The sequence below is a fragment of the Hyperolius riggenbachi genome, chromosome 10, assembly GCF_040937935.1.
Source record: "Hyperolius riggenbachi isolate aHypRig1 chromosome 10, aHypRig1.pri, whole genome shotgun sequence".
In the NCBI taxonomy this organism is placed as follows: Eukaryota; Metazoa; Chordata; class Amphibia; order Anura; family Hyperoliidae; genus Hyperolius; species Hyperolius riggenbachi.
The window spans coordinates 27339293-27483471 of NC_090655.1; the positions used below are offsets into that span (position 1 = coordinate 27339293).

General features: G+C 45.0%; 3 protein-coding genes across 5 annotated transcripts in view; all 3 read right to left on the minus strand.

Moving 5' to 3' along the window:
* Positions 1 to 4433: 4433 nt before the first annotated feature.
* On the minus strand, positions 4434 to 10200 carry LOC137536630 (solute carrier family 35 member G1-like). The gene is made up of 2 exons (XM_068258881.1): positions 9961 to 10200; positions 4434 to 8874 (listed from the first exon to the last, which is right to left on the minus strand). Exons 1-2 carry the CDS (start codon positions 10198 to 10200, stop codon positions 8110 to 8112), a joined length of 1005 nt encoding a protein of 334 aa, XP_068114982.1. The 3' UTR covers positions 4434 to 8109.
* Positions 10201 to 27554: 17354 nt separating this feature from the next.
* SLC35G1 (solute carrier family 35 member G1) lies at positions 27555 to 86814 on the minus strand. 2 transcript variants are annotated; one of them, XM_068257595.1, is made up of 3 exons: positions 86483 to 86813; positions 53461 to 53638; positions 27555 to 30679 (listed from the first exon to the last, which is right to left on the minus strand). In XM_068257595.1, the coding sequence occupies exons 1-3, from the start codon at positions 86751 to 86753 to the stop codon at positions 29920 to 29922; spliced, it is 1209 nt and encodes a 402-aa protein (XP_068113696.1). In that variant the 5' UTR covers positions 86754 to 86813; the 3' UTR covers positions 27555 to 29919. The 2 variants fall into 2 exon arrangements, with proteins under 2 accessions (XP_068113696.1, XP_068113697.1); XM_068257596.1 differs by lacking the exon at positions 27555 to 30679 and adding an exon at positions 46934 to 48398 and having other exon boundaries at positions 86483 to 86814.
* A 14254-nt stretch (positions 86815 to 101068) lies between these two features.
* The window catches only part of LGI1 (leucine rich glioma inactivated 1), an 83545-nt gene continuing 40434 nt past the window's right edge, over positions 101069 to 144179 (minus strand). Inside the window, exons 3-8 of one of the 2 annotated variants that reach the window (XM_068258246.1) lie at positions 138654 to 138725; positions 131421 to 131492; positions 120388 to 120459; positions 112476 to 112645; positions 105050 to 105214; positions 101069 to 102310 (exon numbers count right to left, since the gene is read on the minus strand). In XM_068258246.1, the coding sequence (XP_068114347.1) occupies positions 101490 to 102310; positions 105050 to 105214; positions 112476 to 112645; positions 120388 to 120459; positions 131421 to 131492; positions 138654 to 138725 (1372 nt within the window). In that variant the 3' untranslated portion in view covers positions 101069 to 101489. The remainder of the gene's footprint in view (positions 102311 to 105049; positions 105215 to 112475; positions 112646 to 120387; positions 120460 to 131420; positions 131493 to 138653; positions 138726 to 144179) is intronic. The other variant, XM_068258247.1, reaches the window with a different exon arrangement.

The window sequence follows — 144179 nt, forward strand, 5'->3', positions numbered from 1 at the left end:
TCAATTAATGGACAACTGTAACATTTTAAAACAAAAAAAGTTCGATACTCATCTAAGAGACTTCTCTGTGTGTCCCTTCATTCCACTGCCAGGCCCCCGTTCTAATCTCCCGCCGCCCGCGTCTTTGGGGCTCCATGGAAGTACTCGGATCTCTGACTACTTCCAAAAGTGAGCAGCTCCCTAGCGTAGTACAGATCCGCTTGTCTTTGGAAGTGCTCCTAGACCAAAGTACTTTCCGTGGCCTACCGAGGAAACCTGAAGGCTTCTTCGACAGAGTTGTAGGTTGGAATGGGGGGCCCAGCGATGGAACGAAGGGGTGCAGAAAGGAACGTGAAGGCTCTAAAGGATCTAGAGCCTTCCCTCCCGTTAGGTGAGTGTATAATTTTTTTTATTAAACGTTACAGTTGTCCTTTAATAAAAACGTAAAAAAATCCAGCCCAGGTGTTCTAGATCTGTTATGTTCTCCTGTGTTCACCATTTTTTAGCTTTATTAAATCATTCTCTTTTTTTTAACAAAGTTTTATAGGACTTAAACCTGGATTATCACATCTTGCAGATGGTAACAAAACACATTACAGACAGGCCAGTCAGTGTCGCCAACTTATCCCTTTAATTACTGGCACATCTAAGTTACACAGGTTCTGGGGCTACTTACACATAATCTGTGCCTTAACTGCATCTACCTAGCCACGAAACCTGTATAATTCATATGTCAGTAATTTAAAGAGACTCTGAAGCGAGAATAAAACTCGCTTCAGAGTTTATATTCAGCAGGGGCATGCGTGCCCCTGCTAAAACGCCGCTATCACGCGGCTAAACGGGGGTCCCTTACCTCCCAAATCCCCTCGCGGAGTCCCGGGGATCTCTTCCTAGTGAGGCAGGGCCAATGGCCGCAGCCCTGCCTCCATGCGCGTCCATCAGCGCGTATCTCCACCTCTCCTTCGCGGAGAGGGGCAGGAGAGAGGCGGCGATGTGCCGCTGATAGACGGCGCTGAGAGGCAGGGCTGCAGCCGTTAGCCCTGCCTCAACAGCAGCAAAATCTACGACCAAGTTGGTCGTTGATTTTGCAGGGGGGGGGGGGGGGTAAGGGACCCCCGTTTAGCCGCGTGATAGCGGCGTTTTAGCAGGGGCACACATGCCCCTGCTGAATATAAGCTCTGAAGCGAGATTTATTCTCGCTTCAGTGTCTCTTTAAGGGATGAGTTGGCAACACTGAGGCCAGTCAAACAAGGCCACACCATAACTGGGTAGCCCTTCTAGTGTCAACAGAGACCTACAGGGTCCTCAGTTTTTGGGTACTTTGGCTTTTTAACTATGTACTTTTTACTAATGAATATTATTAACCACTTCACCACTGAGGGGTTTTACCCCCTGACCACCAGAGCAATTTTCACCTTTCAGCGCTCCTTCCATTCATTCGTCTATAACTTTATTATTACTTATCGCAATGAAATGAACTATATCTTGTTTTTTTCGCCACCAATTAGGCTTTCTTTAGGTGGGACATTATGCCAAGAATTATTTTTTTCTAAATGTGTTTTAATGGGAAAATAGGAAAAATGTGGGGAAAAAAATAATTATTTTTCAGTTTTCGGCCATTATAGTTTTTAAATAATGCATGCTACTGTAATTAAAACCCATGAAACGTATTTGCCCTTTTGTCCCGGTTATAAAACCATTTAAATTGTGTCCCTATCACAATGTTTGGCGCCAATATTTTATTTGGAAATAAAGGTGCATTTTTTTCAGTTTTGCGTCCATCCCTAATTACAAGCCCATAGTTTATAAAGTAACAGTGTTATACCCTCTTGACATAAATATTTAAAAAGTTCAGTCCCTAAGGTAACTATTTATGTATTTTTTTTAATTGTAAATTTTTTAATTTTTTTTTAATTACAAAAAAAAAAAATGGGGAGTGTGGGAGGTAATGAGTTAATTTTATGTGTTAAAAGTCATTTATTTGTATGTTAAAAAATGTTAGGGTGTAGTTTACTATTTGGCCACAAGATGGCCACAGTAACTTTTTGTTTTAATGCGACCTCCAAGCTTCCTTCCGGAAGCTTGGAGGAAGTATAAGGAGGCTGGACACGTGAGTTTTTTTCTCACAATGATCGCGCTGCCCATAGGAGAGCAGCTGATCATTGCGGGGCTTAGATCAACGAACGGGAATGGATTTTCCCGTTCATTGATCTCTGGGCGAGCGGGCGGCGGCGGTTTTACTAGCGGCGGGCGGCGTGTTTACGAGCAGGAGCGCGGGCAGCGTCGGGAACGCGGAAAGTACGTGTTTCTCCGTCCCTGGTTTTTAAAGGATGGAAAAAGGGGCGGAGAAATACGTACGCGCGGGGGTAAAGTGGTTAAGGCTCATACAGATTTTTAAATGCTGTACCAAGATTCTTGTTTGATGTGCTATTGAGTCCTTCAAAGTTATCAGGCTCTCTTGGTCTCATTGGCCTTCCCTCTGAGTGATTTTTATTTCCCTTCCCTCAGTGTAAAGGTGGCCACTAACGGTCCAATTTCTAGCGAAAAAATTGTTAGAGCGATCAGAAATTCTGATCGGATTGGTTGTAAATAATCTCTGTTGATGGACACAATCGATTACGAACAATTATAAAAATAGTCGTCCGATTGGATTTTCGTCAGACCTAAATTTGGATTTTCTTGTAGGTTGTAATAGATATGAAGCAAAGATCGGTTTGTTGATGGTTTAGTGAACGATTTTTCTTCCGATCAGAATTAACTGATTGTTCAAATGATTTTTTTTGCTAGAAATTGGATTGTTAGTGGCCACCTTAAAGGGACACTTAAGTCAAACAAAAAAAATGAGTTTAACTCACCTGGGGCTTCCAATAGCCCCCTGCAGCTGTCCGGTGTCCTCGCTGTCTCCCTCCGATCCTCCTGGCCCCGCCGGCAGCCACTTCCTGTTTCGGTGAAACAATACGCTATACAATACGCTTCTGTGCACTTCCATATTTCTGAAACAGGAAGTGACCGCAAGTGCGTGTCACTTCCTGCTTGGATGGATGCCAGACAGGTAATACCGCATATTAACGCAGTATTCCCCGAAGGCTTCTTTTTGGCGGTGCAGCCGCCACACCGCTAAGGCCAATATACAGTGTGAAGCTGGCCTCAAGGATGGAAAATTCCTTGGCAAATATAACCAGCATACCATACCATGATATGCCGGCAAGGCGGGTTAAACCACAAGGGAGAAGAAGATCGGCAATGCATTTTAAAACAAAAAAAAAATCAACATTGGCGTCTTCTACATTCTTTACCTTGTAATCAACAGATTTTAAAGAGACATTGAAGCGAGACTAAATCTCGCTTCAGCTCTCATATATAGCAGGGGCACGTGTGCCCCTGCTAAAACGCCGATATCCCGCGGCTAAACGGGGGTCCCTTCACCCCCAACCCACCCCCCGCAAAAGATGGTCGGAAAATGGTCGCTGGTAATATTCTTCCTGGAGGCAAGGGCTAACGGCCGCAGCCCTGCCTCCAGTCGCGTCTATCAGACGCGCATCGCCGCCTCTCCCCCGCCCCTCTCAGTGAAGGAAGACTGAGAGGGGAGGGGGAGAGGCGGAGATACGCACTGACAGATGCGCGTGGGGCAGGGCTGCGGCGGTTAGTCCTGCCCCAATGCGGAAGCGCTCCCCCGCATTACGAAGGGGATTTGGGGGGACAGGGACCCCCGTTAAGCCGCGGGATAGCGGCGTTTTAGCAGGGGCACACGTGCCCCTGCTATATATGAGGTCTGAAGCGAGATCTATTCTCGCTTCAGACTCTATTTAAAGAGACACTAAAGTGAAAAAAAATTATGATATAATGAATTTGTTGTAGTACAGTTAATTTACTAGAAGATTAGTAGCAAAGAAAATATTCTCATATTTTTATTTTCAGATATATAGTTTTTTTTTTATAACATTGCATCATTGTCTTATATTTGCAGTTTACGCACTACTCAGCATTCTAAATTATTTTACAGAGCAGGCTAGTGAACTTTTGAACCCTTCTCTGCAGAAAAAAAATACAGTGCCAGACACGTGAGATAATAATAAGCTTCAGAAGACAGAGCTCTCTGCCACTTTGAAAGTTGTGGAGCTCAATGGCTCTTTTGCACAGATAACAATTGGAATTTCTTAACTCTTCCTGTACTTGAAACAATATTAGACTTGTGTCTCTGCTCCTAATGTTTTATTTATTAGCTGTACTACACATACATACCATTATGTCATAATTTTTGCTTCAGTGTCTCTTTAACAGATTGCATACGGAGGTGCTGAACATAAAACAAACACACCATGATAAAAACCAAGGTTAACTTTAATGTTTTATTAAAAGTCGCTACACTTGTAAGAAAATAATTGTAAGAAGAATTTGAATCTGGCAAAAATAATATACAGTAAGCAGAATATATTGCTGTTTTTTTTCATACAAGAACATCAGACATGACAAAGGATAATTAGATTTTAAAAATGCACCCTGGTTTTATTAAATTAACTGGAAAAATAGATTTCTAGCTAAAATATAGAGTTCTAATACAGTACTAAACCTTCAGGCATCAAGATTAAGAATATAAATAGGCAGATTAAGGTAGCCCACACACGATACAATAATATGATCTAATTTTACGGCAATTCGATAAAAAATATCGGATTTCTTGAAAAACCGAAAGCTTTTTTTTTTTTTATTTGAGCAAGAAATCCAATCGGATATCCCATTTTTATTTGATAAAAATCGATCAGGAATGGTGTATTTTAACGATCAATTTCTATGAGAATTGAATGGCGTCTAGTACATTGTCAATTTATTAATATATACACCCAAGCAATTTTCTCAGTTTTCAATCATTTTTATCATAACTGGGCACAAATTGAACACGTGTGTGAGGTACATTGGTCAGATTTTTTGAATGTTACATTTAGTCAGAAAAATTGGATTGCTAAATTGGAAAGATATTTTTAAAAAAATTGTATGGTGTGTGGCCACCTTTAGCTAGTGAATACCGGACTCTCACAGAGAGGACTTGTAGAGCTCTCCTAGTTAGGAGCTTAGTGTGTATTACAGTCCAGCTGCCACACTACTGATTGATTATACTGTTTGTTATCGGGGTGTAGAGATTGGTGGTCTGATCTCCCAGGAAGGTGCACATTGTATAAAGGTGGCCATACACAAGTAACTGGCCCCCCACATGCCCCAAAAGATTCCTCTCTGACTGAAATCTGATAACAGAAGGCAGGGTCCGACTGGGCCACAGTAGTACAGTATTTTCCCTCGGTGGGCCCCGCCTCCAGGTCTCTGGTGGGCCCTCCCTCCTTGTCTGAACAGAGCTCCAATTGCTGCCTGCAGCACAAAAATGCTCTTCTCAGTGCTGTAATCACTCATGCTGAGAGCAGTGGCGTAGCTAAGGAGCTGTAGGCCTCGATACAAATTTTACAATGGGGCCCCCCAAGCACTCTATACATAACAATTGATACGACGCACCAAAACCTGCCAATGTCAACTACAGTGTCAGAGATGCAAGAAGGGGATGGAAAATAGCTTGTTAATGATGATCACTGTTCAAAGTATCTATAGAAGTGATTATTATGAGCAAAGGACCAATAGAGAGGCAATACTGTAGTTGAGAGAGGGCCCTTCGGGGCCCCTTTGGCCCAAGGGCCCCGATGCGGTCGCAACCTCTGCGGTCGCAACCTCTGCAAAGTAGGACATTACTTTATATTGAAGGAGGGGACTCTATGCAAAGTTTTGCTGGGCAGCAGTGTCTCTGAATTACAATGCTGCTAAGATCATGTACATTTGGCCCTGTCCATAATACATCATGAACACGCCCACCTTCCGGTGCATGGTCACGCCCCTTTTTTCACCGCAATCATGGGATGTGTGGGCCCCAGGTTGATATTTCTTTGGTGGGGCCCCAGTGTCCCAGTCCGACCCTGACAGAAGGATGTATTCCTGCCACACACAACAAACAGATTTTTAATAGATTTCAGATTGAAATCTATTAAAAATAATCATTAACAAAGCAATGCTAATTGTGTGTCTAAACACAGATATGCTAAATGCTTGGAATCTCGATTTTTGATGCACAGTATTCCGGTGATAAGGCTGTGTGATTTTTCTTTTGTTAATCTAAAAATATGAAAATCTGAAAAAACACCGTATTGTATTTATTAAAGTAATATCTGCAAGACCCCTCCTTACAATCACTTTAATGTAATTGTTCAAGTGGTTCAATTGTTTACTGTACATTTTACACTGGTTATTTTTTGCCTTTGCCTAAGAGGCTGTTACCTTAATTATACAGTAATTACAGGGAGGAAGGCACTTCAAGCTGGGCCACCCTGCTAAAATCTTTACAGAAGTCAGCAGAAGTGGTCCTGCTTTGTAGTTTGAAAACATCACCAACCAGAGCCAGGACAAGGTCCTCCAGCACCCACGGCTGAGACACCAAAGTGTACCCCTTTTTGTTTTTTCCTTATACTACTACTATTTGTCATTACTAAGTCCCTTATGCCTATCAAAGGTTTTCAGGTAAAAAGTAAAACTTTGATACTGTTCCTATTAAGGTTGTTTTTTTTTTTTTTTTTTGTCAGACCATGCGGTTGGGAAGGGTCAAAAAATGACCTTCCTGTGCAATTAAGACATTTGTTTTTAATTCAAGCAAACCTGCTGTGTGGGAAAACTTGCTGACTCCAGTAGCTCTGAGGGGAGAAGGGGGGCCTTTAGATCAGAAAGCAAAAGCTGTCTGATTAGTCATTTTCAGAAATTATAAGAAATTATAATGAAGGAGGGAAGGAGCAGCAAGTTAACTTTTAAAATAATGCAAAAAAGGTTACATTTAGTGCATTTTTAGAAACCCTGTATCTTTAAATATTATAAATGTATAGAAACATATATGCACTTGTCATGTGCCCTTAATAATCACATAGGATAAGGGCTGGCTAAAGTAAATAATTTAATATTTCAATAAGACTAAATACTGCTATTTAAACTAAATGAAAGAAACCCTGTTTCAAATAAATAGAACAGAAAGGGCTATGAATAAATATATAAAGATTGAATCAAAAGTTGAGTAAGATACTTACCTAAGTAGTGGGAAGGCTCTGGTTGCTCCAGAGGCTCCCCAGATGCTCCTTGACCCCACCGCTGGAGCTCAGGACCCTCTTCATGGCCACGCTCCCATCTGTGCAAAAGTAGAACCGTACTGTGCATGTGAGAGTTTGTTCCCCGCATGCCTAGTAGCGTAAAGCCATTCAAGAACGGTGTAAAAAGCGCACCACAGTACGGTCACACTAATACCCAGGCAGGAGTTTGGCTGCGAGAGAACATATTTGATGAGCTCTAGCCAGATCTGTGTAACGATGGAATGGTAGGCACCAGGAGGCAAAAAAGGTGGTTTCGGCGCATGGCGCTCACCACGGGAGCCAAAACCAGGCGCCCCATAGCAGCAATAATGCTGTGAGGGGCGCATAAGAGTAATTATGGGCTACGACGGTTGCCGAAACCCCGATCTCCCTCTGAGTTGTGACAACTCGGAGGGGGAATACTGTAGTATTTAACGCCGCCGGGGAATTTTACGGCAGCAGGGAGAGTCGTCATTCGGCTCTCCCGGCCACAAACGCACCTGTGACGTGTACATACGCATGCCCAGGAGGACTTAAAAGGCCTCTGTATTTTTATTATTGGTTTCTGTAACCTGCACTTTGCCTCAAAGTGTATTTAAAATCATGAAAACAATCAAGATTTCAAGTTTCGGTTGACAGATTTATGCAATATATATAAAAATAATCAGACATTACTTTCAATCTTTTAAATTCTCTGAGCCATCACCATAGCCTAGTAGACAATTACAGTCAAGCAGTGACTCTATCATTGCTATGTTTCCCAGAATCCTCTGTTTCTGTAAAGAAGACAGAGGTAGCCATGATGGTTCAGCTTACCAGTTATGATCGCGTCTGTTTTACCCGCTTCCTAACTAATGAGAACATGTACCATAGTACTGATCAGCTTCGTGCGGCAACAAAACAAGATCCTTTGCACTTTCAGAGACATTTTTCTTGGTAAAGGAAGCTTTGCTTGGTGGGTATTGTCCCCTTTCCCAGGCCTCCCCTATAGCTGATTTCCTTTTTCCTTTTTTGAGCTAGTGTACCATTTAACAACAGCAGCACCAGCTGTGCTGGCCACGACACAAAGAGCCCCACCAATTGTCAACCAGGTTGGAATACGATGGAAGAACAAAGCCTGAAAAGTAAAGGCAAAGACCACATCCATAGTTCTTACGATGGACACGAGGCCTGCTTTCTCAATCTGTAGAGCTTTTACCAGAAAGGCTTGGGCGCCCACGCTTAAAATGCCAATAAGTACCATAAGCCACCTGTCTAGACCACAGTAAGGCAAACGCCATTCTTGTAGGACAAACAGGGCAACGGTGCACTCTATCAGGCCAATGGTGGCATAATACCAAATGGAGAGCAGGTAATGAACGGACTTGCCCATTTTTCTTATCACCACTATAGTTATCGCAGCTCCAACTGCACCTCCCACTGCGGCAATGGTTCCCTTCAAGCGGTCAGAGTAATCCTCTACAAGGTCTTCGTCATTTGACCCAAACAAGAATGGTGGACGGGCTATGAGGACAACACCGGTTATAGTGAAGACTATAAAGACTATGTCCCAGACTGTACACTTCTCTTTGAGGAATATGCAGGCAAATATGCAGGTGAAGGCTGGGCTGCTGAAGGAGATGACTGTGGCATCGGCCAGAGGCATGGACTGGAAAGCGTAGTACATAAGAATCATGGCACAAGAGCCAAGGAATCCACGGAGGAAAAGGAAGATCCTTTGGTCCTTAGGACCTAAAAAGCCAGTTCTGCGAAAGAAAGGAGAAGATCAAAGAGTTGCAGGTATGCTAATTATGTATGCAAATTTATGCAGTTTGAAAACAGACCAATTGAATTCCACCTTGGCAGGATTCCCTGAGTTATACCATAATATATACCGCATATTACTGATTGCTGAAAGCCTAGCGAGTTATGCTATATTCTGACAACATAACTCGGACAAGAAAAGCAAACTTTTGTCACTTAAGTACATCTGAAGCCAAAAAACATAACCAACTCTATATTTTATTTATATACAATGCATCCAGAAAGTATTCACAGCGCATCACTTTTTCCACATTTTGTTATATTAAAACCGTATTCCAAAATGGATTAAATTCATTTTTCCCTCAGAATTCCACACACAACACCCCAAAATAACAACGTGAAAAAGTTTCCTTTAGGTTTTGACAAATGTATAAAAAAACAAATCACATGTACATAAGTATTCACAGCCTCTGCTTAAAGAGAACCCGAGGTGGGTTTGAAGAATATTCTCTGCATACAGAGACTGGATCTGCCTATACAGCCCAGCCTCTGTTGCTATCCCAAACCCCCCTAAGGCCCCCCTGCACTCTGCAATCCCTCATAAATCACAGCCACGCTGCTGACAAACAGCTTGTCAGAGCTGGCTGTGTTTATCTCTATAGTGTCAGTCTGCTGCTCTCCCCGCCTCCTACAGAACTCCAGTCCCCGCCTGCATCCCTTCCCTCCCTGCTGATTGGAGGGAAGGGACGGGGGCGGGGACCGGAGCTATGCAGGAGGCGGGAGAGCAGCTGAGACTGACACTACAGATGTAAACACAGCCTCACAGCATGGCTGTGATTTATGAGGGATTGCAGAGTGCAGGGGGACCTTAGTGGGGTTTGGGATAGCAACAGAGGCTGGGCTGTATAGGCAGATCCAGCCTCTGTATGCAGATAACATTCTTTAAACACACCTCGGGTTCTCTTTAAAATTTTGTTGATGCCCCTTTGGCAGCAATTACAGCCTCAAGTCTTTTTGAACATGATGCCACAAGCTTAGCATACCTATCCTGGAAGGTTTTCCTCTCTCCACAGAGGACCCCTGAAAGAGTTACCATCAGGTTCTTGGTCACCACCCAGACTAAAGCCCTTCTCCCACGATCGCTCAGTTTAGATGGCCAGACAGCTCTAGAAAGAGTCCTGGTGGTTTTGAATGTCTTCCACTTCCGGATGATGGAGGCCACTGTGCTCATTGGAACCTTCAAAGCAGCAGAACACTTTCTGTAACCTACCCCAGATTTGTGCCTCGAGACAATCCTGTCTCGGTGGTCTACAGACAATTCCTTTGACTTCATGCTTGATTTGTGCTCTGACATGAACTGTGTAACGATCTGCTAGTGTGTGTGTGTGGGCACTAGCAGACAGACAATAAATAGACTTTCCCTGAAAGGGTAAAGTCTTACATACAGTGACAGTAGAAGGCAGTACAAACAGATATATATAGAATGGTCAGGCAAATCGAGTCGTCAACAGATCAGATTGGCAAGGTCCAAAATCGGCAGGCAGAGAGTAGTCAGAAAAACAGGAAGAAGTCAATACACAGGTAATACAATATATAATAGCTGAGCTAGTATGGAATCCCCGGGGTCCTGCCGGTTCAAGCCACACACGGAACTGACTAAGGTCTGAAGCCTTCACTGCGAAGTGTTAGCTAGAGCAGACAGAGAGCAAGTGTCAGAACAGAGCTAATATAGCCCGGGTAAGCAGGAGACCCCCCAGCCGCTTGGCCAATCAGGAACCGGAGGTGGAGTCCTGCGTGTCAGCTGACAGCTGACACACTTCCTTAGGGCATAAGAGGAGCGACGTTGCCAGCGCATTCGTCCACCCTCATTTACAGTCTGAGTATCATGCGGCCGGATCCCCGCAGGAACGTTACCTCTGCCACTGCGGGCAGCCGCACCGGAAGTCCCAGATGCGCTGCCAGTGGTGGCAGCCGCAACTGAGTTAGTAAGCACAGGATTTCTGACAAACTGTCAACTGTGGGACCTTATATAGACAGGTGTGTGCTGTGTGCTGTTCCAAATGATGTCCAATCAACTGAATTTACTGCAGGTAAGGTACAGAAACATCACAAGGATGAACAGAGATGCAGGATGCACCTGAGCTCCATTTTGAGCTTCATGGCAAAGGCTGTGGATACTTATGTACACGTGCTTTTTCACTTTTTTTATTTTGAATAAATCTGCCAAAACCTCAAGTAAACGTTTTTTACATTGTCATTATGGGGTGTTGTGTGAAGAATTTTAAATGCAATCCATTTTGAAATAAGGCTGTAACATGACAAAATGTGGAAAAAGTGATGCGCTGTAAATACTTTCCGGATGTGCTGTACTTATGTAGAGGGACGGTTCTGGACACCATAGAGCCTTCCTGGTCCTCACTCTATCCCATCATCCCATGCGTCCCCTGTGCAAGCTATTTGACCTTCCAAAGCACTCCCGTCCTGAGTACTTTCGAAGTAAGCACATTCATACTGCATGTGCACAAACCCGATGTTAAAGACAAACACTTATATCGCGCTTTTCTCCTGGCGGACTCAAAGCGTCAGAGCTGCAGCCACTAGGACGCACTCTATAGGCAGTAGCAGTGTTAGGGAGTTTTGCCCAAGGTCTCCTACTGAATAGATGCTAGCTTACTGACCAGGCAGAGCTGAGATTCGAACCCTGGTCTCCGGTGTCAGAGGCAGAGCCCTTAACCATTATACTATCTGGCACGTTAGGCATGTGCAATACGGATGAGCTAGTTTGGAAGTAAAATGGGACACGAGTCCACCCGAAGGACGCTCGAGCAGTACTGAAGAGCTAGGAAGACGTGTAGCATTCACTGGGGACGGAGCAGGAAGGGGACTCAGCAAGGACCAGGAGGACTCTGTGGTGTCCAGAGACTTTCCTCTACATAAGTATGTATAAAAACTGTTTTGTTTTCTTTTCTCCTTCAGATGTCCATTAATGGAAGACACATTTTTTAAAAAACAAATCCAGCCCAAGTTTTCTTAGATCTGTTATGTTCTCCTTGACTACCACTCTTTAGCTTTATTACATTTTTTTTTTACAATAAAGTTTTATTGAAGCCAAACCTGGATATATCAAACATAATCATCTTGCAGTCTGTAATAAAATAAAATACAAGCAGGCCATTCATAGAGGTCAGAGTATAAATACCACAGAAGACATAACAGGCAATATTATAGGGACCTAAAAGGAGATCAGCTCAAAACAGTCAAGCAGCTGAGGGTGAGAATGTTCAATTTCTTCCCCCCCTTCCTCAATTAGACTCCAGGTCAGTCACATACGGTAGATGTAGTTTTTTTGCTACTTGCACCCACAATTATATGGCAGACTCTCATGTATGCCAGTTTATATTTTTGTGTGTTCAGTAAAAAGCCCTTCACAGTTCATAACCATTAAAAATTGAGGGTACTTTAGACAAGACAAAATGATAGGGAAGAGGTCCCCAAATGTGCTATAATATATTAAAAATGTAATATTCCCTGAGGATGCAGCTGCGGACACGCAGGGTGCTTCCGCAGCTGCCTCAGTTTCCTTCTCGGGCGGTGTACCCGGTGCTCCGGCGTCTAGCACGCCGAGGACGGGATTGTCACTTGCTCATAGGGTTGCTGTATCGCGCGGGCGCGCGCACAGACAGGACCTTTATGCTGGGAGGAGGCGGTCAGCTGACCTGCCGGTCGGCTGACGTCAGAGGAGGCTCACGGCGCTGCTGATTGGTTGAATGGAGTGGGTGCGGCCGTGGGGTCTCCTCTGCTTCATAAGCCTTCGGGAATCGCTCGCAACCTGCTATCATGAATACTTTGTGTTAGCGCTCAGACCTTAGTCAGTATCCGGTGTACTTTGATCCGAGAGGAAACCAGGGATTTCACACAAGACTAGGATTGTTATTATTGTATATTGCTTGATATTCTGTGTATTACTCTGGCTCACTTCTGACCTTGCTCTTGCTTATCGATTCTGTAGTTCTGCCCATCTGATTCTGCTGCTGACTCTGCCTGATATATCTCTATCCTATTGTCTGCCGATTTTGTACTGTACCTGCCTGTCTGACCTCTCTACTCACCAGTGAGCCTGTAACGATTGGTGTCAGCACGCAGAGAGAATCTGATTATTGGTGATCTGCAGTATCACCAAGAATGCAGATATATACCTGATTATTGATGATCTGCAGAATCACCGATAATACAGATATATTACTAACCTCTGGACACCTAAGGGTATGTAAGTGTTTGGTGTAACAGTAATACTTTGAGTAATGCACCTGCTGGGCAGGTGATATTAGGTAGTAAAGGAACACTGCTCTGAGAGCACAGGAACCTTCCAGCAGCCTGAGACTCTCTAAGGGGTGGAGTCAGGCTGGAGACAGGAAGGGCCAGAGAGTGAGTGACACCTGAAGGTGGATGTCACTATCTGATCTGGAGACTATCTCTTAAGGGGAGAGATAGCTCTCGAGGTCGGACACACCTGGTCGGTAACACACGGACAGATAAAGTACAAAGACAGAAGAAGGCTGATTCGGTATCCAAGGCAAGCAGGGTCTGGCAACGGAGTATCAGATATGCGAGGTACCGAATCAGAGGACAGAGGAGTAGTCAAGAAAGCAATAAGTCATAACCGATATCAAACAATGCCTAGTCTGGGTGTGAGGTCCGTGGTCTCTCCACCCTGGAACTAGTCTGATGTATAACAAAATGATCACACAAGTTCCCTAGTCTTGGGTGCGAGGTCCGTGGTCTCAGCACCCTGGAACTAGTCTGATGTATAACAAAATGATCGCACAAGTTCCCTAGTCTTGGGTGCGAGGTCCGTGGTCTCAGCACCCTGGAACTAGTCTGATGTATAACACAAATGATAATACAGTTCCCTAGTCTGGATGCGAGGTCCGTGGTCTCAGCACCCTGGAACTAGTCTGGAGTATAACACAAATGATAATACAGTTCCCTAGTCTGAGTGCGAGGTCCGTGGTCTCAGCACCCTGGAACTAGTCTGGAGTATAACACAAATGATAATACAGTTCCCTAGTCTGGGTGTGAGGTCCTTGGTCTCTACACCCTGGAACTAGCTTAAGCATAAACAGAATAACAGTTCAAGTAATCTGGCTCAGTGTGAATTCCCAGGTCCACTTGGTTCAAACACACTGTTGGATCTGACTAAGGTCTGAGTGCTTCCACGTAGTGTTCGCAACGGCAGACAACTTGCAACTGGCCAGCAGTAACTATATATGGAGTGGTGCTCTCCAGCACCACCCCTAATTGATCAAGCAATAGTATCCTGCTCTGGAGTCAGCTGATCGGCGTGATCAGCTGACTCTCTCTGCCCAGTATAAGACTTCTGCCTCTCAGCGCGCGCGTGCGTATTCCTAAGCCTGTGTGCACTAACAGACTCAGCCACACCAGACACACGCTGCCGCGTGCAAACTGCCACGCTGGACGCGGAACCAGCCGCCTTACTGTTGTTGCATGCGGCGGCTTTTCCGCGTTCTGCCCTGCTACCAGACACACGCTTCCGCGTGCAAACCACCGCATTGGACGCGGAATCAGCCGCCTCCTCAGTAGCACATGCGGCGGCTTTTCCGCGTTCTCTCACAGAGCCCTTGTCACTGGTGAGGACTGATAGTACCCACCAGCTACTCTGGTGAGGTATAGCTCTCTACTCTCACCAGAGGGCCCTGGACTCTGGTGAGGGGCCCTGCACTGTTAGTACCCACCAGCTCCTCTGGTGAGGTCTTGTCAAAACTATCAGTTCACAGTTGCACCAAGCACTATACACTTCTGTATTTCTGTTAGCTATACTTGCATCATTGGTGATTCTGCAGACCACCACATAATCAGGTATAGTGTCTGCATTATTGGTGATACTGCAGATCACTCAATAATCAGACGTCTGTGTTGCTACACCAATCATTACAAAAAACAATTAAAGGGAGAAAAAGGGCTTACCTCAATAGATTACAGAAATATTGCATTAAAAAGGAGAATAGTTTATTAGTCTCAAACTCAAAAACATATCTCACATCCAATCTTTTCTCATGCAGGATACTAAAATGTTAGTGCATGTTTTTTTTATATCTCACTTGGACTATGTAACATACTGCTTTGTGGACTACCAACTAACAGACTGGCACCTCTCCAATCTGTACTGAACTCGGCTGCTCATCTCATTCCTCTCTCTTCTTGTTCTTCCTCTGCTGCTCCTCTCTGCCAAGCTCTTCATTGGCTGCCGACTAACCAGAGGATCCAGTTCACACTCGACCCTAACCTACAAAGCTCTCGACACTCTTTTTGCCCAGTACATCTCCTCACTAGTTTCCAGACACCAACCCAATCGCAATCTCAGATCTGCACCACAATCTTTTTTTGTCCTCCTCTACAATCACCTCCTTGCTTTACTATATACAAGATTTCTCACATGCTTCACCCCTCCTCTGGAATCTCCTGCCAACACATCCATTGTTCTCCAGCCTTTGGAACCTTTACAAGCAGGGACGGATCTAGACCAAGTTGCACCTGGGGCAAGGTCAGTTTTTTTGCGCCTAATGGTCAGGTTTGGATGAGGAATGGCAGTTTAGGTGCCAAAACCTGACCTTTAGCGCCAAAACTGGATGGGGAATGGCAGTTTAGGCACCTAAAGGTCGGGTTTTGGCACCTAAACTGCCATTCCCCATCCAGTTTTGGCGCCTAATGGTCAGGTTTTGGTGTCTAAAGATCAGGTTTTGGCGCCTAAACTGCCATTCCCCATCTAAATTTTGCCGCCTCTTTAAGAATTCAACAAACTGCGCCTGGGGCAAGAGACCCGTCTGCCCCCCCCCCCCCCCCCTAGATCCGTCCCTGTTTACAAGGTCCCTCAAAAATCATTTTTTCTGGCAAATACACGCTCTACCTTAGGCCATTCCCCCTAGGACCTCTAGCCAAGTTGTACTCCTTACCAGATAACCTAAAACACACTGCCTCTAGGTATGAATATTTTATACTACCCCAAGTCTTGCACCACCCTTTTCCTTTAGATTGTAAGCTCACGAGCTCTTTCACTATTTGTGTCTTGGGATTTGTTATTCATCTTGTGTCTTACAATTTGTTATAGTTTTATTTATGGTATTAATTTTGTCACTGTAATTACCAATTCTGTATTTTGTGTATTGGTATACACCATTGCCTGTATTGCTTTGTACCCCATGTTTGTTTCTTGCGTTGTGCAGTGCCACAAAATATGTTGGTGCTTTATAAATCAATGATAATTTGCACCTTGGCAATGCATTTAGCTGGAAATCGTACCCAATTCTTCGGGCCAGTGGACAATACCAGCTGAGTGTATCTGCCAAGCCCTGAGTGCCTCCCCCCAATATGCTGTCTACTCTCCTTTGGAGGGTGACCACCAGCAACCAAGTTTGTTTGCTGGTCCATCTACAGCCTGAGAACAGATGGGTTTTCTCCACATGCGCTACTGATGGTTGCATACATAGTAACCCATCTTTGTGAGTATATAGTAACATAAACTTTTCCCCTTCCACCTTTTACTGATGACACTACACCATTTGGGTTCCTGCTGTCCCTGTGTATTTTCTGCTGAAGGTATTTTTGGAACCTCCAATACCTCAGGCTGTGCTGATATCCTTTGCAATAGGTCGCTATAATATTGCCTGTTATGTCTCCTGTGGTATTTATACTCTGATTTACCTCTTTTGCCTTCTTGTACTTTGTTTTATTACTGACTACAAGATGATCATTGAAAAACATTTTTTTTACCAAAGCTAAAAAATGGTGGACAACACAGGAGAACATAACAGATCTAGAAAACCTGGGCTGGATCGGTTTTTAAAATTTAGTTTTTTCTCCTAAAGGACTCAACAAAGAAAAGAGCTGGCACATCCAAAAGTAATCTTTATTGGTTCCATGTAAAAGAATATGACCAACGTTTCGGAGCCACGTAAGGCCCCTTTATCAAGGTAATGTTTGGTCGGAGGCAAAAATCTGTACAAAAGTTCCTGTAGACACTTGAAGGTAAGCTTCCCTTCCTCTGCAGGAACTTTTGCACAGCGGCAGATAGATTTTTGCCTCCGACCAAACATTGCCTTGATAAAGGGGTCCTATGTGGCTCTGAAACTTTGGCCAGATTCTTTTACATGGAACCAATAAAGATTAACTTTGGATGTGCCAGCTCTTTTCTTTGTTGAATACTGCGTAGAGGGCGCCATCCCTCTTTTTCAGCTGTTGCACTTCCCTTAAAGACTTATGGGACATATGCAATTCTGAGTTTTCTCCTAGGAGATAATTTTTCATCTTCAATTTAAAATAACTTTCCAGCACTTTTCAACTAAAAAAGTACCAAAAAGTAGGTGAAAAGGTACTATCAAAATTATTTTGAGTACTTTCTTGTATTCTGGTGGCTTAAAATGCATTTTATTGACAAGTTTAAAAATATCACCTAGGAGAAAACTCTGGAGAAAAAATGAATTGCATATGGGCCAATGGGTTTGATCCTAGTGTGTGTGAATACTACTTCCAAAATAGTGCATCCATACCGTGCACATGTGGGTCTCGGTTCGTGCATGGCCAGTACTCGGGGATGTGAGTACTTGGGAAGGCTGCACGAGTAGTCCCAAGTAGTCCCGAAGACCCATTCACCTAGCAGGTTGAATAACTTCTAAGTCGACCTCGTGTATAAGTCGACCCCAACATTCAACCCTCTTAAAATGAAACGTTTTATTGACTCAAGTATAAGTCTACCCAGCATAGTTAATGGCTGCACTTGGGGCTCAGGAGCGGTTAATGACTGCACTGCATACAGTATTGCAGCCATTAGCCCCTCATGTCCCTTAACCACTTACCGACCGCCCACTGCACAGGGGCGGCCGGAAAGTGGATCCCGCAAGGACCGCCGCCTGCACAGAGGCGGCAGTCCTTGTAGGGGCATGGGAGGAGCGATCGCGTCATCCGTGACGCGATCCTCCGCCCCCCCTCGCGCTGTAACCCGCCGGCCGTTCGGAAGCGCCGGCGGGTTACTAGCAACCGGATCGCCGCATACAAAGTGTATAATACACTTTGTAATGTATACAAAGTGTATTATACAGGCTGCCTCCTGCCCTGGTGGTCCCAGTGTCCGAGGGACCACAAGGGCAGGCTGCAGCCACCCTAGTCTGCACCCAAGAACACTGATTCTCCCCCCCTGCCCCCTGATCGCCCACAGCACCCCTCAGACCCCCCCTGCCCACCCCCCAGACCACTGTTTGCACCCAATCACCCCCCTAATCACCCATCAATCACTCCCTGTCACTATCTGTCAACGCTATTTTTTTTATTCCCTAAACTGCCCCCTGCTCCCTCCTGATCACCCCTCAGATTCTCCCCAGACCCCCCCCCCGTGTACTGTATGCATCTATCCCCCTGATCACCTGTCAATCACCTATCAATCACCCATAAATCACCCCCTGTCACTGCCACCCATCAATCAGCCCCTAACCTGCCCTTTGCGGGCAATCTGATCACCCACCCACACCAATAGATCGCCCGCAGATCCGACGTCAAATCACCTCCCAAGTGCAGTGTTTACATCTGTTCTCTACCCTAAACACCCACTAATTACCCATCAATCACCCCCTATCACCACCTGTCACTGTTACCCATCAGATCAGACCCTAATCTGCCCCTTGAGGGCAACCAACCACCCGCCTACATGCTCAGATTGCCCTCAGACCCCCCCTTATCAATTCGCCAGTGCAATATTTACATCTGTTCTTCCCTGTAATAACCCACTGATCACCTGTCAATCACCCCCTGTCACTGCCACCCATCAATCACCCCCTGTCACTGCCACCAATCAGCCCCTAACCTGCCCCTTGCGGGCAATCTGATCACCCACCCACACCAATAGATCGCCCGCAGATCCGACGTCCGATCAACTCCCAAGTGCAGTGTTTACATCTGTTCTCTCCCCTAAACACCCACTAATTACCCATCAATCACCCCCTATCACTGCTACCTATCAGATTAGACCGCTATCTGCTCCTAGGGCACTCAATCACCCGCCCACACCCTCAGAACGCCCTCAGACCCCAGCCCTGATCACCTCGCCAGTGCATTGCTTGCATCTATTCCCCCCTCTAATCATACCTTGAGACACCCATCAATCACCTCCTGTCACCCCCTAGCACACCTACCCATCAGTTCAGGCCATAATTTGCCCCGTGTGGGCTCCTGATCACTCGGCCAAACCCTCAGATCCCCCTCAGACCCCCTTCCGATCACCTCCCCAGTGCATTGATTGCATCTATTTTCCCCTCTAACCACCCCCTGAGACACCCATCAATCACCTCCTGTCACCCTCCTATCCATCAGATCAGGCCCAATACAACCTGTCATCTAAAAGGCCACCCTGCTTATGACCGGTTCCACAAAATTCGCCCCCTCATAGACCACCTGTCATCAAAATTTGCAGATGCTTATACCCCTGAACAGTCATTTTGAGACATTTGGTTTCCAGACTACTCACGGTTTTGGGCCCGTAAAATGCCAGGGCAGTATAGGAACCCCACAAGTGACCCCATTTTAGAGAAAAAGACACCCCAAGGTATTCTGTTAAGTGTATGACAAGCTCATAGAAGATTTTATTTTTTGTCAAAAGTTAGCGGAAATTGATTTTTATTGTTTTTTTTTCACAAAGTGTCATTTTTCACTAACTTGTGACAAAAAATAAAATCTTCTATGAACTCGCCATACACCTAACGGAATACCTTGGGGTGTCTTCTTTCTAAAATGAGGTCACTTGTGGGGTTCCTATACTGCCCTGGCATTTTAGGGGCCCTAAACCGTGAGGAGTAGTCTAGAAAACAAATGCCTCAAAATGACCTGTGAATAGGACGTTGGGCCCCTTAGCGCACCTAGGCTGCAAAAAAGTGTCACACATGTGGTACCGCCGTACTCAGGAAAAGTAGTATAATGTGTTTTGGGGTGTATTTTTACACATACCCATGCTGGGTGGGAGAAATCTCTCTGTAAATGGACAATTGTGTGTAAAAAAAAATCAAACAATTGTCATTTACAGAGATCTTTCTCCCACCCAGCATGGGTATGTGTAAAAATACACCCCAAAACACATTACACTACTTCTCCTGAGTACAGCGGTACCACATGTGTGGCGCTTTTTTACATCCCAAGTGCACTAAGGGGCCCAAAGTCCAATGAGTACCTTTAGGATTTCACAGGTCATTTTGCGACATTTGGTTTCAAGACTACTCCTCACGGTTTAGGGCCCCTACAATGCCAGGGCAGTATAGGAACCCCACAAATGACCCCATTCTAGAAAGAAGACACCCAAAGGTATTCCGCTAGGAGTATGGTGAGTTCATAGAAGATTTTATTTTTTGTCACAAATTAGCGGAAAATGACACTTTGTGAAAAAAAACAATTAAAATCAATTTCCGCTAACTTGCGACAAAAAATAAAATCTTCTATGAACTCACCATACTCCTAACGGAATACCTTGGGGTGTCTTCTTTTTAAAATGGGGTCATTAGTGGGGTTCCTATACTGCCCTGGCATTTTAGGGGCCCTAAACCGTGAGGAGTAGTCTTGAAACAAAAATGACCTGTGAAATCCTAAAGGTACTCATTGGACTTTGGGCCCCTTAGTGCAGTTAGGGTGCAAAAAAGTGCCACACATGTGGTATCGCCGTACTCAGGAGAAGTAGTATAATGTGTTTTGGGGTGTATTTTTACATATACCCATGCTGAGTGGGAGAAATCTCTCTGTAAATGGACAATTGTGTGTAAAAAAAAATCAAACAGTTGTCATTTACAGAGATATTCAGAGAGGGGCATGGTGAGTCCATGGCAGATTTCATTTTTTTTTGTCGCAAGTTAGAAGAAATGGAAACTTTTTTTTCCGCTTACTTGTGACAAAAAATCATATCTTCTATGAACTCACTATGCCTCTCAGTGAATACTTTGGGATGTCTTCTTTCCAAAATGGGGTCATTTGGGGGGTATTTATACTATCCTAGAATTCTAGCCCCTCATGAAACATGAAACATTTATCGTGCTGCATGTATACAGAAATTTTACTTTATTTGAAAAATGTCAGCACAGAAAGTTAAAAAAAATCATTTTTTTAACAAAATTCATATCTTTTTTGATGAATATAATAAAAAGTAAAAATCGCAGCAGCAATCAAATAGCACCAAAAGAAAGCTTTATTAGTGACAAGAAAAGGAGCCAAAATTTATTTAGGTGGTAGGTTGTATGAGCGAGCAATAAACCGTGACAGCTGCAGTGGTCTGAATGGAAAAAAAGTGCCTGGTCCTTAAGGGGGAGGGGGGGGGGGGGGTAAAGCCCACGGTCCTCAAGTGGTTAAAGAAGAACTCCAGTGAAAATAACAAAAATGAACAAAAGTGCTCATTTTTGACAATAATTATGTACAGGTAGTCCTCGGTTAAGGAACAAGATAGGGGCTGTCAGTTCGTTCTTAACCTGAATCTGTCCTTAAGTCAGGATGCTGTGCCAGCCACCTTTGCAGGCAGAGAAAAGGATGAGAAATGCCGGCACTACGGCTGCCTCCGTAGAAGCGCATCTGCGCGAAACGGCCGTAAGGCTCTCATCCCCCAGCACTCACCGCACAGCTTTACCAGCAAACCGGTATGCTATGTCTCAATATGCATACAATTGAATCCATGACGTTGCACCATGTGTTATGAATAAACAAGCAGTTTACAGCAGTGCCGGCATTTCTCATCCTTTTCTCTGCCTGCATATGATGTCTATCTGAGCCTGAGCACGCTGGTCTATCTGCATCGCACCGGATACCTGGTCTGCACCCCTGCAACCCTCCCTGAACCCCTAGCTGCAGTGCCAGCACCTTTCTATCCTACCTTCCTTTGTGGCCAGCCACCTTTGCCCCCATTCTATAAGCAGAGTAGGCGCAGTGGAAGGCAGATAGGGGACATCTCAGCTGTTCCACGGTGGTGTAAGATCCCAGCGTGCTGCACGGAAGCTGTGCGGCCCGTCCTCTCTCTTCGTTCACTGTCCCCCCGGCGGCTTCTCATGCATCGCATAATGACACATCAGGAGGCGCCGCCACTAGGGGGCTTTTCCTGATTGCGTTATTATGCGACGCATGTGAAGCCACCGGGGGGACAGTGAATGAAGAGAGAGACTGGGCCGCACAGCTTCCGGGCAGCACGCTGGGACTTTACACCACCGTGGAACAGGTGAGATGTTCCCTATCTGCCTTCCACTGCGCCTACTCTGCTTTAAAAACGGCAGCAGAAGAGGTAGTCCCCGGTTGAGTGACGTCATCGCGGCGGGTCGGCGGCTGTTCGTATCGGCGGGTCATTCGTAAGTTGGGCGTTCGTAAACCGGGGACTATCTGTATAAATGATTTAGTCAGTGTTTGCCCATTGCAAAATCTTTCCTCTCCCTGACTTAAATTCTGACATTTATCACATGGTGACGTTTTTACTGCTGGCAGTTGATGTCACTGGAAGGAGATGCTGCTTGCTTTTTTGTGAGTTGGAAACAGCTGTTATTTCCCACAATGCAATAAGGCTCCCACAGTATGATGTCAGCACCATGGTCCTGACATCACACTTTGGGAGGGGTTTCAACACAAGATCAGCCATACAGAGTCCCCTGATGATCTGTTTAAGAAAAAGAAAAAAAATGTCATGGGAAAGGGGGTATCAGCTACTGATTGGGATGAAGTTCAATCCTTGGTAACGGTTTCTCCTTAAAGCGGACCCAAACCAAAAAGGTTTTTAACTCAAAATATTTAGTTGCAGCACTCTGACACATACAAAGATAAATAAACACTCCTTCAAGCCTATGAGCATTTCAGTGCATGCTTTTCACCCTTCTCTTTCCATAACTAGGGATATACAGGTGGCAGCCATTAGCAATTCCTCCTTTGCCGGACACCTCCTACTCCACCAGTTTGCCGGATTCTGTCCCGGCAATATGAAAGGAAGGGAGGGGTTCCTCCAATAAATGTAACATTTTATATTTGTCATCATGCAGCTGAAAAAAGGCTGCTATTTATTATTATAATTTAGAAAATAGATTTTATTTCTAAAATCTCATATTTTTAATTTGGGTCCACTTTAAAGAGACTCTGAAGTCTATTTTTTTTCCCTTCTTTTGTTTAACATTCCTCTTCAGCTTTAATGCCAGAGTAAAATCGCCACATCCCTGCGGCAGAGGAGTGATTTATTACTTAGCAAACGACCTGCAAAGTTCTATGACTTCTAGGGCTTCTCTTCCTGGAGAGGCTGAGCTTTGAGCTGTAGCTCTGCCTCTCCGCAATCAATCTCCCCGGATCTCTGCCTCCTCCCCACCCCTCTCAGGGAAAGAAGTCTGAGAGGGGCGGGGAGAGGCGGCGATCTACATAAATTGACTGCGGAGGAGGCAGAGCTACAGCCTAAAGCTCTGCCTCATTGGGGAAGTGAAGCCCTGCGAGTCCCTGGGGCTTTGCAGGGCTTAGCTGTAGTAATAAATCACTCCTCTGCCACCGGGATGCGGCAGTTTCATGTGTGTGGCCAACAACTCCTCCAGGCCCCCAAGTGCTGCAATTATTCACTCCCCTTCCTGAAGCCCAGTATCCCCCCCCCCCCCCTGCCCCTTTCCTTGTTAATTGCTGTAGACTTTCAGACCTGTGTTTTCTTAGTATTTCCGTTCTTCCAAGTATCACTTACCACAGGGTAGATTGCTGCAAATGGGATTGTCACTATTAGTACACACATTACTCAGTGTGGTCAGTGTGCTGCTGTGACTCGTGCACAAGTCGACCCCTAAACTTTTATGAAGTGAATCAGACCTACATTTCTAGACTTATACTTGAGTATATACAGTATGTAATAAAAACACTTTTTTTGTTGGCTTCAGATGTACTTCAAAGCAAATCTGAAGCGGTAAAACCTTATGATATAATGAACTCTGTGTGTAGTATGGATAAGGAATAGAACGTTAGTAGCAAAGGAAAGAGTCTCATATTTTTATTTTCAGATATATAACTTTTCTTTTTTTAACATCGCATCATTCTGTCAGATGTGCAGTCTGGAAACCACTCTGGCCCATATGCAATTCACTTTTTCACCCGAGATTTCTCCTAGGAGATAATTTTTTATATTCTATTAACCTCCTTGGCGGTAATCCCGAGCTGAGCTTGGGGTATGCCGCCGGAGGTCGCCGCTCAGGCCCTGCTGGGCCGATTTGCATTCTGAAAAAAGCAGCACACGCAGCCGGCACTTTGCCAGCCGCGTGTGCTGCCCGATCGCCGCCGCTCCGCGGCGATCCGCCGCGTGCAGCGGCGAAAGAGGGTCCCCCCAGCCGCCCGAGCCCAGCGCAGCCGGAACAAACAGTTCCGGCCGGCGCTAGGGGCTGGATCGGGCGGCTCTGACGTCAGGACGTCGACTGACGTCCATGACGTCACTCCGCTCGTCGCCATGGCGACGAGGAAAGCGAAACAAGATAGGCCGCTCATTGCGGCCTATCTTGTTACTTTCGATTGCCGGAGGCGATCGAAAGTACGCTTCCGGAGCGCCCTCTAGTGGGCTTTCATGCAGCCAACTTTCAGTTGGCTGCATGAAATATTTTTTTTTTTTATTTAAAAAAAAAACCATTTCAGCCTCCCTGGCAAAATAAATAAACCGCCAGGGAGGTTAAATTGACGTTCTAGCACTCTGCAATTGAAAAAGTACCAAAAAAAATTAGGTAAAAGAGTACTATCAAAATTATTTTGAGTATTTTCTTGATTGCTGGGGTGTAAAAGGCATTTTATAGGCAAGTTTAAAAATAATACCAAGGAGAATACTCAGGAGAAAAAAACAAATTGCATATGGGCCTCTGTCTTCTAAGCTATAAAACAAAGCAGACATAATGACCCTTTGTACTTTCCTGCAGAAAAACCTTATCTCAAGCCGTCTCTCACAGTTTCTTGGCTGTTCAAGTGCTTCAGAAAACAGGACTGCATTCGACCCAGTGGGTCAAATAGCTCAGAGAAGCTCCTTTGCATAGACAACAACTAAAAGTTTTTTTTAACTCTTCCTGTACTGGAAAACAATATGAGACTTTTTTTTCTTTGCTACTAATGTTCCATTTCTAAGCTGTACAACACATACAATTCATTATCTCAAAAGTTTTTTAGCTTCATGTTTGCTTTAAGTGGCAAAAGTCATGTCAAAATATAGCATAACTCACTGGGCTTTCAGCAATCAGTTCCAAAAAATAACTCATGGAATCCTGCCTAGGTGGAATTCAATTGACCCATTTTCAAACTGCATAACTTTGCATACAGAATTTGCACAATGTTGCAACTCAGAATTATTTGACCATCCCTAGACTCAGCTACAGCAAACTTTGAAAAAGTGTCTGCTATTGGGTAGTTGAAGACTCCAGTCCAGATTTGCTGAATGTTCTCCAGTATTAATAAACCAATCTCATTGTACTCTATTCAGAAAAGTCCCCGTTATCCAGGCAACTGGAAGTCTAACTGGCATGCCTGAGGGGGATAACGGGGACAGAACGATAGGCGGTTTGCAGGACATAAACTACTTACCAATCCTCCAGGCGCTGTTTTGTACGCATCCTGCAAGTCCCAGTGGCTTTCCGGTGCCAGGCATAGCTCTGGACTTGTAACCTGTCTCAAAATGGGTCAGGTGACAAGTTGAGAGCTATATACAGAGGATGTCGATAAGCCACTGGGACCTGCAGGAAGTGCAGAAGTTCGGAGCCCGGGGGATCAGGAAGTAGTTTCTGCTATACAGGTGAGGGTCTCTGCTATTTCTGGCCGGTTGATTGAGCAACTGGCAAGCACATGTATCCGGCACCAGGCAATCCCAGCCTTTGCCAGATATAAGGGACTTTGCTGTATCTGGAACCACCCTGTTATGTTCTTTGATTTTCTTTCTCAGAAGTGTTTTTTATTTAGGTCTCAAGGACCAAAGGATCTTCGTTTTCTAAGAATTTCTTAGCTTCGTGCCATGATTCTTATTTTCTACACTGTACAGACCATGCCTCTGGCAGACACCACGGTCATCTCCTTCAGCAGCCCGGCCTTCACCTGCATATTTGCCTGCATATTAATCAAGTGCTCAGTCTGGGCAACATTGTACACAACCGAAAGGTGAAACCGTGGAGGGTGAGAATGTTCCATTTCTTTCTTCCCCACCCTCAGTTCCATAATGAAAAAAGCCACAATGGTGAGCAGCAATTTATCCTGGTTATACATGCAGAACATTTACCACAAGGATTTGTGGACTTAATGGCAAGTCCAGGAGTGTTTGGATGGATTATTTCTGTGTGTGGTACGCTCCAACTAAACACATGGTAAATGTGTGTGTTTTCAATGTTTAATCAACATGGTGGACTCTCACGTATGACAATTTATATTTTTGTGTGCTCAATTATCACGGCAAGCCTTTTACTGTTTCTGACCTTTGATTTTGTACAATCTGGTGAACAGTTCTCTACCAGTCATGAGTGGTTAAGTTGAGGTAGTGCAGCTCCTAAGTTCTGTACATTGCACCCCACCACCACCACCGATATTTGAAAGGTACAGACAATAAACCAGCAATTGAGAGTGTAGCTTTACGCAGGAGGAAGCAGTAAACCTGCCAACCAAGAGTGATGGACCCTCTACAATAAGTCGGTATCGTAAGAAGATAGAAGTAAAAGAAGAAGAAGATAGATAGTAAAAAGAGAGAGAGAGACGAACATCGAAAAACAAAATGTGATGGAAGTAGGATGAGATGGTCAAAGAGACACTATTAAGTTTGACTTGCGAGCAAACTTAAAGTAAGCCTGAGATGGAGGGGACAAGAGGATCGGATAGATTTAGGCAATCTGGAGAGAGAAGCGGCAGTGAACACAGCAGGAAGAAGGGTAGTATTTTTATCAAACAAGCACTCTAACAATTTTGGTTGAAGAATCGGAGCAATTTTGAGTACCTGAAGATGGAGGTTTCATAAGCTGTGGAGTCAGATGAATTTGTACCGACTCCACATAAACTGTGGAGTCAGCTGAATTTTGTACCGACTCCACAGCCCTGCCCGGAAGAGGCGTGTACCCAGTGGAGATGGAACACCCGATCTGCACACTTGTTCCCTACTGTCATCATGGCATCCTGATCCTTTGCAGAAGTTGGACATGATCCCGCTGCACTTTGAGTCTCCTTGCTGGTTCTTCTAGTTTCTCAAATAAGGACGAATATTGAAGTTTCTAGTTGATTGCCTAAATGGACCACTATGAAACGCACAAGCAGGAGTGTGGCAGAAGTTGGCCCAGTGGCTGTGGAAGACCAAGATGATGTGTGCAAGCTTCAGGGATCCAGTGATGGAACATTCCTTGGCAAGTATAACCAGCATACCAACATGCACCTCCACCATACCGTGATATGTTGCCAAGGCAGGTTCTACCACAGAGGGAGAAGATCGGCAATACATTTTAAAACAAAAGTCAACAATGGCGTCTTCTACATTCTTCTCGTAATCAACAGATTTTAACAGATTGCACACAGAGATACTGAACATAAAATAATGAATGATGAAAACCAAGGTGATCTTCAATGTTTTATTAAAAGTCTCTACACTTGTAAGAAAATAATTGTAAAAAGAATTTGAGTCTTACAAAAATAATATAAGCAAAATATATTGCTATTTTTTCTCACATACGAGAACATCAGACATGACAAACGATAATTTGATTATAAAAACGCGCCTATGTTTTATTGAATTAACTGGAAAAATAGATTTATAGCAAAAATATTGAATGTTCATATACTGTACTAAACCTCCAGGGGCCTTTCACACTGGCGCGGTGCGTTGGCCTATTCAGCCAAGATATGCCAATGAAAATTCATGGGGCCTTCGCAATCCGGCGGAAATTACGTTTTACGACGCAAAACCATACCTACCCCCAAGTTTCCTCCTAGAAGATCATTTTTATATTCTCTTTAAAATTAATTTTTCACAATTGAAAAAGTATCTAAAAGTTGGTGAAAAAGTAATATCAAAACTATTTGGAGCATTTTCTTGCTTTCTGGTGGTTTAAAAGGTATTTTATGACAAGGTGTGAAAATGTTCACCTAGGAGAAGACTCAGGAGTTAATTGCATATGGGCCCCTGAACCTAAACAATATGATAAATAGATGGAAACAATTATGCACTTGTCAATTGCCCTAAATAATCACATATGGAATGGGATAGCTAAATGAAATATTTCAATAAGATTATATATACTGTACTGCTATTAAACTCATTTAAAGAAAGCATGTTTTAAATCAAAATAACAGAAAGGGCTATGACTAAATGTAAAAGATTGAATCAAAGTCAGGTGTAAACTGTCGTTATACAGTCTGTAAGTATTAAATTAAGGCTACTTTCCCACCAGGACGTTGCGTTTTAGGGGACGTTATGGTCGCATAACGTGCCCCTAACGCAACGTCCCTGGTGGTGTTGGATGTGGACGTCAGAGCGAGCCGCGTTGTGCAGCTCACTCTGGCGTCCGTGATGCGTACTCTTGGATGCATGCAGCATCACGTGGTCCCGCCAGCCAATCGCCACACAGAGCGGTGCTCCAGGAAGTAAACACTGCACACGTCACTGAGTGCAGTGAATATTAATTAGCCATGTGCCTGGCCGCTCTCCCCTCCTCCCCAACATTACTGAGCATGTGCAAGCAGAAGCCGCGTATAAAGTACTGCATGCAGTACGTTGTCTTGACGTCTTGCGTTACAATGTAACGCAACGTGGGCATTGTGAACAACCCATTGATTTTTCATTACTGTGCGGTGGGCTGCGTTACAGGCTGCACTAACGTGCGCCTGTAACGTCTCACTGTGAAAGCAGCCTAAAGTGACCCTAAAACAAAAGGAAAAAAAATGAAAGTTAGATACTGACCTAAGTAATGGAAAGGCTCTGCTTGCTCCAGAGGCTCCCCAGACCCTCCTTGACCTCACCCCTGCTGCTCAGGAGCCTCTTCATGGCCACACTCCCGTCTGTGAACTAGCACGACCGTACTGCGCATGTGTGAGTATGGTCCCCGCATCACAGAGGCGTATCTACAAGGGTGCGGGTATGGAATGTGTCATAGGTGCCTCGTACTGGGGGCCCTGCTCCATAGCAACCCTGACATTCTCCATATAGATTCTAGTTTTTATTTTGGAGGCAATCTTCTGCCAGGTTACATTATTTGGGGGGACAAGCTTCCCAACTGTTATTTGTCCTATGTACAGACTGGCACTATTGCCATAATTAATTCTTACAGGTCATGCTTCACGTCAACTTGGACACAACCAATTCAGCTAAGATTACACCTTATATTATTTGGATGTTGACCTCTCCCCTTTCTTCTCTACCCCGGGGCGAATTTCAGTGTTAGCCATAGGTGCCGTTTTCCCTAGATACACCTCTGCCCGCACGCCCAGTAGGATGAAGCCATTCAAGAATGGTGGAAAAAGCACAGCACTGTACCATCACACTCTGGCACGGGCAGGAGTGTGGCAGAGAGAGAGCACATCTGACAAGCTCTAGTCGGATCTTGCAGCAATGGAAATGTAGGCACCAGGTGGACTCAGAAAGCCTCTGGACTTTCATGATTGGTTTCTGTTACCTGCGCTTTGGGTGGATTTAAAATCATGGAAACTGTCAAGATTTCAAGTTTTAGTTGATTGATTAGTGCAATTTTTTTGTGCTTTGTGCTAAAAAATAAAAAATAAAAAAAAAATTGGGCTTTAATTTCAGTCTTTTAAAGTCTATCTTCCTGGCCTGGTGGCCAATTGCAATCAAGCAGTGCCTCTATCATTGCCATGTTTCCCAGAATCCTCTGGGAAAGAAGATAGAGGTAGCCATGATGGTTCAGCTTACCAGTTGTGGTTGAATCTGTCTTATCTGCTTTATAACTAGAGAGAACACGTACCATAGTACTGACTACCTTTGTGCAGCAAAGAGTAATGCCCTTTAAGAGTAATTTTTCTTGGTAAAGGAGGCTTTTCTTGCCGAGTATTTGCTCTCTTTCCCAGGCCTCCCCTATAGCTGATTTTCTTTTTCCTTTTTTGAGCTAGTGTACCACTTAACAACAGCAGCACCAGCTGTGCTGGCCACGACACAAAGAGCCCCACCGATTGTCAACAAGGTTGGAATACGATGGAAGAACAAAGCCTGAAATGTAAAGGCAAACACCACATCCATAGTTCTTACGATGGACACCATGCCTGCTTTCTCAATCTGTAGAGCTTTCACCATAAAAGCTTGGGCTCCCACACCTAAAATGCCGATAAGCACCAGAAGCCACCTCTCTAGGCCACAGTAAGGCAAACGCCATTCTTGTAGAACAAACAGGGCAATGGTGCACTCTATCAGGCCAATGGTGGCAGCATACCAAATGGAGAGCAGGTAATGAACGGACTTGCCAATTTTTCTTAACACCACTATAGTTATTGCAGCTCCAACTGCACCTCCCACTGCAGCGATGGTTCCCTTCAAGCGGTCAGAGTAATCTTCTACAAGGTCTTCGTCATTTGACCCAAACAAGAATGGTGGACGGGCTATGAGGACAACACCGGTTATAGTAAAGACTATAAAGACTATGTCCCAGACTGTACACTTCTCTTTGAGGAATATGCAGGCAAATATGCAGGTGAAGGCTGGGCTGCTGAAGGAGATGACTGTGGCATCTGCCAGAGGCATGGCCTGGACAGCGTAGAACATAAGAATCATGGCACAAGAGCCAAGGAATCCACGGAGGAAAAGGAAGATCCTTTGGTCCTTAGGACCTAAAAAGCCAGTTCTGTGAAAGAAAGAAGATCAAAGAGTTGCAGGATTATGCCAGTTCTGTATGCAAATGTATGCAGTTTAAAAACAGACCAACTGAATTCCACCTAGGCAGGATTTTATGAGTCATACTGTAATATATATATATATATATATGTACATATATACACTAGACCTAAGGCCCTTTTAGAAACAGGAGCTAGGCTTTGGCCGCGACCCCCGTACTGACTGGCCTCTAAAAATCGGTGCGCAGACGGCCCGCCCCTCTGGCTCCGTGATTCTCCTCCTCCTTCCCCGCGTCATCCTCCCAGCTCTGCGCTGGGTGTCCCTGCTGCCCTAGTAACCACAGGGACAGCGCAAAGCGAGCTGGCTGTACTGCGCACACATGCGCAGTTCGGTTTTCACATGGATACAGGGACAAATGATGACGCAGGTACACTTGAAAATTATTATATAGGATAACCGATTGTGACAGCCCAGTTACAAGAAATGCAAAATTTTGCCACTTAAAGTGGACCTGAACTCCGAGCTTTCTCTCTGCTCTAAAAGATAAGCATCAGCATAATAACCTTTAAAGAAAAAATATATATCTGTAGTGTGTCTACTTCCTGCTTTTATAGAAGTAGAGAACGGGTCAATCTCCTATTTTTACATATTAGCTGCGTCTGATGAGACTGCTCAATTTCTGTGCTGACACATCGAGAGCTCAAATTCCACCTGTGATACTGATTACTTGAAGATGAGGGGGAATCAGACAGGCTCATCTCTCTAAAAACACACAGGGTGCATTTCTCTGTGTTTTCCTTGTGTCCTGTGCAAGAGTTCACTTTAAAGTACATCTGAAGCCAAAAAAACAAAATAAAACAGTTTTCATATATAGTTATGTAGAGAGGGGCGGCTCTGGACACCATAGAGCCTTCCTGGTCCTCACTCCATCCCATCATCCAATGCGGTCCCTGTGCAAGGTATTCGACCTTCCAAAGTACTCCCGTCCCAAGTACTTTTGAAGTAAGCACATTTGTACCGCATGTGCATGAACCCGAAGATAGGCATGTGCAATACGGATGTGCTAGTTTTGGAAGTACTATGGAACGTGAGTCCTCCTGAAGGAAGCTAGAGCAGTACTGAAGAGCTAGGAAGACAGGTAGCTTTCACTGGGGACGGAGCAGGAACGACGGCACTCAGCAAGGACCAGGAAGACTCTATGGTATCCAGACCCTCCCCTATACAAACGTATGTATAAAAACTGGTTTTGTTTTGTTTGTTTGCTTCAGATGTCCATAAACCACTTCTCTACTCTTGCCACACTTATCTATGCCCCTGCATATAAACACCAGTAAACGCTTGGTTCTGTTTTTTATTTTTAGAACAGGGAGTTAGCATAGCACCATCTTGAGGCCAAAAAGTAAAGCTACACCCAAATACACCATTATACACTTTCCTATAGAAAAATCTAAAATACTTTTTCATTACTTTTTAACTCCTTCCACTCCTACACCAAAATAAAATATTATCGCTATACATTGCACTAGGGACACAATTTAAATGTTATATTAACCGGGACAAATGAGCAAATAAAACGTGTCTGCTTTATCTAAAGCACATTTTATTTTTAAACTACAATGGCTTAAAGCTGAGAATTTTTTCAATTTCTTGCTTAACTATAGAATGCATATAAAATAATATAATTGTTAGCAAAAAGTACTGCCCAAAGAAAGCCTAGATTGTCCCGCAAAAAATAATATATAGATCATTTTAATGTGATAAGTAGCGATAAAGTTATTACTGAATCAATGGAAGGAGTTTTTGAAGGGGGAAAACCTGTGGTATGGAAGTGGTTAATTAAAAAAAAAAATCCAGCCCAGGTTCTCTAGATGTTATGTTCTCCTGTGTTGTCAGAGGCGTATCTAGGGAAAACCACACCTATGGCAAACACTGAATCCGCCCCCGGGGAAGGTGATGCATCCTCCAAATATTTAGCCTCGGTTGAATTGGTTGTGTCCAAATTGAGGTGAAACGTGGTCTGTGAAGTATTGCAATACGTCAGCTTATGCATATCCCCCAAATAACAGGCACTAGGCAGCTTGCCCCCAAAAGAATTAATCAGGCAGCAGAATGCCCCCAGATAAAAGCTAGAATCTGTATGAAGAACCCCAGGGACGCTGCGGAGCAGCACCCCCAGTAAGTGGCGCCCATGGCACATGCCATACCTGCACCCCTGTAGATATGCCTCTGTGTGTTGTCCACCACTCTTTAGCTTAATTTAAACATTTTTTTTAAACAACAAAGTTTTATTGAAACCAAACTTGGATAAATCACACGTAATCATCTTGAAGTCTGTAACAAAATAAAGTACAAGCAGGCCACTCAAAGCAGTCAATCAGCGTTTACTGTATTTTTTGGACAATAAGACTCATTTATTCTCCACCAAAAGTGGGAAAAAAGTCACTGCATCTTATAGTCCGAATGCAGGGAGTTCCTGACTTGTGACTGCCTGCCAATACAAACCTCCAACCTGCCCCAATGTCAGGGACTCCCTGTACTGTGGCCATGCAGAGGAGGACACAGGAGGAAATAAAGGGGCATAGAGGAGGACACAAGGGGGACAGAGGAGGACACAAGGAGATACAAGAGGTACAAGGGGTCATTATCCACAGGATGCTCCTTCACCATGGATGTGTAGAAATCAAATATTTAGTCTCTGTGTGTGACTACCTGACAGCCTTAGCGCTGGTCCTTATCACCATCGGAAAGTATACAGCCGATAGCAGACTTCCACAGAACTTGAACGCCAGAGCAAATTAAGAGAGTCTTTATTGTATCCAACCGGGATACTCGATACAATCTTGGTTACAAACTTATATTGAAAAACATACGAAGCAAAGCAAACATCAGCAGGTAATAATACGGATATTGAGCAAAGCTGTGATTAATATGAGCGCGCTAACCCCAGACCTATAAGGATCTATCTTATATATGGAAAAACCTCCAGACCCACAAGTGTTAACCTGCTGGGCGGTCTGGACGAGCACAGCTCGTCCAGTACCGCCGGAGGCTGCCGCTCAGGCCCTGCTGGGCCGATTTGGCTGAAATAAAAAGCAGCACACGCAGCCGGCACTTTGCCAGCCGCGTGTGCTGCCTGATCGCCGCCGCTCTGCGGCGATTCGCCGCGAGCAGCGGCGAAAGAGGGCCCCCCTAGCCGCCTGAGCCCTGCGCAGCCGGAACAAAAAGTTCCGGCCAGCGCTAAGGGCTGGATCGGAGGCGGCTGACGTCACGACGTCGGCTGACGTCGATGACGTCACTCCGCTCGTCGCTATGGCGACGATATAAGCAAAACAAGGAAGGCCGCTCATTGCGGCCTTCCTTGTTTATTCTGGGCGCCGGAGGCGATCGGAAGATCGCCTCCGGAGCGCCCTCTAGTGGGCTTTCATGCAGCCAACTTTCAGTTGGCTGCATGAAATAGTTTTTTTTTTATTAAAAAAAAACCCTCCCGCAGCCTGCCTGGCGATCTTAATAGAACGCCAGGCAGGTTAACGAACCACACGCCCCCGAAGGTGGGATATGGGCGGGTTCCAGATGTCACCCCTATTAAACGCTTGCTATTGGCCTATAGAACTCTGTGATTGACATCCAGAACTCTGTGATTGATTGACATCCGTCTAGTGCGCAAGCGCGAAGCCGATGCCCTGTACCCTAAATACTTAGAAGCTGGTGTTTAGAAACTCCAGGCATTGTTTGGCATTGTTTGGCCTTGGCTATCCCAAGCTCAGACAGCCAGTCTGCACGTCCCATAGATAATGCTGCGTTCTGACCTTTTACTATTCCCTGTAACGTTCTCTCTTCTATTCCACTCTCTGCCTGGCCTTCTAGAATCTGTATAGAAAGAGAACTCTGCACATAATCTGTGACTGAAACACAGGTCACTTTGGATGTAATAAGGGCCATACCTTGCAAGACCCTCTAAGGATCTTACAGGATGCACCAGGTTTAGTATATATGTTTTCCCCTAGTCTTTGTCCTCTAAATCTAAGTGTGTCTTATGGTCAGGAGCGTCCGAAAAATAGGTAAATACCACAGAAGACATAACAGGCTATATTATAGTGACGTATCTAAAACTATATCACCACATCCTGAGGGATTGGAGGATAAAAAATACCTTTAACTCAAAAAACACAGGGACAGCGGGAGGCCAAATGGAGTAGTGTCGTCAGTAAAAGGTGGCATGGAATAAGTTTACTATACTGTTAAAGCGGATCCGAGATGAAAAACTAACTATAACAATTAACTTGTCTATATATCTTATCTAAAGTTTAGATAATTTACACAGCATATCTAGCTTGTGATACAATGAGGGCAGCTATGTTGTTTGTAAACATTACACAGGCAAGCTGATAGCATCTCTAGCCCTCAGCTCAACCCCCTCCCCAACCTTCTCCCTCCTCCCCTCTGCGTCTGAAATCTCTGGCTAGTAACACCTCCCCCTCCTGCTGCCCAGACTGAGCTCCCATAATCCCTTGCTACTGTCTGAAAATGCAAAGGCACTCTGAAAAGCTGTGGGTGAGTCTTGTTTACCGGTAGTTTATAGGGAATTAAGAGTATTAAAACAAAAACAAAAAAGTATTTGGCTTGAGGAATGCCCTATAAACAATAGGAAAGGAACACAATTATGCAACGAGTAAAAGTTTATCTCGGATCCACTTTAAGGTGGCCACTTACGATCCAATTTCTAGCGAAAAATCGTTAGAGCGATCAGAAATTCTGAGCGGAAGTAAAATCGTTCACTACACCATCAACAAACCAATCTTTGCTTTCTATCACAACCACCAATAAAATCCAAATTTTGGTTAGATGAAAATTCAATCGTTCGTAATTGATTGTGCCCATCAACAGAGATTATTTACAACCAATCCGATCATAATTTCTGATCGCTCTAACGATTTTTCACTAGAAATTGGACCGTTATTGGCCACCTTTAGTGTTACTATATACAAGAATGGGTTGCTATATACTGAAACCATCAGTAGCGCATGAGGAGGAAACCCATTCCCTTTAATGAAAAAAAATTGTCTCCAACAAACAAACTTGGTTGCTGGTGGCCACTATCCAAAGTAGAGTAGACAACATATTCGGGGGAGGCACTCAGAGCTCGGCAGATGCACTCAGCTGGTATTGTACACTTGCCAAATGGTATATTGTCAAAAGGTGGAAAGAAATGTTACTATCTACTCACAAGGATGGGCTGCTATGTATGCAACCATCAGTAACACATGTGGAGGAAACCCGTCTCCACTCAGGTATCCTGTGACAGCCGAAGATGCAGTCGCTTCTTTTAATCAAACAAATTGTATCCAGCAAACAAAACTGGGCTTCTGGTGCCAAATACCGGGGGGAGGAGCTCAGACCTCGGCAGAGTCACTCAGTTGGTACTGGATATTGGCCCGAAGAAGTGGGTGTAATTCCCTATGAAACGCGTTGCCAAGGTGCAAATGAACCATTCTCATTTTTAATCCAATATTTCAGTCCTCTTTTGGAGGTAAGCCATCTCTTCTTCTACCTATTATTGTTTTCAATATATTTTATCACACTTAGGCACCTCTTCCCTACCATTTGGTCCTGTCCAAAGTCCCCCTGTTAATTAATGATCATAAACTGTGAACAGCTCTCCATGAGGTAAATTTCCTTTTTATTGAGCGCACAAAAATATATAAATACTAACTGGCATACATGAAAGTCCACTATATAAATGCAGGTGCAAGCAGAAAAAATCCATCAAAAACACACACATTTACCGTAAGTGACTGACCTGGTGTCTAATTGGGTTGCTATTAAATTAACAAATCATTGTGGTAAATGTCATGCTGTGGAGTTGGTACAAAAATCTTCCGACTCCAACTCCTCAGTTTATGAAACCACTAAGTCCAGCCCTGGGGAGTTAAAATTGCCCCAACTCCTCGACTCTGACTCCTTAGTCTAATTCTTACCAGTGCTGTGGAGTGGGAACAAAAATCATCCGACTCCAACTCCAGGTACCCAAAATTGCTGCTCCGACTACACATCTATTTCAGGGTGTATAACCAGAATGGATTACTGCTCACAGGACCATCGTGGCACGTGGCAATGTTAATTATGGAATCGGGGGTGGGGGGGTTTGACAACATTCTGACCCTCCGTCGCTTCACTGTCTCAGCTTTTCGCTGTGTACAATGTAGCCTGGATGGGTTTTAGCATTAGTTCCTTTCAATCACATGAGCATCGTGTCCTTCTCAGGCAGGTGTGCCTCTTAACGGCTCCACAATGTTTTTATAAGTCAAACAGTGCTGCTGCCACTGTGCGCGTGCGTTCCTGTGCGCGTGCACGTGAGATTAGTGAGGAAAAAAACACCATAGAAAAAATACACCTTCATCCTCTACAATAATAATAATGTCCGTGTGTCAGTGCTTTTCAGCAATGCGCATGTGCAGGGACAAGATGCAGAGACACCGCCGAGAGCCGTAGGAGGACGGGGACAGAAGGGGCGGTTGTGTGCACGCTCGCGGCGGGCGTGCATGGTGGGCAGGTGCACCCGCGTGCGTGGCGGATTAGTGACAGACCTAGCCCATTTTTAAATGGGCTAAGGTCACTAGTTTCCAAATAAATATTGTCACCATACTTTGTACTTTGGACATATTTAAAATGTTGTGATAACCAGGACAAATAGGCAGATAAAATGTGTGGGTTTTATGTACAGTAGTAGTGTTTATATTAAAACTATAGGGGATGAATTTGGAGAAATAGCATATTTTTTAAATTTTTTTCTTTGTTTTTCCCTTTAAAATGCATAGAAAATAAAGTAATTACTGAAAACAAATATCAACCCCAAAAAGCCTAATTGGTGGTGAAAAAAACAAGATATAGATCATTTTCATTAGTAGTGATTAAGCTATTGCCAAATGAAAGGGATGAGCACTGAAAGGTGAAAATCGCTCTTGTCCGTTATTGTAAAAATGCCTTTGGGGTAAAGTGGTTAAACCTGCGTTGTGTTGCCCTTTGCTACTGCAATGGACCGCAAAAGCACTACAAGCCTATGGAGACTTGGACACTTTTTGCCGTCCGTTGAAGTGGGCTGGAAGAATCCGATCTGCCGGAAGGGCTGAAGCGCGTTATAGCAAGCACCAGACTTAATGCAGGGAGCATGCTGTAATGCAAGTCTATGGGCGACGCAGTGTAAATGATGAAGCGGAGAGCGTCGTGACAGTCCAGGAGTCAGAGCAATTTTGGGTACCTGGAGTCGGAGTTAGAGTCGGTGGTTTCATAAACTGAGGAGTCGGGAGTCCGATGATTTTAGTACCAAATCCACAGCCCTGGTAAGTATTGGACTAAGAAGTCGAAGTTGAGGAGTCAAAGCAATTTTGGGTACCTGGAGTCGGAGTCGGTGGTTTCATAAACTTAGGAGTCGGATGATTTTTGTACCAACTCCACAGCCCTGTATAAAAAAACAGTTTTTGTTGGCTTCAAGTGTACTTTAAATGGCAAAAGTTTGCATTTCTTGGGCTTGATTCACAAATGAGTGCTAACTGACGTTAAAACGCTAACGTTTTTGCGCACAATCGATATCGGTTTCGCACGAAAATTCACGTTTTCACGTGAATATTCGTGACCGCGCGCAACGCGAAAATTCACACGAAAAACGCCCGTGCTATCAGTTAGCACTCTTTAGTGAATCAAGCCCCTTATCTGAGTCATGTCAAAATATATCATAACTCACTAGGCTTTAAGCAATCAGCTCTATATCAGCGTTTTTCAACCACTGTGCCGCGGCACACTAGTGTGCCGCGGGATGTTACCTGGTGTGCCGTACAGGTCTGGCCTCTCGCCAGACCTGTACCTACTGTAGGGCGCAGGAGGGGGGAAGCAGCGCTAGAAGGAGGGGCAGTGGAGGCAGCGGTGGGGAGGGGGGAAATATCCCCCCCTCCCTCACCTGGGACCCCTCCTTCTGCCTCTCTCCCCCTACATTCAGCGGTGGCAAGTGCAGGCTCGGCGGCGGGGAGGGATGCGTAGAATTACTCACCACTTCCGCGTTCCAAGCGCCGGCAGCGTCATGTCGTCAGATCTCCGCCTTCAATGCCGCCCACTGTGCTTCCTGATTAGCGGAAGCACAGTGGGCGGCATTGAAGGCGGAGATGTGTGACGACATGACGTTGCCGGCGCTTGGAACGTGGAAGTGGTGAGTAATTCTGCGCATGTCTCCTCGCCGCCGAGCCCGCACTTGCCACCGCTGAATGGAGGGGGAGAGAGGCAGAAGGAGGGGTCCCAGGTGAGGGAGGGGGGGATATTTCCCCCCTCCCCACCGCTGCCTCCACTGCCCCTCCTTCTAGCGCTGCTTCCCCCCTCCTGGGCATCTATACTTCTACACTGGGGGAAACTGTACTAGCTATACTGGGGGCAATTAAACTAGCTATACTGGGGGCAACTAAACTAGCTACACTGGGGGCAACTAAACTAGCTACACTGGGGGCAACTATACTAGCTATACTGGGGGCAACTAAACTACCTACACTGGGGGCAACTAAACTAGCTATACTGGGGGCAACTATACTAGCTATACTGGGCACTATACTGGGGCACTACCTACCTATACTGGGCACTATGCTAGCTATACTGGGCACTATGCTAGCTATACTGGGCACCATGCTAGCTATACTGGGCACTATACTAGCTATCTGGGCACTATACTAGCTATACTGGGCACTTTACTGGCTATACTGGGGCACTTCCTACCCATACTGGGCACTATACAGGGGCACTACCTATCCATACTGGGACTATACTAGCTATACTGGGGCACTATACTAGCTATACTAGGGCGCTATACTGGGGTAACTATACTAACCATACTGGGGCAACTAAACTCCCTATACTGGGGCAACTATGCTAGCTATGCAGCCGCACCCCAACCCCCCCCCCCCCCCCATAGCCTGCTGCGCACGGCACAGTCCACTAGGTCGCGCAAACACCCGCCCCCCACCCCCGCCGTTCTCTGGAGAAAAATATGGTCAGAAAGTGTTCCCCGGGCCGGAAAAGGTTGGGAACCACTGCTCTATATAATGGTATGACTGATGCAATCCTACCAAGGTGCAATTTAATTGCCCCATTTTCAAACTGCATACATTTGCAAATAGAATTTGCATAATCCTGCAACTCCAAACTGTTTGACCATCCATAGACTCAGCTCAATGTTGCAAACTTTAAAAAGTGTCTGCTATTGGGCTGTTAAAGATTCCAGTCCAGATTTGCTGAATGTTCTCCAGCACTTAATAGACCAAGGTGGCTGGATAGTGTAGTAATTAAAGAGACACTGTAAGGAAAAAAAAAGAGCCCCTATGGGGTTCATATCTTGGGAGGTGAAGTATCTGGATCCTACTGAGGCTTCCCCCGTCCTCTTCATCCTCTGGGATCCAGTGCTGTCAGCGCCTGAAAATCCGCCTATTAGCTTGTCGGCGGGCAGTGCAGGCGCAGTAGGGTCTTCAGCTCCTGCACAGGCACAGTACAAGCTATCCATCGGGCTCCGACCAAGCCAGATCAGGTCTGCTCTACTGTGTAAGCGACTCGGGCCTAAGCAGTAGATAGGACCTGATCGGCCTGGCTATTTCCGCCATTGTTCTGCGCTTGCGCAGGAGCATGTATAGGTAAATATTGCCGCACGCTGTTCAGGGGCTGCCAGCGCTGGATCCCCGAGGCTGAAGAGGACGGGAGAAGCCTCATTACAGATCCAGAGGCTTCCCCCTCACAAGGTGTGTACCTCATAGGGGCTCTTTTATTCTTCTAGGACTACTTTAAAGCAGGCGGATTAGCCATACTATGCCAGGAAAAAAAACACATATATAAGTAGATAAATATATGATCTACTTACATAACACATGTATTGTACTGTCCACGTTTTGATTTCAGTGAATTTTATATAGTAAATGAAGAGAATTCTGTTCCTGGTGGGAACCATGTCTTTGCCCACAGTTTGAGGCTAAATCCTGATGTCATTTCTTCCCTTAACTTTTTTCTTTTCTCCTCCAATCGCTGAGTCACCTCAGCCTTGCTTGTAAACACAAGTGAGCAGAGGATCATGCTTCAGCTAGGCAGGCAAATAAAGGGAAGAGGAGGAATATATTATAAATAAAAAGAACCCCCAGCATGCAACTGAGTGGCAATGGCTATTAAAGGGCCAGTGCTCCTAAGGTACGTGATAACTCCAAACCATAACAGCAAAAAAAAAGTTTTGAAAGTTTTGAATGCAGGATTAGCATCTTTATCACTTAATACACTCAGACCAGTTGCTGGTAAAATTTGATTTTTATGGTGACAATCCCACTTTAAGGGCTTTGTCTCGGACATAGAAGACCTGGGTTCAAAGCTCAGCTCTTCCTATTTTATTAAACCAGCACCTACTCAGTAAGACGTTCTTGGGCGAGACTCCCTAACACTGCTACTGAGTGCGCTCTAGTGGCTGCCTCGCAAGCACTTTGAGTCAGACGGAAGAAAAGTGCTATACAAATACTGTAATTATTATTACTGTCTATCTGGAAACGCCCTGTAATGTTCTTTAATTTTCTTTCTTTTACAGAACGGTTTTCATTTGAACAAAGCATCTTCCTTTTCCTCCGAGGGTTCCTTTGCCTTTTCTCTGGCAAACGCCATGGTCATGTCCTTCAGCAGCTCGGCCTTCACCTGCATATTCCTCAAAGAGAAGTGCTCAGTCTGGGCAACATTGTACACAGCCGAAACGGTGGAGGTTGAGATGTTCCATTTCTTTCTCCCCCACCCTCAGTTCCATAATGAAAATAGCCGCAATGGTCCTGTGAGCAGCAATTCATCCTGGTTATACACCTCCACATACCTCAACAACTTGCCGGGCCCCACACGCAGAACATTTACCACAAGGAGTTGTGGACTTAATGGCAAGTCCAGGAGTATTTGGATGAATTCTTTCTGTGTGTGTGGCACTCCAACTAGACACCAGGTCAGTCACATATGGTAAGCATGTGTGTTTTTAATATTTATGTTTATTTTTTGTTTGCGCTCGCATTAAGATGGCGGACTATAATGTACACCAATTTATATTTTTGTGTGCTCAAAAAAATGAATTTTACCTCATGGTGAGCTTTTTACAGGTTATGACCATTGATTTTGTACAATCTGGAGAAAAGTCCTCCACCGGTCATGAGCTCCCAGGTTTGGTACATTGCATTACCCCCCTCCCCCAATATTTGAAAGGTGAGCAGACAATATACCAGTAATTAAGTGTTGTATCGTATAGCTACCCCTTCCAGTCACTAAACACTGCATGTAGCTTTACGCAAGAGGAAGCAGTAATTCTGCCAACCAAGACTGATGGACCCTCTACATTATGCCAGTATTGTAAGAAGAAAAATGAAAGGAAAAAAAGAGAGATGAGGATCTGGAAAAAAATGTGATGGAACAAGGATGAGACGGTCAAAGATAAGCTAATAAGTTTGACTTGCATGAGTGAGATGGAGGGGGCAAGAGGATTGGTTAGATTTAGGCAATTCGGGGGAGAAGCGGTACTTAACAAAGCAAGAAGAAGGGTAAGCACTCTAGCAATTTTGGTCCCTGCACTAAACCCATGTGCACCCAGAAGAAGGGCTGTCGAGTCGAGGTGTCAATTTTGAGTACATGGAGTTTGAGGTTTCATAAAACTGAGGAGTCAGAGGATTTTTGTACCGACTCCACAGCCCAGGTAAGTATTAGACTAAGGAGTTGGAGCAATTTTGGGTACCTGGAGTCGGTGGTTTCATAAACTGTGGTGTCGGTGTTGGAGTTGAATGATTTTTTTACCGACTCCAAAGCCTTGCTTGGAAAAAGCATGCACCCAGTGGAGATGGAACACCCGATCTGCATACTTGTTCCCTGCTGTCATCATGGCATCCTGATCTTCTGCAGCAGTTGGACTGGATCCTGCTGAACTTGGTGTCTCCAAGGACAAATATGGGAGTTTCTAGTTGATTGCCTACATGGACCACTATGAGACACACAAACCAGGAGTGTGGCAGAAGTGTGACAAGTGGCTGAGGAAGATCAAGATGGCTTCAGGGATCTAGTGATGGGAACATTTCTTGGCAAGTAAAACCACCAGCATACCAAAACGCACCTCCGCCATACCATGATATGTCACCAAGGTGGGCTCTACTACAGAGGGAGAATATCGGCAATACATTTTAAAACAAAAGTCAACAATGGCATCTTCCACATTGTTCTACTTGTAATCAACAGATTTTAACAGATCGTTCACGGAGGTGCTGAACATAAAATAAACACACCGTGATAAAAAACAAGGTTATCTTCAAAGTTTTATTAAAGGTCTCTACATTTGTAAGAAAATAGTTGTAAGAAGTATTTGAATCTGGCAAAAATAATATACAGTAAGCAGAATACATTGCTATTTTTCACACATACGAGAACATCAGACATGACAAACCATAATTGGATTATAAAAGTGCAACCACGTTTTATTAAATTTACTGGAAAAATAGATTTCTAGCTAAAAAACAGAATGTTCTAATACAGTACTAAGCCTTCAGGCATCAAGAACAGAAATAGGAGGGTTAGCCCCCGAAGAACGGACTCTCACAGAGAGGACTTGTAGAGCTCTCCTCGTCAGAAGCTTAGTGTGTATTGCAGTCCAGCTGCCACACTACTGAGTGTTTATATTGTTAACTATCGAGGTGTAGAGTAGAGATTGGTGGTCTGTATCTCCCTGGAAGGTGCAAATTGTCTAAAGACCACTATATACTTGTATAAAGGTGGCCATACACAAGTAGTTGGTCACCCAACATGGCCAAAATGATAGATCCCTCTCTGGCTGAAATGTGATCGAGAGGGGTCAATTTCAGCCACACATTGCAAACAGATTAATAGATTTCAGCTACGACAGAGCTGGGAGCCAGCCCAAGTAACCAGGAGAATATAGACCGCTGTAGGGTGTCTAAATCTCACAGTGGTTTTTGTAAAAAAAAAATAAAAAAATCTTCTCGGGAAAAGATTACTCATCTTTGAAAAGATCATAAAGAGCTTGCTTCCTTTGGCTTCTTTTCCGATTATGGTGTTTCCCTCTTTGTCAGTTAAGCCACCCATCACCTTGGACCAATAAGGAAACATTGAAAAGGAGGCAGGACCACACTTTGCTTACTGGAAATGCTAAAATGTGCACATTATTACTTCCGTAGGCTAAAATCTCTGGAACTACAACTACCTGAGAGTTTGGAATGGCCAACAAGTTCTCAGAAATGTGCAACCTGTCCTCATGACAAGCTAATCCTAGCTTTGAGAAAGTGCTTTAAGTTTTTCTTTAATAACGCAAACGATAAGGTTGGGAAGGGTCAAAAATATCCTTCCTGTGCAATTAAGACTTTTTTTTTAAAATTCAAGTAAACCTGCTGTGTGGGAAAGCTTGCTGGCTTCAGCAAATCTGAGGAGAGTCATATGACCAACTGAGCAGCCACTGGAAATGTTAAGGCGAGAAAAAGGGGGGACTTTTAGCTAAGAAAGCAAAAGCTGTCTGATCAGTCATTTTGGGAAATTATATGATCAGGGTTTGGGCTGATCAGAACCATAATGTATAGTATAATATATAGATATATATCATATTTTTAAGGGGGAAGGGGTGTTTTCAAATAATACTAATGTGCAACAGGTGATGTTTAAAATTTTCATAATAAAATTTGTATTTTGCGTTAGCCCTGAACGAGTCTAGGAAAAAATTGAATTGAGCGATTTCTGCCCGATATCCCAATTTTAATTCGATTCACGATTTCCTTCAAATCAAACTTTGTTCCCCCTTTGTGCCTCTCTCCCCCTGTCTCTCTTTGTGCCCCCTTTGTCCCCTCAGTGTCTTTTTTTTGTGCCCCCTCTGGGTCTCTCTCTGTCAAGTGACATACAGGAACCAGGAAGTATGCCGTGCACAAGGGCCAGCAGACGGCGAGAGAGGACGGACAGCGTTGGACTGGTGCGGAAGGTATGTCCAACACTGCCGATGCTGTGGGCCGCACACGCCAGGACTTGAGGGAAGTTTAAAGTCGCTTCTTCAAGCTTCCTCCATGTGGAAATGATGTAATTGAGGAAATCCCTGCTTTGACGATTCCAAAATTTCGATTTCTGTTTAAATTCGATTTATCTTTCAGGCCTTTTTTGCGTGACGCTGAGCAAGGTACCCCTTATTTGTCTTTTTGATATATATAATATGTTGCTTTTTTGAGGAAGAGGGGTGGGGGTGGAGAAACTAGAAGGTTTACGTTTTAAATAAGATATTTTTAGTGCATTTGTAAAAAAACCTTGTATCTTAGAAATGTTGTAAATGAATAAAACCATTATACAGTACATGCACTTGTAATGTGCCATAAAAAAGACTAGCTGTAGAAAATAATTTACTATTTCAATAGAACTAAATATTGTCATTTAAACTAATTTAAAGAAAAAGCACATTTTAAATAAATATAACAGGAAGGCTATGAATAAATATATAAATGAATATATAATATATAATGATTGGATCAAAGGTAAATGTAAATTGTCGCAATTCAGTCTGTAGGTCTGAATGAAAGTGAACCTGTAAGGGAAAAAAATGAAAGTTACTTATCTAAGAAATGAGAACTCCAGAGGCTTTCTAGACCATCCTTGACCCCAACGCTGCTGCCCGAGACTCTTACTCTTCACAGTCGCGCACCCATCTGCTGTGTCGGACTGGGAGCTGGAAAAGCTGAGGAAATCCACTTGCTGGCCAAGCAGCAGTAATCAGGTGTTGCTGCTCAGGGGCGTTGCTGCTAGCCCCAAATGATCAGTGGCACATGCCACGGATCTATTCTGGGGTGCCCCGGATATCCCAGCTCTGACTGGGGCTAGCAGATATGGGGGGCATTTTGCTATTTTAATTTATTGGTGATGTGTATGTTGTATAGCACTTATGTAATATATGTATAGCACCTCTGAAGAAGCCGTTTTTAGGTGAAATGTGATCTCATTAGGTTCATATGTACAGCACTATGCACGTTTTTTAACACAATTGTAATCTAGCCTCCCTAAGGGGTGTGTATTGGACTTTTACCTTGAGGTGTTTGCTGAGGTGGTTTATAAAACCACTTTTGCGGCCACACTTAGGTCCATACCACCCTCTGCAGGACACCCAGTAGTATTGGTGTGGGATAGCTACACCCCACTGACACACGGTTTCAGTGGAGGGGGATCAGCCAGGACCCCCACAACACAGTACTACTATAGATATATAATTAGTGTCACTGCATGAAACACCAGGACGTTTTGGTGTTCTTTTATTGATATTTAATCTTTATATATATCAAGTGCATCATACTTGACTCAGTACCTACAATGCATGTCCTAGTGACAAGTGTGTTCTTTGTGCCCCGGATATCCCTCAGGGAGAGTCAGGCTCTACTCAATTTTTTTGTATTAATGTAGAGTAGGATTCATCCAACATTTTACTGGACAGGCTTACTTAGGCTCCACCCATGGCCACACCCACATGCTCGTGTGTGGCCACACCCCTTTTTTGGTGAGGTTGCACAAAGGTGCCCCAGAGCTCTTAGGACCCTAGCAACACCCCTGTTGCTGCTCACAGTGAAGACTTGATGTAGGTTTCTATTGGGAATGATAACTCGGCCAGCAGCTGGATTTCCTCAGTTTTTCCTCCTCCCAGTCCGGCACTGCCCGTCTGTGTACAAGCATGACAGTACTACTGCACATGTGCAAGTACAGACCACCCATGCCCAGTGGCACAAAGCCACTCTGCATGGAGGAAAAAGTGCAGCGCAGTACGGCCACGCTCATACATGGACAGGAGTGTGGCCACGAGAGCACATCTGACAAGCTCTGGTATCTATTTTAGTTATCTATTTTTTATTTTCCCCTCAGGTTCACTTTAAAGTAAACATGGAATATAAGATAAAACGCACGATCAGAGATCACCTTCAGTGCTGCTTGCGAATTCTCGCCACAGTCATTTTCGCATCGAAAATGCCATTTTCGCGTTTTTAAAAATATTTGTAAAAGTACATTGTATTTTCGCAATGTCAATTTTCGCAAAAAAAACTGCCGAAATTTTGGCCAAATTTGCCAGAATTTTTGCCTAAATTGCCCTTCATGAGTAAAGAGCAAATTACCTTTTAAAGCTAAAAAATAGCAAAAAATGCGAAAAATCACACCTTTTACAGCAGAAAAAAAAAAAATCGCAAAAATATGTTAAAAACGTTTAACATATTACGGAATGATATTTGAAGGCATTTTTGCTCGAAAGTCGAATTTTCATTATTTACATGAAAATGTATGCGAAAAGAATAATCAGTATTTTTCCTCATCACCGATCTGCATGACAAAACAATATCAGTGCTGTTGCTACGGTTATCAGGAAGAACGTCCTTCCCTTTACACACCCCTATTGGTCCTTTAACATGACCGATAGTCTCTGACCAATACTGAGACTCAGATGACATTATTTTCAGGCTGATAGCAGCCGCTCTCATTGTTGGAAGTGCTGTAAAACGATGCATGCAGCTTTCACAGCGCTTTGCATCAGGGTGGATTTAAAATCATGAAAACAGTCAAGATTTCAAGTTTCAGTTGACAGATTAGTGCGATATCTTTATGCATCAGCTACAAAAAAAAAAAAAAAATAGGACTTTCAGTCTTTTAGATTTACTGAACTATCATCATGGCCTGGTGGACAATTACAGTCAAGCAGCAAATCTATCATTGCCATGCTTCCCAGAATCCTCTGTTCCTGTAAAGAAGACAGAGGTAGCCATGATGGTTTAGCTTACCAGTTATGGTCGAGTCTGTTTTACCTGCTTCATAACTAATAAGAACATGTACCACAGTACTGATAGTACTGACCATATTTGTGCAGCCCTTTTAGAGCTATTTTTCTTAGTAAAGGAGGCTTTGTTTGGTGGGTATTGTCCCCTTTCCCAGGCCTCCCCTATAGCTGGTTTTCTTTTGCCTTTTTTGAGCTAGTGTACCACTTAACAACAGCAGCACCAGCTGTGCTGGCCACAACACAAAGAGCCCCACCGATTGTCATTAAGGTTGGTAAACGATGGAGGAACAAAGCCTGAAAAGTAAAGGCAAAGACCACATCCATAGTTCTTACGATGGACACCAGGCCTGCTTTCTCAATCTGCAAAGCTTTAACCAGAAAGGCTTGGCCTCCCACTCCTAAAAGGCCGATAAATACCATAAGCCATCTGTCTATGCCACAGTAAGGCAAACGCCATTCTTGTAGAACAAACAGGGCAATGGTGCACTCTATCAGGCCAATGATGGCATAATACCAGATGGAGAGCAGGTAATGCACGGACTTGCCCAATTTTCTTATCACCACCAGAGCTATGGCAGCTCCAACTGCACCTCCCACTGCGGCAATGGTTCCCTTCAAGCGGTCAGAGTAATCCTCTACAAGGTCTTCGTCATTTGACCCAAACAAGAACGGTGGACGGGCTATGAGGAGAACGCCGGTTATGGTGAACACTATAAAGACTATGTCCCATACTGAGCACTTCTCTTTGAGGAATATGCAGGCAAATATGCAGGTGAAGGCTGGGCTGCTGAAGGAGATGACTGTGGCATCGGCCAGAGGCATGGACTGGACAGCGTAGAACATAAGAATCATGGCACAAGAGCCAAAGAATCCACGGAGGAAAAGGAAGATTCTTTGATCCTTGGGACCTAAAAAGCCAGTTCTGTGAAAGAAAAAAGATCAAAGAACATTACAGAACAATTCCAGATGTACGATAGGGCTGGCTTATTAATGCTGGAGAACCTCGGAGAACATCCAACAAATCTGGACTGGAATCAACTACTCAACTACCCAATAGCAGATACTAGGGATAGTCAATGAGATGCAAACAATTCTGTATACACATTTATGCAGTTTGAAATCAGCCCAATTTTATTCCACCTTGGCAGGATTCCGTGAGTCATACCATAATATAGAACTGATTGCTAAAAGCTAAGTAAGTTATGCTATAATCTAACATGACTCGGACTAGAAATGAAAACTTTTGCCACGTAATAGACAACACATTTTTTTAAAATAAATCCAGCCCAGGTTTTCTAGATATGTTATGTCCTCCTGTGTTTTCCACCATTATTTAGCTCTATTAAATCATTTTTTTTAACAACAAAGTGTTATTGAATCGAAACCTGGATATATCACATATTATCATCTTGCAGTCAGTAATAAAACAAAGTACAAACAAGTACAAGCAGGACACTCAAGAGGTCAATAAGAGTATAAACACTAAAGAAGAAACAGGCCATATTATAACAACCTATCTGAAAGGATATCAGCACAGCCTGAGGTTTGAAGGTTAAAAAAAAAAAACAGAAACCTTCAAAAGAAATAGCACAAGGACAGCGGGAGCCCAAATAGTGTAGTGTCGTCAGTAAAAGGTGAAAGAGAAGAAGCTTGAAGCTAACTACTCACAAGGATGGGTTGCTATATATGCAACTATCAGTAGCCCATGTGAAGAAAACCCATCTCTACTCAGTTATCCTGTGCTAGCTGTGGATGCAGTCACTATCTTCAATTAAAAAAAATTGTCTCCAGCCAACAACCTGGGTTGCTAGTGGCCATGTATCGGGAGGAGGTACTCAGAACCAGGGCTATAGAGTCAGAGTCGAGGAGTCAGAGCAATTTTGGGTAGCTGGACTCAGAGGTTTCATAAAATGAGGAATCAGAGATGGCTGTGGAGTCAGAGCAAGTTTGGGTACCTGGAGTTGGAGTCGGTGGTTTCATAAACTGAGTAGGATGATTTTTTTTAAACCAACTCTACAGCCCTTCCTCAGGTGTTACTGATGATGGGTGTGGCACACCTGAGGAAGGGCTCCGCCCAAAACATGTCGTACGTGTGCCTCTGCATGCTATCCAATACAGTTTTTGACTGAAGCCATTTGTGTGCTGTCTCCGTTTGTCCAATTGTACTACATTGATGCAGGAGTGGTGTACCTGCAGGAGGCGAGCACCGGCACAGAGGCCTAGACTTAGGCCTAGAAGGTGTGTGACAGGTGAATATTGGTAGATTGCACTGTATACCAACCTGAAAAATTGGTGCTATTCCTCATGAAACGCATTGCCAAGGTGCAATTCCTCTATTCTCATTTTTTAGGCAATATTTGTGTCATCGTTTGAAGTAAGCCACAACATTTTCTTCCTTTAATTGTTACTAATACATTTCATCATACTTGGTAGCTTCTTTCCTACTGTTTGGTCCAGTCCAAAGTCCCCCCAATATTTGAAAGGCGAGCGGACGTGCTGTAATATAACAGTTATTGAGTGTCGTATAGTATAACAACCCAATCCTGTCAGTAAACTCTGCATGTAGCTTTAAGCAGGAGTAAGCCGTAGTCCTGCCAACCAAGTGTAATGGACCACTCCAGTATGCTAGTACTGTAAGACGAAAATAGAAAGGTAAAAGGCAGAGCAGAAGATGTAGAAAGAAGAGAGGGTGGTGAACAAGGAGGAGATGGTCAAGGATAGGCAAATAATTTTGACTTGCGTACAAACTGAATGCAGCTTGGAATTGGGCATTTCAAAACAGTCAGAGAGTAAATTTGATTGGCCCAATCCTGAGCTATATTAAATTGGCACATTTGATATAATTACTATTATCTCGTGGGTTGCCTCTATTGGATGTGATCATACAGAAGCTGGTAACTATGGTGTCTCCGTCGATACTAATTCCTAATCTCCGTACATACGCTAGAACTCCGTCATTAGTAAACAATCCCCGACCACAACGAATGAGCTACATCTGAAGGCAACAAGGCTCATTTGCTTTCAACGACGGCACAGTAACGTTCTACTGTTCCATAAGTAGAAGCTCAAAATGGAGGATTTGGAGAAGCTCAAAATGGAGGATTTGGAGATATGTAGCTAGACACACACTAGGGTTTTCATACAAGCTATCATTTGTCATTGTCTGATGCATTTGTTTTCAACCAACTCCGATCATCGTGCCTCTTTTTCCCATCATCGTGCCTCTTTTTTGTGAAGGTTGTAACGGGACACGCCCTTTCTTGTTAGTTTTGGATGACTATGGTATGATTTATCAAACTTGGTCGCCTCTTCCCTACCGTTTGGTCCAGTCCAAAGTCCCCCCGATATTTAAAAGGTGAGTGGACATGCTCTAATATACCAGTAATTGAGTGTTGTATAGTATATATAACAACCCAATCCTGTCTCTAAACTCTGCATGTAGCTTCACGCAGGAGTAAGCTGTAGTCCTGCCAACCAAGAGTAAAGGATCCAGTATGCTAGTACTATAAGAAGAAAATAGAAAGGTAAAAAGGAGAGCAGAAGATCTAGAATGAAGAGAAGGTGGTAAACAAGGAGGAGATGGCAAAGGATAGGCAAATGATTTTGATTTGTCTACAAACTTGAATTGGGCCTCTCAAAATGGTCAGAAAGTACATTTGGTTTGGTCTATTCCTAAGCTGTGTTAAATTGGCACACGTGGCAGAATTACAATAATCTCATGGGTTATGGGCTATTATTGGATGTGATCATACAAGGGCCGTAAGTGTCTCTTATCTATACTAATGGTGTCTCTATCTATACTAATTCCTAAACTATGTACATATGCTAGACCGCTATCATTAGTAAATGAAGAATCCCAGGCGGCAACGAATGAACTACATCTGATGGCAACAAGGCTCACTTGCTTTCAACAGAAGGACAGTAATGGTCTACTAATCAATTAGTTGAAGCTCAAAACCGAGGATCTGGACATATGTAGCTAGCCACACACTAGGGTTTTGATCTGATACATTTGTTTTCAACCAACTCCGATTATCATCCACATAGATCCGCCAGCATGGATTGGTCTACAGGGACGATAAACGGTGTGTTTTCCCATCATTGTGACTCTTTTTTTGAAGGTTCTCAGGGGACACGCCCTTCCTTGTTATTTTTGGATGACTATTATACGTAGCTTTAGTTGGGGACCTAATCTGGCCACATTATGCCATTATAGCTGCTGCAATGGCCTCAATTCACTAAGCAGTTTAGACTAGTCTACTGATGGTTTTTAGTCTACTGATGGTTTGGTGTAAATCAGTTGCATCAAAAGGGAATTTACTAATAATTACCAAATGTTTTAGACCTGTTTTTAGACCTAGTCTAAAACATTCGATAATTAGGTCTGCAAAGCAGGGGAAATTATCAAATGCAATTCACAAACGGGTAGCTATGACTGACAGAAATCAGTTAGTCTAATCTCTGACAGAAAAAGTGGGCGTGGTTACTCCTTGTTTGCCTTTGTGAATTGCATCTTTTGATCATTTCCCCTACTTTATCGACCTAATTATCAGATGTTTTAGACCAGGTCTAAAAAATTACACCAAACCATCAGTAGACTAGTCTAAACTGCTTAGTGAATTGAGGCCTATAATGTGTAAAAGCAAACAAAAATATTCAATAAACACTGCGCTGCTGTTTACATCCACACTCTGCACACTGCAGGGAAAGTTCTAGTGCACTATTGTAAAGTTCACTAAACCATATATCAAAAAACAACAGCGCTTCTAGATAAGTCTAGTAGCATAACTCCTAAGAGAGTTCTTCCACCGACTGTTTAATCTTCAATGCAGTATACCAGTCGTTACTAACTTAGTGTGATTAATAGAAAGACACACTCACCAACTTCCCCGACTCTCACCATAGGAGTCAGCCACGCATTGGAGGGTCTCAGCCTCCTCCCAGGCTATACGACCAGCTGCAGCTCCTGGAGCCCTGTTGTCATGGTGGTCTCCTTCCACTCTACAAGCTTCACTGAGGTTACACTCCACACTCCCCCGCTACAGAGGATGTGATACAATGTACATTAAAATGTTATCCCCCCACCACAGAGGGGCAACTAAAGCAGGCCAAATGGTCCCACGTTACCTCAAATGAACATAAAATGATCCATAGTGTAAAAGCGTTTTAGAAAATGTATTAAAAAGGTTAAAACACTCACAAGTGTAGTGGTCAATGTACAGGCATAGAGTTTTTGCCAGGGCTCTCCCCTGTGCGCTACTCCAGATTAGAGCTCAGCTGGATACCGGACCTGCACTCTGCTACACTTCCAACACTTGCAACTCCACCTCATGCACTAGTCTCCGCCCTACAGGTTTTGGGCCCCCGACGAGTGCTGATGCACTAAATGCGTAGGGAGGAGACTAGTGGATGAGGTGGAGTTGCAAGTGCCGGAAGTGTAGCAGAGCAGAGCAGAAGTCCGGTATCCAGCTGAGAGCTAATCCAGAGTAGCGCATGGGGGAGAGCCCGGGCAAAAACTCTATGCCTGTACATTGACCACTATACGTTTATATGCTATGGATCATTTTATATTCATTTGAGGTAACGTGGAACCACTTGGCCTGCTTTAGTTGTCCCTGTGTGGTGGGGGGATAACATTTGAATGCACGTTGTATCGCATCCTCTGAAGTGGGGAAGTGAGGAGTGTAACCTCAGTGAAGCTTGGAGAGTGGAAAGAGACCACCATAACGACAGGACTTCAGGTGCTGCAGCTGATCGTATAGCCTGGGAGGGGGGGGTGAGACCCTCCAATGTGTGGCTGACTCCTGTGGTGAGAGTCGGTGAAGTTGGTGAGTGTGTCTTTCTATTATTCGGTGGAAGAACTCTCTTAGGAGTTATGTTACTGGACTTATCCGGAAGTGCTGTTGTTTTTTGATATACACATTATACCATGGAAGTTGGTCCTCAGAATCACTGAAGAACTATTTGCTTTATTTCATACTCACTTGTAATAAATTAAACCGGGGAGGACAAACAGCATCTGGAAAATACAACGGAAAGCACTGATTTCCACCGAGTGCACGTCTTCAATTTTCTTCACCAGCAAAGCGCTCGACGAGAAGAGGAAGGTGGACACGATGGTGTAGAAGATGCCGAGGCCGGGGCAAATGCATTTCCGCTTCCCTGTGAAGGCAACACAGAACAGGAGTGATGACCTGGCAGCCAATTTCAATCAGGAGACAAATCAGCTAATTGTATCACCCATAACTAGTCAGAATCAACTTAACCACTTAACGACCAGCCCACGCCTATCGGCAGCGGCTGGTCGCACCTGTGTTTCTATGGAAACGTTTCCTGTCAGTTCACGGAGGGGGGCTCCGTGAACAGCCTGCGAGCCTCCGATAGCGGCTCGCAGGCTAAATGTAAACACCCGGGGACGTAATCCCCGGTGTTTACATTTTACGGCGCTGCTGTAACAGGTAAAGGAGATCGGCGATCCCCGGCCCATCCCATAGGCTGAAGCCTATCTGAGGCGGTACAGGACGGATCGCTGTCCTGTACTGCCTATATTGAGAAGGGGAGGGAGGGAAGGAGAGGAAGGGGGAATATCGCTGCGGAGGGGGACTTTGAGGTGCCCCCCCCCCCCTGCTAGGCACAAATTGCCGGTGGTGATCAGACCCCCCCCCCCCAACAGGACATCCCCCTAGTGGGAAAAAAAGGGGGGAAGTCTAATCGCCCTGCCTGCCACCTGATCTGTGCTGGGGGCTAAAGAGCCCACCCAGCACAGATCATAGAAAAATGGGCTGGTCTTCAAGTGGTTAATTACATTGGAGGATCTCTGAAGCTTATGCCCCCCAACACTGATGATATTTAGGGATGGTCAATGAGATGCAAATAATTTTGAGTTGATGCAGAATTATGTACATTTTGTATGTGATTTTATTTAGCTTAAAGAATTCACCAATCAGGATCCAGCAAGGTTTACTTTGATTGGGGTATTTTCAAGTCGCACATATTTGCATACAGAATTTGTATAATCCTGCATCAACACACCTAACATATTGGTGATGTAGATGAGCCAGAGAAAAGCAAGCTTCTACTGCTCTTTGCAGTGAAGTTAAACGGTTTTGCACACAGGGAATGCTTGGGAATGCTTTCAAATGTTGATTTAGGTAACTAATAGTTACTGAAATTTTAGTTTTGGCAATATATTCCCACTTAAAAAAAACATAAAGTGAGGTTTCAATGTTTATTTCTTTTTAAGCAATGCCAGTTACCTGTCAACCCTGCTGATTTATTTGGCTGCAGTAGTGTCTGAATCACACACCTGAAACATCTAATCTTGTCAGAATTTACTCAGAGCACCTGATCTGCATATGCTTGTTTGTGGCTAAACATATTAAAGACAGAGGTTCAGCAGGATAGCCAGACAACTGTTATTGTTTAAAAGAAAATAAATATGGCAACCTTTATATCCCTCTCGCTTTACTTTTAAAGTGGACCTGATCTCTTGCACAGGAGAGAAGGAGAACAAATCCCCTCTGTGTCCATCCTGCATGTGTATATAGAGAACAGAGTGTCTAATCCTCCATTCTCAGCAAGTAATGAGCCATTGTAATTTGCGCTCCCAGCTGTGTGATGACTCTGCGAGTTGAAAGCTAATATGTAAACAGGAGGTTATCCCTTTCTGTGCTCCCAGCAAACCAGGAAGTAACTACACTGCATCATCTATGAAGGAAATCTATACGCTGTAACAAGGAAATGTTTTTCTTTAAAGGTTATTACGCTGTTGCTTATCTTTTAGAGCAGAGAGGAAGTTCTGAGTTCAGGTCCACTTTAATATGGAATCCCAGTTCCATTCAACTCTATTGTAACTCAAATAACTCTGATAATAACTGTAACGATTGGTGTCAGCACGCAGAGAGAATCTGATTATTGGTGATCTGCAGTATCACCAAGAATACAGATGTATACCTGATTATTGATGATCTGCAGAATCACCGATAATACAGATATATTGCTAACCTCTGGACACCTATGGATATGTGAGTGTTTGGTGTAACAGTAATACTTTGAATGATGTACCTGCTGAGCAGGCGATAGACAATATAGAGACACTGCTCTGGGAGCACAGGAACCTTCCAGCAGCCTGAGGCTCTCTGAGGGGAGGAGTCAGGCTGGAGACGGGAAGGACCTAGGAGTGAGTGACACCTAAGATGGATGTCACTATCTGATCTGGAGACTATCTCTTATAGGGGAGAGATAGCTCTCGAGGTCGGGCACGCCGGGTCGGCAACACACTGACAGATAAAGTACAAAGACAGAAGGCTGATTCGATATCAAAGTCAAGCAGGGTCTGGCAACGGAATATCAGATATACGAGGTACCGAATCAGAAGAGTAGTCAGAAAAGCTATAGGTCATAACATATATCAAACAATGCCTATTCTGGGTGCGAGGTCCTTGGTCTCAGCACCCCGGAACTAGTCTGAAGAATACACAGATGATAATACAGTTTCCCTAGACTGGGTGCGAGGTCCGTTGTCTCAGCACCCTGGAACTAGACTGAAGTATAACACAGATGATAACTCAGTTCCCTAAGCTGGGTGTGAGGTCCTTGGTCTCTACACCCTGGAACTAGCTTAAGGTATAACACAGATGATAACACAGTTCCCTAAGCTGGGTGGGAGGTCCTTGGTCTCTACACCCTGGAACTAGCTTAACCATAAACAGAATATAATTCAAATAATCTGGCTAAGTGTGTATTCCCAGGTCACCCTGGTTCAAACAAACTGAGGATCTGACTAGGTCTGAGTGCTTCCACGTAGTGATCGCAACGGCAGACAACTTGCAAGTGACCAGCAGGAACTATATATGGAGTAGTGCTCACCAGCACCACCCCTAATTGCTCAACCAATAGTATCCTGTTCTGGAGTCAGCTGATCGGCGTGGTCAGCTGACTCTTCCTGCTTAGTATAAGAATTCTTCGCCTCAGCCCCGAGGAGTGGACTCCGGACATCTTCTGCCCGGCTTCTCAGGATGCAAGTTATGAAACTCCCTTTTCAACTCCTCTGCATGCATGCGACATTCTGGCACCCAAGTTCTTTCCTCAATGCCATACCCTTTCCAATGCACCAAATACTGCACAGGGTTCTGCACAAGTCGGGAGTCAAGAATCTTCTCAATCTCATATTCAGGTTGGCCATCAATCAACACAGGGGGGGGAGTGGAATCCACGTGCACTGCCGGCTTGAGCAAGGACACATGGAATGATCTCACACCCCGCATGCTGGCGGGGAGATCAATGGCATAAGTGACATCATTAATTTTCTTTATCACAGGAAACGGACCCACAAATCTGGGACCTAACTTGGGAGACAGTTGCTTCAGAGCCAAATGTCGTGTGGACACCCAGACCAAGTCACCTGGAAGAAACTCCCACTCTATGAACGTCTTTTATCAGCCTGTTTCTTCTGACTCTGAAAAGCCCTCCTCAAGTTTCTTTCTACCATTTCCCACGTCTGCTTCAAGGACCTCTGCCAATCCTCCAGGGCTGGAAACAGGGTGGCAGCCACTGGCAATGGGGTGAACTTAGGTGATCTTCCAGTCATCACCTGGAATGGAGAAAAACCTGAGGAGGAGCTCCTCAAGTTGTTGTGTGCAAATTCTGCAAATGGCAGGAATTTGACCCAGTCAGTTTGAACATCTGCCACATAACATCTCAAAAACTGTTCCAGAGACTGATTGGTTCTCTCGGTCTGGCCATTGGTCTGTGGGTGGTAGCCTGATGAAAAAGATAGCTCCATGTCTAACTGATGGCAGAATGCCCTCCAAAACTTAGAAACAAATTGGACTCCCCGATCTGACACTATATTTTCCGGAATACCATGCAGCCGGAAAATATGTTGGATGAAGAGATCGGCCAACTCCTGGGCCGAGGGGAGTCCTTTCAGGGGGACAAAATGGGCTATCTTGCTGAAACGATCGACTACCACCCAAATGACCGTCATGCCTTCAGACCTAGGGAGTTCGCCCACAAAATCCATGGACAGATGGGTCCATGGTTCCCTCGGGACTGGCAGTGGTTGTAATGTCCCAACAGGTGCTTGATGGGAGGGTTTGCTTCTCGCACACACTGCGCATTCTCTTACATACTCTTTGCAATCAGTTGCCAATGAAGGCCACCAGGCACATCTCGCTACGAGGTCCTGAGTTCTGGTGGCTCCAGGATGCCCAGCATTCTTGTGAGAATGAAACAACTACAGTATTTGTAGACAAAAAGGCAGTGGTACAAACATGACTCCTTCAGGCTTACCCTCAGGTACATCCTGTTGGAACGGACTCAACGTCTTAGTCCAGCCCCTCCAGGTCTCAGTGGCGGCCAGAACCACTTTCTGCGGCAGAATGGTTTCTGGGTCAGAGGGCTGTGCTGTCTCGGGCTCAAAACATCTGGACAAAGCATCAGCTTTGGTGTTTTTACTACCAGGGGTATACGTGATTACAAATCTGAATCTCGAGAAGAACAATGACCACCGAGCCTGTCGGGGGCTAAGCCTCTTAGCGCCCTCAATGTACTCCAAATTCTTGTGGTCAGTATAGACAGTAATGGTATGTTCTGCACCCTCTAGCCAATGTCGCCATTCCTCAAAGGCCAACTTAATGGCTAGAAGTTCCCTATTGCCTATATCGTAGTTTTTCTCAGCGGGTGAAAACCTACGTGAAAAATAGGCACAGGGGTGTAACTTTCCCTGCAACCCAGAACGCTGAGACAGCACAGCCCCTACCCCTACCTCTGAGGCATCTACCTCCACGATAAAGGGGAAGGTGGTGTCAACATGTCTCAAAATGGGTGCAGTACAGAACAATTTCTTTAGAGTGGAGAAAGCATCATGGGCCTCAGGGGACCAGTGGTGAGTATCTGCCCCTTTCTTTGTGAGACTGGTGAGAGGTGAGATCACCGTAGAGTACCCTTTTATGAACCTTCTGTAGTAGTTAGCGAACCCCAGGAACCTCTGGAGAGCCTTCAATCCCACTGGTTGAGGCTAATCTAACACAACTGAAACTTTCCCAGGGTCCATAGAGAGGCCAGAAGTTGAAATTATGTACCCTAGAAAGGCAACAGAGGTCACTTCAAATATGCATTTCTCCAGCTTAGCGTACAGCATGTTTTGTCTCAACTTCCGTAACACAAACTTAACATGATCTCTGTGCTCTGAGAGGTTGGACGAGAAAATTAGAATGTCGTCTAAGTATACCAAAACAAATTTGCCCAAAACCTCTCTAAAGACCTCATTGATCAGTTCTTGAAAGACGGCCGGGGCATTACACAACCCGAAAGGCATCACTAGGTACTCGTAATGCCCGTCGGGTGTGTTAAAGGCCGTCTTCCATTCATCACCGTCCCTGATTCGCACAAGGTTGTAAGCACCCCTCAGATCCAATTTCGAAAAAATCTTAGCATTGGTGACTTGAGTAAACAAATCGTCTATTAACGGCAAAGGATAGCGATTTTTTACTGTGATTTTATTTAAACCCCGATAGTCAATGCAAGGGAATAGGCCACCATCCTTCTTTTTCACAAAAAAGAACCCTGCCCCGGCCGGAGATCGAGAAGGGCGAATAAAACCTTTAGCTAAGTTTTCTCGGATGTATTCCTGCATGGCCAATTTCTCTGGCCCAGATAAGTTATAGAGATGACCTCTAGGGGGCATACAACCAGACCTGAGATCAATGGGGCAATCAAAGGGACGGTGTGGAGGAAGTTTATCTGCTGACTTGGGGCTGAATACGTCTGCAAATTCTGAATATTGATCCCTCCATGTGAGTCTTGATTTTACCAAAGGTTACTTTCGCAAGACAATGATGATAGCAGTGGGCAGACCAGCTGGTTAGCTGACCCGTGGCCCAATTGATCTGAGGCGAGTGAATCTGTAATCATGGCATGCCAAGAATGATCGTGGAGGTTGCCATTCGTAACACAAAAAATGATAAACTTTCTTTATGCAAGCAAGATCCCTATTGTGACCCCCAAATCTGGGGTCTGGGAAAGAGGGTGATTACTCTGCAGAGGGGAATCATCCACCGCAGTGACCTGAATCTATTGTTTTAAAGGGGAGATCGGAATCCCCAATTTCTTAGCAAATTCGTAATCCATAAAATTAGCTGCTGAGCCTGAATCAATGAAGGCCTCAGTATTCTCTGCCTTATCTTGCCAAGATATAGTGCAAGGAAGAAGGAGACGTTTATCATCCAGAGGAAACAACCGTTTGGGACAACTCTGAACTTTATGACCCTCCTCTGCACAGTATAGACAGAGCTGTTTTGTCTCTCTGCGCTTCTGCTCCACCTGGGACAACCTCGACCGCCCAATCTGCATTGGTTCTGGTGGAGGTGAGTCGGGTGGTGATGTATCAGATGGAAATGAATCAGGTTGAGGTACGGTGTAGGAAACATATCTCACATCGTTCCTACCCCGAGTCTGTCTCTGATAACGTAGGCGACGATCAATTCTGATGGCTGATGAAATGGCCTCATCAATAGACTTCGGCTCGGGGTGACCCAACATCAGATCAGAGACCGCGTCTGACAACCCTGATAAAAAACAGTCCAGAAGTGCGAATGAGTCCCATCTAGCTGAAACTGCCCACTTCCTGAACTCAGCTGTATAATTTTCCACCGGACCCTTGCCCTGCCGTAATGTCTTGAGCTTCCGCTCAGCGGTAGAGGCATCATCCGGATCATCGTAAATTATGGCCATAGCGTCAAAAAATGCCTCAACTGACACTAACGCGCTATCACCTGGCTGGAGACTATATGCCCAAGTCTGGGAATCTCCTGACAATAATGTCTTGATAAACGTAATTCTCTGTGCTACAGTTCCTGAGGAACTAGGTCTCAACTCAAAGTATGACAACACTCGATTTTTAAAGTTTCGGAAGTCAGATCTGTGGCCAGAAAACCTTTCAGGCACAGACATACGTATGTCTGTGCTAGGAGGAGATTGCACTGCGTCCACAGCCGTCTGATAGACTTCCACAGTCCCAGGCAAAGCGTTGATTTGAGTCTGGTGACTGTCTAGCACTCGGATGAAAGTTTCCACCAAGGTGGTGAGTGCATTAAGACGGCTGTGAAGTGCGTCCATTTGGGTTTGGTATGCCGTTCTGTAACTATTGATGTCAGCACGCAGAGAGAATCTGATTATTGGTGATCTGCAGTATCACCAAGAATGCAGATATATACCCGATTATTGATGATCTGCAGTATCACCGATAATCAGATATATTGCTAACCTCTGGACACCTATGGATATGTGAGTGTTTGGTGTAACAGTAATACTTTGAGTGATGTACCTGCTGAGCAGGCGATAGACAATATAGAGACACTGCTCTGAGAACACAGGAACCTTCCAGCAGCCTGAGGCTCTCCGAGGCGAGGAGTCAGGCTGGAGACGGGAAGGGCCTAGGAGTGAGTGACACCTAAAATGGATGTCACTATCTGATCTGGAGACTATCTCTTAAACGGGAGAGATAGCTCTCGAGGTCGGGCACGCCGGGTCGGCAACACACTGACAGATAAAGTACAAAGACAGAAGGCTGATTCGGTATCAAAGTCAAGCAGGTCCTGGCAACGGAATATCAGATATACGAGGTACCGAATCAGAAGACAGAAGAGTAGTCAGAAAAGCTATAAGTCATAACATTTATCAAACAATGCCTATTCTGGGTGCGAGGTCCTTGGTCTCAGCACCCCGGAACTAGTCTGAAGAATACACAGATGATAATACAGTTTCCCTAGACTGGGTGCGAGGTCCGTAGTCTCAGCACCCTGAAACTAGACTGAAGTATAACACAGATGATAACTCAGTTCCCTAAGCTGGGTGTGAGGTCCTTGATCTCTACAACCCTGGAACTAGCTTAAGGTATAACACAGATGATAACACAGTTCCCTAAGCTGGGTGGGAGGTCCTTGGTCTCTACACCCTGGAACTAGCTTAAGCATAAACAAAATACAATTCAAATAATCTGGCTAAGTGTGTATTCCCAGGTCACCCTGGTTCAAACACACTGAGGATCTGACTAGGTCTGAGTGCTTCCACGTAGTGATCGCAACGGCAGACAACTTGCAAGTGACCAGCAGGAACTATATATGGAGTAGTGCTCACCAGCACCACCCCTAATTGCTCAACCAATAGTATCCTGCTCTGGATTCAGCTGATCGGCGTGGTCAGCTGACTCTTTCTGCTTAGTATAAGAATTCTGCCTCTCAGCGCGCGCGTGTGTATTCCTAAGCCTATGGGCACTAACAGACTCAGCCACACCAGACACACGCTGCCGCGTGCAAACCGCCGCGCTGGACGCGGAACCCGCCGCCTTACTGTTGTTGCATGCGGCGGCTTTTCAGCGTTCTGCCCTGCTACCAAACACACGCTTTCGCGTGCAAACCGCCGCACTGGACGCGGAATCAGCCGCCTGCTCGGTAGCACATGCGGCGGCTTTTCCGCGATCTCTCACAATATCGGAGATAATAGATAAGCCTGTGTTACTTGACCCCCCCAAAAAACCATCTAGGGGTATTTAGGTAAATCAATACATTAGATAAAAAAGCACAATGTTGTGTGAACCTTTATTATAAATTCATAGGAATATAACACTAAACTAGATAACCTCATAACCCGCCTCAATATCTGATAGGATAATGCATGTTAATCCTCTATAATAATAGGCAACTGTCCCTGCGGTTGTCTCAGTGTAGCTGGGTCCGTGCTTTTTGCTACTGAGCATGTGCGCAGCACGGACCCAGCCTCACACAGGGAGGACGAGAGGGACGTAGCCAGGCGGGCGGCCGTGTGTGCAGCCGGTGCGCACGTGTGCGCGGGCGTGCAGCGGGTGTGCGTGCGCGATGGGCGGGAGCGCGCATGCGCGCGGCAGGCTCGCGGAGACAGACCTAGCCCGTTTTTAAACGGGCTAAGGTCACTAGTAAGTTATAACCCATTATTAATTTGGTTTCACAACACTACGGCTGCCCTAGTGAATTTGATTGCATACAGGGAAGGTAATCGGTATAACCATTAACAGTATGTTCTCAGCTATATACACTAATCCTATCTGAGTCACTGGAGGTAAACAATGAATACAATCGCTAAATGGCAATTACTGTTTGCTTTGTTTGGATCATTGAATCCTAGTCAAGCTAAAATGTTGACCTTTAATTTAAATCAGCTCAATAGCCTTAGCACTTGTTCTACAGAGCGCATCTTATGTACCTTTTAACCACTTCCCCACCACAGGTTACTTCCCCTTAAAAACCACAGCAATAATCACATAGCACGCTCCGCTCATTCATTCGCCAATAATTTTATCACTTTTTATCACACCAAAATTATCTATATATTGTTGTTGTATTTCACCACAAATTAGGCTTTCTTTGAGTGGTACTTGTTTGCTAAGAATTTTTTTATTTTATAGCCACTTTAAAGGGAATGAGAAGGGAAAAAAAGAAAAATCATTATTTCTCAAGTTTTCAGCCATTACATTCTTAAAATAAAATGTGCTCGGGTGGATAAAACCCACACGATTTATTTGCCCTTTTGTCCAAGTTCTTACAACATTTAAATTATGTTCCTAGTACAATGTATGGCAATAATATTTTATTTGGAAGTGAAGGTGTACTTTTTCCTTTTCTTTATACTATATCAATAACTAAAAACCCTAATTTGCAATAATAATAGTGATATACGCGTATGACATACATATTAAAAAAATGAGTGCCTAAGGTAACTATTTATGATTTTTTTTAAACAAATGTTTTATTTTCATAACTATAGCAAAGGGGAAAAAAGGGGTTAAAATTAGTGGGAAATGTATTTTTATTTTCTTTAATATAACTTATATAGGTGTTATAGGTGTGTTTTTATTTTTGTCCACTAGATGCCCCCACACTATCCTCTGTACTGAATAGTACACAGGGCGTAGTGTTTAGCTGTGTGTTTTTACTTCCATTTTGTGAATGACTATCGGCATCTCACTGATGCCGGATGATCATTTACTACGGGGCTCTGATCGGCTTTGGGAACGCATGTTGCCATTCACTAATCAGTACTCTGCTGTGTGAGTGTGTGTGTGTGTGTGTGGGGGGGGGGGTTAGTGCAGACGCGAGAAATACTAAACAGCGGAGTACATGTAGTTACACCCTTGGTGCCCCCTGGTGTGATACACAACATCGGTTAAGATTGCATACGTTTTGAACATTGTACCTATGCATACCTCCCAATTATTACGAAATAAGAAAGAGGAACAACTTAACCACTTGCCGACCGCACACTCATAACGCACGTCAGGAAAGTGGCAGCTGCAGGACCAGCGACGCAAATCTGCGTCGCCGGCTGCAGGCTAATTAATCAGGAAGCAGCCGCTCGCGCAAGCGGCTGCTTCCTGTCAATTCACGGCGGGGGGCTCCGTGAATAGCCTGCGGGCCGCCGATCGCCGCTCGCAGGCTAAATGTAAACACAAGCGGAAATAATCCACTTTGTTTAAATTTGTACAACGCTGCTAACAGTAGCAGCGTTGTACCAGATCAGCGATCCCCGGCCAATCAGCGGCCGGGGATCGCTGTCACATGACAGGCAGGAGCCTGTTAGAGGCTGCACAGGACAGATCCATTCCTGTGCAGCCTCTGATCTCCGGGGAAGGGAGGGAGGAGAGGGAGAATCCTGCGGTGGAGGGGGCTTTGAGGTGCCCCCCCCCCCCCCCCGCCAGCCACACGCAGGCAGGAGCGATCAGACCCCCCCAGCACATCATCTCTCTAGTGGGGAAAAAAGGGGGGCGATCTGGTTGCTCTGCCTGGTGTTTGATCTGTGCTGGGGGCTATAGAGGCCACCCAGCACAGATCAGCAGAATCAGCGCTGGTCCTTAAGGGGGGGGGGGGGGGGTAAAGGCAAGGTCCTCAAGTGGTTAAGACACACCTCTGCCACACCACCAGACATGCCCCTGTCCCACCCCCTAGTCATGCATACCACAAAGAATCCATAAGCAAAATATGTAGTTTTATCATTCTTACCACACTGGTCCTCCCTATCATCATTAGATGTCCTTAATATTAACATTTGGAAATAAGAAAGGCATCAATTTAAAGGATGGCAGTAAAATGTAGTCAATTAAACACTACATAAAGTAGAAAAATAAAAATATTCACAGAGATCCGTACATCAGTCGTGAAAAAGGGACACATGAGGCAGGAAGAGGGACAGCCGGATTTGTTCCCAAAGAGAGACTGTCCCTCCCACAGTTGGGAACTTTTCCTTTGATTGGAAAAAAAACGACATGTGAACTGTTGCTTACTATTGATTGCAATTGTGTTCGGATCCTTAAAGGATACCAGAGCTGAAACAAAAATTGTAAAAACGGGGGGAGCAGGAATGTATGGAAAGCAGTCCTCCTCTGTCCCCCTCCTGTATCACCTCCCGTGCGCAGGCGAAAAATGTTTCCGGGCACGTGCGTGGCCTGCCCGTGCATGCAAAGAAGCCGATGACTGGCCAGAATACCGGGAACTTTTCATATTGAAATAATCGAGCCGCCAGAGAGGACAGCGAGGGAGCCCACTGACCTCATAGGGCTGGAGGAAGCCCCAGGTAAGTATAAATGCTAACTCCGGACTCTTGCCTGAGGGGATTCCTGTCAGTCATCAAGACTATTTAGCTATGGCAAAGATGTCATCAACTGGAGGAACTTTTAGTCCAGATGCGCTTTTAGAAATGGAGTAAAATAGAGCCATGTTTTAAAACTGATTTTTATTGTTTTTAGTGACCATTTTTAGTATTTAGATGCTCCCCTCAAACCGGTCAGGTCCACCAGGGTACACACGGCACTGGCTGAAGCACAACCCATTACCTATAAACAAAACATCATTATTCATGGTAAAAATGACTCAGCTAAAGACATGACCTGCACTGTTTAATAATTACCCAGTGTATCGATATTCTATCTACGAGTGAGAGTGTTATCGTCGGTTAGTGAGGAAACAGGGCTGAACCTCTGATAAGAGCGGTGTGTGGAATATACCCTTCACCTCAGCCCTGCATGTTACAGAGATCTCTGCAAACAAAATGTGGAAGATACCGGCCTAGAATAAGTTACGCCTCGCTGAAGGACCCTATTGAACCTCCTCACCGCTGAGGAGGGCTCGGCTAATGGCAGAGGACACCTGTTTTGCTGCAGATAACACATATGTTCATATAAGGAGGTTTGAAACCAGTCTCCAGAACAGGTTTTAATGTACCATCTACATCTCATAGCCAAATGTTTCTTTTTCTATGTGTATCGAGGCTTCTGTATTTAAAGGATACCTGTAACTCTCAGGGAGGGAGGGGGTTACATATTCACCTTGGATCTCTTAGAGTCTTCCCGTTCATCTTTGCATCCCCTGGTTCATTCGCCGGTTCCTAATTTATGGTCTTCTAAAAAGGCTACAGAAGACAAGATTCTCCTCCGTCACCACCGAATCTCTCCTCTGCTCTTCCATCCTGGTCTGATACGCTGGCTCCTCTGCCAGCGAAAGACACACCAGCGACAGACACAAACTTCAGAGGGTCATCAGATCAGCTGAGAGAATCATTGGGAAACCACTCCCCCCACTCAACCTCTTTTATAACACTAGACTGTGCTCTAGAGCGCTGAGGATTGCAAACAATCCCTCTCACCCAGGCCACCGCTACTTTAGTCGGCTCCCATCAGGCTGGAGATTTCGGGCTATCTCTACCAGGACTGCAAGACACAGGAACTTTTTTTCCCCCTCTGCAGTCAACCTCCTAAACTCAATCCATGGACTCCACCCCACCTGGGTCCCCCCACTCCCTCAGGTCCACAGACTAGATGCCGCTGTACTGGTTCTGTCTGTGAGGCACTGTAACTTGCACTGCACCTTAATATGTCACAGCCTCTTTTGGTGTTTAGTCTACACAGACTGTTATTGTTTTTGCATTTCATACTGTAGATATAGTGAGCTGAGCAATGTAAATGGCTGGATAGTGTACTGGTTAAGGCCTCTGCCTCTGACATGGGAGACCAAGGTTTTAATCCTGGCTAGGGTCAGTACCTTCTCAGTAAGGAGTTCAAGGCAAGACTCCCTAACACTGCAGGGTGGCTTCTTGAGTGCATTCCAGTGGCTGCAGCTCTTCAGCGCTTTGAGTCCGACAGGAAAACAGCGCTATACAAAAGTTCCGATTTGTATTAAGTGCCAAACCCAATTCCAGGCAAGACCCAGTCATGCTTGGCGAAATAAATTATTCTGATCTGATCCTGAAGTAGTTGGAGACCCCAGTGCTTCTGAAGACAAGCGGCTCCGTACTGCGCAAGCGCGGACCTGCAAATGCACAAGACGGAGTTGCTTCTCTTCGGAAGTAGTTGGAAACCCAAGTACTTCCACAGCCTTCCGAGGAGACCCGAAGATGCAGCCAGTGGGACATTTGAATGGGGGCCTGGTGGTGGAACCAGGAGATGCACAGATGACCAGGAAGGCTTTAAGGAATCCAGAGCTCCCCCCCCCCCCCCCGGGTGGTTGCAGGTAACCTTAGCTATAAATGTGATGGGGAGGGTTGGCAAAATCTGGATACTCACTTCAGTAATGGGAAGCCTGTGGATGGTCCAGAAGCTTCCAAAATCCTTTTTGAGTCCACCGGTCCTCCACAAGGTCCTCTTCTTCCCCTTGTTGTGCTCACATGAGTTTAGGAGTACACTGGGACTGTGCATGTGCAAGTAAGGTCAACGAATGCCCAGTAGAATGAAGCCAATGTTGCACAGAAGAAAAAAGCTGTGCAAAAGCGACCTTGTTCTACTCAGCATTCCGGGAACTTACTCGCACACGTTCAGTCCGGATGCACGGCCATGAGAAATATATCTGAAAAGCTCTAGTTGTAAAGGTTTAACGGGCCCCAGTGCTGAAAAAGTGGGTTACAGGAGGATCCTGGAAGCCTCTGGACAATCTAGGAGAGCAGGGGGTGGCATATTGCTTATGAGATCCCTCTCTGCTTTTTTTACAAGTTGCTATAGCGGAGGGCGGTGCAAGTAAAGCCCTGGAGGGGATCTTACCACGCTGTTTTTTTTCAGCTTTACAATCAGTTTTACATATTCAGCACCAAGGAAAGCTTCTTGTGACACGCAAGAATGCTGTCCGCCGGCACCTGAGATTTTAATGAATCAAGTCTGAATGGAGGGTTCAGAAACATGCGGAAACTGACAGTAATTTAATAATTCCCGGCCTTACTGAAGTGCAGTGTATGACATCATCACTTACAGGTTTGTTTGGGGTTTCCTGCCATTACCCAGAAGGGAATTTCAGGGGTTTCTCCTGTGCACAGGAAGTCATTGCATAGTCACTCCCGACCAGATTTACAACTTTTTCAAGTTGTGTGCATTACACTTGTTTTAGCAATGTATACAGTATATTAGCTTGCTGCATGTACAGTAGGGTCCCGAGCTTGCTACCTCCTTGTGGTTGGACCTGGACTATGTCATGTTAGGGATTGCCTGATGGGGTGAAGTAGGGTTGGGACTTTGTGAGCCCCAAGTCGCTATGGTAGCCATGAAGAGAGGAACCCCAAACACGGGGGCTAAAGGGAAGGGAAGACCATGTGGAGTTGCTGGTCTCCCATCAGAAGCCTCCATGCCTGTCGGATCAATGAATGCTGACTAGATTGAGCAAGTACTGGAGGTAATCCAGGGCTGACCAAACACTAGCACTGCTGCCCTGATGTGGAAATGAAACTCCAAAGGCTAAGGCAGTGATAGGCAAACTTGGCTCTCCAACCGTTAAAGCGGGATTGTCACTATAAAAACTGCAACTGGTCTGAGTGTATTAAGTGATAAAGATGCTAATCCTGCATTCAAAACTTTCAAAACTCTTTTTGCTATTATGATTTGGAGTTATCACATACTTAAGGAGCACTGACCCTTTAGTAGTCAGAACCAAACAGTTGCATGCTGGATTTTTTTTTCCTACAATATACTCCTCCTCTTTCATTTAGTTCCCTGCCAGCTGCTTATCTGAAACATGATCCTCTGAGTACTTGTGCTTACAAGCAATGCTGAGGTGACTCAGCGATTGGAGGAGAAAAGAAAAAAAAGTAAAGGGCAGAAATTACATCAGTATTTAGCCTAAAGAGTGGGCAAAAGACATGGTTCCCACCAGGAACAGAATTCTCTTCATCTACTATATAACATTCACTGAAATCAAATTGTGGACAGGGCAATACATCTGTTATGTAAGTAGATCAAGTATTTATCTACTTATATATGTGTTTTTTCCCCTGGCATAGCATGGCTAATCCTACTGCTTTGAGGAACTACAAGTCCCACAATGCATTTGCCTTTATGAATCACGACTGTAGCTGTCAGACTCCTGCAATGCATTGTGGGACTTGTAGTTCCTTCACAGCTGGAGAGCCAAGTTTGCCTATCACTGGGCTAAGGGAAAGAACCGTGACAGAAAATCAGTGAGCCTGGAAGCTTTAGGTGACAGCCCCACCACCACGATTGAGTGCTGAAGGGTAATTACCTACACACCTTACATCAAATTATCACTGAAACTGAAGTGAAGACATGTACAGTACTCCTTATAGTAAACTATGCAGTGTTCTCCCCAGGCTCTTTTAGCCGGGTGCTCCACCCGGCTAGTTTTGGTGACCACCCGGCTGTCATCAGCTCAACTCCACCTCTGCTGTAAGCAGAAATGTGCAGAGAAGCACCAGCCCTGCATTCTTTCATCTCGCCCCGCCCGGCTACTTTTTCATGCCACCCGGCTGGAAAAAAATTCTGGGGAGAACACTGCTATGATAAAGTAAACCTCTGCCTATAGAAAAACTAAAGGTAGCCATACACTGGTCGATTTGCCATCAGATCGACCAACAGAAAGATCCCTCTCTGATCGAATCTGATCAGAGAGGGATCGTATGGGCTGTCTTTACTGCAAACAGATTGTGAATCGTTTTCAGCATGAAATCGATTCACCATCTGTGAAGCTTCCGCTGCCGCCGCTCCCCCCCCCCATACATTACCTGCTCCGCCAGCGCGTGTTCCCGATGTCACCGCTGTCTTCTTCACCGCGCTGGGCTCCGAGTCCGGCTGGCTTCACTGAACTTCCTGTCCGGGGAACAGTAGAGGGCGCTCAGCTCTACTGTTTAAAGTTCCTGCCGAGACAGGAAGTTCAGTGAAGCCAGCCGGAGCCCAGCGCGGAGAAGAAGACAGCAGAGAGAGCGGGGACACGCGCTGGCGGAACAGGTAATGTATTGCAGCTAGCGTCGGTCGTCAGGCATTCGAACGCCGCCACTGACGCACCCCGGACCTGCCGGCGATCGAGCAAAATCTTCCGCACGGACGGATCGACGGGAACGATTGATTTCGGTCAAAAATCCATCGTTCTGTCAGCGTTTGCGCAACGATTTCACAGCAGATTCGATCACAGTGATCGGCGGAAAAATCGTTAGGTGTATGGGCCCCTTTAGTCCCCAGGTCCTGACCATGCGCTTGTATGACCAATTCTGATATACTAAACTTTTGATATAGTAATCTAATTAGACAGGTCCCTTGAAAATTACTACAAGGGAATTTTACTGTAATACCTTTTTCTGCCAGCAGAGTGTGATGTACTTCCCAAGCAGAGAGCCAGTCAGCTAACTCAGTCCACCTCCTCCCTCTGCTGAAAGATATTAACCCCTTATAGGCAGCACTGCCAATACAGTTCAGCAGTTCTTACATGCTCAGTGTTTTAGATAACATTGAACCCTTCTCATACCATACCCAGTGTGTTTATAAAAGCCATTTGTACCTCAGCACCCAACCCTGCCTGCAGCAAGAAACTATTTCTCACTGGGCTACCTATAACACAGCCGCTGGAAGATTTCAGTGCGGGGAAAGCTGATAAACGGCTTACCTTGCTCCCGGCGTTAATTACTATTCCACCCTCCAGGGGAGAGACATAATGCAGCTTCCAGCTATTGCTGGCGGCTACAGTTCTTTTAAAGATAAGCAACAGCATAATGACCTTTAAAGAAAAAGTCTGTTTTAGCTGATACAAATCCTGCAATAAACCTGCGGTATTTCTACTTCCTGCTTTCATGGAAGCAGACATATTGCTAACATCCGGTGTTTGCAAATGAGCTCTGTGCCGTGGCAGTCAGCTGACACAGCTATGGGATCAAATTACAACTTGTGATTAATCACAGATGAGGGGGAATTAGACAGGCTAAACATTCTAAATACATACAGGGTGCATTTCTCAATTTTCCTTCTGTCCAGTGAAAGAGTTCAGGTCCACTTTAAGTAGACTGGCCCTTTAAAATCCATAATAAATACATTAACTCTATCCTGTATATCAGCAATCAACAGGAAATAACATATCTTTAACTTACAATCAATAGTCATTCCAGTCAGATTACCATCATTTAGCCAAATTAGGTGAAAGGTGTATTCAGAAAAAAGAAACACACAGAAGTGTGATAACTACAATCATTCTGCTCATTGGCTGCAGAAACTGCTAAAACAAAGTCCAAGTACAGCAGAAGTGGGGAGGCGGGGAAAAGAGAGATACATACAGGGCCAGATTTAGGCCTAGGCCTTTGTGGCCGGCGGCTATGGACTTGGGCAGCATTGGAGACTGAAAGGAAGAGGAAGCTTCTGCACTGGAGACGAGCAGAGAAATGAGTGACACTGATGGCTGCTGTGGTGTGAAGACAAGCTGGCTACCAGTACTGAAAGGTGGGGGTGGGAAAAGGAGGGATTAAGGGAGTCACTTGGCTACCTATGCTGGAGGGAAAGGAGCAGGAGTCATCTGGCTACATTTACTAGAGGGAAGGGGGAGGGGTCATCTGGTTACATGTACTGGAGGGAAAGGGGGAGGAGTCATCTGGCTACCTATACTAAAGGAGGGCAAATCCGGCCCTGGATACATACCTCAGTAGTGGGAATCCTCAGGAATGGTTGAGAGGTTCCCTGGACCCTTGTAGAGCCCGTCGTTACAAGGCAGGGTCCATCTTCAACTTCTGCACACCCTCCCGAGCGTGGAAGAGCACATCAGGGCTGGCCATGCTTGAGTAACGTCCTCACATGCCCAAAGAACATAGCAATTGTGCATGGGGGGGGGGGGAGACACCTTCCTCATGTATGTCCAGCCAAGATGCCCTCGTCCACGGCCAAACTGAGAGATAGAAAAAACTCATTAGACTCATTAGAGTCAAACAGGTATAGAGGGAGTGAATTTTCAGGCACCATGGAAAATCGGATGCAGGAGCAGTGCTGATAGTAGAATAGAGGCAAATTTACAGATACTGTATATTCTGGCATATAAGACTTTTTAGCCCTTCTGAAAAGTCAGGGGTCGTCTTATATGCCGGGTGTCATTGATGCCAGGTGATACGCCCTATCCTGTTACCGGCTCTCAGATCTTACTGCTGAGGACTGTAGTGAAGCGGCGCAGGTGCACATGTGCGAGATCTGAGAGGCAGAGAGGGAGGTAAATAGGATGCAAGGGCGCGGCCAGACGGGTGAAAGAGGCATATTTTATGGGCACAGCACAATCTATTCTTCCATACCCCTCTGATAAACAGGGAAACAAGGAGAGCTGACCAATCCACTTAGGGAGAGGGAGAGTTGACCAATCCAACCAGTCAATCGCCTATATACTGCCCCCCCCCCCAAGCATGCTATAGATAACAATTGATAGAACACACCAAAACCAATCAAGGACATCCACAGTGTCAGAGGTGCAAGACCGCCCCCCTCCCTGCCCCCCCAACGATGGTTCCTAACCCTAACCGCCCCCTCCTGCCCAAACCCCCTTCCCAACATCACCTGGCATCCTAACAAATTTCCCTTTTGGTGCCAGCTTGATGATATTTTCTATTAAAGTGTACGGTGGCACCCGATTGGTCCAGAAGTCGCATGCGCCCGATTTGCCTGATACCAGAGGGACCCTGTGCTGGAATGATGGCCAGTTGTAAGGATCTAGGAAGCCTCTGGTCCATCCACACCATCCAGAGGCTTCCCACAACTGAAGTAAGGATCTAAGCTTAGTTCAGGTACCCTTTTAAGCAGGGGAAAAGATTAAACTAAAATCTCGGTATGATGTTTCCAGCTATGTGTTCTGGTTCAGCGTAACAACACAACACATTTGTGTGGAATTTTGTGATCTCATTGATTATCAATGAATAGGATGTGCACCGCATCTGAAAGCAAAGCAAGTGTCGTACCTCGCTATGGCCACCCGGGCTGCACACAGCACACAAGAGGGAAAGGGGCCTAAAGCTATTCTTGACTTTGAATTTGTAAGGAGAGGTATAAATAACAGGGGAGGGAAGGAAATAGGGAAAGAGACAGGTAGACAAAAGGAGAGGAGAAGAGGACACAGGTAGAGGCGAGAGAAGGATGGCAAGGGGGGGGGGGGAGGGGGGGGCAAGTCAGGCAGAAGAAATGCAAACAGAGGAGGCAGGGAGAGGGGGCAGAAAGAGAGAGGCAGGTGGGAGAGAAGAAAGTGATTGGGGGGGGGGGGGGATGAGACAAAAAGAGAAGATGTGGGGTTGGGGGAAGAGAGAGAAGGGAGGAGGAGAGAGAAGAGGGAGGTGGAGAGAGAAGAGAGAGAGAGGGAGGAGGAGAGAGAAGAGGGAGGTGGAGAGAAAAGGGAGAATGAGTAGGAGAGATAAGAGGGAGGTGGAGAGAGAGCAGGGGGAGAGACAAGAAAGAAAGGGAGAGAAGACAGAGAGGGGGAGAGAAGGGGGGAGAAAGAAACGTAGGGGGAGAGAGAGGAGAGCGAGGGGGAGAGAGAAGAGCAGGGGGGGGGGGGGGAGAGACAGAGAGAGAGGGGGAGAGAGGAGAGCAGGGGGGGGAGAGAGAGGGGGAGAGAGAGGGGGAGAGAGGAGAGCAGGGGGGGGAGAGAGAGACAGAGAGAGAGGGGGAGAGAGAAGAGCAGGGGGGGGGGGAGAGGAGAGAAAGCAAGGGGGAAAGAGAGTGGAAAGAAGAGGGGGGGGGCATAGAAGCAAGAGGAGGGAGAGACCAAGAGAGGGGGGGGGGGAGAGAGAGAGAGAGAGAGAGAGCAAGGGGGGAAGAGAGTGCAGAGAAGAGGGGGGGCAGAGAAGCAAGAGGGAGAGAGACCAAGAGAGGACGGGGGATGGGAGAGAGAGGTGTGAGAGAGAGGGGGGGGGGGGGGAGAGAAAAGTAAGAGAGTGAGAAGTAGGTAAGACTGCCATCCCTCTCCTCCCCTCTGCCTTAGAGAAGTCATGTGAAAGTGAGGGTCACCCCAAGTCACAACAAACACTCCTCAGAGTCTCATCAACAGCGGATGTTTTTACTGTCAACTTTTACACATAAACAGGCCAGACCACTCCAGACAACCGCGCACAATTTCCTCAACACTCAGATCATAATCTATAAACATTGCGTTTGTGAAACATCATTTAAAGAGCAACTCAGCAAGCAGAAGCAGACGGCCTTTACATTAAACACAGAAATTCCAGGGAATAAGATTAAAGAGGACCTGAACTCAGAACTTCCTCTCTGCTCTAAAAGATAAGCAACAGCGTAATAACCTTTACAGAAAAACATTTCTTTGTGAAAGCTGATACAATCTGCAGTGTGTCTACTTCCTGATTTGATGGAAGCAGACATAGGGATAACATCCTGTGTTTACCAATTAGCTGTTCTCTGCCATGGCAGTCGGCTGTCACAGCTGAAATATCAAATTACACTGGTCATTAGTCACAGATGAGGGGGAATTAAACAAGCTAAACTCTCATACAGGGTGCATTTGTCTCTGTTTTCCTTCTGTCCTGTGCAAGAGTTCAGGTCCAATTTAAAGAGGAACTTTAACTCAACATTGATCTTCATCCCAATCAGTAGCTGATACCCCCTTTCCCACGATAAATCTTTACCTTTTCTCAAATAGATCATCAGGAGGGTCTGTGAGACTGATATTGTGGTAAAACCCTTTCCCACAGTGTGATGTCATGACCATGGTCCTGAGTTTTCTGCCTGTGAGCTTGTTACATTGTGGGAAATAACGGCTTTATCCAACTGCCAAGCAACCAGTATCTCCCTCTGTGCATAGAACTCTCAGTAATGAACATTCCGTACAGATTACCTGGCAGAACTAAAGATGCCACCACCAGTGATACATTTCAGAATGTAAATCAGGGAGAGGAAAGATTTTACAATGGGCAAACACTGACTAAATAATCTATAAGGGGTTATTCACACTATGGACAGTTTTTTTTTTTTTTTTTAAGCGCCGGCATTTTTTAAAATTGCCCTAAATGCGCTTGAGCAATGATTTCCTATCAGAGTGTTCACATCTGAGCGGTTCGATTCCAATCCGCTCACCAAAGCGCTGCCTGTACTACTTTCGGGGCGATTTGCCTCAATGGCAGGTACAGGGAAATTGCAAAGCACTTGAAAAAGCACTTTGTATAGCGATTTCCCCAGCGCTTTCATGAATAAATACATTGGGCTTGATTCACAGCGTGCTAAGGGCTCATTCACACTAGAGCGTTTTGCCGCAATTTCCGTAAAACGCTCAAACGCTAGCGCTAATGCAATGAAACCCTATGGGCCCGTTCTTACTTGGGCGATTTGCGCTAATCGCCCAAGTAAGAACGGGCCCATAGGGTTTCATTGCATTAGCGCTAGCGTTTGAGCGTTTTACGGCTAATCGCCGCAAATCACCCAAAAACGCTAAACGCAAATGTGTAGCCTGCACCATTTTCAGGCGATTTCCCGGCGATCGCGTTACAGTGCTATAGAAGTGCTAAACGCGATCGCGGAAAAATCGCCGCAGTGTTCAGTGATTTTTCCGCATGAAATAACGGAAAAATCACTCCTGCAAAACGCTGGCAAAAATCGCTGGCGTTTTGCGTTTCTAAGTGTGAATGGGCCCTCAGTGTTAGCACGTCTGTGAAAAGGCCCTTAGCACGCCTAAAGAGCTTTAGGTCGCGCTAAACTAGCGCGCGCAAAGTTTAGCGCTGCTCGGTAGGCGCGCGGAACATGCAACGTTTTACGCGCACCCGGTGCAATGTACTAGGCGCACCTAGTGCGCCATTTTCCGCGCACCTGGTGCCACGTACCGCACGCCGAGCAGCGCTAAAGTTAGCACGCTTTTGTGAATGAAGACCATTGTATTTATTCTTTTCAGAGTCAAAGAGTTCACTTCCTGACTGACATCAGGAAGTGAAAAAAACCAATCGCTCTGCAAAAGCGCTGTACAAAAAAAGCTAACGCTCAGGTAAGGCCTTAAAAAATAAGCGATTTTATTTATTGTGTAAATTTCACTACTGTTGCTCTTTAAGTAGGTCCCTCCCCCCCTCGCCATGCGCAGTCCAGTGAGCTCTGTTGCCAGGAAATCAGATCTCACAGTAATCACACTCTGTACTGTAAATAAGAGTGTTTTCCCAAGGCTGCGCCCGTATCGCAGCATAGCGTCCTGCCCGCCCGACTCACCCGTATTTTGGCTGCACGGTGACCTTGCGTCAGGGATAAATTGCCGGCCTATTAAGCTGCCACATCAATCTACACTACAGCAAGCAGTACAGATTTCTGAGTTCCATCCTGAGTGCGTTCCAGAAAGGATTGCGCTGCCATTGCATAAGCAGAATTTATATGCAGAGTCATTCTTATTGTAGGATTTCCAGGCTGCTCCTCACACCCAGAGCCCCGGGGGCAGCTGTACAATGTCCTAACCAGACACAGAAAGCAATACTCCCAGCACAGACCGTACTCTCCATGTGACTCTTATCCAAACTCTCACGTGGAAACTTAAAAGGCCAAAAAAATTAAAAATACAATGTAAAATTAAAAATACATGTAAACACATACAAATAAAACTGCTAGCAGATCTGCAAACACTAACATTTTTTGAAGCTGTTTTTCAGAGCGATTTTAGGCATGTTTAGAGACATTTTCTAAACATGTCTGCTGTTTTTTGAAGCGATTTTTATATTTTGTAAGGCCCCATTCACACTAGAGCGTTTTGCTGCGATTTTGGCAAAAGGCTCAAACGCTAGCGCTTTTTAAAAGCAATAGCGTAATGAAACCCTATGGGCCCGTTCTTACTTGGGCGATTTGCGCTAATTGCCGCAAATCGCCCAAAAACGCGAAACGCAAACGCGTCACCTGCACCATTTTCAGGCTATTTCCCGGCAATTGCATTTCAGTGCTATAGAAGCGCTAAATGCGATTGCGGCAAAATCGCCGCACTGTACAGTGATTTTTCCACGTGAAATTGCAGAAAAATCAGGGAGCTCAGGGCCCATTCACACTTGCAAATCGCAAAATGCTAGCGCTTTTGCTAGCATTTTGCTCTGGCAATTTTTGGTGATTAACGCAAAAAAATTGCCATTCACACTTGGGGCGATTTTGCGCGATTGCGATTAGCGCTTCTATAGCACTAAACGCGATCGCCGGGAAATTGCCTGAAAATGGTGCAAGATACAAATTTGCGTTTGTCGACTTGCGCAAATCGCCCAAGTGAGAGCGGCCCATAGGATACTTTTGCACTAGCGCTCTAAAACTGTGTTTGCGCGTGAACGTGAAATTTCACACGCAATCACGACTTTTCGCACGCAATCGCAAAATTTCTTGCAAAAACACGATCTTTTAATGCAGAAATTCGTGCAAAAAGTCATGATTGCGTGCGAAAGTTTGCGAACGCGCACAAATGCGAAAATGTACGCGAAAGCACCTGTGATATGAGTTGTCACGCCTTACCGAATCAAGCCCCTGGTGTGCACATCCCTAAAGGTGGCCATACATGGTACAATTTTTCATTTTTTTGATTAGATAATTTAATTCGATTATTCCGTTAGATCGAATATAAAGATTTTTCCAGCATGTCCGATCAGATTTTTCTTGAAAAAACGGGATAATGGTTCGAATTTCTTGATCGAAAAAAAAAATATTTTCAACTTTCATTCGATTTGATCCTTTAGATCGAATAAACAGGAAAATCAAACGTTTTTATTGTATCGTGTATACATTTCTTCCAGAGAAAAATTAGCCATAAATTACTTTTCTCCTATGTAGGCAGTAGAAATCTGACAGAGCTGACAGGTTTTGGACTAGTCCATCTCAACATGGGGTAACTATTCTCAGCACGGCCTTTATTGTTTATAAAGACACTCTCTGAAAAGGATTTATACAACGATTCTGGCCAGCCTCCCTGCCCGCTGCACACTTTTTTGGCAGTTGGACAGGGCAACTGCCATTTACTAAGTGCTTTAGAAAAATAAAGAAAACCTTGAGAAGCCCACATGAGGAGATGAGCTAGTCCAAAACCTGTCAGTTCTGTCACATTTTTACTACCTGCTATAAGTGACAGCAGCATTCTCCTAAGGTTTTCATCTCTGGTATCATTTAAAGAGCGGAGCCTGCGGGGGAATGAGGGGATGACGAGAGGAAAGGGAAGACTCTTTAGGACCCAAAGCCTTCTTTCTCCTTAGGTATTTTTTTATTTTTTATTAAGACTTCAGATTCTCTGTAAAGGGAACCTGAACCGAGTAAAATTATTTAAAATAAACACACGATGCGCCTGCAAATATTACATACTTACCTCGCCATCAGTTCCTCTCGGAAGCTCTCTATCTTTTCCAATTCTGACAAGATTTTATCAGAACAGAAATACATCAGTTGCTGTCAGGTATAACTGGAAGGATAACTGATGTGCAAGGTAATGTCCATGTTACCGTATGGCTCAAGTGGGCGATATTAGAGTTTAACAGTGTGCTGATCAAGAAAGCTGTTATGGGGGTAATAATGGCCATTTTCAGAATGGAGGATGGAGAATTCCATTGATGGCAGCGGACAAACAGGATGCAGGAGAGGAGAAAGAGATTGGTGAGTAGACTACACGGGAGGTAAGTATGATGTGTGTATGTTTATAAATAGTTTATTGCAAAAAAAAGTTATTTATTCCTTCTGCTATTTTTACTGCACTTCCTTTTTTTAGGGCTCATTCACACTAAAGGCGTTTCTGACCTTTTTTCAAGCGCAGGCGGTTTTTAAAATCGCCCACAAAACGCTTGTGCAATAAATCTAAATGAGAAGGTTCATATCAGTGCATTGCGTCCGTAACGTGGTGCCTGTACCATTTTTGTGGGACGTTTTTGCTATGATGGAAGGTATAGGAAAAAACGCAAAACGCTCACAAAATCACTTAGAGCAGCAATTGCATTCGCATTTTTAAGAATAAATACATTGCATTTATTATTTTCAGGGTCAAAGAGTTCACTTCCTGACTTGACTCAGGGAGTAAATGCAAAAAAAATAACGCTCTGGGAAAGCGCTTAGATAAGTGCATTTAACAAAAACACAGCACGCAGTGGAGCGCCGGCAGGCGCTAAAAAAAAGTGAACAAAAACGCAAAACGGTTGCATTTTTAGATGTGAACAAGGCCTAACTGGGCATCTTTCTTGAGTGAGCTTTTGGTGATAACTTAATAGCTGGCTAGACAGCTCATATTTATGTTGCAAGACTCAGATAGGAAAAGGGTCTGAACAACTTCACCTGAAAACTCGCCTCACGACGCTGGAAGCTTAAAGAGGAACTGTAACGGCAAAACGTCCCCTGGGGGGTACTCATCTCGGGTGGGGGAAGCCTCCGGATCCTAATGAGGCTTCCCACGCCGTCCTGCATCCCTCGGGGGTCTCGCTGCAGCCCTCCGTACAGCCGTGACGTAATATTTACCTTCCTGGCTCCTGCGCAGGCGCTCTGACGGCTGTCGGCTCCGAAGTAGGCGGAAATACCCGATCGCCGTCGGGTCCACTCTACTGCGCAGGCGCAAGTCTCCGGCGCCTGCGCAGTAGAGCAGACCCGACGGAGATCGGGTATTTCCGTCTATTTCCGAGCCGAATGCAGCCACAGCGCCCCTGCTGGAGCCAGCAAAGGTAAATATTGAACTGACAGTCGGGCCTGTCGCCGGCTGTTCAGAGGGCTGCAGCGAGACCCCCGTGGGACGCAGGACGGCGTGGGAAGCCTCATTAGGATCCGGAGGCTTCCCCCACCCAAAGTGAGTACCCCCCAGGTCTTCTTTTTAAAGTTACAGAGTCTCTTTAATCACAACTACGTCCCGCGACGGCGAGCGCTCCCTTATCTATCTTCTTGCCAGCATGTATGTGCGATGTCATGCACTGGGTGTGAACAGGAAGTCGAGTGATCACGGTACTTTACAACGAGTCATCGGGGATCTAACAGATCCAATCCCCTGTGGCGGTCGTAATCGGCGCATGTCGCTTAGAGACGTTCGCGTGATGGTGCCTGTACCCACATTGTGAGATCGCGGAAACGACAGCACGTTGGGAAAATCGTTGGAAAAATCGCAGGGTGCGCACGCATCTCCTGCTCGAGGGGCGGAGCTCCACCCCGCCTTTAGTCTCCGAGCGGCGATTGCCACTCGGGAGACTGTAAAGACAGCAAAACCGCCATCTATTTACATGTACAGGGCTGCGATCAGCAGCAGCGCTGTACTGGGGACAGCCGTGTGACACGGCTGTCCCCCTGGGAGACAAGAGAGCGATCGGCTCTCATAGGCAGAAGCCTGTGTGCACATGGTCAGTTATGTTGGTTTTTTTTTTATTTTTGGGCCGGAGAGGAGGCGGGAAGAGTCCGCTATTGTAGCCAGCCACATGGCTACTTAATATTCACTGCACTGCAGTGTTTACTTCCTGGAGCGGCCGCTGATTGGCTGGCGGGACCACGTGATGCGGAGTGCTCCGATCACGTGGTCTCCGCAGTGCATAGGACACAAAAGGCGCACCAGGAGCTGCATAACGCAGCTCTAGGTAGCGTCCTCCTCCCACACCGGCAGGCGTTAGGGGCACGTTATGCGACCTATAACGTCCCCTAAAACGCAACGTCCTGGTGGGAAAGAGGCCTTAAAGCTGCTAATAAATTAATAGGTCACATGTTAGATTTGATATACACATCAAATCTTAATGAAAATGTTGAAACATTAACAACCAAAAATCAAATCATTTACAAGATGGAATAAAAATCAAAGCGTTTACAATCAAAATATCAACCTATCTATATTGATGGGTGTTCTCTTTCCAATGAATGCTGATGGAAGAAGGAGAGGAGGTGGCGGAAATCACGTGGCGTTTGTGCGCTTTAGCGCTGCAGAAACTGGTACAAGGCTAACATCTGAGGATACATATTAGACAAGATTTCTACTGTAAACGTTGTCCTATATCCAATGGTAAAAGATCAGTATCTGTATTGATGCACAGATTGTATAGTGTATGCATAGCATATTGGCCTTGCCTACAAAGGGTACTTCCTGCTTTTTGTCACAAGATAAAACAGGCAGAGGAAAGTACAAAGTTATTCATTTGCAAGGGGCTGGGTATCTTTATCTTATGGATGAGGGCACCCTGGCATCCCGGCCTTGTCCTTCCTTGTCTGTCTGAAGACCTGTAATCTGTCCTATGAGAGCAACTGTCAGGCTCAATTCACACGTGCAACTTAAAAAGTGAACCAGAAAAATGATTTAAAATAAACACAATGTGCCTGTAAATTAATGTTACATACTTACCTTGCCGTCAGTTCCTCTCACACGCTCACCGTTTTCTTCTAACAATGATTCCTTCCAGTTATGACTAGATTTTGTCAGAAGTGAAATATATCAGTTGCTGTCAGTTATAACTGAAAAGACAACTGATGTGCAAGGTAATGTCCATGTTTCCCTATGGCTCAAGAGGATGATATTACAGTTTAACAGTGCGCTCACCAGGAAGCTGTTATGGGGCGAATGGTCATTTTCAAAATAAATGGAGGATGGAGAATTCCATTGATGGCAGTGGACAAACAGGATGCAGAAGAGGAGAGAGAGATTGATGAGTAGACTACATGGGAGGTAAGTATGACCTGTGTATGGTTATTTTGATTTTTCATTTCCAGTTCAAATTTGTTTTAATGTACAAACAACAGCAAAACATGATCAGCTGCATGACTTGTTGTTTCCACAATAAGTACGCACACATGCGCTGATCAACTAAACAATCAAGTCATTTAAATATATAAATACTGCAAGCGCTCCAACAAGTCCGCATTTCAAAAGCAAACAGTTGTTCAAACTACTTGTACACATGTGGGCAGCCTGCCTGATAGTCTACAGAGCCTACAGAGGTTATGCAACGTATAATTCTGACATTTCCGAGAGCTCAGTCTGTGTATCACTGTTATAAAAAAGCTGTGGGATCTTTTACTGTGCAGATCACGTGACAGCCGCCAGCAACATCCTGTGTGAGCACTAGGGATAGAGCAGCCAGTAAGCAGTGTATAGAGGCAGTGATCACTATGGATACAGCAGCCAGTATTACATAGGAACAGTGATCACTAGAGATAGAACAGCCAGTGGCAGTATATAGGGGAAGTGATCACTATGGATACAGCAGCCAGTATTACATAGGAACAGTGATCACTAGAGATAAAGCAGCCAGTGGCAGTATATAGGGACAGAGATCACTATGGATACAGCAGCCAGTGGCAGTATATAGGGGCAGTGATCACTATGGATACAGCAGCCAGTATTATATAGGAACAATGATCACTAGAGATAGAACAGCCAGTAGCAGTATATAGGGACAGAGATCACCATAGATACACAGCCAGTAGAAGTGTATAGAGGCAGTGATCACTATGGATACAGCAGCCAGTATTACATAGGAACAATGATCACTAGAGATAAAGCAGCCAGTGGCAGTATATAGGGACAGAGATCACTATGGATACAGCAGCCAGTGGCAGTATATAGGGGCAGTGATCACTATGGATACAGCAGCCAGTATTACATAGGAACAGTGATCACTAGAGATAAAACAGCCAGTGGCAGTATATAGGGGCAGTGATCACTATGGATACAGCAGCCAGTATTACATAGGAACATCGATCACAGGAGATAGAAGTAGAACAGCCAGTGGCAGTATATAGTGGCAGTGATCACTATGGATACAGCAGCCAGTATTACATAGGAACAGTGATCACTAGAGATAGAAGTAGAACAGCCAGTGGCAGTATATAGTGGCAGTGATCACTATGGATACAGCAGCCAGTATTACATAGGAACAGTGATCACTAGAGATAGAAGTAGAACAGCCAGTGGCAGTATATAGTGGCAGTGATCACTATGGATACAGCAGCCAGTATTACATAGGAACATCGATCACAGGAGATAGAAGTAGAACAGCCAGTGGCAGTATATAGTGGCAGTGATCACTATGGATACAGCAGCCAGTATTACATAGGAACAGCGATCACAGGAGATAGAAGTAGAACAGCCAGTGGCAGTATATAGTGGCAGTGATCACTATGGATACAGCAGCCAGTATTACATAGGAACAGCGATCACAGGAGATAGAGCAGCCAGTAATAATATACAGGGACAGAGATCACTATGGATACAGCTAGTAGTAGTATATAGTAGGCCTGAACGATTTTAGGAAATAATTGAATCGCGATTTCTTCAAATCACGCTTTGTTTCCCCTCTGTGCCTGTTTGTTCCCCCCTCTGTGCAGCTCTGTCCCCCGTCTCTCTTTGTGCCCTATTTGTCTATCTCTCTGTCCCCTTTGTGTCTCTCTGTGCCCCCTCTGGGTCTCTCTCTGTGATCCTGTCTCTCTTTCTGCCCCCTTTGTCTTTCTCTGTACTCCTTCTGTGTCTATCTGTGCTCCCTCTGTGTCTATCTGTGCCCCCTCTGTGTCTCTCTCTTAGCCCCCTCTGTGCCTGCTCTGTGTCTCCTTTGTGTGTCTCTGTGCCCGCTCTGTGTCTTTCTGTGCCTTCTCTGTGCCGCCTCTATGTCTCTCTGTACCCACTCTGTGCCCTCTCTGTGTCTCTCTGTACCCACTCTGTGCCCGCTCTGTGTCTCTCTGTACCCACTCTGTGCCTGCTCTGTGTCTCTCTGTACCCACTCTGTGCCCTCTCTGTGCCTGCTCTGGGTCTCTCTGTACCCACTCTGTGCCCTCTCTGTGCCTGCTCTGTGTCTCTCTGTACCCACTCTGTGCCTGCTCTGTGTCTCTCTGTACCCACTCTGTACCCACTCTGTGCCCGCTCTGTGTCTCTCTGTACCCACTCTGTGCCCGCTCTGTGTCTCTCTGTACCCACTCTGTGCCCTCTCTGTGCCTGCTCTGGGTCTCTCTGTACCCACTCTGTGCCCTCTCTGTGTCTCCTCTGTATCTCTCTGTACCCACTCTGTGCCCTCTCTGTGCCTGCTCTGTGTCTCTCTGTACCCACTCTGTGCCCTCTCTGTGCCTGCTCTGTGTCTCTCTGTACCCACTCTGTGCCCTCTCTGTGTCTCCTCTGTGTCTCACTATGGACACAGCAGCCAGTAAGCAGTATATATGGATGGTGATCACTATGGATACAGCAGCCAGTTAGCAGTATATATGGAGCGTGACATCACTATGGATACAGCAGCCTGTAAGAGTAAGCAGTATATATGGATGGTGATCACTATGGATACAGCAGCCAGTTAGCAGTATATATGGAGCGTGACATCACTATGGATACAGCAGCCTGTAAGAGTAAGCAGTATATATGGATACAGGAGCCAGTAAGCAGTATATATGGATAGTGATCACTGTGGATACAAAAGCTAGTAAGCAGTATAAATGGATAGTGATCACTATGGATACAGAAGCCAGTAAGCAGTATATATGGAGAGTGATATCACTATGGATACAGCCAGGGCTGTGGAGTCGGGAAAAAAATCTTCCGCCTCCAACTCCGACTCCTCAATTTCTGAAACCTCGACTCCGACTCCAACTCCGACTCCGGGTACCCAAAATTGCTCAGATTCCGACTCCTTAGTCTAATACTTAACAGGGCTGTGGATTTTGTACAAAAATCATGCGACTCCGACTCCCGACTCCTCAGTTTCTGAAACCACGACTCCGACTCCAACTCAGACTCCGGGTGCCCAAAATTGCCCCGACTCCGACTCCACAGCCCTGGCTACAGCAGCCAGTAGCAGTACATATGGAGAGTGATCACTATGGATACAGCAGCCAGTAGCAGTACATATGGAGAGTGATCACTATGGATACAGCAGCCAGTTAGCAGTAGGGCTGCTCACCGCGTTCCACGGAATTCATTTTTCCACGATTCCGGACGGAATTTGGTGATTCCGTTCCGTCGCATCGGAACGGAATTGCCATAGTGCTATAGCGGAAATTCCACGGAATGATGCGTAATTCCGGCGGAATGTGGAATTTTGTTAGCCAATCACAAGGAAGCCCCTAGAAGAAGCTTAAAGTGAAAACAACAGGATTTCTTCATGAAAATAGGAATCTCTGCACCAATCAGAGGCTTACAAAAACCACCCAAACGGATTTCTGCATGAAAATCTGAATTTTTTCAGCACTAATTACAGCAGGGGACTCAAACTCGTGGCCCGCGGGCCATTTGCGGCCCTCGATACAATATTTTGTGGTCCGCGCCGGCAAAAGCTTCCTTATAGTTCACTTCAGTGCTCCCATGAAATCCGACGCTAAACAAGGGCTGCAGAGCCCCCAAGTCGCCCGGGGGGCAATCCGCCGGCATTCCCTGGAAGGGGCAGAGCTTTCAGATTCAGCTCTGCCCCTCCTGACGTCAATCGCCGCACAGATTGCCTCCTCTCCCCACCCCTCTCTGTGAAGGAAGAGTGAGAGGGGCGGGGAGAGGTGGCGATGCGCCGCGACCGACGTCAGGAGGGGCAGAGCTGAAGCTGACAGCTCTGCCCCTTCCAGGAAATGCCGGCGGATTGCCCCTTGGGCGATTTGGGGGCTCTGCAGCCCTCGTTTTGCGGTGGGGACACGGCGGATTACTTGTAATGGGAGCACTGAAGCGAACTATAAGGTAAAATAGGCAAAATAGTTCGCTTCAGTGTGAATTTGATTTTGAAATAAAAATCAATGCAAGGGACGGGGGGGGGGGGGGAGGTGAGGGGGGATGGGGGCGGGAGCTGCTGATTGTGAAATCCCTTATGCGGCTCAGCCTCATCCCGACTTTGCCTCCTGCGGACCACTTCCAGGTCCCTTGGCTTAAGCGACACCAAAACGACCGCCATGGGACCACCGCTAGGTCCTATGGCATAAGTGACACCTCCTGCGGCGCCAAAATGACCGCCATGTCCCATGGCTTAAGCGACACCTCCTGCTGCAAAAATAAATAAATCAAAGAAAAAACAAACAAAAAACAAATGACCGTGGGAACAGCCACTAGGTCCCATGGGCTACCATTTAGAATAAACGAGGTTTAATTTGCGATTAGTGTAATTTTTCGCGCCGGAATGCGTAATTCAGCGGAAGTGCGCAAAATTCAGCGGACATGTAATGGCGACGGAATTTAGCACTGGCGTAATTCCGCAATTCCGGCGGAACGGAATTTGCGATCATCCCTAGTTAGCAGTATATATGGAGAGTGACATCACTATGGATACAGCAGCCTGTGAGAGTAAGCAGCACATATATATATGGATACAGGAGCCAATAAGCAGTATATATGGATAGTGGTCACTATGGATACAGCAGCCAGTAAGCAGTATATATGAAATGATAACTATGGATACAGAAGCCAGTAAGCAGTATATATAGAGCGTGATCACTACGGATACAGCAGCCAGTAAGAGTAAGCAGTGTATATGAAGAATGATCACTATGGGTACAGCAGCCAGCAGCAGTATATAGGGAGAGTGATCACTATGGATACAGCAGCCAGTAAGCAGTGTATATGAAGAATGATCACTATGGGTACAGCAGCCAGTAGCAGTATATAGGGAGAGTGATCACTATGGGTACAGCAGCCAGTAGCAGTATATAGGGAGAATGATTACTATGGATACAGCAGCCAGTAAGAGTAAGCAGTGTATATGAAGAGTGATCACTATGGACACAGCAGCCAGTTAGCAGTATATATTAAGTGACATCACTATGGATACAGCAGCCAGTACACAGGGACTCTGGCAGGTACAGTGTAGAAGTGGCAGCCCTCAGTAAACTCCGGGATTACAGACAGGAGTTGTGTCACTTCTCACCGGTCTTGTCGTCAGTCACCAGGAGGCGGACGCAGCACATGCAGGGACAGCGGCTCTCCTGTGTGTCCCCGGCCGGGGGGCAGTCAGGGGTGAAGGGGTTACTGTCACCTGGCTCCCCCGTCTCCCCCTCCGCACACAGTTCAGCAGCCCGCCCGTCACTGTCCCAGAGCGAGTGCTGGACGCATCCATTCTTCTCGGGAGGAGGACCCCGGCCCTGTGCTTCCAGCAGCTCTGGATCTTCCTCGCTGCCATCCCGATCCTCGCTGCCCATGGCGGCCCGGTACCAGCTTCTGCCGGCAACGTGTGCGCTCTATATACGACCACAGGGGGCGGCAGAGGGCCATGTTGGAGGGGGCGGGGCCTGCGTGTGACATTGACTCATTGCATTGTATTACATTGTCACCAGCGGGAGACACGTGCTGCCTGCCTGCGATGTGAGTACAATAATCATATACTCGCGCTCTGTGCGTGGCAATGGGCAACAAACTATGTGTAAAATGTGTATATGTACATTACAAGAATATATTGTGTGTGGCTGTATATAGATATACCGGTATATAGCTCGCAACCTCGGCAAATCGCAAAACACAATGCAATTTATTTCATTGTGATTTGACTGTTTCACTGGATACAGTAGGTGGCCATACATCTGTCGACTTGGCGGCCGATCGACCATTCAATAATTATCGAATTCGATGAAAATCGCCACCACCAAAAGCATGCCCGATCAACGATGCAACCAATGTATTAATCTGGCATCAGATGCGTATCTCTCACGTCAGACTGGCTCCAACTGACAGAAGTGATGGGACCCGGTACGGAGCTTCAGGCAGTGGAGGACGGCAGCGTGGGAGCAGGGCCAGCCTTAGGTTTCACAGCGCCCTGAGCGAAACCTGATTTTTGCGCCCCCCACCTTTCATCATCTTCCTGCGTGCGCACACACACACGCACACACACACACACACACACACAGGCCCATATGCAATTCACCTTTTCTCCTGAGATATCTCCCAGGACAGTGGTTTCCAACCCTTCTGACGTTGTGACACAAATGCTCAGATCTCTGTGACAGGTCACATATGTTTAATAGAAAAAAATACTATTAATACCCACGAATGGATGGATAGAGTGCATTATCCTGAATACACTTAAAAATAAAGGCTAGAACCTTTCAGGAATATTAATCAAAATAATCAGTGGGACAGTTAGCCGCCCTCCCCCCATTTAGAATAACAAAAGTTTGCTTTCCTAAAACAGAAAGAATTAGCGATAATTCAGGTTGGAGTGAGCTTGAGATGTCTGGCAAGGCATCACTGCTGAATATATGCAAATTAACCATTGTACCCTTAGAAGCTAAACACACCTCCAGAACCGCTGGAATGCAATGATGTGTCAGCTTGTTAATATGTACAGAGCCATAATAATCCAACATGCATACAGACTGTTTCGGATTGTTTGATCCTCATCAGTGCATGGCATGGATTAATTTGGCTCTATGGAGTAGGGCTTGTAAATCCGAGAGGCACAGACTAACCAGCAAGCTCATGGTGACCCAGAACTCATTGGGGTGTGTAAGGGACTACAATGGTCCTAAAAGCCCCCTTACTAAGTTAAGAAAAACAAAAGTTTGCTTTCCTAAAACAGAAAGAATTTGCGATAATTCAGGTTGGAGTGAGCTCGAGATGTCTCCCAGGCACCACTGCTGAATATATGCAAATTAACCATTGTACCCTTAGAAGCTAAACACACCTCCAGAACCGCTGGAATGTAGAATTTAGAATTTAGAATGATAGCCCAGGCCAGCACCGACAATTTGCACCATGCGTTATAGCCACAGTACGCCCCCCCCACCCCCCATAAAAAGGCCTCAGACTCAGTATAGGTAGGTAGCCAGGTATAGGTGCCCCCAGTATAGGATCAAGCAGGGACGGATCTAGGGGGGGGGGGCAAGCGGGTATCTTGCCCCAGGCGCAGTTTGTTGAATTCTTAAAAAGGCGGCAAAATGAATGGCAGTTTAGGCGCCAAAACCTGACCTTGCCCCAGGCGCAACTTGGTCTTGATCCGTCCCTGTTGCCAAGCATAGGTGCCCCCAGTATAGGAAGTCAGTGGAAGGTCTCCATCCCCCCCATAGGTAGCCAGGCGTAGGTGCCTCTAGTATAGGTAGCCAGGTGTTGGTCCCTGCGAGAGTGTTTTGTGATGCTCAAAGGAGAAAAGAATGGAAGATTAGAGAATTTATCAACTGTAACACTGAGTGGGTCATATACAGATTAGAGTGTCCCTGCAATAAAGTGTATGTAGGTATGACCACGAGAAAACTCAAAACAAGAATAATGGAACATGTGTCTAATATAATCTGTGGACTACAGAAAAATGAGGAATATAAGAGCGCAATAGCGGAACATTTTTGTTTGGAACATAATGGTGATCCTGCGGGATTAAAAGCCACCGGAATATCCCACATCATGCCAAATAGGAGAGGGGGAGATAGGCTCAAGATAATAAAACAACAAGAAAGTAGGTGGATATACTTACTGGGAGCTTTAAGCCCAGAGGGAATGAACAATGAGCTGGACTTTGCCCCTTTTCTGCCCTAAACAGTGATTGATCATTTATTGTGAACTCTGAGTGCATATGAATCTTAATGATGAGGGGATGTACACTGGAAGTACTTAATGCATAACAGCGAGGAAAAGGGAGAGGGGGACTTAATTGTGCAGGAAATGGAAGTGCTTAATTAATTTATGAGTAGAATTAATCTGGCTATACCTCAAAGGAGACGACTGAAGAACTTACCTGAAAGCATAAGAAACGTCAAGCAATATGATTATCAACTGTCTGTCCGGTGCTGAATAAAGCTACAATATATTTGAAGTTACCAAGGTAACAGAGGGGAAGAGGGAAGTTGTCACGGTGTGAAACCCCGCCCCGAGACTGGAAGGAGATTAAAGAGGGCAGCCCAGCCAATCGTGAGCCGCGCACATCCTGACGAAGCTCGCAAGTGGGCGGGCGCAACGCGTCGATGGGCGGGTGCAAATCCCGCGGCCTTGAACGCTCCTAACTTTCGGCAGCAGCTGCAGCAGCGTGACTGGAGGTCGGCGTTTGCTCCCCGAGAAGGCTCCTGCGGACTGGGTTGAGCGAGACAGCCGACCACCGAGACTGGTTACTTGGGTGATGCCCTAGCACCTCATAGCAGCCCTATTGATGGCGAAATCCGGAGTTGAGACGGAAATCGATAGGACCTAAAGCTTATGGTGAGATCATTCCATACAAACGACCTAGCACGTCACTGCAGCATTGCAAGCTGAAGTTGTTCAACTATTTATACCTACACTCAACCTGTCTCCCCCTCTCTGAAGATAAGGACAGTTGGTACCGGTACCAGAAGGGGGTATGATTGTATGAGTGTTTATGGTGTGAATTTTGAGTGAGCGCTCTATCATGGCCGTGTTTTAAATGATTTTAATTGGTTGGTCTGCAGTTTGACATGTGAATTCCAAATAAAGCAAATTTTGTAATTTTCTATACCTATGAGAGACCAGAAATTATTTATCTATACTAGTGGAATCTTTAGCAATTTTGGTCACTCCCTCTTAATTGAGGTGGGGGTATAATTCACTAAGGAGGTGGTTGAGTCAGGCATTTATTAATAGCAGCAAATAGTTGGTTCCCTCAGTATAGGTAGCCAGCTATAGGTTCTCCCAGAATAGGTAGCCAGGTCTATAGGTGCCTCCAGTATAGGTAGCCAGATGTTGGTGCCCTCAGTAAAGGTAGCCAGCAATAGGTGCCCCCAGTATAGGAAATCAGGTGTAGATGCCCTCAGTATAGGCAACCAGCTATAGGCGCCCCCTTTGAAGCCGGCGCCCTGAGCGATCGCTCCGGTCAAAGGGCGGCAATGTGTGGGAGTGATCCGTGCGTATGGGGCTGGAGGAAGCCCCAGGTATATATAAAATGTTTTCTTTATAAGAGCTCTGGTACACTTTAAAAAACGTGTGTCCCGGGGGCGTTGCTAGGATCCTAAGAGATCCGGGGCACTTTTGGGCATTCCAGCCAAAAGATGGGTGTGGCCATGCTCCGAAATTTAGTTTTGGTCATGGGTGGAGCCAAATTTACATGAACTTGACATCGGTCTTAGTAGGTCTGACCAGCAATATGTTCGATGAAGCCCCCCTCTCCATTAATACAAAAACAAAAATGCGGCATATCACATAAATAGGAAGTGTCCCTTAAACATAACTAGGCAGAGTTGCCTGGCTTCTGTGCTGGCTGGTCTGGCTTTCTGTTGGGTAAGCTGTTCTCTCTCCCCTCCCCCCATAGCATTCCCTGACCTTCTAGTGGACTCTCTCTCATGCTCCCACGGACCTCCCATTTAGGCACCACAACTTCCAGCATGCCACCATAGAAGAACCACAGATCCCTGGATTTCAGCATAAAGGCATCACAACATCTATCATGGCATCAACGTACCCAATATGCCCACATAGAGGCACCATAGCACCCAGCATACTCCCCGTTGCTGTGTGCTGTGGTGCTGGATGCTGTAATGCCATGCTGGATGCTGTGGTACCATGCTGGGTGCTATGGTGTCTCTATGTGGTGCCTCTGTGGGGCATGCTGGGTACTTTGTGGTGCCATACTGGGTGCTGTGGTGCCTCTACTCTGCCTGGGGGACATCCAGGGCACCACAGAATAGATCCGGGGCACGTGTCACTGATCTTAGGGGCTAGCAACGCCCCTGGAATGTCCACAATTGTACTCAAACCGAAAGCTTAACAGGTCTTCTCAGTGCAAGCGGGGCCTAACACTGGAGCCCTTCTAAAGCAGTAAAACCGTGACGTTGTATTGTCTGTAAAAAAAGGTATCTAGGTTGTCAACTTCAGAGCAGTTTAAGTAATCAACAGGATTACTTAAACTGCAGTATAGTAAAGCAACCACAAGATGTCACTCTGTATGTAAAGTGCAATGATCTCTATGGTATTGTGATTTCCTGTGTTCATTCTGTATTCCTCTCTGTTGTTGTAACTTGTTATACTGGATGCATAGCTCCCAACTGTCCCTCTGTTGCTCTTTCCTCCTCATTTGTCCCTCGTTCAGGACTTTCTTTGTCCCTCTTTCTATGTAAATCTATATATTTCTCTACTAAAAAAATGTGTTTGATTGATGCTAAACGTTATTCCCATCCTTTAAATTGATATATTACTAATTTTTAAATGTTAATATGAAGGAAAATGAACCAGGATAGAAAGGACCAGTGTGGTTTGCCTATCTGCATGTACAGACCACTCTGCTCCATCAGTTTGCAGGGCGGAATCTCCAGTGGCGTTCCTATGCAGACATGTTATTTTTATTCTGCAGCAACCTCATCATAGCAAGCCTTTGTTTCCACATCCCGGTATAACCTTTTAGTGCCTTTATATTGTGTAATATGATCACCGATACATGGCCTTTATGATGCAAATCAAGGAAGTCGATGCTACATGCAAACACCATGCCCTCGGTAATTACACTAGCAGGCAGACCTGTGCTGGCAAGGGTTGCCATAGCGAGTAACAGGTGCAGAGGACACACCGGCCGGTTGCTAGGAGACCTCCTAGTGTTGTCTGGGCAGGACTAGATTACCTGTGCGATGTTAACCCGTTAGTGTAGGCACAAGTCAAGTGAAGATAAACAAAACAAGATAGTGGGTTTTTGAGGCCCAAGTAATGTTAGATGAGTAAATAAGACATAACTTTTAGTGACATACTGTATGTCACTAAAAATGTCATGTATGATAGTAAATAATAAAAGTCCATAGGTCACAGAATAATGATTGACATAGTCTAACGCACTTTTGCGGCTCTTAAAGCGGACCTGAACTCAGAAACTTCCTCTCTGCTGTAAATGATAAGCAACAGCAAAATAACCTTTAGGCCTCTTTCACAGTAGGACGTTGCATTTTGATGCGGTGTTGAAGTCGCAATGCAAATTACAACGCAACGCCCCACAAAAGTTGCACTGCAACTTAATGCCCCGTTATCGGTGCACACACTACACCAGGGGTCAGGAACCTTTTTGGCTGAGAGAGCCATAACCGCCACATATTTTAAAATGTATTTCCTTGAGAGCCATACAATATGTTTCAAACTGGGACAGTGCGCATGCGCAGCAGAGGGCTCACGTCCCTGTTGCTATGGTGATGTGTATACAGTTGATCCGCCGGGCAGAGGAAGTGTCAGACACGTCTTCAGCTTCTCTTGGGTTTCAGCAACATCAGCAATTTCCTTGAGAGCCAGACAGGAGAAATACTGACTAACAACTTATACAATTAGCTAGATGACTTGGGGGTTGATTTACTTTATAGGACGAGATCCCTGCACTTTGACCCAATAGGCTGCTTGTCAAGTGACAGACAGCCTATTGGGCCAATCAAAGTGCAGGGATCTCGTCCTACAAAGTCACTAGACCTGACAGGGTCTAGGGTGGGACAATTGAAGCTGCCGTTAGTTTATTTTTTTTTTGGGGGGGGAGCGCGAGTAAGTTAGTGGCGCATGCTACAGCAGTAGTGTGCCTACATTGAACATTTTACTTGCGCTGCCACACTAAGCTGCGCTGCTTGAGCAGAGTAGCGTAGTGAATCAACCCCTAACTGATTTGTATGTGAGCCAGATGTAGCCATCAAAAGAGCCACATCTGGCTCCTGAGCCGTAGGTTCCCTAACCCTGCAGTAGAGCATACAGGCAATGAAAAGTATGCTTCCAAGTCATTACTGAGCATGTGCAAACAGTCCAACACAGCTAATAACGTGTATAACGCACAGCATGCAGCACCTTCTAATAATGCTACACGTTACACACAAACGCAACGTGTGCACTGTGAATGTCGCACAGACTCAGTATTGCTGTGCGTTAGTTAGCTGTAAAACATTTTCTAACATGCGAGTTTATAGTTGCACAGGCCTCAAAGAAAAACATTTCTTTGTTACAGCTCATACGAAGTATGCCATAAATCTGCAGTGTGTTTACTTCCTGCTTTCATGGAAGCAGACATATTGTTAACATCCCGTGTTTACAAATGAGCCCTCTGCCGTGGCAGTCAGCTGACACCGCTGAAGGATCAAGTTACAACTTGTGCTTAGTCACAGATGAGGGGGAATAAGACAGGCTAAACTCTCTAAATACATACAGGGTGCAGTTCTCTATATTTTTATTCTGCCTTGTGCAAGATTTCAGGTCCACTTTAAACTGGCCGCTTCTTTAGAGGTGTAATATTGTACTTTCAAAAGTTGTGACATAGGAAGAGTTAACAAATGAGGACACAAGAAATCAGACGCCCCAGGGATCCTTAATCGTCTAGTCAGTGTGGCGCCCTGTAGAAAGTGGTAACGTTTGCCTTTTGTTTAGTTAGTACAGCTACTAAGCATAGCTAGTAATACCAGCGATGGTTAATAGATATGTATAGCAGCAGCTGGGGGTGGCCCCCTGGGGATGGTTAAGGTGAAGGATAACCCCCGGTGCCTGGTTAGCTTGGCTGGAGCAGCTGGCTGGTCTTCCTAGTGCTGTCTGGGCAGGACTAGATTACCTGCGCCGCATTAACATGTTAGTGTAGGTGCTATTAACCCCTTCACTTGCATTTCCCTCCTGAGTATGAGGCACCCCATGTGTCCTCCTGACACCCCATGTGTCCTCCTCCTGACACCCCAATGTGCCCTCCTGACACCCCATGCGTCCTCCTGGCACCTCATGTGTCCTCCTGGCACCCCTATGTGTCCTCCTGGCACCCCTATGTGCCCTCCTGACACCCCACGTGTCCTCCTGACACCCCATGTGTTCTCCTGGCACCCCATGTGTCCTCCTGGCACCCCATGTGTCCTCCTGACACCCCATGTGTCCTCCTGACACCCCATGTGTTCTCCTGACACCCCATGTGTTCTCCTGGCACCCCATGTGTCCTCCTGGCACCCCATGTGTCCTCACCCCATGTGTCCTCCTGACACCCCATGTGTCCTCCTGGAACCCCTAAGTGTCCTCCTGACACTCTATGTGTCCTCCTGGCACCCCTATGTGTCCTCCTGGCACTCCATGTGTCCTCCTGGCACCCCTATGTGTCCTCCTCCTGGCACCCCTATGTGTCCTCCTGACACTCCACGTGTCCTCCTGGCACCCCATGTGTCCTCCTGGCACCCCTATGTGTCCTCCTGGCACTCCATGTGTCCTCCTGGCACTCCATGTGTCCTCCTGGCACCCCATGTGTCCTCCTGACACCCCATGTGTCCTCCTGACACCCCATGTGTCCTCCTGGCACCTCTATGTGTCCTCCTGGCACCCCATGTGTCCTCCTGACACCCCATGTGTCCTCCTGGCACCCCTATGTGTCCTCCTGGCACCCCTATGTGTCCTCCTGACACCCCATGTGTCCTCCTGACACCCCATGTGTCCTCCTGGCACCCCATGTGTCCTCCTGACACTCCATGTGTCCTCCTGGCACCCCATGTGTCCTCCTGACATTCTATGTGTCCTCCTGGCACCCTATGTGTCCTCCTGGCACCCCATGTGTCCTCCTCCTGACACCCCATGTGTCCTCCTGGCACCCCATGTGTCCTGTCTCCCCCAAGTGCCCTCCGGTCTCCTTCTGTCTCCCCCCGCTTGCCTCTCCCCCTCCTCCTTGTAAGTAAGTCATGGATTCCCTGCCTTTGCCGTATAAGACACAGGGACTTTTTTTCCCCATTTTTTTTTTGGGGGGGGGGAGGGAGAAAAAGTGTTTCTTATACGGCAGAAAATACAATATTTTCTTGCTCTCTGGTGGTTTAAAGTGAACCTAAGGGGAAAATAAACGGATGAACATAAACAATTATATTTATCCTCCTTTTCCTAAAAATGACTTTTTTAAGTATCCCCTGGTTTTCTTTTATATTTAAAGAGAACCAGAGATGAAGCACCCTGTTGAATGTTACCTTATAAATCAGTGGGAACATGACAGTAAACACCTAATCTGCTCTTTGTTTCATTGTTCTCTGTTTAATCTGACTGTTATCACCTCTGATAAGAATCCCCGACTGAGCACTCAGTCTAGCTTTGCTACGGAAAGATTATAGCTGAGTCTGTCTTCTCTGGTGTCTTTTCAAGCCCAAGCCTGCCCCCTTGTGGCTCAGCTATAATTATTCCTTGCAAAGCCAGACTGAATGCTCAGTCCGGGATTCTTATCACAGCTGATAACAGACACTTTTAGCAGTTAGGATGAAACAGAGAGCATGGTAAGTGTTTTCTCTAATGTTCTTACTGATATATATGGTAAAATACACAAGGGTGCTTCGTGTCTGGTTCCCTTTAAACACTTACAAAGTAGGTTGAATGTTTTACTGTCTCTAATTAGTGGCAGCCTATTAAGTGTCCCAGAGTTAGAAAAAGGTCAATAGTTCAAGTATTTTATCTCTCCCTGCCCTCAGTTGTATTCTGCCAGGAAAACTTTTATGGCTGTACTTTGCTTCTCTTTGATTAAGTGATGCTTAATGTATTCCCGACAAGGTACCGACAAAAACTGCCACTTCCATGCCTGAAAATTAACTTCCTGGCAGCAAAATTAGAAAAGTAAAACAGCCTGGTTATTAACCTATTTTGGTTCCTGGACGTAGTTTCTACGTCCAGGAACCATGCGCGCTCCCACGGCCGATCACGCGCGTGCACGCGCACTCCCAGCCGCGGATTCGGTAGCCACGGAATCAATGTATCGGGCTATGGTGCCCGATCACTGATTCCTCCCCCCCCCCCCCCCGCTGAAAAAGCGACAGCTTCTCTCGGAAGCTGTGCTTTTTCTGGCTGTTCCCTCCCCGATGCGTCACTCTAAGCGTGTGCTACGCTTAGAGTGACGTCATGTAAACAAACTCATGGCCGTCATCTTGTGGCCAAAAGTAATACCAGACCTGAAAGGAAAAAAAAAAAAAATTAACACACATTTACATTATAAATCTATTGTTTACCTCCCACCCTCCCAAAACTACCCAAATAAAATGTTTACTATAAAAAAAAAAAACCATTACAATAAAAAAAAAAACATGTAAATATTTACCTAAGGGTCTAAACTTTTTAAATATCAATGTAAAGATTAAATATTTCTATATTTTTTTTATTTTAAACTTGTAAATAGTGATAGATGCAAAATGGAAAAAATGCACCTTTATTTCCAAATAAAATATTGTCGCCATACATTGTGATAGGGACATAATTTTAACGGTGTAATAACTGGGACATATGGGCAAATACAATACGTGAGTTTTAATTATGGAGGCATGTATTATTTTAAAACTATAATGGCTGAAAACTGAGAAATAATGAATTTTTCCATTTTTTTCTTATTCTTCCTGTTAAAATGCATTTACAGTAAAGTGGCTCTTAGCAAAATGTACCCCCCAAAGAAAGCCTAATTGGTGGCGGAAAAAACAAGATATAGATCAGTGCATTGTGATAAGTAGTGATAAAGTTATAGGTTAATGAATGGGAGGTGAACATTTCTCACGTGAAAACGACGGAACGCGAATGGGTTAATATGTTTTGCACTGTACATACACATGTTTACCTCATCATGTCACATGTTGCCTCGGATACACTTTAACCAGCAATATGGTTGTTTAAAGTGTATACCAGCGCTGCGTAATATATTGGCGCTTTATAAATACAATAAATAAATAAAAAAACATGTTTTTTTTCAGTACGTACATTAATAATAGGTTAAGATAAAAATAACAGGCCTCTGATATATTTCCTACAATAGCAAAAACAAGCTCTACAAGAAGATTTATTTGGTGAATATTAAATAAGGTTAAGTCTTATAAAATTCCCTATAATAAGCAAAAGGAAATGGGAAAGGGATATCCTGGAATGGGAGGATGGGCGGAAGTGCTGAGGTCAGATGCACTGATATCTTTTAATGCCAGCCAAAAATGAATTTAACGTAATATGTGTTATTTGTAGATAGCAATGATCATATAATCTGCTAAGTACGATTATGTGAAATTTGGTGTAAATTTTCGCAATTACGGCCATGCGTTATTATGACTTGGACATTCAACTGATTTCATGCAATCCATTCGTTTTTTTGCGTAATTTTTGTGTTATTTTGTGCCAACTTTAGCTATTAAAGGGGAACTGAAGTGAGAGGTATACGGAGGCTGCCATATTTTTTTCCTTTTAATCAATACCAGTTGCCTGGCAGCCCTGCTGGTCTATTTCTCTGCAGTAGTATCTGAATAACACCAGAAACAAGCATGCAGCTAGTCTTGTCAGATCTGACTTTAAAGTCTGAAACACCTGATCTGCTGCATGCTTGTTCAGGGGCTATGGCTAATAGTATTAGAGGCAGAGGATCAGCAGGGCTGCCAGGCAACTGGTATTGCTTAAAAGGAAACGTGGCAGCTTCCATATACCTCTCTCTTCAGTTGTCCTTTAATAGCAAATCCCCCATACATGCCATTGTCACCAAAATTGCTACATATGTGAAGAAGAAGTGTGGGGACAGGTGGAAAAAAAAGTGCATTTTTAAAATCGATTTTCTCAAAAACTGCAAAGGAAAAATATTTTTTAAATTGTAATTTTTCTGAGTTTAAAAACCATTTTTCCTTTGCATTTGTAAAATTGATTTTCTTAAAAACTACAAAGTCTTTTTGAAAAATTATTTTTTGACTTGTATGGGGCATATATGGAGGGCTTTGCTATTAACCACTTAAGTACCAGCGGTCTCTGCCCCCTTAAGGACCAGAGACCGCTAGTACAAGAAACGTCGGAATGAGGAAATACTGATGAATCGCCGCACAGACCCGCCGCAATCGCCATCCACCTCAGTCACCCACTCTGCCGTCTCTATGACGGCAGAGTTCCTGTTAGCTGGTTAGGAGCTGCTTTCATTGGCTCCAGACCCTGCCTATCAATGTAAGCCAATGGAAGCTGCTTACATTGATAGACAGGGTCATAGAGACAGCAGAGCAAGTGAGCTGCAGCGGGGAGACAGCAGTGAGATCGTCGGGAGCAACGAAAGTGGCGAGAACGCACGGCGTCAGTGTATTGAAATCTACGCCCTGCCAGCCAGATAGCCATCAAAACAGGGTGTAGATTTCAATTAGCACGGTCCTTAAGTAGTTAACCTTTAAAGTCGGCACAAAATTACGTGAAATTGCTAAATTACGGTTCCTAATTATGTTTACAAACAAAATGAATTACGATTTCCCCTGAAATTTCGCATTATGATTTTATGATTATCATATGTGAAATTTGTGCTCAACACAATTTCTAGCACTTTTAGGTTTGCGGAACCGCACTCAATCGGCCAAGTCCTCTCCCGGGGCCAAACCTGCAGGACTTTCCATCCGGGTACCACCAGGATCCACAGATGAATCGAAGTCCGCACCGCTTTCTTAACGTTATCCACACTTTATTGCACCAAAAAAGTTAAAAACATAATGCTGTAAGACAGCGACAGTCTGCTGTTTCGGGCGCCTGACCTTTCTCAAGCCATCCAGCTGGATGGCTGGAGAAAGGGCAGAAGCCCAAAATAGCAGACAGTCACTGTCTTACAGCATTATGTTTTTAACTTTTTTGGTGCAATAAAGTGTGGATAACGTTAAGAAGGTTGGGAACTCTAGCTTAGATCATTTGACCATGAGAATTTCTTTTTTCGAACAATGATGCAAACAAAAGACCCAAATAAGAGTGACAATGAAACTGGTCATAACGCAGGGTCAAATATCAATGGCTGAGTTTGGAAAAAAAAATGTTGTAATTTGTATTGGTGTTCGATGTATGTGGAATACCACACATCAGCACCCACACTACTGGCCAGGGCCACAAAGTTGCGGTTCACATCGCTCTCCACGTGACTCCAATGCTCCCTCCGTCCAACCTGGGTGAGTGACCACCCCATGACCCTGTCCACTAGCTTGTGTGCTGTTGTGTGGAGTATGACATCCACACCAGCTGTAATGGTTAATGTGAACTTCAATATAGTTATTATGACTCATAAGGGCATTTCCAAAGGCATGACTACTGGTGTAGCAGCCCCTGTAGCCACGAGGAGCCCAAGGCAGGTGGGGGACCATAATTTTCTACCCTGAAATTTGTCCTATAAAGCAAACCTGTAATGGGCAGGTTGGTGAAAAGTTTGATATTTAACTCAGTAGGTTGAACCCTCTAGATCAGGGGTCTCAAACTCAATTTACCTGGGGGCTGCAGGAGGCAAAGTCAGGATGAGGCTGGGCCTCATCCTGACTTTGCCTCCTGCGGCCCCCAGGTTTCACAACCTCCTGCGGCTCCCAGGGATTTCACAATCAGTAGCTCCCAAATGCCCACCATGCTTCCAGGAAATGCCGGCGGATTGCCCCCCGGGCGATGTGGGGGCTCTGCAGCCCTCGTTTAGCGGCGGGGATGCGGCGGATTACTTGGGAGCACTGAAGCGAACTATAAGGAAGCTTTTGCCGGCGCGGGCCACAAAATATTGCATCGAGGGCCGCAAATGGCCCGCGGGCCGCGAGTTTGAGACCCCTGCCCTAGATGGTCTAGAGCAGAGGTGCCCACACTTTTTCGGCTCGTGAGCTACTTTAAAAAATTAGCAAGTCAAAATGATCTACCTATGTACAATTTTAGGAGCATACTTGTATATACCGAATGGAAAATGTAGTGGGGTCGAGATCTACCACAAAGTCCTTTTCGCGATCTACCGGTAGATCGCGATCTACCTAATGGGCACCCTTGGTCTAGAGGCTCCCTGGCTCCTTGTTGAGCCCACCATTCCAGCTCTGGATCCCTCTTTGTCTTCTGGCCTCCCTCCCAGTTTATAAACGAGTGCATCCAGGCTGCGCATGCACATGTAAGGTCCACACATGCCCAGTAGCATGTAGCCACTCATGAACTGCTTTTTTCCTCTATGCACAATTGCTTAAACTTACCAGGCATGTGAGAACCTTACTCACACATGCCCAGTCTGGATGCATTTGTCCACGACCGAGAGTGGTCAGAAGAAACCTATTCGACTCTTGCTGAGTTGAATAAGTACAGAGGGACACTGCATTCAAACGGTGGGCTGGAGGAAAATCCAGAAAGCCTCTGGACCATCCAGACACTTCCTATTACTGAGGTAGTTATCTAACTTTATTTTATCCCTAACCACTGGTTCTTCTTAAATAACAGGTGAAAAAGCTATCCCAAGCAGGTGAGACTGCACCAGGAAAGCAGTTTCAAAATAGAAATTCAGATTATTACCGATGTCTGTTTGAGAGAGCTTCAACTTTACTTTTAGGCTTGGTTCACACATACAATGGTGTCCAGTCCTGTCCTGTCAGTTTTTGACAGATGGCATCAGTTTATTTGTGTTTCTATGGCTGGGTTTACACATAAATCTGTCAATTTCCGGTCTGGTCCAGTCCTGTCAGTTTTGTATGTGTCTCTATGGGTGTGTTCACACATAAAAGGTGTACATTTCTGGTCCAGTCAGGTAAAATTGATAGAAAATGGATGCAAAAATGACAGGACAGGACCAGACCAGAAATGCACAGATATATGTGTGAACCAGGCCTAAGGCATGTAATGGTTCTTTTATGTCAACCTTGGGTCACTTTTGACAAAACCAAACTTTACAGAATAAAATCCCTTTAATGAATATGTTTGTAACATGGAAGACAGAAAATGTAAACATTTTGTTTGGCAGTTTTTCGGGTGAATAAATAAAATGGAAAAAAAGTAACATTATTTATAGATCTCTTCTTCTCTGATGGGCAAATGCAATATACACAAATATGTACAAACTGTTAATGCAAAGACCAATCAACTATCAAGGTGGTGTTTTTGTTTTTGTTTTGTTTTGTTCTGTTTTCTTAGAAAAAGTACAACTCTTAAAATCACTATACATGACAAATTAATGAAGAAACAAGCAATGCTCTCGGCCTGGCCTAGCCAGCGTCTGCATCTGGCAATCCAGATGTTCGTCAAAGAGTTATCATGCATTTTAGTTCACACGGTCCCGTCACATGTCTCTCGTCGACGAAAGTGAACGATCATGCGCTCAAATCGATAATAACATGTTCGTATATTTGCGTCGCTCCCTTAAAACTCGAAGCAAACAAGAAATCGTGTTTGTCTATGGACACGTGCGTAAAGGACCTGGGCGCCTGGATATTTAACTCTTGAAACTTCACAAACTTCCCTTTCTCGGCATCCCAGTGGAAGACCTGGGTGAAGGAATAATCGCTGCCCAAGATGGCGTATTTGTGGTTGTTAATTTGTAACGGCTGGAACACCATAGATCCACGAGAAGGCATCCTTTGGACGTCGGTAATCAAGGAACCTCCTTCCCATTTGATAACTCTGGAATCCCCAATGAACCTGGTGAGACAAAGATAGACATCGTCCTTGGTGGAGAAGTGTTTGACGGCGTAGACATCCTCTGTGTCCGGGATCTCTGCGTGTTTCGAGAAGTTGTTGTACTTCTTGTTCCATTGGTAAATGATAGGACGTTGGGAGCTACTGGACAGGATCAGGTGGGGCTTGTTGGCAATCTCAACATATTCCACATCAGTGTCTCGATACCACATGTGGACAGACTGGTGGGAATAAAACCCATTTCCATTCCACTTGTAGATGGTAGTACAACCAGCCTTGGAGCTATCGGCAACCACAAAATACCAGTTGTCATCTATCCTGAATGTCTCAATGTCGTTGGGCTTCCGAATCTTGATGACCTCGATGTCTTGGATCTTGATGAATTTGTTGGCAAAGATGTCTCTTTTGTAGATGTGAGAGCCGCCAAACAACTGGGCCACGATCACATACAGCTGCTTCTCAATGACTATGGGCTTGCAGACCACAGTGGACGTGCCTAGTATAAGACAAAGAGTGCCAGTTACTTTACACAAGTGGAAGACAAACTTTTTCAGTTACTCTTAAGCTCCATTTACACTTAATCAGTTGGTACACGTTTTTTTTTTCTTCTCCATATCAGTGCATTATGAAAAATCTTTCAGTTAAAATGTGTCTTGTGTGAACTGAGCCATTGGGAAACATGGGCATTACTTTGAAAATCAATGGTCCTTTCAGTTACAAACGTGAGCACCTGATTAAGAGTAAATAGGGCCTCAGGTAACAAGTTTTCATCCATTTATAGTGACACTGAAGCAAAAAAAAAAAACCCTTACGATATAATGGATTGCGTGTGTAGTACAGATAACTAATAGAACATTAGTTGCAAAGAAAAAATATTTTTTATTTTCAGTTATATAGCTTTTTGTTTTAATAACATTACATCATTCTGTCATATTTGCAATTACAAATCACACTCTGTATTTTAAACTATGAAACAGAGCAGAGCTAATGTCCTTAGAACTCCTCTGTAGTAAAACTGTATCTGAAGCTGTGTCTCACTGTTTCTTTGATGTATAAGTACTTCAGAAAATAGGACTGTCTCTGACCCAAGTTGGGTCGGAGAGCTCAGAGAAGCTCTTCTGCATAGATAACAAGTGAAGTTTCTTAACTCTTCCTGTACTGGAAACAATATGAGACTCTTTTCTTTGCTACTAATGTTTTATTTCTTAGCTGTAGTACACATACAATTCATTATATCATAAGTTTCTTTTCACTTCAGATTCCCTTTAAGGTATCACACAATAAAATGATAGGCGCCTATGCCTACTGTGTATGCTACATTCCATTTGGAACCTTATAACAAAATAATATCACGGTGCATGCCTTGTTTTAAAACACACAGGATAACATAAAAATAACTGCCCTTTATTGGCTTTATTAACATGCATCAAAAAACTTTATTGATTTATATAGCATTAACATCTTCCGTAGCGATGGACCTAGTGCAAAATATACAATAATGGGGAGCATAGATACATGAGAAGTACAAAACACTGTGCAATCAGGACTTCCAGCCATACATGTACAAATATATACCGAGGTAAGTATCTAATTGTTTGGCATTACACTCCCACAGGTTTGCTTTTAAACTAATGGGAACTAGTTTTTAAAAAAAAAAAAAGTCAGATACTCACCTAAGGAGAGGGAGGCTCTGGGTCCTACAGAGCATTCCCTCTCCTCTCCCGTTGCCCGCTGTTGTCCTGGCACCCCTGTAGCGGTATTCAACCGTTTCGGTCAAACACCGCTGTCTCCCAGCCGAACGGAGGCATCGGAAATGCTTCGGGAGCCTGAGTGCTCCCGAAGACGGGCCGCTCTACACTGCGTACGCGTGCGCGCCCTCTATGACTCACTCGCGTGTGCGCCGCCTGTCTTCGGGAGGACTCGGCTCCCGAAGTCCCCGCGGTTGCGAATGCGAACGGAGGAGACAGCGCAGCACGGAGGGCACCGGGAGAGGAGAGGGAAGGCTCATTAGGACCGAGCCTTCCCTCTCCTTAGGTGAGTATCTGCCTTTTTTTTTAAAATATGGGGTCATAAAAATGGTCGACTACAACCTGTCTCCATGAACATAGTGTTTCCTTGCTGGTCCTGCTGCCAGTGTTGTTCTTGTCACCAGTATGGTGCTCAAGCGGGGACAGCAAAGCATGGGTGAAGGGAGGACAACAAAGATGGGAAGTTGGAAGACCCCCCTACCCAACTTCCCATGTGCTGACATGCATCTATGTGCAGCAGAGCATGCTGTCCAGGTAGTGTCCAGCTACTCTTCCAAGTTGACGGGCTTTCTATCTTTGGCTAATACCTCCTCCATGTCCTCTGTTCACCAATGTGTCTTCTTTCAGCAGCAGATACACTCCAACCTTCCTCTGCATTGGCAATGAATACCAGAATTTAGAGCTGTCCTATGGATCGATGACACACGAGGGACATTGGCTGAAGTGAGAAGCCAAGCAACAGGGAACACACAAAAGGCAGATACACAGTACCTCCCCAGGAAGCTCCACCACACATACCCCCATTGTACTCTTTCAAATAGTACTAAGGAGGCCACCAACACCATCAAAGCTCCCTGTTTCACCAACCAGGACCGTGAAGCTCCAGAAATGATGCCATGCTGAGCCTTGCAATAAGATCTCACGCTGCTTTTGGTGGCAACCTGGACTAAATGACCATTACTCGGCTGTTAAAACCAGTACGTACTATTTATACACTCATAGCCATATTTCAGGCAAGGCCACAAAGGCCATGGCCTAGGGTACCAGGAAGCAAGGGGTGGCCTGGCACTCTCATGGAGTCAAGCTGCCAAACATGTGACCCGCAGCATTTAGGTAAGTGTCTGGTACTCTGGGTATGAAGGGGCAGCAAATGCGGGTAGCTTATTGTCTGTGACCTGAGCTGTCACTCATCATCACCATCGGCCGCTCTTCAAGTCCAACTCTGCCCTCCACCCAGCCCCAACCTATCAAAGCGGAAAGCATCAATTCAGAATCATTGCAAGGGGGTTTGCTGTTTGTCCGGGGGCGGCTGGTAATAGTGGCCTTGGGCAGTAAAAAGTACAAACCGGCCCTGTATACACTGAGTGTTCTAGAGTTACATAGACTTAACTAAATAATGCCTTAACAATCTAAGAAGTGGAACTGGACATCTATAACAGTGTTTGAAACCAGCACCCAAGTGTATAATTATTACTCAAGGATCTTACCTGTGATGTTGTCGTAGTTTCTAAAAGACATTTCAACGTGATCCCACTCCAAAAAGACGCATTTCCCGGTGAAGGGCTGAGCAATGACCACAAACTCATCATTCATGTAGGTGAAGGTATCCACAGATAATGACTGATAGGGCAGGGACTTATACAGCGCAAATTCTGGAAGGTAGGAAAACAGCAAGAAGTCAGGATAGAAATAATCAGTACACAGGAAGTAAGTCTATCCAAAGCAACATGATGATAACAAAAATATTAAGTTGCAAATGTTAAATAATGCATCATCTAAAGGAAAATGTACTTAAAAAAAAATGTACAATTCATCTTAACTCACAACTATTTTTTATTGAGGGCAAGATGTATAATTAGTTGAGGGGAATAGTAATGGGGATAACCTGTGGGCCCATGTATAGTAAGGTGATATGAGGAACAGCCATGGGGGCAACCTAAGGACCATGTATGGTAAGGTGATATAGAAAACAGCAGCATACATGTGGGCCCATGTATGGTAAGGTGATATGAGGATCATCAGTGGGGGTAAACTGTGGGCCCATGCATTAGTAAGGTGATACGGGGAACAGCAATGGGGGCAGGCTGTGTACCCATGTATAGTACGGTGATATGAGGAACAGCCATGGGGGCAACCTAAGGACCCATGTATGGTAAGGTGATATAGAAAACAGCAGCATACATGTGGGTGGAAGGGTGCGACACCCTTTTTTCTTCCTATCCACAGAGAGCAACGTCTTAATCCTGAGTGGGGACAGGCTTGTTCTCCCCACCTGCATCTTCAGTGGTTGCCTTGGAGGTAACCCTGGTTTGTAAGTATATTACTTACGCTTCACATTTCTTTTCCCATTCTCCAATACATACTACACTATATTGGGCTCTCGGTTTTCTACCCCTTATATCTAAACAAATACCATAGGGATGTACTTCACATATGAACTGTCCCACCAGCAGGTGTACTTCACGTATGCACGCTTAGTACTTGTGTTTAAAACAATATTTACAGTGGGGTCAAGGGGGAAAGGGCCAGCACAAGTTTCAATGCTTAAAGTGAACCTAAACTGAGACAGATATGATTTTTCCTTTTAAAATAATACCAGTTGCCTGACTCTCCTGCTGATCCTGTGTCTCTAATACTTTTAGCCACAACCCCTCAACAAGCATGCAGATCAGGTACTCTGACTGAAGTCAGACTGGATTAGCTGCATGCTTGTTTTAAGTGTGATTCAGACACTACTGCAGCCAAAGAGATCAGCAGGACAGCCAGGCAACTGGTATTGTTTAAAAGGATACATCCATATCCCTCACAGGTAAGGTTTCCTTTAAAGAGGAGCTGTCAGCCATACTATCTCAGAAAAAAACAACACAAATATAAGTAGATAAATACTTGCTCTACTTACATAACATATGTATTGCACTGTCCGCGGTTTGATTTTAGTGATTTTTCTACAGTAAAAAAGAAAGAAGTCCTTCTTAGCATTTTCCCATGCGAAGTGTGGCTTTTTTGAAGCCAATCCTGATGTAATTTCCTCCCTTACTCTCCTCTGCCTGATTGTGTATGCATTGACCACCCTCCACTATAGAAAGTGCATTGTCTCAGCATGAGAAATGCTGGCCAATCAGAGAGAAACAGAGGTGTTGGTGGGGAAAACAGGAGGGAAAAAGGCTTCAGCCAATCAGGCTGCATTAGTTAAGTCTAAGGGGGAAGTAGAGAAGCAAAAAAGGACAGCTCAGCATGCCCTGCAACTTCCTTTTTGCGTACCATATTTTGTGTGTACCAAATAAGAGTCAGGTAAGCTGGGGAATGATCATTTATCAACAAGAAAAGTAAAAGTGATTTTAAAGTGAACCTCCGGACTAGAAATCTACTCAGCAGCACTGAAAAGGCTTGGTGTTTCTTTAACAGTTTCACAGCATCAGAACTTTGTTTTTCTTACCAAAGCATCATTTTTAGCTGAATTTTTAGCTAAGCTCCACCCATCAAAGAAAACTGCCCAGGCTTTTTTTCCCTAATGCTGTGCAAAGCATGATGGGATTTCCTATGTTGTTGTTCACGTTGCCTAGCAACTGGGAGGGGTGATCAGCACACAGGACAGTTGGAACTGTGTCTCATGCTCCCTGTCACCTCCTTTCAACCAAAACTGATGGCTGCCCTCATGAAATCAAACATTTCCCTGTTCTTTTAAAACAGAGTGGGTAAGAGATTATATTACCTATGTATTTTAATTAACATAACTAATGTAACTTAGTATGTTTGTTTAAGCTGAAGTTCCTCTTTAACTTTTGGATTACCTGGTTAGTATCCTTATTACTTGTTTACCAGATAACAATAAAGAGTTGATTTTTGATTTTATTTCTGACAGTTACACTTTAAAGAGAACCCGAGGTGGCCTTGTATTACGTAAGTGGGGCACAGAGGCTGGTTGGGCACACTAACACCAGCCTCTGTTGCCCCATCGTGTGTCAAAGACCCCCCTGCTCGCCGCTATACCCCCGCAGAGCTGGCGACACGCAGCGTGTCGCCAGCACAATGTTTACTCTAGCGCTGTCTGTCAGCGCCGCTCCGCCGCCTCCTCCGCATCGCCGCTACCCGCCCGCGTCCCTTCCCTCCCGCTGATTGGAGGGAAGGGACGAGGGCGGGTAGCGGCGATGCGGAGGAGGCGTGGGAGCGGCGCTGACAGACAGCGATAGAGTAAACATTGTGCTGGCGACGCGCTGCGTGTCGCCAGCACTGCGGGGAGTTTAGCGGCGAGCAGGGGGGTCTTTGACACACACGATGGGGCAACAGAGGCTGGTGTTAGTGTGCCCAACCAGCCTCTGTGCCCCACTTACGTAATACAAGGCCACCTCGGGTTCTCTTTAAGGAACAGAAATATAAAAAACATTAACAGAACAAAGGAAAAAATAAACAATGCAATTACAAGAGAGCAAAATGTATTAGAGCAAATGTTTATTTTACTTTGAAGGATTTGGACATAGACACGATCACTTCATCACATGACCAGCTAAGCTCAGTGAAAGTCATTCTTGGCAAGAAAAGGTGAAGCTCTGTCCTCCGAGGATATTATAAAAATGAAAGGATGAAAATGAGGCCTAGCTCACAGCGCAGAGCACCAGATGTATTATCAGAGAAGAGTGTCGGACTCTCGGGGTGAAACTCTGTCCACGGAAGATATAATCAGAACATGGAGATCTGGCCTCACTCTCAGCACAGAGTGCCAGATTTCTTATCAGGGAATAGTGCTGGACTTGTGAAACAAGAACTGGCTGAGTTTCCCATCTATGATCTCCAGCACAGAGAAAATACTGGATCACTGACAAACGAACAGCGTCATAAAGTTAATGTGAAACAAGTATGCTGATAAACTGTAAATCGCTCTCGTGTTTTACCTGCCAAGGCTGCTTTGTTGCAACTGACAATGGCAAGCCATACAGATCGGTGCAGATAAAAATGGCGCAGGACAAGCGCCGATAAAATGACACCATTACAGGCGGCAATAGTAAAAGCCGCAATTAGCAGCAAGGAGGTTATATTATAGTTCCCAATAAATAGCCAATATAACCTCCTTGCACTTAGTCGCGACTTTTAGTACTGCCGCCTATGGTGGCAAAGGGTAGGTGCAATTAGGCAGGGGGGCTAAGATGCTCATACATGAGACGATGTATGAGCAGATCGACCAAGAGACAGATCTCTCTCTGATCAAATCTGATCGGAGAGAGATCTGTTGCCTGCCCATAAATCACAGGTCGATTCCTGATCAATTTTATGCTGAAATCGATCTGGAATCAGCCTTGCTGCAACCGCCACCGTGCCTGCCCGTCACTGTCCCCCCAATAGCTAACGTGCCCCCCCCCCCCCCCCCAGGATCCAGTGTACTATACATTACCTGCAGGGATTTAGGCCAAGGCCATCTAGGCCATGGCCAAGGGCACCAAAGTAGTAGGCTGAACTTCTGTAGCATGTGCAAGCTTGCAATTGCTGCAATGCAGGTGAGATCAGGCAAGCGCATGACCGTGGTGCTCTGCTGCCAGCCACCTGTGCAGCAGCCACCTTGCTCTCTGTGCATGTTTGCATTGTGGCCGGTGGCTATGGACTTGGGCAGCATTGGAGACGGAAAGTAAGAGGAAGCTTCTGCACTGGAAACGAGCAGAGAAATGAGTGACACTGATGGCTGCTGTGGTGTGAAGGCGAGCTGGCTACCTATACTGGAGGGGTGGTCATCAGTCTACCTATACTAGAGGGAAGGGTCATCTGCCTACCTATACTGAAGGGGGGCGGCTGGTGACAGTGGCCTTGGGCGGTAAAGAGTAAGATCTGGCCCTGATTACCTGTCTACATCCGCCCCTGGCTCCGTCCTTCGTCCATACACGCACCCCTTGTTGTTGCCGGAGTAACGCGGGCAGGCGCGTGACATCACATGCGCCCATGTGTACGCAGGCAACCACGTGGCGCACATGTGTGGACGGAGGAGAGGTCGCGGAGCAGCGCAGAGCCAGCCATGGCCAGTTAAAGGGAAACTGTCGCGAAATTCTTAAAATTTAAAACACATACAAATAAGAAGTATGTTTCTACCAGAGTAAAACGAGCCATAAATTACTTTTCTCCTATGTTGCTGTCACTTACAGTAAGTAGTAGAAATCTGACAGAACCGACAGGTTTTGGACTAGCCCATCTTCTCATAGGGGGGGGGGGGGGTTCTCAGGGTTTTCTTTATTTTTAAAAGCACTTAGTGAATGGCAGTTGCTCCGTCCAACTGCCAAAATAGTGTGCAGCGAGCAGGGAAGCCGGCCAGCATCTTTGTATAAATCTTTTTCAGGGAATGTCTTTATTTTCTTTATGCGTCAATTTATTGTCATCTAAATTGACGCATGACACCCCCAAGGAGAACAATCTGAGGATAATTACCCCCTATGGCTCCCATTGGGAAGACCTGAGACAGCTCCTGGACAAACATTGGGGTATATTGAGAGCAAGCCCTGAGATTGCAAGGATAGTTGGACCTAGACCAATGTTGACAGCAAAACGGGCACCAAATTTAAGAGACCGATTAGTGAGGAGTGAATTCAAACCCACAAAGGAAGGTAGCAAGTGGCTGAGAAGTGGAGCTGGAAGAGGGATGTTCAAATGTGGGAAGTGTAAAATGTGTCCATACGTTGATAAAACCAAAACATTTACAAATACATATGGTGATCATACATATAAGATCAATGGCTTCATGAACTGTGACTCGGAGAGAGTAGTATATGTAATTGAATGCCCATGTAAATTGATGTATGTGGGCAAAACAAAAAGAGATTTAAAATCACGAATTTTGGAACACTTTCGGGAGATTGAGGAGGGGGAGGTGGAAATGCCCCTATACAAGCACTATAGAGAACAGCATGGAGCCTCTTTGAGAGGCACGAAGGTCAAAGCTATATACAAATTAAATCTCTCTGAGAGGAGGGGGGATTTTGATGATGTGCTTCTGGGTAAAGAGTCAATGTGGATTTATAGGCTAAATACAGTTGAGCCTTATGGCTTTAACTCTGATTTAAACCTAACCCCTTTCCTACGACAGATAGCCTATAAGTGAAATACCCGATAAGAGGATGATGGTAGATGTATCAAAAAATAAGGAACAAAAAAGAGGAGAATACATGTAAAACAGCTAATTCCCTAAAGCACTAAAAAAAACACCTATATCCCACTTAGATATAATAATAATAAAAAAATGCCCGGAATTACAAATAAACTAGTTAGTTCATATTTTCCACATTATAAATTGAAAAAGTAATAGTGAAATGGGTACAAGTAGGGATTACAAATGGGTGTGTGAATGAAATAGGGATGAAAAGGGAAGAAATGAAAATGTAACGTTATTTCTCAAAACCATCCACTAGATGGCATTGGAGTAAGATAGAAAGCGGTGGCTGTAAAATAAAATGCTATCTTGTAAATAATGCAACTGCTATTTGATTAGAAACTAATTATATGGTGCCAGATGTGAAAATACTAATGAGAAATGATTACAGCGAATAAAAGAATTGCCTTGGCCTGTAAGTTTGATAAGAACTACCTGAAGCAATAAAGCTTTGTTTTGAATGAACAAAAGATGACATCACGAGGGAGGTGTGAGTCAGTCACACTAGGAAGGGACTCACTCGTACTATAAAGAGGTGGACACTGTGCTTGGGAGCCACACCCTGAGGAAGCGTCATGTGACGCGAAACGTCGGTGGGAGGAGCCTATCGCCACACCATGCGTAGTCAGCGTTCCCCGCTGCCCGCAACACTACAGCCGGAGAGTGCCCGCTAGCCGCGTCCTGGCATAGCTAGGCAAAGCGGAGGCACCTACCATGCGCACACAGCCTTGCAGCATCTTAGGCTAACATGGAGAGCCGGTGCGCAGCCAGCACACAGAGACAATCATAATCAAAAGCCTGATGGCAGTGCGTGGTATGTCCAGCTGATCCCTCCAGAGTTGTGAATGGGAATGTCCTGCACTTCACCCCTCCGTGCAATGCATAGACGGTAACTGCCGGAGTAGAGTGGATCAGAAGGTGACACAAGATAGAGGAATCATTGCAGCAGTGGAATGGCATGCGGCCAATGGGAGAAGAGCGAATAGGAGTGGCAAAACTGAACTAACCTAAGTCTGGGAAATTGGGAATACTGCAAGTATAATCAAATAGAGCATGCATAAGATGATATATGGGAGAGTGCTCCATCTATTGGTATCCTGGCTTATACCCCTCTACCCCTATTAACGCTTGCTTGCTGCATTCTGCGCACTAACATTGGACTTATCCCCAATAGGGGGAGGCAGCTGCTGTATGCATGGTGCAGGGCGGTGTGTGTGTTGTGGGTGGGCTGGGCCTGCGTGAGTGGAGCAGAGGAGTTCCTGAGAGACTCCATGCACACAGGCCTAGAGCATTGATCTAGGGGTAGTGTGGGATGGCTCCTTGGTTTTAATGTTCTAAATTTCTGCGCAGAAATATGTTTTAATACTCTGTGTTTTGGTCGTTAAAGGTGTATAGAGGCAGATTTTGTATGTCCAATAAAGCATCACTTTTCTAACTGAGATGTACTAGGTGCATATGGCCAACTTTGTGCTACCCCTTTATAAATGTCTTTATAAAGAATAAAGTCCATGCTGAGAATCCGCCATGAAGAGATGGACTAGCCCAAAACCTGTCGGTAATGTCTGGTTTCTACCACCTACTGTAAGTGACAGCAACATAGGAGAGAAGTAATTTATGGCTCATTTTTCTCTGGGAGAAATGTACTTCTTATTTGTATGTGTTTTGTATGTTCCTCTTTAATGTGTAGTGCAGGGGGGCATTTTTCTATGTTTTCCTTCTGTCCTGTGCAAGAGTTCAGGTCCACTTTAAATCCCTTTATATAAACTGCACACTGTAAGCTCTTTAATCACCTGTGGTAATGCAGTCGAAGTCTTTAGCGGACAGGCTGTTGATTTTGCGTCCCTTGTATTCAGGCGGGCTTTCACAGTAAATCTGTTCCACCGTAGCGTTGGTTTTATCCAGCCATTCCACCAGCCACTTCAGCTTGCAGTCACAATGGAAGGCGTTGCCTCGCAGGTCTCTGAAAGCACAAAGCATGCGGAATGAGGTCAGCGTCAGATGAGAAGGACAACACCGGAAACAGCACACTTTATTTGTTCTGCAGCAGGGCCAGTTCTAGAGTTTCTGATGCCTACGGACTCTTTTAGCCTCCTACATATTCCTAGTGGTTTGGGTCACCCCGAGCTGCTTGGTTACTGTGTTGTTCTAGAATCTAGTCCAACGCCCCTATCCCATAAAGCCATATCAATCCCTGCCATATACTGATGAGGACCAAAAGTCCAACACAGGCTGTCTACATGTGGGGTTGATGTGGCCGTGTAATATTTAAAGCTATAGGCTTGCTATACACCAGCGGTTCTGGATGCTTGCCTGACTTAAAGCGGTATCGTCACCATAAAAATCAAATTTCAACAGCAACTGGTCTGAGTGTATTAAGTGATAAAGATGCTAATACTGCATTCAAAACGTTTTCTGCTGTTATGATTTGGAGTTATCATATACCTTAGGAGCACTGGCCCTTTAGTAGTCGGTGCCAAAGAATTGAATGCTGGGGGTTCTTTTTATCTATAATATATTCCTCCTCTTCCCTTTATTTCCCTGTCTGCTGCTTATCTGAAACCTGATATCCTACTCACTTGTGTTTACAAGCAAGGCTGAGGCGACTCAGTGATTGGAGGAGACAAGAAAAAAAGTAAAGGGCAGAAATGACATCACGAGTTAGCCTTTACTGTGGGCAAAAGACATGGCCCCCACCAGGAACAGAATTCTCATCATTTACTATATAACATTCACTGAAATTAAAACGTGGACAGTACAATACATGTGTTATGTAAGTAGATCAAGTATTTATCTACTTATATATGTGTGTGTTTTTTTCCCTAGAATAGTATGGCTGATCCTACTGCTTTAAAGAGGTGAAGAGATAATTTGCATATTCAGTAGAAGTGCATTGTGGGTAACCACAAATGTTCACTTAAAGCTGAATTATTGCAAGTTTCTTTCTGTTTTAAGAAGGCAAATTACACCAAGCATTGCTTATTAGTAGTAGGGCTTTTCGGTCTCTTTTAGCCCCCTATACACTCCTAGTGGTTTGGTTCCTCCCGAGCTGCTTGGTTACTCTGCAATCCTTTTGCAGAAATTACTGCTTCAATGCGGCGTGGCATGGAGGCAACCAGCCTGTGGCACTGCTCAGGTGTTATGGAGGCCCAGGATGCTTCGATAGCGGCCTTAAGCTCATCCAGAGTGTTGGGCCTTGCATCTCTCAACTTTCTCTTCACAATATCCCACAGATTCTCTATGGGGTTCAGGTAAAGCTTTATGGAGATGAAGATTTCATTTTTCAGCACGACCTGGCACCTGCTCACAGTGCCAAAACCACTGGTAAATGGTTTACTGACCATGGTATTACTGTGCTCAATTGGCCTGCCAACTCTCCTGACCTGAACCCCATAGAGAATCTGTGGGATATTGTGAAGAGAAAGTTAAGAGACGCAAGACCCAAAATATGCTAATTTTTTCAGAAGATCCTGTATATACCAAAGCTTCCCCTCTGACTGGTCATGGTGATCTCTCGCCGGTGATGGGGCTTATATGGGGGTATATATGATATGGTATGTATGATGGGATGTGTATATAATACATATATATTATATATATCCCATCATATATACCTCATATCATATATACCCCCCCCCCCCCCCCATATAAGCCCCATCACCGACAAGCGATCTCCATGGCCCGTGAGATGAGAAGCTTTGGCACTTGACCAATCAGGAAGGGGTGCTGACACCAGACTGTCCAATCACAGCCACCCGCTGCTCATTTTGCTAACTGGTTCAGACGGTCTTTCGGGCGGGACCACGGCACCGTCATTGGACCAATCACTGCACTCGATCAGTAGCAGAGACAGCTGATAAGTCACTACTACTGATCGAGTGCAGTAATTGGCACCAGCTAGCAAAAGGAGCAGCGGGCTATGGGCGGCTCTGATTGGCCAGTCTGGTGCCAGCACCCCTGTCTGATTGGTCACGTGCCAAATATTCTCCTCTGACTGGTCATGACGATTTCTCACTGGTGATGGGTTTTACCGTAGCATATCCTATGATGTCATAGGGAAGGACGGCAAGTGCCAGCGGTCGAATCCACCGGATGTGTTGATGAGGAGGGTAGTGTGTGTGACAGGAGGGTGGGCGGGATAGTGGAGAGGAGGCAGGTGCCAGGTGGACAAAACTGTTTGTCCAAACGCTGCCCCCCAGATTTTGCTGCCTAAATCATGTGGTTTAGGTGGCTTCATGGTAGGTCCGCCACGGTTCTAAAGAAATAGTTATTAAGGTTAGCGTAGATTGTAAAAAAATGTGGGAGGAGTGGGTGACAGGGCTGTCTGTAGCAGCCAATCAGACTGTAGATATTATTGTATTGTGGAGCTCACGCAATAAAGCAATCATTTCATTGGCCGATGCAAACAACCAATATTTTATTCTATGTGCTTGCAATCTGCTCCAGCCCTTAATGTGAAATGCCTAATGTAAAACCTATTCTGCCTTCATGTTCAAGCTATACTCCCAGTGTAGGCTATCTTCTATAGCACAGTGTACATAGTCATGTGACTGACTGTCCTCAGAGTAGCTCACATTCTAATCCTACCATAGTCATAGTGTAATGTCCTACCATATTATTATTATGTATTTATACAGCACTGACATCTTCTGCAGCACTTTACAGAGTACATAGTCATGTCACTGACTGTCCTCAGAGGAGCTCACAGCTTTATCCCTACCATAGTAATAGTGTAATGTCCTACCGTATCATTATAATGTATTTATATAGCACTGACATCTTCTGCAGCACTTTACAGAGTACATAGTCATGTCACTGACTGTCCTCAGAGGAGCTCACATTCTACTCCCACCACAGATATAGTCTAATGTCCTACCATATTATTATTTATTATGTATGTATACAGCACTGACATCTTCTGCAGCACTTTACAGAGTACATAGTCATGTCACTGTCTGTCCTCAGAGGAGCTCACAGCTTTATCCCTACCATAGTAAAAGTGTAATGTCCTACCGTATCATTATAATGTATTTATATAGCACTGACATCTTCTGCAGCACTTTACAGAACACAGTCATGTCACTGACTGTCCTCAGAGGAGCTCACATTCTAATCCCACCACAGACATAATCTAATGTCCTACCATATTATTATTTATTATGTATTTATACAGCACTGACATCTTCTGCAGCACTTTACAGAGTACATAGTCATGTCATTGACTGTCCTCAGAGGAGCTCACAATCTACTCCCACCATAGTCCTAGTCTAATGTCCCTATTATATTATCATTATGTATTTAAATATCACTGACATCTTCTCCAGAACTTTACAGAGTACATAGTCATGTCACTGACTGTCCTCAGAGAAGCTAGCAATCTAATCCTATCAATTTTTTCATCAGCTGCTCTATGGTCAAACTGAACAGAAAATTTCAATCAATCCGAATGTTGGATTTTAAGAATCTAATCGGAAAAGAGAAAATGCCCTAATTGCTCCATTGATGGGAAAAAACGATAATTACCTTCTGATCTTAAAACTTGCATAGAAAGATTGCATCTGATGAAAATGTTTTTACAGTTAATAGGCACCTTTACTGAAACAATAGATCGTTTTGAATGGTTGCATTGTGTATGGCCAGGGGTGGCTCTACCATGAAGCCACTTGAATCTCGTGATTCGGGCGGCAAAATCTAGGGGGTGGCGTTTGGACAAATAGTTGGGGACACCTGGCGCCTGCCTCTTCTCTGCTCTCCCGCCCGCCTTCCTGGCACACAAACTACCCTCGTCTTCCACGCATACCTGAATCCCCATCCTCATTCGACCGGTGGCACCTGCCGCCCTTCCCTATGACATCATAAGCAGGTGAGATATCGATATAAGCCTCTTATCGAGGCATGCTATGGTAAAACCCCATCAATGGCAAGTGACCACCATGGTCAGAGGGGAAGCTTTGATATGCGACCAATCAGGCGGGGGTGCTGTAACTAAACCGGCCAATCACAGCTCGTTATTCCTTCTGCTAACTGGTGCCGATGGTCTCGCGGGCGGGACCAAGTCAGCGTCATTGGGTCAATCACTGCACTCGATCAGTAGCGGTGACATCTGAGAGGTATATATTTCAGCAGAAAGTCTAGAAGAGGCCCTGTGTATGGCCAGCGTAATTCCCAGTGAAATCTACGTGCTGTGATATTCAGTCAGGCACAGATAAGAACTGGAGCATCTATAACTGTGACCCGCCGGTTTCGCCATTTCCCTCCAACGCTTCTATTTATCCCATAACAGTTATCCTCCTGTGAATCACTCTTCCAGTAACTCTCCAGACAGAGAATTAATTAATGGCTTCCATTAAACAAACTGAGAAAAGCCCTGTTTGTGGATGATGTGAAGGTGTAATTTAATATTCAGGATCCCCCGAGGATTATTGGTCATGTCAGAGAAGGATGGGATTTTCCGGCCTCCTGCTGAACACAGTGGAGATAATGCAGAGATTGGGCGATAATGCGCTGCTTTCACTCCATCCGTCTCTCCCAGAGACACCAGTCTCCCCGCAGTCTTCAGCCTTATCTAATAAGAGTGTAAAATGGAATAACCCCGGCGAGGGATCAGATTTCAGGTTACTGCAACCACATCCCTGCAGCACATCCTGGCTGGCTGCAGATGCAATAAATCTTGGATGTTGGTCGTCAGCAGGTGCATAGCGCCAGCCATAGTGGTTGCTATGGGAGCTAGGAGACGGAGGGGCCCAGTTTGTTGCTACATATTTCACTGTCTTTTTTTTTTTTTTTGTCCACCCTCCCCTCAGACCTGCAACTGCTGGCCAGGCCTGTGTATACTTAAAGAGACCCTGAGATGAGCAATACAGCTGCATTTATACTCACCTGGGGCTTCCTCCAGCCCCATAAGGTCCCTGGCCTCTCTCGCTGTCCTCTCCAGCCACTCCGATCAGTAGATTCACCCCCGGTGTTCTGGCTTGCTGCACTCTTCTGCGCATGCACAGCCTGGCCTGCATGTGCACCCCCCGTCATGCTGCCGCCGCCGGGAGTTTCTGTGACTGCGCAGTAATACTGCAAGGCGCAGAGTGCTCCTAGGCATAGGAGTGTGGCATGCGCATAAGCCCGCAACTGGCCAGTATATGGGGGGGGGGGGGGGGATATCTAAAGAGCAACTACTCCAGCAATTACTCACTTACTTACTTGCATTCCACTGCTCGCCGTGGCCCGTGTCACTTCCTACAGTGCCGCCCACATTGCAGGAAGTGACGCGGTGAGCGGTGGAACGCAAGGAAGTAAGTGAGTAATTCCTTCCCTGCTTGCTGCCGGTGTAATGTCAGAAAATGCAGCCCTGCACGCAGAAGATGAAACGTCATCGCGTACTAGAGCATCGGGCTACACGTCTTCAGTACGCGACAATTAAAAGCGCATTCCCGTTTTTATGCAGCTGAATTGTGTATAAACGTTCCGCCCACCACCGCTGACATTAGCATACTAACCTCCTACAGCCCTCCCTGATATCCTCCGTATCATAGAAGGTAGATCTAAAAAAGTGTTTCAAAGACTTTTGATAATTAATTGGCATTGAAATAGAGAGTCAGTGGCGAGCAAGTGGTGGAGTATGCGGCGAAGGGGTGGAGTATAATGAGATAAACAGAGCAATATTAAAATACACAGATTCTTTACACTACACCGTAAGTGAATTGAAGTGCAGCGTTGGAGGATGACGTAGCAGGCATGTCCCACAGCCGCATGCGCAGAACCCACAGAGCTGCAAAATCTGTGGGGCTGCAAACTCTGACACTACACCGGCTCTATATTCAGCGATCATAGTTGGAGGGGGAGAGCGGACAGGGGAGCCCTAGGTAAGGGGGGGGGGGGGGTCTGACCTCCCTCCTCAACGCTGTGCCCGCTTCTCCACTTCCTGGCTGCTACCCCATCCAGGCTGTCTATCAGGGACTGAGGGGGGGGGGGGGTTATTCTCACAAGTTTGCCTCAGGCGGTAGAACTAGAAAATGTAGAGACAAAAATAAATAATTGAACCAAGGCCGCTGTATCAGTCAGTGTGACCTTTATGTTGCCTACCACGCCTGTATTATCTACTAACGTCTGTATTATGTGCTTGTGTGTGTTTCCTGCTTTCTACAACCTCACAGAAAATGACAGCTTTCCAGAAATCATAAAACAATAGATCACTAATAATGACTATAATAAATAGTAGACTAAGCTAATTGAAAATTTAAACTCCACTTTTCAGATCTGGCCGAAGGGATAACAGATGAAAAAACATTAATAAAGACACAACAACAAAAGCTGTTTAGGAGGCGATACCTTTAATGACTAACTCTACAAGATTTCTCGGCAAGCTTTTCAAACATTGAAAGAAACCTGAAATGGGAATAGAAAAAAATATATATATATACCGGTATACATTCCTGGAGCTTCCTCCAGCCCCCTGCAGGCTGATCGCTCCCTCGGGGCCGTCCTACTCCGCCTCCTGGGTCTTCTGCAATTGGCCCTGAATAATCCTGTGGTCTGGGGCCAACTCCCGCCCACCAGGAGCGTTCTGGCAGTACGCCCCTAGCGACAGGGGAGTGAGTGGGGCCGGACTGTGCCTGCGTCGACTGGCCCCAACTGGAGGATTTTCCAGGGCCAGTTGCGGACGAACCAGGAAGCGGAGGAGGACGGCGAGGGAGCAATCGGTCTGGAGAGGGCTGGAGGAAGCCCCAGGTATGTATATATATATTTTTTTATTTCCATCTCAGGTACACTTTAAAGAGAAACTCCAACGAAAATAATGTAATAAAGTGCTTCATTTTACAATAATTATTATGTATAAATGATTTAGTCAGTGTTTGCCCATTGTAAAATCTTTCCTCCTCCTGATTTACATTCTGACATTTATCACATAGCAACATTTTTACTGCTGGCAGGCGATGTCAGTGGAAGGAGATGCTGCTTGCTTTTTTTGGCAATTGAAACAGCTGTTATTTCCCACAATGCAACAAGGCTCCCACAGTGTGATGTCAGAACCATGGCCCTGACATCACACTGTGGGAGGGGTTTCGCCACAATAAAAGCCATACAGCGCCCCCTGATGATCCGTGTGTGAAAAGGTAAAGATTTCTCACGAGAAAGGAGGTATCAGCTACTGAAATTCAATCCTTGGTTACAGTTTCTCTTTCAGTTTCTTTTTCAGGTATGTTACAGAACTGCATGGTTCTGATCCAGCTCTGAAACATGCCAGAAGAAGAAACGTAACAATTCCAAAGCTTGCAGAGGCGCTAGGCTGAGACATAGACACTTGTTGCTGTATGCTCCATCCCCAAGTGCCTGATGAAGCGGCGCCACACCTGCGAAACGCGTTGCAACTGTTTTCTGGCGTATATTAATATATGTAAACCTTTGAAAATTGACAGTTGCATGTCTGCTTTGAGGAGATAAGACCACCACTGCCTCCTCAGCAATTTTAAAGTTTTTAGCATATTTTATCCTGTTGCCGCCTCTGTTCAATTCCTGCGATGCAGAGAAATCTTGTACAGTTAGTCATTAAAAGTATCGCCTAAACAGTTTATGTTGTTATGTCTTTGGATTCTCTCCATGACTAATACCAGACAACATAAACACAAGCATGTGCCGGCCTGCTCAGTATGCTGCATAACCATTGATTATTTAATAGCGTGCTGACATTTTTAGACTTGCGGTTATTCTTACACGTTGGTCAGGGAATCCAGGCCTTTGAAGACGTCCTTCGGAAGAGACTGCAGGTTGTTATTGGCCAGGCTCCTGGAAAGCAAGCAGAACGTTCAGCAAAGGTCACAGCGTCACCATAACTCAACTGACAGCGGAAACGTCATACGAGGGTGGCTGCATAAATACACTTCATACCATAGCATGGCATATCTTTGACTCTGCTAACAGGAATACTAAACTCACTAATATTATAAATGTGACAGTTTGGAGGTTTGGATGTTTGTTACTCAATCACACAGCAATGGCTGAATGGATTTGAATGAAATTTGGCACACACATAAGAACATTACCTGGAATAACATATCGGATACTTTTTAGCCCCACTAAAAAGTGGGCGGAGACAAATACAAATTTCACTCGGAAAATGTAAACTGCAGCCATTCTTACACTGTTAATGGCAGGGTTCTCAAACTTTGCTGAGTTGGTCACTGGGTGGAGGAACCCACAAAAGCCAATCAAAATTCACCTACTGATTTTCAAGGGGAATGTTAATTGCTGCCCTTCTTGCACTGTTAATGGCACAAACCTCAAACCTGATACGGTTGGTCATTGGGTGACTGGGGTTCAAATTCAGAAAGGGGGTGGAGCCACAGCCGATCAGATTTGTTTCATCGGACCATCAGCTAGTATATATTTATATATATATACTGCTTGTTATGTGATGATAATAATTGTTTGTTTCATGAATACAATTAGTTATATTGCACTTAAAGTGTATCCGGCGGTGTGCAGGAGGGACAAATGGGACACAGAAGCACGTTCCCTGCTGCAGGACATGCCTCTAACTAAACCCCCCCGCGGCGCTCTCTGCCCCCCTAGCGCCACGCTATTACACCCCGAAATTGGTGACATGCAGAATGTCAACATCTCGTGGGGGTAGGGGTGGAGAAGCACTCCCTCCCTGCTAATCTCCTACTGGGGGGCGTTCCAGAAACCCTTTTCCAGCCTTGTCTCTGCCCGGCCGCTCCCCCGCCTCCCTGCACACTGCTCTGTGCCGTGACCCTAGGGGTCACGAAACTGAAAGCAGAAGATTGCAGGCCACGGGCGTGGCCGGGATTTTGGCTACCTGATCCGCCCAGCCCACCCTGGATCTGGTAGAATTGTTTTTTCTTTAGTTTAAATCCCCACCTCAGAGGAACTGTAACCAAAGTAACATAATTAATAAAATTGCTGATTGTTTTACAATATTCATTCATAGACATAGAAAAGTATTAAATAGAGGGATGGATGGGTGGATGGATATTTTTAGGCATCACAAATACCTTCTGTTTTAAGAAGGCAAACCACACTAAGCATTGCTGTTTAGTAGGAGGGCTTTTCGGTCTCTTGTAGTCCCCTATACTTTCCTAGTGGTTTTGGGTCACCCCGAGCTGCTTGGTTACTCTGTTGTGCTAGTCTAAGCTCCTATCCCATAGAGCCATATCAATCCCTGCCATGCACTGAGGAGGACCAACAGTCAGAAACAGGCTGCCTGCATGTTGGGTTGATGTGGCTCTGTAAGATTTAAAGCCTAAGGCTTGCTAGACACCAGCAGTTCTGGATGCTAGCCTGGCCTTCAGGGGCATAAAGAGATAATTTGCATTTCAGTAGTGGTGCATTGTGGGTAACCACTGATGTTTACTTATAGCTGAATTATCGCAAATACCTTCTGTTTTAAGAAGGCAAAGCATACTAAGAATATTTTAGATAGACACATTAATAAACAAAGATAGATAGATAGATAGATAGATAGATTAGCACAAGCAAGTAATTTATGAGGAAGGTAAACAGATCAGCGGACATAATTTAACCACCTCCTCCTAATCACTGCTCCGGGCTGGTTTATTGGTCTCTGCGGTAGCAACTGCCAAAAAGAGATTTAAGTATTAAACAAGCGGAATGTTTAATCTGTAGACGGAAAGCAGTGAGGAGGAAGCAGGCGCCTGTGCTGACATGTACGCTGCTACGCACTCCAGCACTGCTAGCAATCATCTTCACAGCACAGCTCCAGTGATACATTTTATTATTATGAATAAGTATTTATATAGCGCTGACATCTTCCGCAGCGCTGTACAGAGTATATTGTCTTGTCACTAACTGTCCCTTCAGAGGGGCTCACAGCTAATCCCTACCATAGTCATATGTCTATGTATGTATTGTGTAGTGTATGTATCCTAGTCTAGGGCCAATTTTTAAGGGGAAGCCAATTAATTTATCTCAGAATCAGAATCAAGTTTAATGGCCAAGTACAAGGGTTTGTACATGGAATTGTTTTTAGCACGGACAAGCTCAAGTAGTACACAAGACAAGATACACAGTAATGTAGGCTAACATACATGCAATCGTAGTACAGGAAGACGATAGAGTGCATCGTAGGTTAATAGCAGCATAGTAGGTCAAGACCGCCTAAGGAGATGTACCGTCGGCGGGTGTCTACCCAGGTGTGAACGCTGGAGCAAGGGAGTGTGATTGGGAGGGAAGGTTGAGGAGATCAATAGCTTGGGGGAAGAAGGTGTTTCTGTGTCTAGTGGTCCTGGTGAGTAAGGACCTGTAGCGACGGCCTAGGGGGAGAAGATTGAAGTAGCAGTTGCCAGGGTGAGTGGGGTCTTTTGCTATCCTGGCGGCCCTAGAGCGCAGTCTGGAGAAGTAGAGGAGGTCGAGTGGTGGAAGGGGAGTACCGATGATCCTTTCCGCAGACTTAATGACCCTTTGTAATCTGTACCTGACATTCGCATCTGTATGTTTTTGGGATGTGGGAGGAAACAGGAGTACCCGGAGGAAACCCACGCAGACACGGGGAGAAAATACAAACTCCTTGCAGATGTTGGCCTAGCTGGGAATCGAACCGGGGACCCAGCGCTGCAAGGTGAGAGCGCTAACCACTTCGCCACCAAGCTTATTATGTCTATTCCCCCCATCCATATGCCAGGCTACAGATAATACAGAAATATGATTAAAAAAAAAAAAACTGCCCAAAAAAAGTAACAAAAAAAAAAAAGTAAAAAAAATAAATAAATAAAAATACTAATAAACAGAAGCAGCCAGTCACTTTACCCAAGGGAGTGGGAATCACCGCTGGTAAAGGTGGGGAGAGGGGGGATCTGCGGCAACTAGCCTATCATTGGAAGACCACCATGGTGGCAGTGGGTGGCCCACTGGAATAAAGATATTGTTACATTATTATTATTATTATTTTAATCCTAGCTCCCTTTCTTGGAGGGACAGTTCCTCTTTTAGAGCCAAATCTCCCTGCCTCTTTTTCTTCCTCATTTGTCCCTCTTATAGCACAGATAAACAGAACAGTGGAATTATTTGTATTTTTTCCAATAAAATGTTATGTGGCTCAAAACTTTGTTCCCATCCATGCTGTATAGGTTTATTTTCACATGATAATGTGAAAGGACAGCAGCAATAATGTTGGTTTCAGTTACGAATCTGTGCATTTTGCTTATGAGGTCTTTGCTGGTAGACATAACTGGGGGCGGGGTGGGGGAGTGGCTGCAAGTCATGCAAGAGGCGTATCTTATCCGCTTTCGGACTAGCAGTCTCTGGCCTCCTAAAGGACCAGACACTTTTTAGTCCAGAAACGTGCTTACTGACGTCACGCCACAGGGACCTGTCTCTCTCGCCATTCGCTCCGCTCTCCCGTCACTGAAGCCCACTCGCTCTGCTGTCGGTATCAGGGCCGGATTTGTACTTTTTACCGCCCAAGGCCCACTATCACCAGCTGCCACCAGACCGACAGCATCCTTAACCCCCCCCCCCCAACACGGCAGGGATTAGCTTGTAGACTCCTCTGAGGACAGATAGTGAAGTGATGGCAGGGATTAGATTGTAAGCTACAGATAGTGAAGTGATGGCAGGGATTAGATTGTAAGCTCCTTAGTGAGTGGCACATTCAGTGAGTGACAGGCAGCTCCGAGATCACTGTCAGTGCCCGTTCGCTGCCCCTTCATCTACTGAATGCCAGATCCAGCTGTTGGTAGCTGCCCACTACTATGTGCAAACTCTATGCAGCAGGACGAATGTTCGGCTGGCTAAATTCTACTGCCATCCTGCTGCCCACAGTTTGCCCCTTGCTTTCCTGGTGCCCTAGGCCATGGCCTTTGTGGCCTTGCCTGAAATCCGGCCATGGTCAGTATGATAGCAGAGCTACGCGAGCCGCCCAGGAGCCGATTTCATTGGCTCCTGACCATGTGATCACTGTGAGACAATCCCAGTCGCAGAGATCACATGGTTGGGAGCCAATGAACCACCTGGAAGATATAAAGGGCTTAAAGAAAACTCATAAGGAAAAAAAGGTGCCCCTGGGGGTACTTAGCTCGGGAGGGGGAAGCCTCTGCCTCCTAATTAGGCTTCACCGTCCTCCTCGGCCAGACCGATCCTGTACTGGGATTCCCAATAGAACACAAACAATTACAAACCATTCTCTGCTGCACTCAGAGCCGGATTTAGGCCAAGGCCATCTAGGCCATGGTCTAGGGCACCACAGGAGGAAGGGCACCAAAGCAGCAGGCTAAACTGATGCAACATTTACAAGCTTGCAAATGCTGCAATGCAGGGAGATCAGGCGAGCGCCTGACTGCGGTACTCTGCTGCCAGCTGCCTCTGTGCATGTCTGCATTGTAGCCGGCAGACAGGAGAGACACTGATGGCTGCTGCGGTGTGAAGGTGAGCTGGCTACCTATACTGAAAGGTGAGGGGGGGAGGGATTAAGGGAGTCATGTGGCTACCTATACTGGAGGGAAAGGGGATGTGTTATCTCGCTACCTATACTGGAGGGAAGGGGGGGGGGGTTATCTCGCTACCTATACTGGAGGGAAGGGGGGGGTTATCTCGCTACCTATACTGGAGGGAAGGGGGGGGGTTATCTCGCTACCTATACTAGAGGGAAGGGAGGCGGGGACATCTGGCTACCTATACTGGGGGGAGGGGTTCATCAGGCTGAGGCTACCTATACTAGAGGGAAGGGGGGAGGGTCATCTCCCTACCTATACTAAAGGGGGGGGGGTGGTGACAGTAGCAAAGAGCGGTAAAGAGTACAAATTCGGCTCTGGCTACGCTCAGGCGCACTAGCAGCTTCCTGCTCGAGCTCCGTTAGAAATACCCAAGCCCGTTTATGTCCGCTCTACTGTGCAGGTGCGAGGCGTCTGTGACTCCCACAGGAGCGCGAGCAGGAAGCCGCTAGTCCGCCTGTGTGCTTGCCGACAAGGGTCTGATAAGGAGGTCTTTAGAGGTCCCAGCTCTGGATCCTCTCTGCTGCGGAGGACAGGGGGAAGCCTCGATAGGATCCAGAGCCGAGGTAAATACCCCCCAGGGGCACATTTTTTTCCCTTACAAGTACACTTTAAAGAGACAAAAAAGCCCTCAATGAAAAAGCAATGCTAAATGTAATTGTGCCTTCTTACAAGTCTCTGGATGACTCATGTCTCTAAGTGACCACAAGGGGGAGCAAGATCCCAATGCAAAGGATTCAAGACACAGTGATGTTTGTCACTGTGTTAAAATTCAATAAAGTATCTGACACAAAAGGTACCCAGGCATAAAAAAAAGAAAGAGAAACCTCCTTATCCTGGAACAACAGGCAAAATTAGCTCAGAGGATTTAGGGTAAACCTCCACTACCCCCATTTATGTGTGTTTTTCCCCACAAGAACACAAGCACAAATCGCTTTAGAAGTAACAGTAAGGCCCTTTCCCAACCCCTCTCTCCTGGTTTCTCTCCAACAACCACCATGATTTCTTCACAATAAGCTTAAAGGACCACTACTGCAAAAATCATAAATTTAAAATACATTTAAACACATACAAATCAGAAGTACATTTCTTTCAGAGTAAAATGAGCCGTACATTACTTTTCTCCCATGCTGCTGTCACTTACAGTAGGTAGCAGAAATCTGACAGAACTGAAAGGTTTGGACTAGCCCATCTCATCATGGGGGATTCTCAGGGTTTTCTTTAGTTTCAAAAGCACTTAGTGAATGGCAGTTGCTTAATCCAACTGGTAAAATAGTGTGCAAACAGGTAGGGGAGTTGGCCAGCATCTTTGTATAGATGCTTTCCAGGGAGTGTATTTGTAAAGAATAAGTTACATTCTTAAAGTCCCCCATTAAGAGATGGAATGGCCCAAACCCTGTCAGCTCCGTCAGATTTCTACTAAGTACTGTATAGGTAAAAAAAAAACAACGTTTTGTAAGAAATAATACCTTTTAATGGCTAACTAATAGAGTTAAATGATGCAAGCTTTCTGGGATCTAGTCCCCTTCTTCAGGCATATTTCCAGATGTAAGCTGAAGTAAAACACTTTTTTTTCTACCTATATAATTTGTTTGGCTAACACGGTACAGAAACTTTTTTGCTACTAAGTACTGTAAATGACAGCAACATAGGGGAAAAGTAATTTATAGCTCATTTTACTCTGGAAGAAGCATGCTTCTTATGTGTATGTGTTAACATGTATTTTAAATTGTAAACATTTTCGCAATAGTCGTCCTTTAAGTAAATCCAGATCTGAATTGTAGGAAAACGTCTGTTCTCAAATACTGTCCAGCTCAAAAGAGCCTTAGAAAAAGAAGTCCCTTGTCTTTATCCAGTATTATTCTGATCCCATGTGTTATCTATGATAAGGACTGTATTATTACACTCCACTAATCCTCCACAGAGAATCCAAACAAACAGCCCTGTGTCCCGAGTACAAGTAATGTCTCCCACATGCATAGCTGAACGCCTCTCGCTGCCATGTGCACTTTGCTGAACTATCTTCAGATGTGGTTTCCACACCAAAAAAAGTTCTCGAATTGTGTTATTGGATTTGTAGAAGAGCAGCAGTCGTAGCCAAGTGTTTATGAGCGTACAAGGCTTTTTCTGTGCTGGAAAGCTGACATTTCTGGCACCGACGCATCCTTCAAGACCCAACACCGTTATCCACCAGCGCTAATTCTTGTTTATAGCGAAGGACTATTAGCAGATAATGACAACTTAGACAAGTCACATGGGAAGAATTGGGAGATGAAACAGTTGGCGGCCTTCAAAGGGTATAGATAAAAAAAAAACACCGGGCTATGTTTTCTGTTAAGAGACTGGCGGATCTCTCTCTCAGAATAGTGGCAAATCTGCCTTCTTCTTAAGATCATAAAGCGTGTTTATACTGCAACATCCAAATCTTAATGAGTCCCAAAACTTGTATATTAATTAAAACGTCTGGCTTCCCACAGATACCGTGTGGTTACCTTTAGATGGTTGGGGGGTCTGGTAGGGTTAGTCATAAGTGGGAGGTTTTCTATTAGATAGGCATACGTTGGGGGAGTTGTTAGGGCTAGGAATAGGTGAGGGGTTGGTTAGGGATAGGTTAGGGGGTTCTGATAGGGTTAGGCATAAGTTGGGGGAGCTGTTAGGATAGTAAGAGGTGAGGGGTTAATTAGGGTGGTTCTGATAGGGTTGGACATAAGTTGGGGGTGCAGTTAGGGCTAGGAATAGGTGAGGGGTTGGTTAGGGTTAGGTTGGAGGGTTCTGATAGGGTTAGGCATAAGTTGGAAGTGCTGTTAGGGATATGCATAGGTGATGGGTTGGCTAGGGTTAGGTTGGAGGGTCCTGATAGGGTTAGGCATAATTTGGGGGTGCAGTTAAAGCTAGGAATAGGTGAGGGGTTGGTTAGGGTTAGGTTGGGGGTTCTGATAGGGTTGGGCATAAGTTGGGAGTGCTGTTAGGGCTAGGAATAGGTGAGGGGTTGGTTAGGGTTATGTTGGGGGGTTCTGATAGGGTTAGGCATAAGTTGGGGGTGCAGTTAGGGCTAGGCATAGGTGATGGGTTGGCTAGGGTTAAGTTGGAGGATTCTGATAGGGTTGGGCATAAATTGGGGGTGCAGTTAGGGCTAGGCATAGGTGAGGGGTTGGTTAGGTTGGAGGGTTCTGATAGGGTTAGGCATAAGTTGGAAGTGCTGTTAGGGCTATGCATAGGTGATGGGTTGGTTAGGGTTAGGTTGGAGGGTTCTGATAGGGTTAGGCATAAGTTGGAAGTGCTGTTAGGGCTATGCATAGGTGATGGGTTGGTTAGTGTTAGGTTGGAGGGTTCTGATAGGGTTAGGCATAAGTTGGGGGTGCAGTTAGGGCTAGGAATTAGGTGAGGGGTTGGTTAGGGTTAGGTTGGAGGGTTCTGATAGAGTTAGGCATAAGTTGGAAGTGCAGTTAGGGCTAGGAATAGGTGAGGGGTTGGTTAGGGTTAGGTTGGAGGGTTCTGATAGGGTTAGGCATAAGTTGGAAGTGCTGTTAGGGCTTTGCATAGGTGATGGGTTGGTTAGGGTTAGGTTGGAGGGTTCTGATAGGGTTAGGCTTACGTTGGAAGTGCAGTTAGGGCTAGGAATAGGTGAGGGGTTGGTTAGGGTTTAGTTGGAAGGTTCTGATAGGGTTAGGCATAAGTTGGAAGTGCTGTTAGGGCTAGGAATTGGTGATGGGGTTGGTTAGGGTTAGGTTGGGGTTGTTCTGATATGGTTAGGCTTACGTTGGGAGGGCTGTTAGGGCTAGGCATAGGTGGGGGTTTCCATTAGGCTTAGGTTGGGGGGGTCAGTTAAGGTTAGGCATAATTTGGGGTTTTCTGTTAGGGTTAGGCATTAGTTGGGGGGGGGGGGGCTGTTAGGGCTAGGCATAGGTGGGGTTGGTTATGGTTAAGTTGTGGGGTTTTGGTAGGGTTAGGCATAAGTTGGGGGGGGGGGGCTGTTAGGGCTAAACATATGTGGGGGATTCTGTTAGGGTTGGGCATGAGTTGGGGGGGGCTGTTAGGGCTAAACATATGTGGGGTGTTCTGTTAGAGTTAGGCATAAGATGGTGGGCTGCTAGGGCTAGTCATAGATGGGGGGTTGGTTAGGGTTAGGCTTAGAAGGGGGAGTCGGTTAGGCATCAGTAGAGGGAGGGTTTCGGTGAGAATGTGGTCAGGTTGGGTGACAGTAAAAGATCGGTAAATATTGCTGATATTTGATTATCGTAATTGCATATTAGAATATTTACTAGCTGAAAAGACCCTAAAATCCGTAAATAATCATATCGCCAGGGAGGTTAAAGGACACCTGAACTGGGAGGGATATGGAGGCAGCCATATCTATTGCCTTTTAAACAATACCAGTTCCCTGGCATGCTTGTTAAGGGTCTATGGCTAAATGTATTAGAGGCAGAAGATCAGCAGGACTGCCAGGCAACTGGTATTGTTTAAAAGGAAATAAATACGGCAGCCTCCATATACCTCTCTGTTCAAGTGTACTTTAAAGAGGAACTGTAGTGAAAATAACATCATTAATAAATTACTTTTTTTTTTTTTATAATCATTTAACGATTATTTAGTCAGTGTTTGACCATTGTAAAATCTTTCCTCTCCCTGATTTACATTCTAAAATGCATCACTGGTGGTGACATTTTTAGTTCTCTACGGAATGTTCGTTACTGAGAGCTCTGTGCACAAAGGGAGATACTGCTTGCTTGGCAGTTGGAAAAAGCCATTGGCCTCAATTCACTAAGTTTATCTCCTGTCTTTAATAACATTTCTAGAGTTGTCACCATGGTGATAAGGCAGTATTCAGGAAACATTTTACCTCAGGCAAACTTAAAGTTAAAGAGGAACTCCAGTGAAAATAATGTAATAAAAAAGTGCTTCATTTTTACAATAATTACTGTATGTATAAATGATTTAGTCAGTGTTTGCCCATTGAAAAATCTTTTAAATCCCTGATTTACATTCTGACATTTATCACATGGTGAAATTTTTACTGTTGGCAGGTGATGTAGCTGCTGCATGCTTTTTTGGCATTTGGAAACAGCTGAAAACAGCTATTTCCCACAATGCAACAAGGTTCACAGACAGGAAACTGCCAGGAGTACCACGGTACTCAGAGTTTCTTGTGGAAGGGGTTTCACCACAATATCAGTCATACAGCGCCCCCTGATGGTCTGTTTGTGAAATGGAATAGATTTCTCATGTAAAAGGGGGTATCAGCCACTGATTGGGATAAAGTTCAATTCTTGGTTCGAGTTTCTCTTTAACTCTGCTGTCTTTAAGTTAACGTTTCAGTTTTTAAAATAACTACGGAATTAGACAGGCTGTTAATTAACTGCATGTGAAAATAACTACAGAGGAGGTAACTTAAAGTGAATCTCCGGACTAAAAATCTACTCAGCAGAACTGAAAAGGCTTGGTGTTTCTTTAACAGTTTCACAGCATCAGAACTTTGTTTTTCTTACCAAAGCATCATTTTTAGCTGCATTTGTAGCTAAGCTCCACCCATCAAAGAAAACTGCTGGGCGTTTTTTCCCTGATGCTGTGCAAAGCATGATGGGATTTCCTATGTTGTTGTTCACATTGCCTAGCAACTGGGAGGGGTGATCAGCACACAGGACAGTTGGAACTGTGTCTCATGCTCCCTGTCACCTCCTTTCAACCAAAAAGATGGCTGCCCTCATGAAATCAAACATTTGCCTGTTCTTTTAAAACAGGGTGGGTAAGACATTATATTACCTATGTATTTTAATTAACATAACTAATGTAACTTAATGACAGTATGTTTGTTTAGGCTGGAGTTCCTCTTTAAGGAATGAAGAGATAAGATAACTCTCTCGCTGTGAGGTGGTAAGTTTTCTCTTGCCTTATTATCTCCAGCATGATCTTAGTGAATTGAGGCCATTATTTCCCACAATGCTACGAGGTTCACAGACAGCAAACTGTCAGGATCAGGGTCATGACATCACAATATCAGCCATACAGACCCCCCTGATGATCTATTTAAGAAAAGGTAAAAATGTCTTGTGGGAAAGGGAGTATCAGCTACTGATTGGGATGAAGTTCAATCCTTGGTTACAGTTCATCTTTAAAGCAACACTGTGTTGCATAGTTACAGCAGCCAATGAGATACTGCCTTTCAGGTCGCTAGCACCGACATCAAATCACTTTAACACTCAAATAGTAACTCTCTTTAGTAATTCTGTGGCTATAGAGTACAGTTTCCTCCCAGTATTCCTACATTCATGTTATACTTACAGGTGAATCAAGGACTTCAACCCACGAAAAGCATTTCTTGAAATGGACTTTATTTTGTTGTTCTCAATAAACCTAAACGAAAAATGAGAAGACGAGTTACACATCAGGACGGTTAGGTAATGAAAGCTGGCAATGTAGAGGGCCGTGGTACAGGCTGAGGCAATTGTACATCCATAACTCATAAGCCATACAGAACTGTACAGTATTCTACAGTAAGGAAGGACAATCTATACAATGCATGGATGCAGAATTGTGTCATATGGCTGCCCATGTAAGGTGCAATGGATGGCTTAAAATGGACCTGAACTCTTACACAAGACAGAAAGAAAACTTAGAGAAATGCACCCTGTGAGTATTTAGAGAGTTTAGCCTGTCTAATCCCCCCTCATCTGTAACTAATCCCAAATGTAATTTAATCTCAGCTGTGTCAGCTGGCTGCCTTGGCAGAGAAGCTAATTTGTAACCACAGGATGTTAACCCTATGTTTGTTTCCATGAAAGCAGGAAATAGACACACTGCAGGTTTATTGCAGGATTTGTTGAAAGGTTATTATGCTGTTGCTTAGCTTTTAGAGTAGAGAGGAAGTTTTGAGTTCAGGTCCACTTTAATACATAAGAGAGCCCAGACCTCAATCCCATTGAGAATCTGTGGGATGAGCTGGAGAAGAATTTGTGCAGCTGTTCGACTTTCTCATCATCTCTTCTCAAGATTTTGACAAAGAAATAAAGCAACTCTGGATATAAATAAATGTTCTAACGTTGCAGAATCTTTTTTGGGGGGACAGGCAGTGTACTATGACTTTTTATAAATTCAAGGGAACTTGAAAGTATTTCTGTTTTGCCTTCCCCATGACAGCCCTCTGGTGTTTGGGTTGTTGCAGAGGCTGAAGGATGACATCAAAGAAGAGCGCTACCCAATCGTGTGCTCTACCACAGTACACTTCTATGATGATCGACTTTCTGATCTGATAATAGCGATCGGAAAGGAAAAGATCGTAAATCATCAATCGTGGTTATAAATGGAATGAAAAGTTATAATTAATATGATCATTTCGATAATGTGATCATTTGTTAACGATCGGCAACATCAACACTCTCTAATTTCAACCAATTTGAACGATATTATCGGGTGGGGAAGACGATAGTCTCTAAAAATTGTACCATTAATTCTTCAGCTTCTCATGACAAAATATCTCTGACGTTGGTGACTGGTCACAGGAAGTGTGCTTTGCCTCTGAGTTCCTCCGTATATGAGTGACTGGCTATTGGTTCCACTAAAACTTGTTTCCTGCTACATTCATTCTGCAATCCTCGTTTGAGAAAGAAACAAGAGATGTAACCTACTGTTGTAGCCCCACGCAGAGGCATCAAATATTTTTAGTTGTTCTAGATTATTGGAGAAGCCTTAGTAAGGTGACACAGTTCATCGCCTCTTCTGCAATATTTTCAGAAAGTTTTAAAATAAAGGCTCGTACACACGTCTGATTTTTCCAAACGACCGGTCGTTTGGACATTTGAACGTCCGGTTGTTTGGAAGTAAAATCGGGCGTGTGTACGGTCGGTCGTTCAGCTGATAAGACTGGATTTGAACGATCCACCAAGCGGATCCGTCAAAACCTGTCTTATCAGCTGAACGACCCATCGTACCGATTTGACGTCCAAACGACCGGATGTTCAAATGTCCAAACGACCGGTCGTTTGGAAAAATCTGACGTGTGTATGTACCTTAAAGTGAACCTCTGAACTAAAAATCTACAGAACTGAAAAGGCTTGGTGTTTCTTTAACAGTTTCACAGCATCAAAACTTTGTTTTTCTTACCAAAGCATAATTTTTAGCTGCATTTTTAGCTAAGCTCCACCCATCAAAGAGACCTGTCCGGGCGTTTTTTCTCTGATGCTGTGCAAAGCATGATGGGATTTCCTATGTTGTTATTCACGTTGCCTAGCAACTGGGAGAGGTGCTCAGGACACATGACAGTTGGAACTGTGTCTCACGATCCCTGTCACCTTCTTTCAACCAAAAAGATGGCTGCCCTCATAAAATCAAAAATTTGCCTGTTCTTATAAAACAGGGTGGGTAAGAGATTATATTATCTATCTATTTTAATTAACATAACTAATGTAACATAATAACAGTATGTTTGTTTAGGCTGGAGTTCCTCTTTAAAGAGACACTGAAGCGAAAAAAAAATATATGATATAGTGAATTGGTTGTGTACTATGAATAATTACTAGAAGATTAGCAGCAAAGAAAATATTCTCATATTTTTATTTTCAGGTATATAGTGTTTTTTCTAACATTGCATCTTTCTCTAATATGTGCAGATTACACAACACTCAGCATTCAAAATGATTCTTTCAGAGCAGTCTGTGAACTAATGACCTCTCCTCTGGCAGAGAAAAAGTAAATAGTTCAGGAACAGTTGAGATAATAAAAGTCAGAAAACAGCCCTCTCCACGACTTTGAAAGTCGTAGAGCTTAATGGCTTTTTTGCATAGAGATAACAACTGGAGTTTCTTAACTCTTCCTGTACTGGAAACAATTAGACTGATGTATCTGATCTTAATGTTTTATTTCTTAGCTGTACTACACATACAAATCATAATATCATAATTTTTTTTTCACTTCAGTGTCTCTTTAAGGCCTCTCTCACAGGAGGTTAAAGTAGGTGAATTCACTGCCTGTCAGCTGCTCCGGGGCAACAGCATGGCGCATGTTCTTAGCTTTTCTTATTTTTAGCTATGTGATGCTTGAAGGGTTTAAAATCCCTTCACAGCATCTCAATGGGATTCAGATCTGGGATTTGATTTTACCATTACTGAATCCTCCATTTTTGTTTTTAGGCGTCGGGCATGATTCATAACGCTTTTTTCACATGTTTTCCTCTGTTTTCACCGTATCTATGTTATATTTTAAGCTCTTAAAGAGCAAAAATATAATATAATTAAGGTAAGAAAAGTAATATTGAAATGAAGTTAATCAAGAAAAACTTACTTTGAGTGATTATTCTGCTTGTAAATGTGCTGAAAGGTTATTGTTATCAATTAGGTGATAAATAAGTCATTTATGAGAAAGTTTGTGAATAGAGCCCATTGGGAGGTTCAGTTTCAACTGAACTTCAGTCTTTTGATAGATGATGTCACATTATTTTCAAGCACATTTTGGTGAACGCAATGTAGGGGAAATAAAAACCCATAAATTATCTGTTGAAATAATCAAAAGTTTCTAGGGAGTTTCCTTACTGTTCATGACTGTAAAAATGATAGAACAGTAAGAGACAAAAATACTGACAAAAAAAATCAGGGGGAACCAACAGCAACCTATGCTGAGAAAATTAGATGGATACGCACATCCTGTGACCGTTCACTCTCATCAGATATTTCACATATGTTTTATAAATAAGCCACAGACCACAAAAATGAAGAAAACAGACATCAGGCTAGCAATTACTCATATCTGTACATCCATTTATGTTCCTAAAAACTTACTTGATACAGATTCACTTTAACGTCAATGATGTTTAAAGGGAGTCTGAAGCGATTTTGATACTTACCTAAGGAGAGGGAAGGCTCTGGGTCCTACAGACTCGTTTCCCCTCAGGCTCCCCCATTATGAGTCTATAGGTGCCCGTTAATGGTACAATTTTTTCACAAAATGTGGTCTTTCGATGCAATTTGAATGATCAAATTGTATAGAAAATTCGCTGTTTATGAAGGCAATCGATAAGTAACGATTCTTTGGTCAATTGCTTAATAGGATAAAATCGATCCGGAATTTGGATTTTATGATCGTATTTGAAGAAAGAATCGTTCAGTAAATGTGAAAAATCGATAATTACCTTCAGTTTAGTTCTGATCATTCAAATCGCATCGAAAGATCGCATTTAGTGAAACATTTGTACCGTTAATGGGCACCTTATGACCCATAGGTCATAGACTGATCTCTTCCGCTTTGGCTGGGCTCCGGAAGTGTTCAGAAGCACTCGGGCTTCCGAAAGACGGGCCACTCCGGACTGAGCATGTGAGAGCGCCCTCTCACGCACTCGCGCATGCGCAGTACAGAGCCGCTTGTCTTATGGAGCCCGTGTGCTTCCAACAACTGCTAAAGCCTCCTACGGCGGGAGATTTGAACAGAGAAGCCTGCGGAGGAACGATGGGACCGTGAGAAGAACGGGAAGGCTCTCTAGGATCCAGAGCCTTCCCTCTCCTTAGGTGAGTATCTGTTTTTTATTTTTAAAATTGCTTCAGATTTACTTTAAAGTTAAACTTATAATTTAAAACACATACAAATAAGAAGTTCATTTCTTCCAGAGTAAAACGAGCCATAAATTACCTTTCTCCTATGTTGCTGTCACTTACAGTAGGTAGTAGAAATCTGACATTACCGACAGGTTTTGGGCTAGTCCATCTCTCCATAGGGGATTCTCAGCATGGCTTTATAAAGACACTCCCTGAAAATGATTAATGCAAAGATTCTGGCCAGCTTCCCTGCTCGCTGCACACTGTTTTGGCAGTTGGAGGGAGCAACTGCCATTCACTAAGTGCTTTTAAAAATAAAGTAAACCGTGAGAACTCCCCCATTTGAAGATGGGCTAGTCCAAAACCTGTCGGTTCTGTCAGATTTCTACTACTTACTGTAAGTGACAGCAACATAGGAGAAAAGTAATTTATGGCTCATTTTACTCTGGAAGAAACGTACTTCTTAGTTGTATATGTTTACATGTATTTAAAATTTTAAGATTTTCACGACAGAGGTCCTTTAAGTCATAAATCATTTCAATTCATTAAAATGTAAACTTCACCCAGTTATAAATTAGAGAACGCCAACAGCCAAACTGAACTAATCCTTAAATGATGAATTCTGAGCAATCAGATCACCAATAAAGATTGAGGCAGTTTTGCTTCATTTTGGCCGTCTCCATTATAGGGGGGTGACAAGTAGGGATGGTCCATTAGATGCAAGTCATTTCGAGTTCATGCAGTATAATGCAAATTTTGTATGCAAATTTATGTGGCTTAAAAATGAACCAATCAAATCTCGCTGAGGTAAAATTAGATTGGTCAGTTTTCAAACTGCATAAATTTGCATACAAAATTTGCATACTTCGAAATTATTTCCATCTCATTGGCCACTCCTAGTGACAACTATTCAGTTACTGAACAACTATACAAAAATAACTTTGGTTTAAAAGAGGAGAAAAAGGACACAGCAAATAATACAGGGTGCAAAGGACATGCAGGGAGGGAGGAGGGAGGAGACATGCGTTGTACTAAAGACACACCAGTATCAACTACATAACTCAAATAGGAGCACTGAATTATGGGATATTCTGGGCCTCGTGTATAGAAACTGTAGGAAGGGAAAGAGAAAGAGCTGTTCAGGGCATCTTTACATGGATCAAATTGTTACATTTCTCCCCCTTCACCCGCTTATTTCTTGTTTATTGAGCATATCAAAATGTATTTTGTTTAAATGGCAGTGCCCATAAAACATCACAAATGTACATTTAAAGGACAACTGAAGTGAGAAGAATATGGTGGCTTCCATATTTGTCTCCTTTTAAGCAATACCAGTTACCTGGCAGCCCTGCTGGTCTATTTCGCTGCAGAGGTGTCTGAATAACACCCGAAATAGGCATGCAGCTAATCTTGTCAGATCTGACAATGATGGCAGAAACACCTGATCTGCTGCATGCTTGTTCAGGGGCTATGGGTAAAAGAATTACAGGCAGAGGATTAACAGGACAGCCAGGCAACTGGTATTGCTGAAAAGGAAATAAATATGGCAGCCTCCATATCCCTCTCACTTCAGTAGTCCTTTAAAGAAATTGTCAGGCAAAATAAAAATGAGTTTCACTTACCTGGGGCTTCTACCAGCCCCATGCAGCCATCCTGTGCCCTTGTAGTCACTCATTGCTCCTCCAGTCCCCCACCATCAGCTAGTTTCGTTTTTGCCGACCTTGGGGTCGTCAGGCCGCATTGCGTACATTTTTACGCATTCCGGCTTGTGCAGGAACATTAACACATACATTTTTACGCCTTAGTGGTGCAAAGCGTAAAAATTACGCTTTGGATGGCAGCGTGGGAGCGATCCAGGCTTATGGGGCTGGAAGAAGCCCCAGGTATGTATAAAATAGTTTTTCTATTTTAGCGAAGCATTCCTCTCTGGTTCTCTTTAAGGGACACACCCAGAGCCGGATCATCCACAAGGCAACATAAGCATCTGCCTAGGTCCTTGTGGGTGTCCACATGCCTGTTTGGCATTTCCTGTTATCCCCCACCCCCTCGACCTACTTGCAAAGCCACATGCAGGGCCGGATTTACAACTCAGAGGCCTGTAGGCATAGGCTGTCTGGTGCCCTAAACTCCTCCCCTGAACACAGGCCACACCCCTAACTAAAAAATATTCTGAACTCTTATCCTTGCCTCATGTCACTAACTGTCCTTAGCATCTTACACTCTTGGCTGCCTGTCAAGTTTCCTGTCAAGTGACAGACAGCCTATTGGGCCAATCAAAGTTTGGGGATAATGTCCTTTAAAGTGATTGGACCTGCAGGGGCTCAGGGCAGGATGAGTCGTCATTGCCAGTTAGCAGGCACAATTTCGTAGCGCTCACTATGCTACTCTGATTAGGCACGCTAACTCTGATTAGACACGCTAACTCTGATAAGGCATGTTAACTCTGATAAGGCATGTTACCTCTGATAAGGCACGATGAGCATGCAGTAAGGGGAGCTATAGTGATAGTGAATCAACCCCAAAGTGACATGAGATAAGTATTATGGTGTGTCTGAGGTCAGTGATATAAGGCAGGGATTAGACTGTAAGCTCCTGAGGTCAGTTATCTGAGGATGAGGGGCCGCTTCTCCCACATAAGACGCCTGTAGGCACGTGTCTACAGTGCCTTATGGCTAATCCAGCCCTGGTCATGTGATAAGCAGGAGAAGACTTCTTGCCTACAAGTCCCCATTTGACCTTCATTCCGTCTCGGGACAGACCTGACAGATTTATCCTTCAGTTTTTATGCATGAGGCCCATATCTATCAATCGAGAGTACAAGAGCAGTCCTCAATGTCATCTGTTAGCAGAACACTGAGGACTTCCAGCGGGAATGAGTTTCCATCCTGTGCATTAAGGGGGAGATGAATAAGGCATGAGCGGTGGAAGTCGCTAGGCCGCCAGGCGCAGAGTGCTGTGTATGTGAGTTAGAAGAATGGTAATGGCTCATACTTACAAGTACTCTAGGTGAGGAAGACCAGAAAATGCATCATCACTGATTGCATCAAAAGAGTTTGAAGTGAACAGTCTGCGTAAGTACAACACACAACAATTAGGACAAGGAAGAGAGAGAAGGCGTCTGAGTTTACGATTGAAGAAATTAATCTGCTTAATAGGAGTTCATAGTCAAAAAAACAAAGGCGTTAACTGAAATGAGAAGGTTAAAAGCAGGGATTAGAGCACAAGTTATTATGTCTCGGAAGATGATTGGATCATGGGTCTTAGCGGAAACACACTCGTTGTTGAGGGGTACCACCATTGTGACAACACGCTCCATTGCCTTGGTGACACTTATACAGTCTTGGGAATTTGAGATAGCCAATGGGAATTTGACACTGAGGGACATTTATCAAGAATGTCTGAGACAAAATATTGGTAGGTTTTTAGAAATCCATGCAGAACTGTCTCAGCCATCCTAAGAAATCACTAAATAGTGCAGATTCCTTCTTAAGCTGTTAGGAATAGGAGGAGTTAGGAAGGTCTCTCAGGCAGTGCAGTGTGTGAGGGTAATTGCTGTTGCTGAGGTAACCAATACATCTGCTCTATTACATCAATGGGCAGCACTGGAAGGGTTAAGCACAGAACAACTTCACAGGACACCTGGCAGCAGGGGGAGGGGCACTTCACAAACTATGCCAAGCCTGCACTGCTGCACTATCTGTAGAACTGCTATTAAGCACTTCTTAATCTGCAGAAGTTTAGGGATGGATTTGCACTTTTCTTAACTGTAGTGCAGCTCTAGAAATCCACGCTAAACTTCTGCTATTAGGTAGGATTTGAGAAGTTTCTTATTGTCATGCAGAACTGTTCCTTTGCTGGTTAGAACAGTTTAAGAAGAAAAAAACTATTGGAAATGCTTTGATAAATCTGGCCCACATTCTTACAAGCAGTAGCATAACTACAATTCATGGGGCCCCACAGCAAAACTTTGATGGGCCCTCCAATGCTCACCCCCCTTCCCTCCTGTTGGTGCCCTTCATGGCCATGGGGCCCATCTCACAAGAGTCATTAAACATGTGTTACCATCATGATCTTCACACCAATAATAAGTGTAGCCACTAAACACCTGATCTGAAGTATAGCCCCCTGTATCAGAGGAAGGGAAGGTTAGTAGCTAAGACCCCACAAGAGCTCTGGGCCCCCCTGAGATCGCAGGTGTTGGTCCCCTCTAGTTACACCCCTGCTTACAAGCATATAAAATATCACTTGGGACTAATGTGGAAGTCAAGTGAAAACTATACGTTACTATTTATTTTACAGTGGGATGCGAAAGTTTGGGCAACCTTGTTAATCGTCATGATTTTCCTGTATAAATCGCTGGTTGTTACGATAAAAAATGTCAGTTAAATATATCATATAGGAGACACACACAGTGATATTTGAGAAGTGAAATGAAGTTTATTGGATTTACAGAAAGTGTGCAATAATTGTTTAAATAAAATTAGGCAGGTGCATAAATGTGGGCACTCTTGTCATTTTATTGATTCCAAAACCTTTAGAACAAATTATTGGAACTGGAATTGGCTTGGTAAGCTCAGTGACCCCTGACCTACATACACAGGTGAATCCAATTATGAGAAAGAGTATTTAAGGGGGTCAATTGTAACTTTCCTCCTCTTAATTTTCTCTGAAGAGTAGCAACATAGGGGTCTCAAAACAACTCTCAAATGACCTCAAGACAAAGATTGTTCACCATCATGGTTTAGGGGAAGGATACAGAAAGCTGTCTCAGAGATTTCAGCTGTCTGTTTCCACAGTTAGGAACATATTGAGGAAATTGAAGACCACAGGCTCAGTCCAAGTTAAGGCTCGAAGTGGCAGACCAAGAACAATCTCGGATAGACAGAAGCAACAAATGGTGAGAACAGTCAGAGAATCAGAATCAGAATCAACTTTATTTGCCAAGTACGGCAGGAGCCGCACCCGGAATTTTTTGTGGACACAACGGCAATTGGCTTAGCAACATCAACATGGTACAGATAATATCTACATAGACACTGCAGCAGTTTGACAGTCAATAGCAGCAGTGGCAACAGCACATGGTACAGATCTTAGCTACAGAGACACCCTGACTTCAATTTAACACTTAGTTCAGTTGAGCAGGTCTATTCTTATGCAAACAGACATTTGAACGATGACATGTGGTACAGCATGGCCAGCTGGAGACTGTTCTTTCCGTGCTCGTGTTCCGCACGGGGGTGGCCGAGGAAGATTAGGGGATGTCGGTTGGGAGAGTGCATTAATTAAGTAGGGCAACCGCTTGGGGAAAGAAGGTGTTTTTATGCCTCGTGGTTTTGGTGAGGATGGACCTATAACGGCGACCTAGAGGAAGGGGGGCGAAGAAGCAACTGCCTGGGTGGGAGGGGTCTTGAGTGATCTTGTTTGCCCTGGACCTCATTCTTGATGATTGAAGGATGTCCAGGGGTGGCAGGGGTGACCCGATGATCTTCTCAGCAGCACTGATCACCCTTTGGAGTTTGTGTTTGTCCCTTGCATTAGCCCCGGAGTACCAGACAATGATGGAGGAGCAAAGGACAGACTCGATGGTGGCAGAGTAGAAGCTGATTATTAGCTCCTGCGACATCCCAAACTTCTTCAGTTGCCTGAGAAAGAACAGCCTCTGCTGGGCTTTCCTTTGAATTACGGAGGAGTTCGCATCCCACTTCAGGTTATCCGTGATGGTGGTACCAAGGAACCGTGCGCTGTGTACTCTTGAGACCTCCGTACCATCAATGAAGACCGGACTGGGAGGCGGAGCGTTCCTTCTAAAGTCTACAATTAGCTCCACAGTTTTTGCAGTATTTAATACGAGTTTGTTTTCCTTGCACCACCTGAGGATCCGCTCAATCTCCTTGCGATATTCGTGCTCATCGTTTTCATCTATGAGGCCTAGTATGGTGGTGTCATCCGCAAACTTGATGACCTTGACAGAGTCAGTGGATGAGGTACAGCTGTTCGTGTACAGTGAAAAGATAATCGGGGACAGCACACATCCTTGCGGGGCACCAGTGTTGGTGATTCTAGCACTGGAAGAGCAGCCGCTGATCCTGACTAACTGCGACCTGAAATCCTTGATCCAGGCGCACAGATTAGGGTCAACACCAAGTCGTACTAGGTTGTCATACAGGATGGCCGGACAGATGGTATTGAAAGCGGAGCTGAAATCCAGGAACAGTATCCTGGCGTAGGAGTTGGGTTTATCCAGATGTTTCATGACGTGTGCTAGACTGATGTTGATAGCGTCCTCAACGGACCGGTTGGGCCTGTATGCAAATTGAAGGGGATCTGTTTTGGTGACGGTGTACCCCTTCAGATAGGGGAGAACCAGTCTTTCGAAGGTTTTCATGATAATTGAGGTTAAGGCAACCGGTCTGTAATTGTTTAGATCCGAGACACCTGACTTCTTGGGGACCGGAATGATATTCGCTTTCTTGAAGCAGGAAGGGACCTTGCTCACTGTCAGGGATCTGCTGAAGATAGAGGTTAGGATCGGGGCCAGCTAGCTTGCACAGATTTTCAGGCAGGTTGAGGATATGCCGTCCGGGCCCGGAGACTTTCTAGTGTTGAGCTTCTGGAGGTACAGTAGTACATCAGCCTCCCGGATAGTTACCGGTGCTTGGAGGGCAGTGGCAGCTTGGGGAGGTGTGGCAGGAGGCTCCTCAGGTGGGGGTGAGATTGCTAGGTCCTCAGAGTGGGTGGGTAGGTGCTCGAACCTGCAGTAGAATTTGTTGAGCTCCTCGGCTAGCGCAATGCTAGGAAGTGTGAGTTGGGGAGGGGGCTTGAAATTTGTGGCTGCCCTGAGGCCTTTCCAGACTTCCTGTGTGTTGTTGGACTGAAGGTCCTGTCTTAGTTTGTTTGAGTAGTCCCGCTTGGCCACCTTCAGCTCTCGGTTCAAGGAGTTCCTGGCCTCTCTGAACTCCTCTGGGGTGCCGGTTTTGTGTGCTTCCTCTTTGATTTTCCGTAGGTGGCGTAGCCTGCCATTGAACCAAGGTTTATTGTTTGGGAAGACTTTGATGTTCGTTGTTGGGATGCATGCCTCCTCACAAAAGCGGATATAGGAGGAGACATTCTCCAACCATTCATCTAGGCAGGGAGCCTCCAGGACCGACCAGTCCGTGCTGTCAAAGCAGGCTTGTAGTTGACCCTTGGCCTCCTCAGTCCACTTTTTAACAGTCCTGACAGTCGGCTTGGAGGTTTGAAGAAGCCTTCTGTATGTGGGGATCAGGTGGATTATGCAGTGGTCGGAGTTGCCTAGGGCAGCCCGGCGAGTAGCCTTGTACGCATCTTTGAGGACCGTGTAGCAGTGGTCCAAGGTGTTTTGGTTCCTGGTGGGGCAGGTGATGTGTTGCTTGTACCGAGGCAGCTCCTGGCGAAGGTTTGCCCTGTTAAAGTCTCCTAAGATGATGAAGAGGGAGTCCGGGAGGGAGGTCTCCCACACTGATATGGTGTCGCTGAGTGTACGCAGGGCGATCTTGGTGTCCGCATCCGGGGGGATGTAGATGCCTGCCAGGACATAGGAGGTGAACTCTCTTGGTGAGTCAACCCACAGACCAGCACCAAAGACCTACAACATCATCTTGCTGCAGATGGAGTCACTGTAAATCGTTCAACCATTCAGTGAACTTTACACAAGGAGATGCTGTATGCAGAGGAAGCCTTTTCCCCACCCACAGCACAATTGGAGCCGCTTGAGGTATGCTAAAGCACATTTGGACAAGCCAGCTTCATTTTGGAATAAGGTGCTGTGGACTGCTGAAACTAAAATTGAGTTATTTGGGCATAACAAGGGGCGTTATGCATGGAGGAAAAACAAACAGCATTCCAAGAAAAACACCTGCTATCTACAGTAAAATATGGTATCATGCTGTGGGTCTGTGTGGCCAGTGCAGGGACTTGGAATCTTGTCAAAATAGAGGGACGCATGGATTCCACTCAGTATCAGCAGATTCTGGAGACCAATGTCCAGAAATCAGTGACAAAGCTGAAGCAGCACCGGGGCTGGATCTTTCAATAAGACAACGACCCTAACCACTGCTCAAAATCCACTAAGGCATTCATGCAGAGGAACAACTACAACGTTCTGAAATGGCCATCTCAGTCCCCATACCTAAATATAATTAAAAATATGTGGTGTGAGTTAGAGAGCTGTCCATGCTCGGAAGCCATCAAACCTGAATGAACTAGAGATGTTTTGTAAAGAGGAATGGTCCAAAATACCTTTAACCACAATCCAGATTCTCATTGGAACCCACAGGAAGTGTTTAGAGGCTGTAATTTCTGCAAAAGGAGGATCTACTAAATATTGATTTCATTTCTTTTTTGTAGTGCTCAAATGTATGCACCTGCCTAATTTGGTTTAAACAATTATTGCACACTTTCGTAAATCCAATAAACTACATTCCACTGTGTGTGTCTCCTATATGATATATTTAACTGACATTTTTTATCGTAACAACCAACAATTTATACAGGAAAATCATGA

What these genes read in the sequence shown, in the direction of transcription:
- SLC35G1 (XM_068257595.1), bottom strand. Translation starts at nt 86,753, where the DNA reads ATGGGCAGCGAGGATCGGGATGGCAGCGAGGAAGATCCAGAGCTGCTG. An exon ending in GGTGACTGACGACAAGACCG is followed by an intron (nt 53,639 to 86,482) that starts GTGAGAAGTGAC and finishes TTGCCTTCACAG; the next exon opens with GGAAGCGGAAATGCATTTGC. An exon ending in CCCGGTTTAATTTATTACAA is followed by an intron (nt 30,680 to 53,460) that starts GTGAGTATGAAA and finishes TTTCTTTCACAG; the next exon opens with AACTGGCTTTTTAGGTCCTA.
- LOC137536630 (XM_068258881.1), bottom strand. Translation starts at nt 10,200, where the DNA reads ATGAAGTCAAAGGAATTGTCTGTAGACCACCGAGACAGGATTGTCTCG. An exon ending in TGGTGACCAAGAACCTGATG is followed by an intron (nt 8,875 to 9,960) that starts GTAACTCTTTCA and finishes TCTCCTTTCTTT; the next exon opens with CGCAGAACTGGCTTTTTAGG.